The sequence below is a fragment of the Pleurodeles waltl genome, chromosome 4_1 (assembly GCF_031143425.1).
Source record: "Pleurodeles waltl isolate 20211129_DDA chromosome 4_1, aPleWal1.hap1.20221129, whole genome shotgun sequence".
NCBI lineage: Eukaryota > Metazoa > Chordata > Amphibia > Caudata > Salamandridae > Pleurodeles > Pleurodeles waltl.
In genome coordinates this window covers 797,707,977-797,852,155 of record NC_090442.1, presented here as the reverse complement: position 1 = coordinate 797,852,155, position 144,179 = coordinate 797,707,977, and positions in this window count along the sequence as shown.

The window sequence follows — 144,179 nt, the reverse complement described above, 5'->3', positions numbered from 1 at the left end:
CAAAGTGGGCCACACGGCCCCCCTTCAACAAGAATAACCCCGGTGTGGTGGTCTCTGGGGTGTGAGGGACCAAAAGGACACCCCCTTTCTTTATTAAAATATTTGCTTTGGGGAGATGATGGTCCCCAGGGTACTGGGGGGCTGCTGGCCCCCCACATATAAAAATGGAAGACCTGGGGCATTGGCAGTCCCCAGGGTAGTGCATATACAGCAATGGAATCCCAGGGGAGGTGATGGTCTCCAGGGCAGTGGGGGGCCCCAAGTCCCCCTGCACTTTTAATAATGAAAGCCCAGGGAAGGTGGTGGTCCCCTGGGCAGCAGGAGTGGGCAGCGTGCTCCCCACATAAATAGTAATGGAAGCTCTGGGTTGGTGGCAGTCCCCAGGGCAGCAGAGGAGCTGCAGACCCCCTTGCATACATTAAAATGGAAGCCCTGGGCAGTGGCAGGCCCCAGGGCAGTGAGGGCCCCCAGGCACCCCTCCCTATACAGCAATGGAAGCCCTAGGACTTGGTGGCCCCCAGGGCAGCGTAGGGCGCTGCCCCCCCTACATTTTTAATAATGAAAGCCCTAGGAAGGTGACAGTCCCCAGGGCATTTGGGGTCCACGGGTCCACTGTGTTTTTAATAATAAAAGCCCAGGGGAAGCGGTGGTCCCCAAGACAGCGGGGTGGCCTCATGCTCCCTATATATATATAGTAATTGAAGCCCTGGGGAGATGGCAGACCCCAGGGCAATCTAGGGCCATGTCCCCCCATTTTTAATAATGAAAGCCCTAGGAAGGTGACAGTCCCCAGGGCATTTGGGGTCCACGGGTCCACTGTGTTTTTAATAATAAAAGCCCAGGGGACGCGGTGGTCCCCAGGACAGCGGGGTGGACTCATGCTCCCTATATATATATAGTAATGGAAGCCCTGGGAAGATGGCAGACCTCAGAGCAATCTAGGGCCATGCCCCCCCATTTTTCAAAATGAATGCCCAGGGGAGGTGGCAGTACCCAGGGCAGTGGGGGGGCACAGGTCACCCTTGCATTTTTAATAATGAAAGTCCTAAGGAGGGAGCAGTCCCCAGGGCAGTGAGTGATGCAGGCCCCCTGCATTTTTAAGGAGGGAAGCTCTGGGGAGATGGTGGTCCCAAAAGCAGTGGGGGCTGTGGACCTGGCCCACCACAGGGCCTATAAAAAAACAAGCATGGGACCCCATGCTTGTTTTTTTTTATTTTTAGGCTGCAAAATCATAAATATTGAGATTAAGCGGCAAAAAAATAATAAAAAAACATGTTTTTTGCCCTAAGGAGTCAGGGTGTCCCTACCCTGGCCCCTTTCCTTTTCTTTTTTTACTTTTTTTCTGGGACCAGGCTCAAGCCGATTCCCAAGATGGCTGCCAACACTTCCTGGTTTGAAGTGTTGGCAGCCAATCAGGGCCGTGCATTTCCCTATACAACCTTGTCTTTTTTTGTGAATACTTTGTGGCCAGAGATATACAAATTTGAATCTCCATACATTTCTCCAAAACTACAGATCAGTTTTATACCAATTAACAAAAAGCGCAATCTGCGTACCAACAGCCAGCTTTCTGCCAAATGTGGTGTAATAATGTCCAGCGGTTCGGGCTGTAAAGGTGTTAACAGATCCTATGTTAGTTAAAATGGGAAACACAATGTTTTCTGAGCTCCCTTTTTCTCAGCTCCCACTTGGGAGATCACTCCAAAATTTTCCATGTGCACCAAGAATCACCAGGCCACTTTTTTGTAAAATTGTGATTTGTCAAAAGGTGCCAAAGATATAGGCAAGTCAAAAAATTAGTATTCTATGTATACATGGTCCTAACTATAACTACCTACTGGTAACTATCAGTAGGTAATATAAATATATAAATATATATATCTATGAGTTACTCTTCCAATTTTTTGTTGCTACTGATATTCATGAATACATCAGAAGGTTACATGGGGGCCAACAGTGAGCATTGTGGTGTATTTGCGAATAGAGTGTTATGCAAAAAAAAAAAATTATAAGGCCCTTATTTTACCTATAAACACTACTATATATTACGGCCTGGTGTCCGAGTAACTCAACTCTGACCCCGTACACCAATTTAATACCTCTTTTCAGCCCCGGGGACTATGTCCCAGTGTATAAAATGGCGGTTTTTGGGTCAGGTTGTGGCCAGCCAATACTAGAATACCTTTTGTCATGTGCATTCACAAATACGTCGTGAAGGCCAAAAAATCATCACAAAATTGTCGAGAGGGATCCGTGGCCAAAGATACACAAATTTATTTTCCATCTAATATCTCCAAAACTACTGAATAATTTAAACAAAAGTGTAATCTGCATACCGAAAGCGAGCGTTCTGACAAATTTGGCTAAATTCCATCCAGCGGTTCAGGCTGTAGTCGTATCTAAAGGTCCTATGGGAATTAACATGGGAAACACAACTTTTGCCACCTAACCTTTTTCTCGGCCCCTACCTGACAGATCACCTCCAAACTTTGAATGCACAGCAAAAATCACCTGAACACTTTTTATGGAAAAGTTTCAAAAGATTTGTCAAACAGTGCCAAAGATATAGGCATGTAAAAAAACACTTTTTCTATGGACACATGGACCTAACTATAACTACAGAGAGACTGCTGTGGTCAATCCATTTTAGTTTTTATTGGGACTCCGGAGTTTAGCTTATCCTTTGGCTTACAGACCTTTGCCCCGGTCAGCTAGTGTCTTTTAACCTGCTCAGCTTGCTGTTTATTCTATTCATTTTATTATTTCTTTTAAGATGGCTGCCTTTGTTTATAGTTTATAAAAATGTTTTGATTTGCATTATCAGTGCAACTCTGTGAAGGCATCATGATCAGTGATGTACACAGGTATTAACATCCTGCCTCTTCCTCACTTGTGATAGGAACATAATGTACACTTTTTGGGGATTGTTTATATAATTATCACCACAAGTCTGCCTCCTTATTAGTTGTTTGAAAACACACCTGCATCTGGGGTCCTACGTGATCTGTAAATACATCTCACATGGACAAGGGCATTAGAGGAATTTCTTCCAGATGCCATCTACACTCCAAGTCACCTTGCCGCAGAACTCAGCCTTTGTGTCACCACAGAGTCTGACCTAGAGATCTCATTCGAGGTACCGAGAGTTGGGTGGTGCTTTTCATTGACATGGTACTGGCAAATTAGGTTTATCATACCTAGCTCTCATTAGGTTAGAGATTAGGTTCTCTTCCCTAGGAATTTAACATCTCATGTTTATTGTAAGATGATGGGGGTTTTATATTCACATCTCTCATCTTCACAATTATGCTTCGTTTACTGTTTGTTATCCCAATCATTGCATAACATGAGAACAGGATAACTTCCATCCCACCAAAACTTCCCTGAGAGGTCTAATCTAGAGTCCATGTGTAAGGCTGACAGAAATCACCTGTTTGGGTTTTTGGTGAGGTACTGTTTGTGAGCTGGGAGGGTTGGGCTGACAGTTGTGACTTGTTGTCGGAGTGACTTAGTCGCCTACAAACAAAAGTGCTGTCATTCCTAAAACAGAAGTCTCGCTTAGGAGCGAGAGCCCAACTACGACACTGTTGCTTGGTAACATATATATATATATATATATATATAGACACTGTTGCTTGGTAACATATATATATATATATATATATATATATATATATATATATATATATATATATATATATATATATATGTTACCAAGCAACAGTGTCGTAGTTGGGCTCTCGCTCCTAATATATATATATATATATATATATATACTGTTAAAGTGAAGATGGAGGCAGCACGTAATTTATTTGATGAACATGGGACATCATTACTTTATGATGGCCGAAAAAGGAGTGCTGGGATTGATGGTAGGATGAGTGTTAAGCAACAATTATGACAACTGGAACGATTATGTAAAAAGGAGGTGAATAGAAGCTGGGTAATCTCTTTAAACAATTACATTGAGGTAGGTAGGATCCCTTGGGGCTTGCGAATCCTAATAACTCCTACATATGTAAACCCTCATCTTAAACTTTTGGAAGAATGGTCAGTGTTAATGGCATCCACTGGCAGGGGCATGTTAGAATTGTTGTCTAAGTATGCAGCAATTAAATTGCAGGAAACGAGTGAGGAAATTATGAAGTTGAGGACAATGTTGGAGAATAGCCCAGAAAAGGAGGAGGTGAACAGCTTTATGAAAGAAATGGAAATAAGATTGGTTAAGTATGAAGATGAAATTAAGTTAAGGAAGAAGCTAAATTTCTGAGGGATAAAATGGATTATGCCATGGGAAGGGTTTTGACATTTGGAAAGAGATTTGATTTGGCAAGACAAGAATTTCAAAGCAATGAGTCACTGCAGCAGCAGGAGTTAGCCTCAAAGGGATCGAGTTCGGATAACATCTCAGATGTGGATGACCAATCAGGCCCTAGTGGAAATGCGGGGTACCATTAACAACAGCCGAGGAATATTGTTTTTTACAATTAAACCAATGACCCCGAAGAAAGCCCCCAGGAGGAAGTGGAAACAGCAACGGAAAAGGAGGAGGAGAGGGAGGTCGGATGGAAGGAGATGTTGGACAACAGGGGAGATTTGTGCGACAGATTCAAAAGAAGAAGTAGTAAGTGAGAACAAACTTACAGTGGTGAACATTTCTTCTCATGTTTTAACTCAGGATGAACGTTCTCTATTAGAACCGGGCCTATCATTCTGTCCTGTTACGGATTTTGATTATGTTAAAAAACGAATAGATATTTTTCAGTTTGTTAGGAAGTTGAAATTGTTGAAGATATTTACACAACAAAAAGAGAAAGTGAGATGGCAAGTAGTAAAGAAGGATGAGGGGGAGGAAGTGTCAGCATCAGAGGAATTATGTACAGGAGACCGTGGCGGTTTAGCTGCTTTAAGAGAATTGGAGGTAGGAGAAAAAAAGTGGGAGACTGAGAGAGATCTGTTAAATGAATTAGGTCTGGATGTTGAGAGTCCAAGTGGTAGTGGTTTTAAACCAAAGTCAAGGTGTAATCCGATCCCTCCACATGATAATATTGATGCTTTTCATGAGGCAGTAGGATTTGACTTATTACAATTGTGGAAGAATAGTACGAAAATGTTGGGCCAGTAATTTGACAATGGGGCAAAAAAGAGCACTTGAGACTTTGAAGAATGCGACATCCTTTGTCATTAAGCCTGTGGACAAAGGGGGTAATGTGGTGCTGTGGGATGTTGATAAATTTAAACAGGAGGTAAGAAAACAGCTGGAATTATCAAGTGGGTATGAGGTTTCAACTGTAATGGCATATAAGGCCTATATTAAGACCTATCATTCTATGCTCTTGGAGTGGTTGGATCGAGGTTTATTGAGCAGGGATGAATTTGAATTTCTGATGGTGAAAAAAACAATTGCACCATGTTTTTATATGCATCCCAAGATTCATAAGGATAGAAACAATCCGCCGGGAAGACCAATAGTGTCGGCAAGAGGTAGTCTTCTAGAAAATACATCAATTTATTTGGATTATTTTTTATGCCCATATGTTTTGAACCTAACTTCATATTGTAGGGACAGTATGGATTTTATTACTAAAATTCAGTATATTCCTTGGAAGCAAAGTTATATTATGGCAACTGTAGATGTGGTATCCCTATATACCAGTATCAACCATGAGTTAGGAATCAAGGCATGTGAGTTTTTTTCAGGGACAAGCCATTGAAGATGTATGAACATATGAAAATTTTATCAGAAATGTTGAAATTCTTCCTGAAAAATAATTACTTTTTATATGATGACAAATGGTTTAGACAAATCACTGGGACAGCGACGGGGAGCTGCTTTGTTCCAAGTTTTGCATGCTTATTTGTGGGTTGGTGGGAAATTCAGCATGTGATGACAGAAGAGAATGAAAGGTGGATGAAATATTTGATTTTTTGGATGAGATTTATTGATGACATCTTCATCATCTGGGATGGACCTGAGGACAGTTTATTGGATTTTGTGGAGTGTTTACAGAGGAATGAATTCAATTTGAAATTCACGTATAGAACGGATAAGCAGGTGATGGAATTTTTGCATGTTTTAGTTACAATAGAGGGAGATAACGTTGAGACAAATTTCTACAGAAAGAGCACGGCAGGAAATAGCATTTTACATGCTAAAAGTGACCATCCCTCTAGACTAAAATGGAGTATACCCCATGGGGAATTGTTAAGGGCAAGAAGAAATTGCAGTACGGATAGCAGTTTTGAGAAAGAACAAAGTGATATGATTGCTAGGTTTAGAGCTAGAGACTATCCTGGTAAAGTTATTAAGGATGCTTGTAGGAAAGTACCCAATATTAATTGAGAAAGCCTCCTGATACCAAGAAAACGAGCAAATGATGAAAATGTAGTAAGATGTATAACTACTTTTAATGCTGGTTCTAAGGCAGTGAAGAACATTTTTAAACAATATTGGCATTTAATTAAAACAGACAAAGTCATAGGCTCGGTAATGAGTCCTTATCCAAGGATTACGTAGAGGAAGAGTAAATCTTTACGGGACATTTTGGTACATAGCTATGTAAATAAAAATAAAAAAGAGAATATTGGATTTATGAAACAGACCGGTTTTTTATAAATGTATGAAATGTAAGGCAAATACAGCAGAAATTGGAGAACCTATACATTGCCCACAGGGGAAGTGAGAAAAATTGATAAATTTATAAATTGTAATTCGGATTATACTATCTATGTTATAAAATATCCATGTAATCTTTGGTATGTGGGTAGTACAATTTTTCCGGTTAAAAAACGTATATTGGAACACTGGTGGGCGATTAAGAATAATGATGCCAATTATCTGATAGCGCGGCATTGTAGGCAAGTCCATGATGGGAAAATTTACGATATGTTATTCTTTGGAATTGACAGGGTTGTGCTGTCCCCACGAGGAGGAGACAGGGAACGAATCTTGAGGAAGATGGAATCAGAATACATTATTAGGCTTAACAGCAGAGCCCCATGGGGGTTGAACCAAGATGAAGAGTTGTTTGTGCATGTGGGTTAATAAGAAATGTTTGAGGACCAGGCGCTGAATAAATTATGTAGCTGACACCGCCATCTCAAATTGATAATCATATTGATATTGATCCATATTTTTATTATTTTGGGATTTTTTAAGTAGGTCCGTTAATGTATTAGAATGAGAAATAGGGTTTGTGGAGAATCATGTGGTTGAAAGAAATTAGATAATTAGAAAATGAATTGAATATCTAAGATGTAAAAAGGACTGAATTCAGAATGTTACGTATATGTTTTAAGTACATTAATGAAATAGTAGGCTGACAGAGAGAGTAATTGTGTTAGGAATGTGATTTGTGATGGAGGAGAAAAGCAGTTTTGATTTTTGGATTTTAGGGTTTTTTCTATTTCTACTAGCAGACAGGATATAATATTGAGGGGTGGTGGAGCTTGTGTGTTTTTTCATTTGTAATAAGATGAGCCATGAAGAAGACCGATCTGGTTGAAACGCGTTTCCCAGAGCCTTAGAAGTTTTTCAGTTTGTATCACTGACATGGAAATAAATGAATATTGTGCAAGGAGCCTGGAGTGCCGGCGTCTCTTTTGTGAATGTGACTGGGAAGGGAATCTTTGAAAATATATATATATATATATATATATATATATATATATATATATATATATATATATATTATACACTCTAATATTGCATTATAATAAGCTGTATACATTTACAAAGCAGCACATTTATATCTACTAAGCTAAAATTATAAGAAAAAATGTGTGTAAATTGTTCCAAAAGTACAGTTTAGATATTTATTCATTAAAATACAACCGTTAAAGTGACCAAGAGGTAGGTGAAAGTGTCATTTAAGACATGCCATTTTAAATGTAAAAAATTTCTGAATTTACCAGTTACAGCTATCTCAAGTAACTATAACTCATGTCCTAAGGTAGCTATAACTCATACCACCGCAATGCAGTTTTCTCATTAGTAATTTAATTGGAATTGATGCAGTGATATTATCGATGATGTCATGAGTGATATTATATGTGTGGTAATTAGCAGTGCATAGTGAGGGTGCAAGTTTACTGATGGCCTAATGGTGGTATGCAGTGGGTTATTTCCACTAACTTGTACAATCCCCATTCCTCCAACATAGCATGTAATGGCTTATGTCAGCATGAAAGAGCAATTCCCATTGTGCAGCGGTGGTGGTCCAACTGCCATAGACTTGGTGGTTGGACCACTGTATTACAAGTTCTGCGGGTCTATGGAGCAAAGACCATGGTGGCCTGCCAGCATCGCAGACCGCAGCTGTCACGAGGCAGCATATCAGGTCAGCAGAGACAGTCTTTCATTATGAGCTTGCACTCCACCAATGTGACTGTGGTAATCCAACCACCACATCTCAGCAGGCGGAAATGGGGAGTATGAAGATAGCAACTCATCTGCAGGCAGCTGTACACATCCTGTGCCACCATGGAGCCCATCACACATGTCCTGCCGCTGCTGCTACTGCAAATCAATTGAGTACAAAATCCATGTCAGTGTGGACACAACCGACTGTAAGTGCATACACCTACCTGTGTCATTAAACTTAACAACAGATCATCGCGCCGTTATCCACATGATGTGGTGGTCATGCTACAGGCACCAAGTACACTTGTCATTGTGTATACAGTCGGAGTCATTCACAAAGAAGGACACATTCACGGCCACAAAACACCTAATTTAGGCAGGTCACTCACACTGAACCACAACACTACACAAAAACACACACCTGCACATCTTAGGCACAGGGACAGTGAAACGTACACAACGTTGCATCACAGAACACCAAGAACACAGCAGCATCTTATCCAGCAGTACAGCTCACAAACTCCTATTACATAGATGCCATGGACTCCTGTAAGATTCAATACATATATGTATGGATGTGTCATGGTACACAAACACCACTGCCATTAAACAGCTATGCAATGGACCCACACATCACCCACATTGAAACACAGTTGAAGGACAATGAGATGCACAATAGTCAAAGATATAAATATAGAAAGCTCACTATGCAAATAATTCCTGCACAACAGGGATTAGGCATCAGGAGCACTCAGGGTAGGGTACTGCTCTGAGACACATATCACTTTGCACATGCTCCAAAAAACATTTGTACAGGAACTGGCCCTTCAGGTACCTTAGGAACAAACAATACTAAAGTCAAGTGACATGCCTATCTGCAGAAAGGCAAAGTGCAAGTCAGGAAAACACATACAACAGCAGCAGTATGGGCCATACATCTAGGTGAACTAGCTGCAAACAGTAACATTGACATATGCTCAGTCAATGCCAAGTAAGCTAGCACAATTGATCACCGTCCATGTCTGAACAATCAAAGCTCGTGCTCCCACACATTAGACAATATAAAATCCATAACAAGGGCACATTTTAATACCATACATGCTGACATTGGACAACACAGGATGAAATGCTTGCCATACCAAGCAGAACACAGTGCCATGACACCCCATTTGCATTTAACACCAACAGTCAACATGTCAACATCTACCTTTGTCTTGGGTGACACCAGCACTGCCCACAAAGTCAGATCCTGCAAAAAAACAGCAATTGTATCAGGAAGCAGTGTGAAACACACAAATGTAGGTATTGAACACAAGTTACTCAGGAACAACATAAAGATAGAAAGGGAATTGCAGGACAAATGTGGACCCAAAATAACAACTGTTTGGGTTTATTTTGAACCAAATGCAAAATGGCCATTCCAACAGTTTGTCAGTGTACATTACTATGCCAATATTTGATTCTTGTTAGTGCCAGGGAACCTCCACATAAAGGGGCATCAAGTGGGCAGGCAGGCACCTTAGGGATCACCTGGGGTGGGGAGTGTTTGGGTTTGGGTGTACTCTTTCTTGGCGGAAGGTATTTTTCTTGGGGGAAGGGATATGAGCGCTTGCAGGGGGCAGGTGTGACAGAGGAAGACTTGGATGTGGAAGGGATGGGTTGGGATGTGGGTCGGGGCCTCTTAGGTTTGGGATGGGGTGGGAATGGGGAAAAGGAAAGTTAGAAAAATGTTTTCCTTTGGAACACAGTGATGGTCATCAGAAGGGGTTGGGGGTTTAGAGGTTGAGGGAGTGGTTGTCTGCTGTGTCGGTGTTGACGTCTTGGGTGTGTGCATGTATGAAGTATGCTTATGTTTGGGTGGTGTCTATTGCATGTGTGAGAATGGGCATGTGTGTGTCTTGGGGGCTGGGAGGTGGACCTGCTAGGGGAGTGGTAAATGTGTGTCTGTTTCTGTTGGGGTGCTGTCTGCAGGTATGCTTGTAGTGGTGAATGTTTGTGTGTCTGTTGGGATGGTGTCTGCAGGAATGGTGGATGTGGTGGATCTCTGTGCGTCTGTTCGGGGGGGCTATGGGTATGGTGGGTATGGTGGGTGTGGTGAATGTCTGAGTGTCTGTTGCGGTGGTGTCTGCAGGTATGGGGGGTGTGTCACTGCCTGTTGTGGGTGTACCTGTGGGTATGCTTGATGTGGTAAATGGGCCAGTGGGGGTGGTGATGGTATCTGGGGAAGTGGGGGCTGATATGTGCGTGGGTGGATGCTGAGAACTTGCATACTGGTGTTTTTGTGTGTGTTTGTGTTTATGTGTGCTGCTTGTGTGTGTTGTAGTGGGTGTGTATGTATCTGTCTGTGTGCTTGGGATAGGTAGGGGAGTGGAGGATTTGGATTGGGAAGGGAAGGTGGAGGGTGGACAAAATGTAGGAGGGTGACTGGCTGCCATCAGTGGGGAAGTCAGAGCTTGAAAAGATCTTTAAAGGCCAGACATGGCATTATGAATTCCTTCTAGGAAAGCATTGGTCTGCTGAAGTTGGCTGGCCAACCCCTGGATGGCATTTCCAATGGCAGTCTGACCCACAGAGATACTCCTCTTTAGGTCAATATCCCCCTCACTGAGGGCACCAGGTGTAACAGGGGCTGGGCGGAGGTGCCTGCAGCAAAGGAGACGCCCAACCAATTGGGTGAGCGGGTACAGACAACTGGGTGGTGAGCAAAAAGGAGGGTGGTGATAGAACTGGGGGTGGCAGGCAAATATGGTACTGGGGTATGCCTGCCACGACTATGGAGTGGCCACTGAAAGAAGAATCTGATGATGATGATGAAGATCCGGTCTCCTCCATGGCCCTCCCCTCACCCTCTGAGCCACCGGGTCCCTCTGTCAGTGATGTCTTGACCCGAGGTACCATGGCCAGATGCTTCTCCACTTGCCTGGATGATGCTGAAAATACAAAGAGAAAATATGGTCACCACCTGTCCCTGATCACACTTGAGCAAAAGCTGTGATTATCAAATATGACCATGATGTTAAGTATGCCCCAGCAACTAAGGCCACCTAAGTGGCCCCTACATACCATATCATATGTATGTATGCCATCTGAACTGTCAACAGTTGCCCAACGGAAAACGAGGATCTCAGACAACTCCAATCCCATGGCCAAAGTTGTGCAATCACAGTAACCATTTAACATGTAGGGGACCACATCACCTTCAGTTCTTTGCCTCATGAAGCATACCTCAGTTACTTGTTGTCATTAAATACTAAGCCAATGCCAACTCCATTCCGACAGATCCCACACAAGGTCATGCAGACATTTATTTCCAACATACACAATAACACAACAATGAGAAATGATGCTCCCAGAACATGCCATGTTGCTGACAACAGCACAGTGGCCTGGAGAAGGTGACATGAAAATACTTATGTCACACTGGAAATGTATCCACAATGTAAACTTAACCAAGTTAAATTTGTTCCAATGGAATCCTGGAGGTAGTACCAATGTTGCTCTGATAGGCCACATATCTGGAATGGAAATGTACACTGTACACATCACATCATGTGCAAATTGTCATGGAGATATGTCCAAAAATCCCCAACATGATGAATCAGCAAGTCCCAGGGAAATCACCACTAACGTCTGGCACCCCTTACACTGACATATTCTGATTGCATCAGTAGAAGCCATTAGTCTTTTGTATGTTGGAGAGACATAAAGATTTGCAAGTACCTGTAGAAGACCATCATCATGTTGCCCAATGGGAAGCTACATCACTCTCTCCATTTTGGCACTGCAAATCGGGATGTCTGTGGATGAATAGTTGTACCCAAACATGTGATTTCAACATTCCTTCAAGACATCCCATGATGCATGCCAACAGTCAGGTATGAAACATTCCCCTCTACACATGTGCAGTGTGATGCCACATTAATGGCCTGGAAATGCACATTGTGGCTAAACATATCGAGACATGCATGTCTTGTCCCTCATTGCTACTGCAGTTGTACATGCTAAATGGCATGCAATGACAGCTGAGGATATGTGGGAACCAACAATCAATAGTGACACACTGCAGTCTGTGGCACAAGATGAAATGAACATACATTGCAAATGTCCTGTTCCAAACACAGGTTGGCATGCACATATATGTGAGGCAATACAGAAATCATCCCATGAACACTGTTAGCCCATACATGAAACAGTGTACACATTTTGTCAAAAGAGAAAGAGACACACATCAACATGTAGGCATAAGGAATGTTGGCAATAGTGATGACACACAAATCATGTTCATGGACGTTCCTCACTTAGGGAAAGTATTGATCTGTAGATGCTCACAAAGAACAATCTATGCTCTGTCACATGTATGATGGCCATCTTCACATTACAGACAGTAATGAGGCACCATTACCCATCACACACTAAAGGCAAGGCAAAACAATATGCAGCACATGTCATATCCACACAAAGTCACTCATCCACTGTGTCACACATGGCACATCCCTAATCATCAGAGGGAGATGTGAGAACCTAACACATTAACATGGCAATGTAACAGGCAGGACTTTGCCCTGTACTCACCCCTTTGTGGCTGCTGTGCTCCCCTTAAATGCCCATCAAGATCTGAGTATGCCACCGCCAGATTGCATGACACTGTGGGGGTCATGGTCCAATGTGCGCCCCGCCCACGTTGGAGGACAGCCCCTGCTGGACTTGTGGGATGGTCATCAGTGCAATAAGCGTTTACAGGACAACTATGACTTCTGTGAAGGTGATAACAGAGATGTGGAAGACAGCCATCTGTCAAATACACACATTGACCATGATGCTAAATGCACATATAGACTAGTTCATAGATTAACCTCGGTACCCATTCCCAATCTAGTCAATGAACTGAGGCATTCAGGGCACGTTTTGCAACTAGATCCTCATACTGCCACATAACAGGATCTGCTGGTGTGCATGGAGTGGGTACGGTGCCACTGTTGCATAGCCACAGTGACTCTACTACAGCCTAGACAAAGTCTCATATTGGGAGATACATTTGACAGGCCCTGGTCACTGGAGGTTGGTGGTATGACAGAACCATGCATAGCAGAACCACGCATGGCTTAATAACTCAGTCAGAACGATGACTTCGTCTTTACCACACAAGCCTTTACAATTAATTTTGTTGCAAAAGCATGCTTAGTAAAGGTATATGTGGTAACGGCAAGAGTGGTTGTGTGAAACAACCCCCGACCTGCTCACCCCAGCCCTAAACCCTTAAACCTACCCTGTCCTAAAACTACCCCACCCTCTCCTAAAAACTACCCCAACTCTGCACTAAATCCTAAAACCTACCCTGCTCTATCCTAGAAATTACCCTGACCCCCACCCCTGCTCTATACCCTAGAAGCTACCCTGTCCCATACCCTAAAACCCACCCCACCCCGTCCTAAAAACTGCCTCAACCCCATGCCCTAAACCCTAAAACCTACCCTGTCCTAAAAACTACCCCATCCTGTCTTAAAAGCTATCCCATCCCCCCACCCACCCTAAACTATCAAATCTACAATGTCCTGAAAACTACCCCACCCTGTCCTAATAACTACCCCAAACACCCACCCTAAGGCCTAAAACCTACCCTGTACTAAAAAAACTTCTCCACCCTGTCCTAAAAACTACCCCGACCCCAAACGCTAAATCCTAAAACCTACCCTGTCCTAAAAGCTACCACACCCAGACCTAAAAACCATCCCACCCTAAATTCTAAAACCTACCCTGCCCTAAAAACTACCCTCACTCCATCCCTGCCCTAAACTAAAACCTACTCCACCCTGTCCTAAAAACTACCCACTCTGTCCTAAGATTTACCCCGAGCCCCCGCCTTGAACCCTAATACTTACCCTGTCCTAAAACTGCCCCACCCTGTCGTAAAAACGACCCCAAATCCCTGCCCTGAACCCTAAAACCTACCCATCCCTGTCCTAAAAACTACCCTGATCCCCACCCCTCCCTAAACCCTACACTGTCCTAAAAACTACCCCACCCTGTCCTAAAAACTACCCCAAACCCCCACCCAAAACCCACAAAACCTACCCTGCTGTGTCCTAAAAATTACCCTGCCCACCCACCCTAAACCCTAAAACCAACCTGCTCTATCCTAAAAACTACTCTGCCATGTTCTAACAACTACACCGACCCCCACTCCTCTGAACCCTAAAAACTACCCCACCCTGTCCTTTAAAATACCCCCACCCAACGTCCCACTTACCCGGCCACTGCGTTTTTCTTCCTGTTGTTCCTGACATGTGCCTGAACCATACAAATGCATGGTGCCTTAACTACGCAAATGCATGGTTCAGGCCTATGCGTGGTTCAGGCAAGCATGATAACACTTGTGCTGCACGCTATGTGTTGCTCTAGCCACGTTGAAGTGCCCATTTCTCCTGCAGGCTAAGCATACAGAACCTACATGATACTCCATTCCTTCCCTTCCATGTATGACAGTGCATCATGTGGCCATCAGCAATTTGGCATGTGGTGTGTGTGGCATCCTGAAGGACAGTGTGAGTCAGGATATGCCTTCCAGACTGCAGTTTCGCCAGATGGGAGGTGAAAGTTCTATGCTACATACACATGGCATGAAAGTCTCCTTACCTAGTTATGTGTATCCAATACAAGGAGAATCTAGCACCCCAAAAACCTCACTGAACACAATGTGACTGTGCTTACCATATAGTACTGGCCACCTATACCCAAACCATGTACTTCCCATTGATGCCACACAGACTGCAGCAACATGCACACTAAGTCTAACTGGCACACAGGGGCACATTGTAGCCTATGAGGAGGGAAAGGATGGTGTTAAACAGTATCAATTGTGCCTATGAGATTCTTACCTGCTCCTCTGGTGAACCATAGAGCTGTCCATATCGGATACGCACTCATTTACAAGCCTCTCTAGCTCCTCTGGAGAGAAGGCAGGGGGCCTATCACCTGCTGGGTGTGGCTTTATTGCTCCCAGAGGCAGTACACAGCAGCTCAGATTGTGGAGGTGTTGCAGGCAGCAGTGTCAGGACTCAAGTGAGTGAATGTGCACAACATGGCATTCATGTCTACCACATACATGGTTGTCACCGCCAGCGGAAACAGTCATTGGGCTGTGACCACCAGAGGCAACAACCTTAGACTAAGGCTGTGTCCACTGCAGTTACAACCACCTTGACATCTTCCCCTGGCAGTCGCAGGTGGTTCCTAATGTCCAGTGGTGTAGGTGAGGCATTCACCATTTTGGCAGCCTTAAACTGTGCCACACCTACAGTATATGTTTAGTTGTCATGTAGGTGCTTCTACTCACCACCATTGTAGTGTGTTGCATGCACAGACGGCATTTAACAGCGGTGCTTGGCCCACCACTGCTGGTGGTCTTTTTAATGGTTGGAATATACAGTCACATCTTGAGGGGCAATTGTGTAGCACACCTTTGAATTTTGTCCAAATACATGTTGTGGACACATGTCTTGAAAAACCTGGGGCTCACATATGACCACTGTGTAGTTGCCAGCTGGGATGTGTCTTGGGTGTCATGTCTATCCATTCAGAAATTCTCTGTTACATGATTTTGTTGCCATGTATCAAGTATGTTGCTGTGGACATACTAACCAATGTTACAAATCATGTCTTGTGAAACATAGGTACCCTAGGAGAAGGAGGATGTAACAACCTCCTGTCTGCCATCCACTGCCAGATCTTCAGACCACAGAAGAATGCCACGTCATCCAGCTCTACTATCTGCATAGGCAAAGAATAGTGGACTTATGCCGTCAGTTGGAGACAGATCTGGAGCCAGCTATTAGTTATCCATCAGCATACCCCTTATTGTATAAATCATGTCAGTATTGCATTTCCTAGCCACAGGGTCATTCCAACATACAGTGGCCCTCTCTGCTGGTATGTCCCAACCAATGTTCAGTCGGGTGTTAAAAGATTTCCTTTCAGCAATGTTAAAACACATTGACAGCTATATCAGGTTCCCCTGATGTGAGGATTTAGTAAATGTGACTTTTATGATTTTGCCCATCTTCCATATGTAGTGGGGGCACTAATGGCACACATGTTGGCTTGGTGTCACCACAGACCACTGAACAAGTCTATTGCAACAGAAAGAACTTCCAATCCATCAACGTGCAAGTTGTCTGTTTGGCACATCTCTATATCTCACATGTCTGTGCCCATTATCCAAGTTCAGCCCATGGTTCCTTCATAATGTGGAACAGCACCATACCCCAGTTGATGTGACAACTGCACCCAGAGAGGGTGTAGCTGGTTGGTTAGTAACATCTGTCTTGATTGTGTATGTACATTGTTGGGTGCTACAATCATGAGGTGAGGGACTCGTTGCACTTATATCCCATTCCTTGACAGGAAACTACGCATATTCAAACTGTCCTTGGTTGCTGACGCCGCTGTGGAATCCAATTGTGCCAGGGGAAGCGTACCTTGAAATATGTACTTTGACTCAGTACAAATCACACATTCTTGTTCCTAAGAGTCCAAAATATTGATAGCCTATGTGATGTACACTGTAATAAAATGTTTGGACACTTGTACTAATCTCTTGGTGTGTAATGTATGTAACCCTGAGCTGGACACTGTACCTGTAACATATTCCTGCTTGCACAAGTAACTTGTGTCTTCATCTTATGGTTCACATGGTCGTACATCTCTACGTAGGGAAATGTGAAAATTAAGCAAGAAGACAATTAGTTTGTGATGGATAAATTTATTACAATGGAAATTCAGAACATACATTTTTTATTTTTAAAAAATACATTTTGACAGCATGGTGGTCTCTTCAGGATCACCAACATGGTGGTCTGACGGTCGGACATCCAAACTCATATATATATATATATATATATATATATATATATATATAATTTTCGAAGAACGGTGCAACCTGATAAAGCACCAAGAGGCTGCACAATATCCAAGAGCTCGTGGAAAGTAGAGAATGAGCACAATTCAGAAAATCCTTCATGTGAAAAATCGTCAGCTCCATTTATTGAAGAAGTTCATACAGATGAAAAAAATATAGAAAAAAGGCACTTCAAAAATACATGAAATGATAATCAATTAGGTGCCCAAAATGAACAACACACACACGCTGTCCCGGCCAGATGTCGATGTGTTTTGGCAAAAGCCTTCAACTGGACATTGGCAGACATTTTTACACCTATCTATTTTAATCTTCTAGTCCTTTTTTAATTTCAACAACATAGCGAAAGAGTTGTGCAACAAGGCGGCCATATTTTAACGTAATAGTCTTCAAATATTGGCCATGTACTTAAGTCAAGATCATAAATGTCACACTATATATATCTCATATGATCCCTTGTGTCATCCTATAATAAAAATAATTACTTCTAGACATCTGTTCTTCCAATTATTGGCAACAATATACAAAAAGAGCAAACTGTATATATATGTCTTGTAGATTAATTATAATTTTTAGCATCACTGTTACAAATAATTTATATATAAATAAATATATAAAATGTAATCTAGACATCAATCAATTCATCATACAATCAATATATATGTTCTACAGATAGAATAAATAATTCCAACATGTATATACATTTAAAAAAAAAAAGATTAATATACATAAATAAATACAGATATCATCATAACTGATGCCAACAATTAAATATCTCAATTCATCTCAACAATGATACCAAATTCATATATAGACTGTAAATAAGATAATCTACAAAAGGAACTATAAACTTACTCAATGTTAATCATACATCAATGGAGAAAATCATATTGTAATATAGGTCATACTGTATAGATCAAACAAAGGGTCCCTAAAAATAAAGAAAGGACCAATTCAATATAAAGACATGGACAAAAAAACAGACCGCCTAACAATCACCAAAAAGTGCTAATTAAAGATAATTCCAATTATTGTAAAAAAATGATAGTCTAGATGTAAAAAGAATTACATATACTAGTTAAAAGATACTCATTTTATAGTCCGGTACCAATAGTTACAATCACAAAATAGAATAGAAGGTCTCAATATAATATCTATTACCATGTAATATATACAGGAATTTCATTACTTCTAAATAGAGACTACAAGAGTTTAAATTCTCACAGATGTACATAGAGTTCCGCATCCAAATTGTTTCCCCACGGGTTTTCAGAACCTAATAATAAAATCATTTTAGATTCAGTTTGTCTTAACAGAGCAGTTCCATTGCCCCCCTCCGGGGGTTAACAGCAATGGTTTTTATCCCATAAAATGTCAAAGAGCTCCAATTGCCTTCATGAGCATCCCAAAAGTGTTTAGCTAAGGGATACGATGGATCATGATTTTTGATTGCTCTGAGATGTAGAAACCTCACTTTCAGTTTATGAATGGTGCTGCCTACATATTTTTTATGGCAGACACATTCAATCACATGTACAACATACTCAGTATCACAGGTAATACGATCAGTTATTTCACAAACTCTGCCCTCAAATGTAGTGTATGAATGGGTATTCTGCGCATATTTACAGGATTTACAATGACCACATTTCCAAAAGCCCAGACTTTTCTTGGGTAGCCAAGATCGATTAACTTTGGAACAGAATAAGCTTCTAGTGAGATGATCACCTAATGATTGAGTTTTACGATATGTGATCTGAGGATGTAAACCTACACTCTCTTTGATAGAGGAATCATGTCTCAAAACATGCCAATTTTTTTGTACATATATATATGTGTGTGTGTGTGTTTATAAATGTATATATTTATGTATAGAGTTATATATTAGTAGAATGTATTTAGTTTATATCATATTAAATCTATGTATTAAAATATTTAACATTCTCTACTCTATTGCTATACTTATCATTATAAGTATAGGAGCAAAATATGATGGTAAAGAATATTTTTGAAACAATATCTTTGCGAGTAATATAATTTACCACTATATTGTGTAATTTATCCAATTATATCCACATAGGGGCACAGTCCTTACAGTGCTTGTCAGAAATTCCTGTGAAGTGGGTTATGTTTCATGGTCTGGGTGCAGTACCTAGACTTACATCAAACACTTCTCCAAAACCATTCTAGTAATGGCCAGCCTTGCCTGAAAGCCAAGCATAGTGGGTATGTGAAAGGCCTGGCCAAGTGTGAAATGTCCACTCTGCACAGCCAAAGGCAATGCACAGTTGTTTATGTTGATGCAGGGACTGGGAGCACTATGGCCCTCATTCTGACCTTGGCGGTCGGCGGAGAGGCGGCGGTCGGACCGCGAACAGACCGGCGGTATTAAAAATGGCATTCTGACCCTGGCGGGAACCGCCAACACAGCCCGCCAACTTAACACTCCGACCGCCACAGCGGTACAAACAAACAGCGCGGCGGTTCCCGCCAACAGCCCGGCGGCAGACAAAGTACCGCCCACCCTATTACGACCCACCAATCTGCCACCTTTTCCGGGGCGGGAGCACCGCCGATAAGAACACGACGGAAACAGACTACGAACGGGAAAACGCTCACCTCTACGCACTCCACGCGAGATTCCGGCAGTATGGAGCCAGAGTTACAGGTCATCCCCGCACTCCTATTCCTCCTCATATACCAGGAGCACGCCCGGCGGCGCGGAAGACATCGGTGAGTACTGCACCTACGACACAGGGGAGGGAAAAGATTACCGGCACACACCCACCCACCCACACCCACTACAACACACACATCAATGCATTCCCACAGATCACTGTCACAACCCACAAACCACCCCCCTCCGAAATAATGCAAAGACCAAAAGAAGAGATCATAAACGGACAGATATATTGAAATATGTACGCCATTAATCCCAAAAAATAAATAAACTATGTACAAAATATATACAGCTACTAAATGTAGTCCAACCACTGTCCGTGGATCACAGGGGTCCTGTGCAAAGGGGCAAGGCCCAGTCCCACGACAAGAACTCCACGGAGAGAACACTGCAGGGGCATCAGAAAGAAAATAGGACAGGCACCTCAGGGGGATGGGAAGGGGGGGCACCTCAGCCACTTGAGTACACGACGCCAGATCCACGAGGGGACTCCATGACCACTGGGCCATCCTGGGGAGAGCAAAGCCACAGTCCATACAGTCCATACAGTGGGTGGCCTGCCCACTGGGCCATCCTGGGGAGAGCAAAGCCACAGTCCATACAGTCCATACAGTGGGTGGCCTGCCCACTGGGCCATCCTGGGGAGAGCAAAGCCACAGTCCATACAGTCCATACAGTGGGTGGCCTGCCCACTGGGCCATCCTGGGGAGAGCAAAGCCACAGTCCATACAGTCCATAACAGACCCCACTGCCACTGGAGGAGGCAAGTTGGCCAGAGGACATCCTGCAGCCCTGCCCGAGATAGATCCTGCCCTGGCACGTCTGCCAAAGGGCCAGCGGTTCTTGCCCTGAAGGGCCCAGTTCTGCGGTTCTTGAGACGGCGGGGCCCAGTTCAGCGGTTCTTGAGACGGCGGGGCCCAGTTCAGCGGTTCTTGCCTTGAAGGGCCCAGTTCAGCGTTTCTTGAGACGGCGGGGCCCAGTTCAGCGGTTCTTGCCTTGAAGGGCTCAGTTCAGCGGTTCTTGCCTTGAAGGGCCCAGTTCAGCGGTTCTTGAGACGGCGGGGCCCAGTTCAGCGGTTCTTGCCTTGAAGGGCCCAGTTCAGCGGTTCTTGCCTTGAAGGGCCCAGTTCAGCGGTTCTTGAGACGGCAGGGCCCAGTTCAGCGGTTCTTGCCTTGAAGGGCCCAGTTCAGCGGTTCTTGCCTTGAAGGGCCCAGTTCAGCGGTTCTTGAGACGGCGGGGCCCAGTTCAGCGGTTCTTGCCTTGAAGGGCCCAGTTCAGCGGTTCTTGAGACGGCGGACGGTCTATGGCCAACTGCTAAATGCCTGGTGGTGCCCTCCTGGGCAGCGGGGATGGTGCTCCTTCACTGCCCACCTGGGCTGTGGGTGGTGGGGCCCTCCTGGCCAGCTGGGCTGGGTCCTCCCTGGGCAGCGGCTATGGGGCTGGTGGGCTCTCCCGGGGCAGCTGTGCCGGTTCCTCCCGGGGCAGCGGCTATGGGGGTTGTGGGCTCCTCCTGGGCAGCAGGCCTGCTGCCTGACCTCTCCAACTTGCTGCCCTTGCCCTCCTTAGTCGTCGGCCTGTGGCCCTTTCCTCCCTTTGGAGCTGTGGCTGGTGACTGTCTCTGGGTGGTGTCCGGGGGGGATGTAGAAGGCGGGCTCCTGCGGCGCACCTTCCGCCTTCTGCTCCTCTTCCCAGGGGGTGGGCTGGCTGTCCCCTTGCTGCTGGGCGAAGATCCAGACATGCGGGCTGGCGGGCTCCAATACCCCTGCACCCTTGTCAAGGGGGCTGCAGGGCTGGTGGTGGCTGAGGTGCTCTTCTTACCCCGACGAGAAGGAGGGGGGGGCTCAGGGTCAGGAAAGAAGTTAGTAGTGGCGAGGAAGAGCTTCTTGGGACAATGGAGAGTGGTAGGTACAGTGGGAATGGGAGTGGAGGGAGAGGATGTGGTTGTAGGTGAGTCACGTTTGCTGTCTTTGGGTGCAGGTGCAGGAGGGATAGGCTGTCGTGAGGTGGATGGCTGTTGGGTGGGTGGGTGGCTGCGTTTGTGTGGTGTGGAAGAGGGGGTGACAGACACAGTGGGAGAGGACACAGGGGACGTGTAAATGGCAGTGGGGGTGGTGACTGCACGTGTGCGGACTGGAGTGGAGTGTGTGCTGGTGATGGAAACACTGGCTGATGGTGAGGTGAATGGAGGTGTGAGTGTAGACGTCACAGGGAGGGAGGAGGGAGACGAGGAGGTGGGGGTCACAGAGGTGGTAGTGACTGTTGGCATGTCTGCATCGGAATGTTGCGTGTGTGAATGTCTGCGTGATCTGTGGTGCTTATGTTTGGATGAGCTTCTCTTGGGTGTTGAGGTGTGTGCAGGCTGGTCTGATGGTGTGGGTGGGACAGGCAGAGGAACAGGAGACTGGGAGGAGGGAGTTAGTAGAGGCAGGCAGGAGACAGGGACAATGGCTGCCGTCAGTGCTGAGGCCAGAGCCTGGAACGATCGCTGATGGGCAGCCTGACCCGAATGAATGCCCTCCAGGTACGCATTGCTGCGATGAACCTCCCTCTCCACCCCCTGGATGGCATTCAAAAGGGTAGTCTGCCCAACAATGAGCGTTCGGAGGAGGTCAATGACCTCCTCACTGAGGGCAGCGGGGGTAACAGGTGCAGGGCCTGAGGTGCCTGGGGCGAAGGAGATGCCCGGCTTCCTGGCAGAGCGGGCACGGGCGAACGCTGAGGGGCTGCTGGGAGGGCGGAGATGGTGCGCTGGGTGGCGGCTGTACCTGTAATGGCGGGGGGCACGGATGGTGCCACCCCCGCAAGGGAGCCCCCTTCCGAGGACGTGTCCGTGTCGCTGCAGGCTCCAGTCGTCCCCGTCGTGGAGCTCCCCTCACCCTCCGTCTCACTGGTCCAGTCTGACTCTGTGGCATGGCCCTCCTGGGCCATGTGAGATGCAGCTCCCTCCTGCCCCGATGCCACTTCTCCTCCGCCTGATGATGCTGATGCACACAAGCACAGAAAGACAAACAAAAAGGGGGGGGGAGAGAGAAATAAAGGGATATTGATTACATGGATCTCCGGTACAGTTAGCGGACATGACAGACACAGATGCCCCCTGCACTAAGTTGCGCACTTGGGGTCCGCTACGCATTCCGTGGAACATGCCCTACACGCCTAGAGTTGACAACTGCACCCATGGATGACACGGCCCAGGGATGGCTGTACTGACACACTACTGAGGGTGGTGGCTGGGGACACAGGGGCTTACGGGGGTGCCCAGCCTACAGATATCGCCCTGGCCTAGGGGGACCCACAGCCCTCCTCCCCCACCCAGACACCTCCACTGCGCAACAACAGAGTAGATAATGCTTGGACTCACCCCCTTGTGTCTGCTGTGCTGCCCTCACGCGCCCATCCAAATCAGGGTAGGCCACCGCCAGGATCCGGAACATCAGGGGGCTCAGTTGACGGCAGGCACCCCGCCTACGTTGGGAGGCCATCCCCAGCAGAGACTCGGCGGTCTTCTTGGTCCCGCGGCGGATGTCCTCCCACCTCTTGCGGCAGTGGGTGCCCCGTCGATGGTGGACCCCCAGGGCCCGGACTTCCTTGGCGATGGCACGCCAAATCCCGATCTTCTCATGGGCGCGGACCTATGTGACACGTACAGGGAGGGAGAAATACCACGTTCAAGTTACTCAGCATTTTCCTTTCCAGTGGCCCAACGCCCCCCATCCCCGCCAGGCCCCCCGCCAGGCCCAACATGCCCCCCATCCCCGCCAGGCCCCCCGCCAGGCCCCCCGCCATGCCCAACATGCCCCCCATCCCCGCCAGGCCCCCCGCCAGGCCCAACATGTCCCCCATCCCCGCCAGGCCCCCCGCCAGGCCCCCCGCCATGCCCAACATGCCCCCCATCCCCGCCAGGCCCCCCGCCAGGCCCAACATGCCCCCCATCCCCGCCAGGCCCCCCGCCAGGCCCCCCGCCATGCCCAACATGCCCCCCATCCCCGCCAGGCCCCCCGCCAGGCCCAACATGCCCCCCATCCCCGCCAGGCCCCCCGCCAGGCCCAACATGCCCCCCATCCCCGCCAGGCCCCCCGCCAGGCCCCCCGCCATGCCCAACATGCCCCCCATCCCCGCCAGGCCCCCCGCCAGGCCCAACATGCCCCCCATCCCCGCCAGGCCCCCCGCCATGCCCAACATGCCCCCCATCCCCGCCAGGCCCCCCGCCAGGCCCAACATGCCCCCCATCCCCGCCAGGCCCCCAAGCCAGCCAGTGGCCCCAAATCCAGATAGAATTAAACTCACTTGTTGGTCTGGAGGACCGTAGAGTAGCGCATACTGGGGGAGGACCCCATCCACAAGTTTCTCCAACTCCTCTCCAGTGAAGGCAGGGGCCCTTTCCCCAGTCGCAGCAGCCATTGTCCCTTCCAGACCGAGGTCACAGCAACACTTGCAGTATAGGTCCTCTCCTGTGAAAGTTCAAGTCGCAAGTGGATAAGTAGATAGAAAATGGCGGTCACGTCCGCGGCGGTGCGTACCGCGGCGGTGCGTCCCGCCACCGCCGGCGCCCTTCGCCATTGGCTCCTGAAACCCATAGGCTTCAATGTTAACCAATGCGGCTTCGCGCCGCGGTCTTCGGCCGCCGCCCGCCGCGGTGTGCCACGCCAGCGCATTGACCTCACATCCCATTGTCACACTTCACAGGTCAGGCAGCCGCCATTTCCAGGGCCCACATGGCTCAATTTCAACTGCGTCACACAGGCCTAGGCCTTGCATAGCCACTCAGACACGCCATTCACTGCATAGAGAATCGTATACTGTGCTAGCTGTGAGTACGTACCTGTGGGTTGCCTGACTGTGTGCTCCATGTTGTCCTTCCTAGGCACCGTCCGCTGGGTTGGGCGAGGAGACGGATGAATCCTCCCGTGTACCGACCGCTGGTGGACCTGTCGACAATGGAAGAACGCCACATTATCCTGACCTACCGTCTTAACCGTGCCACTATCCATGAACTGTGTGCCCGGCTGGAGCCCGACCTGATGTCCCCCATCCGCCAACCCACAGGGATTCCCCCTCTGGTGCAGGTCATGTCAGTACTCCATTTCTTGGCAAGTGGGTCATTTCAGACAACCGTGGGAATTGCTTCTGGGATGTCTCAGCCCATGTTTTCAAAGGTGTTATCCAGAGTGTTGTCTGCCCTGATGAAATCCGTGAGGAACTACATCATTTTCCCTGAGGTGGGCGAACTGGCTACAGTGAAGGGTGATTTCTACGCCCTTGGACATATTCCCAACGTAATTGGTGCCATTGATGGGACCCATGTGGCTTTGGTTCCCCCAAGAGACAGGGAGCAGGTGTACAGGAACAGAAAAAGTTACCATTCAATGAACATCCAGGTGGTGTGTTTGGCTGACCAGTACATCTCGCATGTAAATGCCAAATTCCCAGGGTCAGTGCATGACGCCTACATCCTGAGGAATAGCAGCATCCCTTACGTGATGGAACAGCTACAGAGACACCGTGTATGGCTAGTGGGGGACTCTGGGTACCCCAACCTGTCGTGGCTACTGACCCCAGTAAGGAATCCCCGGACCAGGGCAGAGGAACGGTACAATGAGGCCCATGGGCGTACTAGGAGGGTGATCGAACGCACCTTTGGCCTCCTAAAGGCCAGGTTTCGCTGCCTGCATATGACCGGTGGATCCCTAATGTACTCACCTAAGAAGGTGTGTCACATCATCGTGGCCTGCTGCATGCTTCACAACCTGGCTTTGCGCCGCCAGGTGCCTTTCCTGCAGGAGGATGGTCGAGACGGTGGTGTTGTGGCAGCGGTGGAACCTGAGGAGAGTGACGAGGAGGAAGACGACGGGGCTGAAACAGACAACAGGGACAGAATCATTGAACAGTACTTCCAATAGGACACAGGTAACATTTCAAAGATAATTTAGTAAATGTTAACTACTCTGCAGCATCTCTGCTGCCTGTCTATTTGCCCCAGTGTATGATGACTGAGTTTTGGCTTTTCCCTCCCTATTTCAGATCTGGGGTCCCCACTACGAGTCCTGTGCTTCGTTTCCCCATGGACTACAGCTTTGTGGCAGCTGTTTGTTGACTTCACCATGTACAAGGACATATTTGCACTGTCATGTCAATTACAATCTATGGAAATCACAGCCAGACTCCTGATATTTTGGTGCAAAATAGGTGTTTATTGAAGTGCTCAAAATGGGATGGGTGGTTTCAAGTGGGTGGGGGCTATGGTGAAGGAATGTCCATGGCAGAGTCCAGAGTAACAGTCACACAGGTGCATTGTCCAGAGGCCTGTGGAGAGATGGAGCATGGGCAGTTCGAGGATGGACAGGGTGACAATGTGGGACAGTGGGATGACATCAGGTGGTATCCATTGCTGGCGGGGGTCTTGACATCCTACTCTGTCTTGCGAGATCTCAGGGCCCTCTTGCGGGGTGGTTCTTCTCCTGCAGGAGGTGGGGGTCTGGTGGGCTGCTGCTGTGCGGGGGCCTCCTGTCCACTAGCGCCGGCGGAGGTGGATGGCTGTTCTTGGTCCCGGCTAGTGGCAGGGGCCCTTGGGTGTTGTTCAGTGTCCGCCCTGCTGTTTACGAGGTCCTGCAGCAGCCCTACCATGGTAACCAGGGTGGTGTTGATGGCTCGGATGTCCTCCCTGTACCCCCGATAGTGTTCCTCCTGCAGCACCTGGATCTCCTGGAACCGGGCCAGTACCGTCGCCATCGTCTCCTGGGAGCGGTTGTATGCTCCCATGATGGTGGTGAGGACCTCGTGGAGAGTGGGTTCCCTGGGCCTCTCCTCCCCCCCCTGTCGCACAGCTGCCCGCCGAGTTGCCCTGTTTCCCTGGGCCTCTGCCCCCTGGCCGGTGTGCCCACTACCACTGCCCCCAGGTCCCTGTTGTTGTTGGGGTGGTGGGTTATCCTGGGTGCCCTGTAGTGGTAGACACACCGCAGATTGACGCGCCCTGGAGACAGAGGCATGGGCCCACTGGGTGGGAGCTGTGCTGGTGTTCCCAGAGGGGTTAGGGTCTATAGTGGCCTGTGCCTGTGTGAGGGGAACCGACTGTCCAGAGGTCCCCGATGGTCCGGGCTGGTCATCGGTGTCCAGATCGACAGAGCTGCTGTCATCGCTGACGGCCTCTTGGGTGGGGGGTGTGGATAATTCTGGCCCCTCCGCCGCGGTGTGTTGACGGTCGGGTCCTGCAGGGGTATAGAGGTATGGTTATAGTTTAAATGTGTCGCATATGGGTGTATCTGTGGGTTCTCGTGTCCCCAAGTGCTGGCATTCGTGTGTGGGGGCTTTGGTGAGGGTGGCTTGTGGGGGGGATGTGTATATGCATTGGGCATGCTTTGGTGATGGGTGTCCATGCTTAGTGGACGCATGCAGGCCTAGGTTTTGGGATGTGTGGGTTGTGATGGTGAGACATTGGCGGGGAATAGGTGTGCTGGGGGTGGGGGTGAGGATGGTGTTGGGGGTGAGGATGGTGGTGGGGGTGAGGATGGTGGTGGGGGTGAGGGTGGGGGTGAGGATGGGGTTCGAGGATGGGGGTGAGGGTTGGGATCTGATTTGGCATGCAGGTGGGGGGGAAGCAGTATTGAAGCTTCAACTTACCAGTATCCATTCCTCCGCCGACTCCTGCGAGGCCGTCAGGATGCAGGATGTTCAAGACTTCCTTCTCCCATGATGTGAATTGTGGGGGTTGAGGTGGGGGTCCTCCGCCAGTCTTCTGCACGGCGATGTTGTGCCTGGATACCATGGAACGCACCTTCCCCCGTAGGTCGTTCCATCGCTTCCTGATGTCTTCCCGATTTCTGGGGTGCTGTCCCACTGCGTTCACCCTGTCGACAATCCTCTGCCATAGCTCCGTCCTCCGGGCAATGCTGGTGTATTGTATCTGTGTGCCGAACAGCTGGGGCTCTACACGAACGATTTCCTCCACCATAACCCTGAGTTCTTCGTCTGTGAAGCGGGGTTGTCTTTGGGGTGCCATGGGGTGGTGTGTATGATGTGTGGGGTGGAGTATGTGTATTTAAGTGAGTTGAGTGTGGTGGTTTGTGTTGTTTTGTGTGTGGATAGTGTGTGGGTGATGGTGTTGAGTGGCTGTGGCTGTTATGTTTTGGATGCTGGTGTCTCGCTCTTGCCTTCTTTATGAATTTGTAAGCGTAGGGGTTTGTGGGTGATGTGGGTGGGTGTTTTATATTGTATTGTGTGTGTGGGAGTGGTGTGTGTATGTGTATCAGGTGTGTGGGATTCAAATCGTCCAATGTGGGTGAGTTTTGTTCGTTTGTGTGTATTCTGACCGCGCCGGTGTGTCCCGCCAATGGAATACCGCGTTTGAATGACCGCCGCATGGATTCGTGGGTCGTAATGGGCTGGGCGTATTTCTGTTGGCGTGGCGGTGGAGGTTTGGTCACCTCCACCTTTCCGCCGACCGCTGGTCTGGCGGTCTGTTGTGGCGGTCGGATTTTCGGAGGTTTGCCTTCTGCGGGTCAGAATGACCGTGGCGGGTTTCCGCGACCGCGGCGGGATTATGGAGGATTTCTGACCGGCGGTAGGCGCCTTTTACCGCCGAGGTCAGAATGACCACCTATGTCCTGCACTCAAACCTATTGCTCACAGCTGAACACTGAGCACAGTGAGTTATGCTTACAAAAGGACTCAAAAGGGTTCATAATTTATGAACAGTGAAACAGATTAAAATAACACCAAGGAAAAGACAAATCCTGATGATGTAAGGAAATTAATTTCTGAACATAGAGGGAATGAGGGGAGTGCAAATGATGTTTTAATACATTATATTGGTGAAACAAAACATTTTTATTGGTTTTGAATTTTCAAATCACGACAAAATTGGTGGTAATAAACAATAAGGACTAATTGAATCTATACTTATTTTTTAAAAAAATATGTGTTACACCTGGCATCCTTGGTGTAGTCTCTCATGGTCATTTGCCTCTGCTTCCTATGTTTTGACTGTGTGCTAGCCTTTGTTTTTGCTGGTTTTAATACTTTGGACACTTTACCACTGCTGTCCAGTGCTAAAGTGCAAGTGCTCCTGTGTAAACTGTATATGTAATTGGCTTTTCCATGATTGCCATATTTGATTTACTAGTAAGTCCCTAGTAAAGTGCACTGTGTGTGTTTTACATGTCCTAACAATGAAATACTGCCAAATTCATTTTTCACTGTTGCAAGGCCTATCTCTTTCATAGGTTAACATGGGGACTGCCTTCAAATATCCTTTAAGTGCAGTTTCCCTTTGGGAGCAGTTAGAGACCTGGAGTTTGGGGTCTCTGAACTCACAATTTAACAATACATCTTTTGGTAAAGTTGAATTTTTAATTGACTGTTTGAAAATGGCACTTTTAGATAGTGGGCATTTTCTCCCTTAAACCATTCTGTGACTCTGTCTGCTTGTGTATTCCCTGTCTGGGTCAGACTGACAGTTGGGCTATTTGTGAATATCTACTAGACAGTGACACAAAGGGAGCTGGGGTGTAGCCTGCATATTCTGATGGGCCAGAGTGGAGGGAGAAGTGGTCACTTACACCTGAATGGGCTGTGCCTGCCCTCACACAATGCAGTGTGTAGTGTATGTCTGGGGCCAGGCCTTGGCAAGGCAGGATCTTGTGAACAACAGAGACTTTGTTTTGAAGTTTGCCTACTTCAAAGGCTGAAAGGGGTATCAGTAGTGGACCCCAAACCCCAGATTTTTAGATTACTTGAGGGATTCAAGAGGAACCTCTGCCAGGAGAAGAGCTGAAGGAGGAGTGCTGGACGTCAAATCAGTATGAACCTCCATGTACCCGAGTTGCCCCATCTGAAAATCAACGCATTGGTCCCTTGCCGGAGAGAAAAATGATGCATTGCTGATGTTTTTGATGCATGCTCGCCAGTGAGGCTTTATTGTTGATGTAAACACTGTACTTTGTGTAACAACGTTTCCATTGTTTTCTATGGACTAAGACGCTTTTTAGTTTAAAAATTCATAACTTGACTTGTGTATGTTGGATTTGTGTTGTTTTAGTCTTGTTTCATTTAGATAAATATTGGCTATTTTTCTAAACTGGTATGGTGTCCATTTTGTAGTGTTTTTACTGTATTATTGTGTGTTTTGGCACAGATACTTTACACAGTGCCTTTGAGATGAGCCTGACTGCTTGTGCCAAGCTACCAAGGGGGTCGGCAGGGGTTGTCTTAGGAGTGTAACTCGATTACCCTAACTAGAGTCAGGGTCCCTGCTTGGACAGAGTGCAAACTGACTCCCAACTAGAGACCCTATTTCTAACAATAAGGCTATGTATGAATGGCAAGACAGGATGTAGCACAGCTATTGCTCCCTATGTTATTTTGAAAACCACAACCAAATCTAAAATTGCCACTGTTCACTATTCTTCTGGTTGCATAGTCCTAAATATTTAGGACATGACAGGAAGCATAAAAAGTGTAGAAAATCCAGCTCTATTATTTTACCTGGAAATGCCTTGTGTAGGGACTTATGCATTTATTTGGCAATCAAAAATGTTCTGGAGTAAAATAACTGGTCTGTGGTGCCCCAAAAGTCAGCAGAAAAACAAATTTACTCAATTTCCAAATGTAATGGAGATAGTATGCTAGGAAGCCCCATGAGTGAAGTGAGCTAAAGGCCAGCAGGTAGCCCTACTGCAAAGAAGAAAAAGCATTAGCAATTGACATCCATAATAGGTCTGTGGAAAATTTGTGTAATTTCCTTTGCGAATGCCCCAATAATTATGTTTAATTTCTGTCTGACATCCTTTGTCAATTTAAAGCGCACTGACGCATTTCACACTAAAAAATACCTCTTGTTCTGTTTGTTCACATTGTCCCTGTGCTTAGACAGTAGGACTTTTACATGATGTGGCATAATGGTGTAATTTCAGCCATTTTGCTTTACAAGTGTGAAATGCTAGAAATTATTGCAGATTACACTACTGTAATGTCAGCCCGACTTAACCCATAATTGGCATGCAGTGGGCCCTGATGCCACTACAACTGTTGTACTCTTGACAGTTACATCCTTGAACTCTTGAAACTAAGAGAAGATCAGTCTTATCCCAAACTATGGCTGGTAGTTTTCCCTGAATTGGGTCTGTATTTTCTACACTGTGGAGTTACCAATGCTGTGTGAAATAAATGTAGAAATATGGAACTACTAGGTAATCTGTAATTCCAGGTCTGATTCTCCCAGTAATTCCTCATTTTCCCCTAGGTTTTAACACAGAGAATTCAACCGCATTCAACAGCCAAAATCTGTGTGTAAAAAAATATATCTGTGGAAATGCAGAGGATTTCATAATTCCAATGGGGCCAGTTACTGGTGTTACCATTTCCACTGGAATGAAGGAACCTCTTGTAATGCAGGTCTGTATGTCAGTAAGAGAGTCAGAAAGAGGTAGACTCATGGAGCTGTCCGCTTTCTGCCTGGCACTTAACCATGGTGCTGCCTCATTCATACATTCTGATTTCAGTTCAGGTCAAGGTACTGGTATGGGTCTGATCTCCTTGTTATGGGAAGCTCACTGTATCAAATCAGACAGCAGTCATAACGTGCTAATGTTACTATCTGCTGATGTTACCACCAACCATGAGGGAGGAGTGGGCAATCATCCTCTGTTGGGGCTGAGCTCAGGTCTAAAGTTGGGGCCTGGTCATTGCCATCTTAAGTAATTTTGGGGCCGAGAGCAAAACATTTTTTGGAACCTCCTGTTTGAACTATTTTGAGGATTATTACTCATTTTATGCTAATTGACACTAGTGTAATGGTCAAAAATATTAAACTATGTTTCAGGAACTGAATCAAACAAAAACAGCTGATATGGCTTGGCCAAGTCCTAAAAATCCTTATGATTAAGAAGGGGACAGGCTGAGATATAGAAATTTACAGAGATGACACACATAGAGCAGGTGTCTCGAACCAATGACTCATGAGCTACCACTAGCAGACACCTTCAGAGCAGCTTGCAGCCTCAAGTTCATTTTTAAATAAGCACAAGGTCACATTTTCCTTTTAAGGGAAAGCATGTTTAGTTTACATTATTATCATCAGGCTGCAGATAACAGGGCTTGAAAATGAGCAGTGCTGGAGTCAGATTTAAGACACAGGGTGAAGCACAGCATTGACAGAGTGAAGCACTGAGCTATTTAACTCTTAAATAAAAGTACTTGTCAACTCAATATTGGAGTGTGAAAACAAAATTATGTTTTTGAATGCTTTTGAATGGGAGAAAATTAAAATGAAGGGTACACCTTATGATTAAGTTAGCTTTTCTTTTTAATTTTCTCCCATTTCAAAGTGTTGCATTTGCGAACAGTAGGCCTCTTTCTCCCAGTGGCCAGTAAACACTGTGCCATATTAAAAACTGAAAAATAGTCATTTTTATAAATGGTAGAAAGTGAAAGTGAAGGAAATATTCAATGTTTTTCTTCACTTTCAATCAAGCCAATGATGTTTAATATTTTATGAAGCATATTTCACCAATTTAAAATCCTCCCATTTAACAAATGGCTGTAATTTACTGTTATAAGTATGGCACAGTTTCTACTGGCCACTGTGTGCAAGATGCCTGTTGTTTGTAAATACAACACTTTGAAGTGGGAGATGCATTCAAATGAATTGTTTAATGGACTCCAAATAAGCATGAAGTTAACTCTTTAGTTTAATTTTCTCCCATTTTGAAGTGTCACATTTATGCACAACAGGTACCTTGCTCCCAGTGTCTGGTAGACACAAAGTGGCATTTATAACTAAAAAGTACAGCCATTTCATTAAGTGGGGGGAATTTAAAGGTAGGAAAATGTTCCCTAGCCAACTCCTCCCATTTATATAAATAGTTGCATGTTTGTGTTATGCCTGTAGAGTGCCACTTATTGCAAAAGGTATGTCCTGTGTCACAAGTACATACGACATAGGCTCTCATTTCCCCAGATACATATATACCACATTCTTACTCACACATGTTATTACATTCCCAAAGATCATGCTCTCACTGGCACAAATGCAACCCTGTCATAGTACCCCTACTCAAAGCAAGGTGTTCAAATCATAGTATCTGACTCTATGGACATTAGTCCTAAAGTCAATGAAGCTGGGCATGGGAGTGTCTGGTAACAGTGTGCACGTGGCTTGGCCTTCGGTTGCTCGCAATGAATTTCATTTATCAGAAGCAGCACTCATTACAGGCAAGGTTGATGTAGAGACAGAGCTCACCTTCAGAGGGTGCCCCTTTAATGCAGGGCCAAACTGGCCGTAGAGGGTACCAGGCGTTTTCCCGGAAATGCTGGATGGGTGGGGGCAGGTTTTGCATTGGTGGGGGCCAGTTTTGTTACTGGGGGCCGGTTCTGCAGCGATTCTGCAATATCAGCCTCCAGTAACAAAAGCAGCAGTTCTTCACATTTGTTACCCAATGCCACGCCACCACCCCTCTCCCCCGAGGGCTGGTCTGACAAAATTTCAAGGGCTGCTTTGGATTCCCAGTCAGGCCCGATGTTATGTGTTCTTGTGTCTAGAGTTCTCATGAGTGCTCGGGGGTTATGGCACTGCTCGAGAACTCTGGGTGGAATGTTAGGGTTTGTGTGGGGAGTGGGATTCCAGGAAAAGAGGTTGGTGGTTGGGAGTCGTCCTGGGATGCCAGTAGCTGAGGGACACGTATGTTTGTACTTGTAAAATAAAGAAAGCGACAGAACCTACCTTTGAGTGCAACGTTTTCCTTTGTGTTAAGACACAACATAAATTGGTGACCAGTTGGGGAAAGGCTAAGCCGGTTTCTTCAAGTGTCCCTCATCTTTGTGACTGCGTTATCTGCATGGCTACACTTATGGTGTGACTACTTGTCCTGCTGCCGGTCATGCCAACTCTGTAACGTCTGACCGTGCACATTAATCTTTACCGCGCTAACGTATTAGCGTGTAATCACGGACTTCTGCTGTGTTCCTTAATTGTTGATTTGTTACACGCTTCGTCGCCCTCAAGAGTTCAGAGAGGGCTTTTCCGAGGAAGTACTTTCTGGTGTTAGGAGCCTTAAAGGGGCAGGCACCTCACTTTGTACGCCGTTCCAGTGTCAAGCGTTTCCTGGTTTCTCGGGAGGAGTGTACTTCCTGGTTTTTATTTTGGCTGATTCTAAAAGGAGCAGACTCGACTCATTTGATCGTGGTTCCAGTTTCAAAGGTTTTGACGAAGTATTGTCTTTGCCTTTAAGAGTCCTGCGATCACATTGGTAATAGGCAAAGCTGCTTTGGGGATCGGCATATGCTTCAAATTGGATGCTGTTTGAACATGTTGCACGGTGACACGCACACCTGGATCTATGTGTGTGGCACACCACTTTCACTACTTTGAGGCATTTATATTTTAAGCTATCTGTCTTTCACAATATCTTATGTTGGGGGATGTTATGCATTTTAGGTTTTTGTAATCACCCAATTAATTGCATTGCTTAAGTGATGTGTTTTATAAGTGAAATTCTCTAGTTGGTCATCTGCAGCATTTGTTAAACTCCAGGTTTAGAGATAGCAACCATGCAGATGGCAAATTTGCCTAGTGTGTTTTTGAGTGAGCCAGGGGTGCCAAAAGTTAGGTTGAGTCAATGGGTTAGGTCTTTCAACAGCTATTTAATTGCCACTGATGGGGTGGGTTGTCCTGTGGCTAGAAAGAAAGCTATGTTACACAATTGTTTGGGTATGAAAAGACAGAGAATTGTTGATCATCTGCCTGAGGTTGGTACATTATCAACTACAGAATTTGATGAGTACATAGAAGCCATTATGAGGTTGGAGAAGAATTTTGAGAAAGAACCCAGTATAATAGTTGAGAGACATAAATTTTTCACTCGTAAGCAATATGAACATGAAACTATTGGTGATTTCATTGCCGAATTAAGAATTTTAGCTTCTTCATGTGAATTTGTGGGCCTTATTGAGCAGTATTTAAGGGATCAGCTGGTAGTGAATTTTTTGATCAAAAGGTTCAAGAGAGATTGTTATGCAGTAGGAACCCCACATTAGCAGAAACATTAGAAATTGCTAGAGGGATCGAGAGATCTCAGTTAGCTTTGAAGGTGTTGAACAAAAATAAGATCTTGTGTGAAAGTGTCAATGCAATTGTATGCAACACGAGACCCACTTTACAGAACAAAGTTGAAGGGAATAAAATGACAAAAGTAATGCATGTTTTAGGCATGGGTCTAAAAGTCACTTGGCGAATTATGTCAATTGGCCTGCGGTAGGCAAGTCATGTTCCAAGTATAAAAAAATTTGACATTTTGCACGTGTGTGCAAGAATTCCTCTAGAATAATGCTTATGGATAACACTGACACACAGGAGATTTCCCCTGGTTTGAGTGGGGAGGGTGTCAGTGAAAAGGTGGTGCTTTAATTAAAATGGTTGATACCAATGTAGATACAAGTGGCAGGGTTGGAGATCCAGTTTGTGAAGTAAAAATGGGTGATAGTTGTGTTAAGGTCACTGTTGACTCTGGGTCTCCTATTACTATTATTTTGGATAAACTATTTGTTGAGAGGTGGCAAGGTTTGAAGTTCTATCCTCCAGATATCCACACAAGTGCTTTTGGTGGCCAAGAGATTGAGTTATGTGGATATTTCATGGAGACTTTGCACTACAAGAATAGAGCCATTTATACCAAGGTCTATGTAGCGACATGAGGATATAACATCTTGGGATGGAAAGACCAGGGTAAATTTGGTGTGGTCCTCAAACCTGGAACTACACATCTGATCTCTTTGATTAATGAACTGGAAGAAGACATTAATTCATTGGAAGATGTTTTGTCTAAACATCGGCGTGTGTTTGAGGACAAGTTGAGAATGGTTTAAGGGTTTGAACACAAAATCATTCTTAAGCCTAATGCAGTTCCAGTTATCCATCAAGTTCGTAATGTCCCGTTATGTATTAAGCAGAAACTCAAGGACCATTGATCACAGCTGTGTGTGGATGAGGTGATTGAGCCAATTGAATCTTCACAATGGATTTCTCCCATAGTGGTGACTGTTACGAAATCAGGAGAATTGAGACTGTGCGTTGACCTCAGATCATTAAATAAGAACATCCAAGTCGATTGTTTCCCTTTGCCGAAGTTTCAGGACATGTTGGCCCAACTTGGTGGTATGAAGATTTTTTCTATATTGGATCTGAGGGCTGCGTATCATCAGGTCGAACTCAGTCCTGAACCTAAAGATTTAACGGCATTTAACATGCTGTTTGTTGCCTTCCGTTTTGTGAGGTTGCTGTTTGGCCTACCATCAGCAGCTTCAGTGTCTCAAAGCTGATGTATCAGCTACTTGGGGAAGAGAAAGGAGTTTGATGTACCAAGATGATATTCTGATATGCTCAGAGTCTATCCAGTCTCATTTTTGCAAACTAGACAGAATACTTAGTATTCTTGGGGATCATGGGATGACAGTTTCAAAACAAAAATGCAAATTTATGTTAAAAGGGGTGGAATATTTAGGTCACAGGATAAATGAGCATGGCAATAAACCTAAAAATGATCTTTTGGTGGCAATAGGAAAATGTGTGCCACCGAAGGACAAGGATCAATTAAGGTCTTTTTTGGTTTTGTTTGAATATTATTCTAGGTTTGTGCAGAATTGTGCTTTGCAGTGTGAACCTTTACGGAAACCATTGCGGAAAAACATGAAGTTTGAATGGGAACAAGAAGAGTTGGAGGCATTCAATGTTTTGAAGAAGCTCATTGTGGATGCACCAGCTATTAAACCTTTTAATGAGAAAGCTTTATCAGTGGCGACTGTGGATGCTAGTAATTCTGAAATTGGAGCTGTGCTTACTCAACTGCATGAAGGACAAGAATCTACTGTCGCTTTTGCTTCAAGTGTACTGACTTCATCTGAGGACAACTACAGTACAATTGAAAAGCAAGCTTCGGCTTGTGTATGGGGTGTTCAACATTTTGCCACTTATTTATGGGGCAGACAATTTGTGGTGGTCACTGATCACAAACCTTTGATGTATATGTGGAATGAAAAACGAATGGGTAATGCAAGTCTCCAGGTGATTCAATTGTTATAAAAAATGCACGTTTTTAATTTTAGGATGAAACACATTCAAGAAGGGCAGAACTGCAGGGCTGACTTTCTGTCCAGATGTCCCATAAGTGAAAATGTTGATTCTGGAATTGTAGGGGAGGAGGATAAAGAGGTTGTGATTGGTATGGTGGATGGTCTGGTGGCTGTGGAGAGTGCTATTTTGTAGGAGAGCTGGGAGAATAAGGTGGAAAGTGATTATGTGTGAAAGATTCTTAAGAGTTCAATAAAAAATAGTTGGCATAGGGAAGGTCAAGTGATGGAAGAAGTGGGATCATTCTTCAAAGTTAAGGCGGAGTTCAGTATGGAAGGTAATTCAGTTATGAGATGTACCAAACCCTCCTGTTGACCTGAGAAGTAGTTTGATCAAGTTAGCTCACAGGGGTCATGTAGGTATCACAGGTACTAGAAAGAAACTACTCTTATATTATTGGTGGCCTGGGTCGGATGCAAGTGTGGAGGTTTTGGTGGACAGTTGTTGTGTGTGTTCGCAAGCTGAGAAGTCCATAAGTGTATGGAACATGCCTTTGTGTCCTGTGAGTTTCCCTGAGTGGCCGTGGGAGAAGATTGGTATGGATTTTATTGGGCCCATTGGTGGATTGAATGAGGGGAGGAGATTTGTCTTGGTTGTAGTGGATTACCATTCTAAATGGGTGTCGTATACATTTTTGAGCGAACCTAACACAGCAGGTGTAATAAAAGTTTTGAGGAACTTTTTCAATCAGAAGGGGTCCCAGGTTTGTGGTCACAGATAATGGTGTACAATTTGTGTCACATAGCGTGAAGGAATTTCTGGATAACCTGGGGATTAAGCATTTAACAACCGCGTTATATAGTCCACAGGGCAATGGTATGGTGGAAAGAGTTAACCGTATGTTGAAAGAGACTACACAGATACCCATGGATGTTGGAGAGTCGATTCAGGATGCGACTGGGGAGAGAATTTGGTGCTATCATAACACTCCAAATTCCACGACTGGCGTGACTCCTTTTGCTTTGTTGAGAGCCAAGCACTCATTCAATGAGTTATCTCCTAAGTGGGTGATTGAGAAATCTGATCCAGATAAGAGTATTCCTAGTGTTGAGCTGATCAGAGGCAAGGTGGTGGAGTCGCAGGCCAAGGCTAAGTGCAGGTATGATGAGCTTAAGAAGGTGAGGGAGCTTGGTCTCAAAATTGGGGATCTGGTAAGAGTAAGAAGACCTTATAAAGGTAAAGGTTCTAAATACTTCCCGGAAACAAAAGTTGTTCATGTAACCAGAAACTCTGTTAAAGTTGAGGGAGGCAAGTGGTGGAGTAAAAGGAAAGTAGCTAAGCTGCATAAAGAAGTTTATGCTCAAAGAGTCCAGTTGGGGGATATGGATTCTGGCGAGGTCTCAGGAGTACTGACGAGTGAGGTTTGCATAGGCGATGGTGGATTTAGGATGGAAGATCGGGATGTTGGAGCTTGTGGAGTGGGAGGAGGAGTGACCTGAGTAGCGAGTGAAACTTTTGCTAATGAGCATGAGGGGAGATTGGATTTTAATCAGGTATGTGATGATGAGGGGACTGGAGAAATAAATGACATTGTGGTCAGTGAAAATTCTGACTGCGTTCGTAAGGACAAGGCTCGTGGTAAGTTAAAAAAATCTAAAAGTGTGATCAACAAACCAAGATATCTAGGGGATTTTGTTTTGGATTAGTTTGGGGGGATATTTTATGTTTTTGTGGGTGCAAATTTTTGTCGTCTTTTAAGGGGGAAGATGTGTTGTGTATTCTTTTGTCTAGAGTTCTTGTGAGCGCACACGGGCTATGGCGCTGCTCGAGAACTCTGGGTGGAATGTTAGGGTTTGTGTGGGGAGAAGGATTCCAGGGAGAGGGGTTGGTGGTTGGAAGTCGTCCTGGGATGCCGGTCACTGAGGGACACGTGCGTTTGTACTTGTAAAATAAAGAAAGCGACAGAACCTACCTTTGAGTGCAACGTTTTCCTTTGTGTTATTACACAACACCCTGCCTTAAAAGTGGGGCTCCTTAGCAATTGCCCTCTATGCCCATTCCTTAAAAAATCTATTGATTATGGCATCCTAGAAATGGAAACTGCCTTCGGGTGCAAGCAATATTTTGTTACTACACCTCTTGTAGTCGGGTAAAATCAGAAAACTTTGGGTACTTCCCACAGGGCAAGATGTTCTGTTCTTGCCTGCAAAGATATAAAAATATGTGCCCACCCCTATAATTGATGTGCAGTGCTTTGAAGGGGGGACGTCTGAACTAGGCATTGGTCCTGGTGTGGATTGTTCACGGTTGGGGTGGTTCTTCCGGGGAGTGATTTATTCTGATGATACCTAGTTGGTAGTCAGGAAAAAAAATAAAAACTCAATAAAATGGGGCCTGGCTATTGTATTCCGAATCCACAACTATTTCTTAGAGAACATGTACTCGATTTCAGGTTGCATGGTACAATGGGCATGAAGGTACTGAATCTGGAATTACCATTTCTGTCTCAGCATAAATGTATCTGCAGAAATACTCTTGATCTCATACACTGTAAAAGTGCTGAACAAGACTACTAACTTGGCGTTTAGGATTGCACTCTAAGATTGTTTCATGCCAGAATCTCGTGCCCTCTGCTGTGTTCAACTTTTTAAGTCTGTGATAGGATCTCAAAATATAAATCAAACACTTTGCTTGCCTCTGTTGTCTCTGCGGGACTCCGCCATTTAATCGTATCTAACTTCAGACATGAGCCCTTAAGAGAATAAAAAAGATGTGATGATGTAATTCTGAAACACGATTGCTCAGTAGGGGTTAGCAATCAAGTAAGACGGCATATTCAGAAGCTGCCTGGAGGCATAATATAGGTTTTATACAGACGTTAGTACAGCAGCAGCCTTATCGGAAAAAGTGAGCACTGTAAGTGTAAATTTAAGGCACTGTCTCTGCCACAGCTCTGGTCTGTCCTTTTAACTAAATAGAGCTGTAGCAGGACTATTTTACCACCTTAAACAGTGGTATTTGGTATGTGTCACAGACATTTTAGAGGCCTGTGCTGCTTTTGGCTGGAACATAATACAGTGACACCCAAGTAAATCATTATGGCACAATCAGTGAAAACAGAATATATAATAACTACCACGGAACAGCACATTAATTTGCAGTAATGGAGCACAAAAACGGAGCAGCACAAAAATCTAAAGAACACAACATCACAACGTTACGCAAAACATGTATGCAGAAACGTTTTTGTCAGACATATCACCTCCAGAAATATGCTTTTATAGTATAGTGGTAAACGGTGTCTGCTCCAAACACAGCCTCACCTCCTCACTAGAAATATGAAATAGCGCCAGCCAAAAATATTTTGGGATGCAGTCCCAGGCCTTTTCTTTCCACTCTTTGAAGTGAAGTAGTCATCTCAAAGGCCTAGCGAGGTGTTTTAATATACCCTAAGCTTCCTCAAAAAATGAGTATTCTGAGTGAATAAACAGGCACCTGACATGAAACAGTGTCACACCGTTACCTAGGCAGACCTCCAGTGTATATACTATCGTTGTGACGTTCATCTGCAGTTCAGAGGCTCTATACCACCAGACCAGCAGTCTATCTTTGACAGTATTTTACCTTCCGGTGGTATTTTCTCCAGAGATCCAGAGCACTAAGTTGATTCTTTTCTCAGGCCCTTGTTGATTCATCAGTCTACAGCAATCTGTCAGTCGCCTCTTTCTCTTTCCCTACTCAATCCATCTACTGCTTTCCTCTGCAGGCGGCAATAAGCATTAAGAATCCCATCATATCCTGAAGTAGCCACTTTTCACCTTGAGAAATGTAGGATAAGTAACCCATTCCTGCAAGGCAAAGATGTGCTTTCACCAAACGGAAGATTTTTTACTAGCTTAAGCTGCTTGACCTCTCGCTCGTCTCCCTGGACTATCCTATCAGCTGAAACGCAGCCAAATGACAGATTCTGCCTACTGTCAGGGACAGGATTTACCACATCTTTCCACCAGAGTAGCTATAAGCATTTTTCTTATTATCCGCACAACCCCAAAATGGCTTGTTTCTGTCTTTGAGAGAAACACTGTATTGCTAGTCACCAAACATAGCTTCTCTATGCTGCTGAATAATTATTCTTTGCATCTCCCACTCCATATCGCCAAAAATGGAAAAGCAGAATATTTTTCTGCACCAAGGCACGGAAGTCTCTGTGCAAGAAGATAGCGGAGTCCGTTGGGAGCCATGCCCCTGACAGGTGAGCTCAAAAATGTTGTGAGGCCTGGGCAGGGGCGGTTAATCCATATGAGTGCCAGGGCTTTGCCCCCCTGCGTGTCAGCAGTTGCATACAAAATATGTGTGTTTTCAGTTCTATAACTGAATTAATTTATGGGCAGCTGTGACTTCTAGCACCGTGCCCAATACCGTAACGTGGGCTAGTCCAAGCATACTGGTTTGTCCAAATAAAAGGAAGTCTGCATGTCAGTCTGTCCATTTTGTTTGTCATGGACAACCTGACATGCGTACTTGAGGTGTTCCCAACCAGCAGTGTGCCATGAGCCAGGGAAACACAGACGCAGCCTCCTGGTCTCTGTATGAGTGCTGTGTCTGCCTGCCCCATCCAATGCAGGTACTGCTATCATGCTGTTTACTAATACAAGCAACATGAAAGCAGCATCAGGATTGGTTTAGATGACCAGTGATAGTGTACACACCCGTACAGGATTGCAGAATATAGGGCCCCGTGGAGAGGAGGACGGAGTCCAGTCTCTCCACGGGAGCATTTGGGCCGGAAGGAGATGGCCATGGTCAGGATAGGCTGGAGTTTAGAAAGGAAGGGTCTAGGGGGTGGAGTATATAGGGAGGGCTTGGGGGATTGATTGGTCTCATCTGCGCCAGCCTGTCATGCTGTGCTGAAGTTGCCGATCGTGTTAGGGAAGTTTTACGGTGAGGTTAGTTTACATTGCATCATGGCCATGGGCCACAATGTGGAAGTGGTGAGGGCCCGCTTCACGTGCTAGGCGAAGCTGGCCACAGCGACCTATTCAGGCCTGACAAGGTTGACCAGGCCTGGGTAGGCATGACACGCACAACGCATGCAGCAGCTCATGGGGTAGCGGCAGTGGTTGCTGCCTGCCGCTCTCTGTCCAAGGGGGCAAAGAGGAAGCCTAAGAGGGAGCGGGGACGCAGCACATCTCCCCCTCCACACAGCACAAAAGAGGAGGCACGGGGGTGCCTCAAAAAGAATCAGTGCAGGGGGGGAGGAGCCTCAAAGGGAGGAACTGGCTGGTGGGGGGGCAGGGCCCTTTGTTCAGGGCCTGCCAGCTAGGCAAGTAGAGCAGCAGGCAGGGCAGATGCCCATAGGGCCTTTGGGGGCTGGATCAGCCCCTGGACCTCTCTGTGGCTGGGCAGACAGCCACTGTTGGCAAGAAAGGCAAGGTACATGGGCAGGGTGGTAGCCAGGGGAAGGGGAAGAAGGCAAATGCACCAGCAGGGGGGACCCTTGGGGGAACACAGGTTGATAGTGGGGGCGGAGAGCAGAATTAGGGCATGCTGGGGAGCACTTAGATGCATGTAGCCATTGGCAGGGTGGGGAGGAGACCCAGCAGCAACCCTTCACTGAATGGTCAGCTGTGGATATTGAAGCCAGGATTCAGGAGCAGAGGAGGCTGGTGGCTAAGACAGAGGAAAGGTGGGCCCTGTTATGCAAAGAGAGGGGGGAGGCGGAAGGGAGGTCCAGACAGGCAAAGCAAAAGTCAGTGGGGGGCACAAGGAGGGGTGTAGTTTGGGGCAGGGCAGTTGGGTGTGGGTTCCCTGTGAGTAGAGCGTTAAGGGCCAGGATGCTGGTGTGGCTGGTGGGCCAGTCAGTGTGATGGCTGCACAGGGCACACACAGCCTGGTGTGGCGTGGGGGTGAATGCCAGCATTCAAGGTTGGCAGAAAGGTGGCGACATTGGTCGGAAGTCATAGAGGGGTCTTCCGCGGCGTTCTCTACACAGCGGGAGTGCATGAAGCACATGCCTGGCATACGCCACGGGGGACACAGGATGGAAGAAGAGTGTGATGCTGTGGATGCAGCGGGTGCTGAAGAGGAGTGGGGTGTAGACAAAGAGGATGTGGTTGAGCTGGATTATGAGGAAGACTTGGAAGAATGGGAAGATTGGGAGATTCGCAGAAAGGAGGTGAGCGGGGAGCAAGGTAGAAGGAAGGGGTGCAAGAGTGGCTCAATCTCCTCTTAATGTTTTGCAGGCTTCAAAGACTGGCACACGAGGGCATGATGGTTCACGCAAGAAATGTTGCGGGCGCAAGTCTCTGTTGGCAGCTGGTACTCATGTCAAAGGTGTCTAAGGTGAGGGGGAATGGTGGTCCCCATGGGGTAATTGGAAGGACAAGGCTGGCACAGCTCAATATAAGTCTATTGGAGTGAGGGAGGACTCAATACACAGCATGCCCAGTACAGGTGCGGTACAAGCAGGCAGCAAGGACCAGGTGGGGGACAAAGTGCTGCCACCACAGAGTGGGGAAGGGTAGACAGCAGCAAGCCGGGATAAAGAGGGCGACGCCAAGGACGGGGACAGCCATAAGAAGTGACTCCCATATAAGGGGCTAGCTATGCCATTGGGGTCTCATGTAGCAGACAAGACAAAAGCAAGGATCTGGAGACACAAGTATGTTGAACATATACAAGCTCCTTCATAGAGATATTCAGGTGAAGGAAGTCTCTAAGGAGACATGGGAACTGGCACGTAGGCATATGGTCCCAGTAACTATGGACAATGGGACCTCCGCATTTTTTATTTATGCTAGTATCTACTGTGAAAAATATTCGGTTAGGGCTATTGCCATGTTTCAGTACATGGACATTATTCACAAGGCCCAAATGCATTTTGGGGGTTCCGCATGGTTGAGCTACGACGAGGAGTTTAGGGCCAGAGTGAGTGTTAATCCTGAAAAGCCAAAGGGTGATGTGGACTTAGAGTTATGGATGCATGAATAGCCTCTTCACATTCTGCAACATCCACCCACACAGCTAGTGGTTCCCAGTGGTCTATAAGCCTTTTCAGCAGCGTCACGCTAAAGGTGGGGTGGGTATGGCACAAAGGGCCTTAGTGCCTAACTCAGGAGAATGTTGGAACTTCAACAAGGGGTTTTGCTCTTCACACCCGTGCAAATTTAAACATGAGTGTTCCAAATGTGGGGGGAGACACCCAGTTATGCAATGTTTTTCCCTTGCCAGTCTGGCAGAATAGGGAAGATCTACCAGGAGCAGAGGAGGGCAAGGCACTCCTGGGCCGAAAATCACCTACTACAATTAAGTTGGTTAGGTTACTGCCCTGGTTGTGTCTGAACCCGGATACGGACATGGCACTCAAATTGGAATGGGGTTTCAGAGAGGGGTTTTGGGTAGGATACCAAGGGCTCCGTACAAGGAGATGGGCTGCCAATTTGCAGCCAGCTAAAGCCATGCCTGATGTGATGGCGACTAAATTGAGTAAGGAAGTGGCAGAGGGCAGAATCACAGGCCCCTTTTACGAGTGTCCCATGGATGATCTGATGATTTCACTTTTGGGTATGGTCCATAAGAAGAGCACGGGGATTTCACACTGATACATCACTTGTCAAGGCCAGAAGGGGCATCGGTGAATGATTTCATCACGCCGGAGGATACACGGGTTGTGTACACCACAGGAGGCGATGCTATTCGGCTCATACGGGGGGGTGGCAGATGTGCTGAGTTGGCTAAGTGCGAAATCCAGGCAGCTTTTCGACTGCTCCCCATGCAATTGGGAGGGGCCATTTACGTGGACAGAGTGCTGCCCAGGTGCGTGATTTCTTGTGCATTGTATGAGGCATTTAGTACATCCTTGCAGTGGGTTTTTGTTCAGGTGAGTGGACATCGGACGGTGTCACACTACTGAGACAATTTCCTTTTTGTGGGTACTCCATGCTGCATTGCAGTGTTTTGAGCGATTGGCGCTAGACTTTGGGGTGCCAGAAAATGGAGGGCCATAGCTGTGTGCTGACTGTTTTGGGCATTGAACTGGACACAGTGGCTCTCATGGAACATCTGCCTGCTGCTAAGATTGAAGAGATTTTACAATTTCTGCGGCAGATCAGGTTGTGACAGAAGATCGATCTGCATGTGGCAACTCCTGGGTTTCCTCAACTTTGCATGTAGGGTGGTCCGGTGTGAAAGGACTTTCTGCAGGTGCATGGGGCTGGTGAAGTCAGGTGTATGCCTCCCTCATCACTGTATTTGGCTGACTGTGGGTTTGAGAGATGACATCAAGGTATGGGAACTTTTCCTGACACAGCTCAACAAGGTCTCTATGTCCTTTCGGGAGGAAGATATTGTTTGGCAGGTGCAGATTGTTTTGGATGCGGTTGGAGCCTCTGGTTTTCGCCTTTTTTGGGATGAGTGGTGGTGTGCGGAGGCATGGCCTGCACAGTGGTTGAATCAGGGCAGGAGCATTGCCTTTTTCGAATTATTTCACCTGCTGGTGGCTTTGTCAGTGTGGGGTGATGAACTGGCCAACAGAACAGTTATGTTCCATGTGGATAATTTGGCAGTGGTTGACTTGGTGAACAAACAGATAGGTGGCCAGGGATTTCAGGGTACTCCGGCTGTTGAAGAGGTTTATGCTGTGTTGCTTGACTTTGAATATCATATTTAAGGATGCACATATTCCTGGGGTCAACAATTCTATCACAGATTCCCTATCTCGTTTGCAGTGGTGGTATTTCTGCACATTGGCACCTGGTGCAGAGGAGCACAAGAAAGCAGTCCTGGCAGACATTTGAGAGTTGGGGGCTTGATGGTCATGAGATTGGTGGAGATGTTGCTAGCAGAATCCACCCCGAGGAGTTATCGCCTAGCATGGTTGGAATTTCAGGACTTTGAGGTTTTTGAAGGGCAGTTCCGGAGGCAGGGAGCGTTTGGGGCTCGAGTGTTACGTTTTGTAATATTTCTGATTGAGGGTGGCTTATCGCCAGCCACGATTGGGGGCAAGTTGGCAGGAGTGTCCTCATATGGGAAGTTGTTCTTTGGCTGGGATCCGGCAAAGGACGAAAGTTTGGGAAAAATGCTGAAAGATTGGGGAGGGCAAACTACGAGTCAGGTAGTGTAGTGTGCGAAGCTATTACATTTGATTTGCTCTTGGAAATTTTGCATGTACTGCCAGTTTGTTTTGTATGATATGGATGTTCTTTGGGGCTTTTCATGTGTCTGAATTGTTCTGTGGGGAAAGCTCGTGGAATGAGGGAGGGAGATGTGCGACAACAGGGTGAGAACTTGGCTATTTGGTTGGTCAACAACAGATCAACTGGGCCAAGGAAAATGGATATGGTTGTACAGAGGGGGGAGGTGTAACTCTGTTCAGTGCTGGAATGGGAGACTTTCAAGGAGCACAGGGTAGGGCAAAGGAGGAGTGTTTTTTGTCATGAGAATGGTAAGAAACGTACAGCTTTTCAGTTGTTGTCTGTTTTCAAAATGGCTTTGAGGCTCCTGGGGAGGAAGGCAGGTAATTGTGGTACTCACTCCTTTAGGACTGGTGCGGGCAACTGCAGTGGCCCGTTTGGGTTGGGACAGGGACCAAATCAGGCGTATTGGGCAGTGGTGGTCTAAATGTTGCGAGAGATAAGTGAGGGCCTGATTTCAAGTCTTTTCAGGGGACACAGTAGGTTGTGCCACTTTGGGGTGGAGACCTCTTTCAGTTGATGGGTTTTGAGGAGGGGACTGGGATATTGTCGAACATTGACATTTGTTTCTCATTTCAGGTTGCGTTAGTGGCCCAGAGAAATCAAAAGCAGTCACATGGCTGGTCGCACACTCGTTCATTCATTGGCTGTCAAAATATGCAGAAAAGGTTGTTGTGGTGGGGAAAGAGCAAAATGATGTGGGGCAGTCTGCTTCCTTTTACATCATTGATCATGTCGACATGGGGATGTCCTGATGTATTGGTATTACACCTTGGGGATAATGATCTGGTCCGCTTATCTGGGCTTGTCCTGCTGAAACACATGCAGCAGGATCTGGCATTGCTGAGGCAAAACATGCATGGGACCTGTTTGTGCCCAGGAGAAAATGGAGAGGAGCACTGAAACAATGGGCAATTGAAAGAACTTGGAGGAAGCTCAATCGGGTTATGCAAGTTTTCTGTTGGGCACATGCCATTAAGGTTCTGACGCATGAAGGAATTAAGGAGGATATGTCAGAATTGGGTAATGTGCATTACATGTTCGAACTGTGTTTCTTGCCGACTAATTTGTGGGGGTAGAAACTATGGCAGAGTGAGCCCATTTAAAGGTTATGAGGTTTTGCAGTGGGTTCTCTGGTGGGCAGCAAAACACCGAAAGGGTTTGTGCTGGGTGGAAGTAGATGGGGGAGAGTGGAGAGTCAGATGCAGGCCTGGCCATCCTTCCAGCGGGGAAAAAAAGCAGGTGAAGGATGACAGAGTGGGGGATTCCCGATTCAGACAAGAGACGAAAGGAAAAGGGGGATGTGTGGGAGAATGGAAGTGGAGGCTGGGTGAACGGAGGAAAAGTGGGGGAATGAAGTGAGAATGGAAGACAGTGGAGTTCCAAAGGTTAAAGATGAAAAGTTGTTCTTTTAAATTCCAGTTAATATTATATTATGATGAACAAGCCTATCTTAATAAATGGCTTTTTACACTAGTCAAATGGGTGTCAGAGTCTATGTCCTGATGCATAATGGCAGACAGGCAGGGTTGGTCCATGAACATGCATAGATTATCTTTTAACAGTCACTGGAGCCTTCAACCAGTTTGGTGTGGCCCAGCCTGCAGGAAGTAGCAAATACCCACGTATTGAAGTTCAGCAGCCGAGGGGTGAATTCCAGCAGCAGCATTGATGAGCCTGCACAGGTATGCGTGCAGTACTATTCAGAAATGCCTCTATAGCCTATTCAGTCTGATCTATTTATAGAACAAAATATGGTTAAGCAACTGACTTTTCTTTATGAGTAGCTTTTATCAAAAGCTCTCCTATGATGTCATGCGTCATTTCCACTCCAATTTTCCTGTTATTTTTAATTTAAAATAAATTTATTTCTCAGGGAGCCAGATGTCTTATTACATGTGATCAAATGCTACAGTGGGTGAAACAAGTCTTGTATTTAATATTAGTTTTTTTAATGGATTTATACTATGCATTGAGCAGACCGGATATAATATCAGCTCCTTAGGAGTGTCTGATTTACATCAGGTAACATAGACTGCACTGTTTAGATGGCATCCAAGAGAATTCTATTTTGTCAGCAATTGATCAAGTATAAATTATTTTGTAACTTTATATTTAACCAGTGTCTGGCTAGACAGCCACTGCCTTGAGTAAAAGTGATCAATGAAATGGCCAGGGTCACACTGCCCCTTGGTGCTGTCCTCACACAGTGGCACCCTCAGTCTCACATGTTTCGGGAATTAATGTTCATCTGAGTTGATGTGGAAATGAGTTTAAAAGATTCCTCTGAAGCAGACTGAATAAGGAGGTGTTCTGCAAACTGACTGAACAGTGATTTGCTTCAAGCTTCATGGGAAGCACAGAATGACAGTTTCTATAGTAAAAAGGCTATGATGTCATAGATGTCATGGCACATCTCTCCAAAGGAACAGAGTTCAGCCATCAGTGATCTTTCCAGGTCAGACTGTACTTCAGTGAGCTGTTGGATCATCCTGCTCATGACCCGTGCCTGCACTGCAGCGGGGCTGCTCTGCCTCTATGTTTGTGTGACTTCTTGCAATGCAGCAACCCAGTGAGCCATCCCTGGATAGTCACTCTGACATGCCTGCAATAAGACAAACTCCTTACTCAGCCCAGGTTTTCAGCAAAAGTATCACACGCTTCCAGCTCACTTTCCAAACCCTGCAATTTACTACAGAATCAGGACAGAGAATCTTCTTGTGAATGACTGAAATTCAGAAATTGGCTCTCTCGCATTGAAAATAATCTTCCCTGGGAGGAAGTGTCAGCTGTTGGGAAACTCTTTGGAACTATACAGCTCGTTGTTTTAAAGGTACCAGCTTTCAAATCTGTGGAAGCATACTTGGGCTACTGAGTTACAAGATGAAAGCATTTTCCCAAACTTAAAGTTAAATATTAAGCAATGGTTTTTGGTCTTACTTGCTGGTCTTATGATTATAATGGTGATGATGTTACAGCTTCCCAGCCATTATTAATTAATGTTATAGTACAGCTTTGTAATTGCCTTTTAAATGTATTACTTTGTAACCAAAGTGTTATCATAATTTCTACTAAATTACATGATTTCGTCTAGTGGTCTTAACTATCTCAGACTCACTTTGTTAATTAGTCTTGCTTGGTTCCTTCAGACACTCCCTGAAATTTGTCATCAACATTAACGCTCCACCACTTTCAAAAGTCACCAGCTGCTGGGCTCAATGGCATCGCCTGTGTCTTGGCTGATTAATACTGTAGCCGGAGAAGGGGTCAAAAGAGTTCACAAGATCCATAAGAGCTGGGACTGACACTCTCAGGCTGGCTAGGCTCAAGAGTATATTGTCCACATACAACAGTACTTTCAATTCCCCTGCCATTCTCTGAATACCCAAGATGTGTGCCAAGGATCTGGGGAAGAGGGGCGTGGCTAGCAGTGAATGGCATGAGATGGGCCCTGAGCACTCCGGCATGCCAGGCCCCATCTTACCCCATCCTGGTCAAGATTTAAGGGAAATAGGAATGGGGGCCGACATCCCACACCCCTAGACCCACCCAGAGGACTATGCAGTGATTACCAATGTAGTTGGAGACAAGCAACCTGACCGTGAGTACGGTGGGCCTGCTGCCTGAAAACCCTTAAAAAGGCACCTTCTCTGTGACACCACTCCCAGGTCTGTGACAAATGGCCCTTACAGCCCACCCCCTCTTTGTCTAGAGGCTGGGAGTGAGGTCGATCATCTCTGGGTCTGTGGCAGAGCAACTCTGTCCCGCTGTGCAATGTTGCCCATCGCGGTGCAACCTGGAATCCCAGACAATGTGGAGGCCTTGAAATCAGGCCTCCTAGCCTGGTGACGCAGTAGAGGACTGGGGCACCCCGGCCGGTCTCTGTCGGTGGAGACTCATGGCCTGAGTGATTGAAGTACTGTGACGAGAGGCCTTCCCTGCCTGTCCCCTGCATCTGAGATGAGTGCCGGTCCCATGTACATTGGGGGACCTGCTGGGACCTACCGGACTGGGCTCTCCTCCTCCATGGCTTCCCCTTCTCTACCTGATGTGGCACTGCCGGCTGAAGACCCTGCAACCTGAGGGCCATGCTGCCATAGTTGGGGGGAGAGGGTTCCTCTGGCCTGGCACCCTCTGGGTGGGCGACTGAGCGGTGACATACTTGCGGGCCACGCTTGACACCTGAGGGTCTGCAGCTGTGATAGCTAAAACTTGGAGCTTGGGACCCTTGAGGAGCCAGAAGCGGAAGGTGAGGAGGAGGCAGGAAGGGCACAGTCCTAGTACTTGGGGCAAGCATGGTGTTGCAGTGTGTGTTGGCAGTGAGCCCATGGGCTGCAGTCAGCGTACCATGCCCCAACCACTGAGATTGACATGAGAGAGGTGTAACGGAGAGGGAAGAGCTTGAGGTCACCCTGGGCTGGACCCCTGACACTCTTCCGGGACCATCATATTGGGTGTGCCCAACTGTATGGCGGTGCCCACCGCAAAGTAACCTGCGGAGGCTGGAGATTTGGGCCTTTACAGTGGCTACTAAGCCCTGGGTCCCCCCTCTGCAACTGCTGGTCAAGGTGTTCCACAAGAATGAGTGGTTGATCAGAGGCCCTGGACTGGTACTGGGGGCCATCAGTCTCCACTCTTGTGGCTCTTGTTGGGAACAAGACTGATTGCCCCTAAGTGATAGCAGCACAGTGGGCCCGGTGAGAAGGCAGGCCCCTATTGCAGTGATTAACTTTTGAGTGATATTTCTCCATCACAGCTCCTCTCTGAGACCACTGCTAATAGGTTCCCACTGCTGGTGCTTATCCTTGACAATTCTCTAGCAGCCACAGGATGGTACATGCTCCTGCACTGCGCTACCTGTGGAGGTCACCTTGATTGACTCAGGTAGAGCCCTGGCTTGCCTCGACTATTGTTGCAGAACTCAAAATGCAGATGGCACCCTCTCACTAGACAGACTAGGTGGGCAGCGTCACTGGTCCTGGTTTCATCACTCATTAACTTAGGGGGCACCATAGCACTGGCTTCTGGCCCCTGCAGGGAACATTCTGACTATTAATTGTTGTTTATGTCCATCTCCCATTGACTCCACTAATGGGTGGGGACCTCTCCCTGAAACTGCCCACTCTCAACACCAGCTACTTGTGGGTCACTATGACTCACAGACTAGTGAGGCTTCCTGAGAAGATTGAAGGCTCTGACATGGAGACATATTTAGAGGGATGGCTCTGAACTGATGTGGCTCCAGAAGGCCAACCCACCTTTTTCGCCTTGGAGCATGCACATCGGGTCCTGTCCCAGCCACTCCTTTAGGGACCTTTCCGAGACCCGTGGTGGTGCACTTACTTTATTTTGAGGATCCAGCGACAAGCGAGGCAGAGGGGCCACCTCAGTGTAAAAAACAACAGGGTAATGATATTCTCTGATTTCTCTCATGAGGTCCAGTGCCAGCGCAACGCCTTCACTGAAGCTAAGAAGAAACTCAGAGGACTTATCATCACTTAACCAATGCAGTTCCCTGCATGACTGCATGTGGTGACCCCTGGGATACTTATTTCATTCACACACCTCAGAAAATGTGGGCATGGATAGAACAGGGTATCCCGGGAGAAGCCGACGGGGCACCATCCACACTTCCGCTGATGGAAAAACTGTGGAAGCTCCATGTCCCCCACTGAGGAGTAGGTGCAGAAGAAAGGAGGAAAGTAATGGAGGTGGTGGCATCCCTCAGTGGCTCCGGAACTGATCAGCCCTCTCCACCCCAGGACATGGGGGAAGATCGGATTCTGATCACGATTCATCTGGCTCTGACCATTCCAGCATCACCCTACAAGTAGTCACCCCAAAAAACAGCAGACAAACTCATCTAAACCCTGTACTCTGGTTATAGGCCTGAGATGGGGAGGAATGTGTCTTTGTTTCCCATGATTGTATTTGAAATATTATATGAAATTGCCTGCAGATTGCACTACTTATAATGATTGATTTACCCTCATTGGTAAGATGGGTGCCTAAGTGTCCAGCCTTGGGCACAGCTTTACTACTCTCCCCAGAAACTTCTTTGAGTGGTCATAATTTAGATAAAGTTTTGATGGGTGGGCTTCTATTCCCTGTCCTTGTGCGTGGGCATTTGGTACCGTTTATGTTCACTGTTTCTGGGGGCATAGGGAAATTTCCTCTGAGTTGGAAACTGTTGACAATCCTATTCACTTTTCACATACACAGGAATCCCGGAACACCAAAGTTCCCACTTAGAGAGGATTCCCATAAGATTCTTCATATCTCACAACCATGGTACACACAGCTGATTACAATTTAAAATCCTGGAACATGTGGGGCATTCATACCATGACTAAGTACTACAAGGTATTCTTTCATTTGAATAGGTGGAGGTTAATATAGCACAACTATAGGAAATGCATTTAATGGCCAAAGAGGGGGTGGCCCCTCAGCGAAGATGGAGGGGACAAGTTTATTCTACAACCTACTCTGCCTTCACTGGGGGGGGGGGTTATATGGGTTAGAGCAGGGTCCCCTTCCAGCAAGTGAAGTCAATAGTTAATTCAGAAGGTAGATATGTAGTAGTGGCTGTTAAACTAAATGGGAGGGACATCAGCATCATAAACATTTATGGCCCAAACTTTGACCAAAGAACATTTGTGGTGAAGCTGTCAGCACAATTGTCTTCTTTTTCATTCCAAAATATTACAATTGGGGGTGATTACAATTGCATTGCAGACCCAGCACTGGACAGCTCCCACCTCCCCACTACAAGACTCTCCTGTATATCACTCAGCCCAGGTATTCAGAGACTGGCAGGATAACTGGGGACTTTAAAACTTCTGGCGTTGACTAACACCCACACATGAGAGTCTATTCCTTCTTCTCCCAACATTATGAATTGTATGTACATCTAGATCATTTCCTGTGCTGCGCTGAAACCCATCTCTTTATAAGGGAGGTGGAATATTTCCCCTGCACCATCTTGGATCACAATTCAGTCTTACGTCACCTAAATTGGTATTGACCCCTCTTCAAGATTCCCACCTGGAGGTTAAAGCCGGAATCATTGAAAGACCTCCTGTTTTGGGAGGTCAATGGGGTGAAAATGGGGGCCTATTTCACAGACAACAACGAGTCAGCCTCCTCTCTGCAGGTGGAGTAGGACGTATTCAAAGTGGTCATTTGTGAGTACTGTTTAGCTGCACTGATAGGGGTTTGATCCACACTTCTCTGGGAAACTCACAACTGCAGAGTCATCACAGGCAGAGTTGGAGCGTCCAGGGCACCCAGACTTACAACAGAAACTAATATCCACTAAAAAACAAGTGGCAGTGCTCACAGAGTGCCACCGCTCTTTTGACTACTGAGCTTATATGGAGAGATCTCACGCTGAACCCGAATGCACTGGTCACCAGCTGGCATGGTTAGCTAACTTACCTAGGAGAGGAACAACAATAGTGGAACTAATTTCCCCTACAACGGGTGCTCTCCACTCACCGGCTGATATAAATGCCTGCTTAACTTCATATTACTATGTTCTTTACATGATTAAAGCTCTGCTTTATGACAAGGCTCAGACCATGTTTATCACAGCGACTGCTCTCCCACAAATTACAGCGGAGGAAATGGAAGGCTTGGGAACTGACATTACCTTTCTGGAGGTTTTTGGGGTGATCAAAGGACTAGCGAGGGGGAAAACTACACGGTCTGATGGACTGCCAGCACAGTTTTATGCTACTTATGCCACAGAACTGGCCCCTAAATTAGTGAAGCTCTACAACACTGGGAGAGACACTGGATGTCTACCACAGACTGCCCATGAGGCATGGCGGTCCCTTTACTAAATCCTGGGAAACCTGCAAATGATGCTACAGCATATCAGCCACTTTCTATGCTAAACATTGATTTTAAAATTCTGAGCAAACATTTACCCACTCAGCTACTTCCACTCATGACCAAGTTGATTCATCCAGATTATGCAGATTTCATTCCAGGGCACAATACTGCAATTAATGTGAGGCAGCAGCTGACACTCCTGGATGCCATGACATATGACAGAGGGCAACAGTAATAGATGTAGATATCAAGAAGGCCTTTGACATCCTGGGGTCGGACTACTCCTATGACACTGTGGCACATATGGGGATGGCCTCTGACTTTGTGAACTGGACACATATACTTTACACTAATCCGACCTCCAGAGTATGCACAGGGCACTCTGATAGTTACAATACTAGATGAGACACTCAGCAGGGGTGCCCTTTCTCACCCTTGCTCTTTGCCATTGCAAAGGAACCCCTGATGGCCCATTCAGGCTACCACAATAGTGGCATTCAAGTAGGAGGGACCACGCAATGAATAGCATGATATGCTGCTGACAATCTCCTACTGTTTCTCAATGATGCAGGAGTGAACGTATGGGAGACAGAGCTCTGCTGGAGATCTTTGGTGCATTATCAGGACAGAAAGTGAACTGCCAAAATACTAGACTATTCCCTACCGGAAGGAATTCAATGGCTCCAGATCTTACAGATGATTTCCGGTGGGAGTCTAGATGTCGCTCCTACTTAGCAGTGAAAGTTTGTCATACTTACTCAGACATTTTTTATGGAAATTTTGGACTTGCACTCTGAAATCTGAAATCCCATATTGACTTCTGGAAACAGTTCCAATATCAGTAGCGGGCCACATAGCCATCCTCAAGATGATAGTATTACCCTGATTTATTTTAGCTATTTGGGACACTCCCACTCTGGATCCCCAGATCCTTTTTCAATGAGCTTAATAATATAATAACAGCCTTCATCTGGGGCATGGGGCGGCAATAGATGGTTTTGTCCACTCTGCAGCACCTGTCTTCCCAAGAGGGACTAACAGTCCCAGACTTCCAATCGTACAATTTAGCTGCCCAGCTACAGTGGTTCATGCAGTGGATAGCCAATAGAGAGTCGCCGGCTGTGAATGTGGGCCTCTTTGTCCTACCCTAAAAGAATTTGGTTAAAACGCTCCTCAAAATGAGCCAGACAAATGCTGCTGACTTATGGGCGTACATGACTATTCAGAAATGCTAGGACCGTTGTCTACAGAAGACACATACTAGGGTTCCTTACTCTCTGGATTTGCCACTTAAAATGCTGGCATTACTCCCACAAGTTGGGAGCTCTGTACCGAGATTAAACTCTACTCCCATTTGAAGACTTCCTGGAGGTTTTCGACCTCCCTCATTGTCACTTTCCATTACACGTTCCGGTAGTGGCGACAATACGTAGACTTTGGAGATCGGGGGATCAGAAGTTCAGAACCCAAGGACCATGTGGTGTTATCCGTGGGCACTTATAAAGCTGTTATATGCTTAAACCACTCAATTCATGCTGGCACTATATTCTCTAGAAACACCTCTTACCCACTGGGAAACAGATTTAGGGATTCCAGTTCTGGAACAGGCCCAGGGGTCCATTTTAGAGCATATCCCCAAGGTGTCCAGGAATGCTCTATTCAAGTTAATCAGCTTTTACATCTTACATAGAGCCTATCTCTCCCCATATAGAATTAACAGATATTTAAGTGAGGCAGATGCATCCTGCCCTAGATGTAAAGAAGTGGGTGCCAATTTTTTTGATATGGTCTTAGCATGAACTCCTCTAGCAATATACTTGTCAGGTGTTACCCCAGTATTAGTGTTATTAATAGGCAGGGAGGTCCCCATAACACCAGCTCAATGCCTACTACACTGGTTCCCCATACCTCCAAAACTAAATTGACCAGAAAATTTCACGACTTGGGTGTGATTCTGGCGAAGCGTGAGCTTAGATGGCATTGGAAGGACCCTAAAGGGCCCAAGCCTGCTAGCAAGGCGCAGGGAATTGGAAAGATTGACAGACTGTGAGGGCACACTATTAATGAGGGAGGCACGGTGGGGGATAGGCAAGGTTGAGATGTCTCAGGAATGGGGACTAATTGTTGATAGCCTGAACATGTCCTCTTTATAGGAGGCATCGCCTATGGTCTCTCCGAGCCGAGCGGGAAACTCCCACTAATGTCATTTACAGATCAACTTAGAGACTCACTTTGCCCCTAGGAGAGTTCTGATCTGATTCTCTACCTACCCATTTCTTGACAGTACCATGAGTGACCTTGCTGTTACTAAAAATGCTGTTACAGTTAGATAGAATTAAAATACTGACTCAGAGAGAGGGAAGGGAGGGATTTAGTGGTCAAGATATTGGGAATGTCTAACTGTCTGCTCTACAAAAGAGGTATGTGTATTGTTTATTTGTCAGTTTAAAAATAAATAAAGTCGGTTTACCAAAAACATTTGTACTGAGGATCTAATGGCTATGACCAGGGGCTCCAATGCCGGGAGGAAGAAGAGTTGTGACAGTGGGTATCCCTGCCTGGTGCCCAGAGTAACTGAGAAATCGGGTCAGAGAGGATGCCATTACAGTTGACCAATGCCATAGGGGATTGTTATGGGCAATGGATGATTTGGATGAACTCAAGCCAATTCCAAATCTAGCCACAGTGTAGCAAAGGTAAAGCCATTCAATATGGTGGCAGGCCTTCTCTGCATCAATGGAAAACAACAATTTGTCATCTGGATCCAACTTAGTAGACCATATGACATGCACCAGTGTGCCCAGGTGGTTCTAGGATGATCTGTAAGGGATGAAACTCACCTGGTTACGATGTCTCTGTGACCTGACCACTCGTCCTAATCTGGTGTCCATGACCTTAGCCAGTATTTCCACATTACAATTGTGAAGCAAAATGGGATCGTAATTGGCACAGTAAAGGTGATTTTTTCCTGGTTTTGGAATGGGAGGAGATATGCGCTCTATTTAATTCAGAACAAAGCAAACTTGTAGAGGTGACTTCCTATAGCATTGCATTGCAAAGAGGGATGGCCAGTAGCCCTGTAGAATTCCAGAGCAAAACCATCTTCCAAGGTATTTTGCCCATATTCAAGAATTTGTTGGCTTCAACAACCTGCTTCTTGAAATAGGCAATTCCAGGACCCCCTGGTTCCTCAAAGGAAAGGTGGGGCGTCAGAGGTCTGACATGAAAGCATGCTCCCACGTGTAATCAAGTGGGCAGTTTGTTGCAGAAAGTGCCATATAAAAGGGGAAGAATTCCCACACAATATCCAGCAGGTGAGTCAGGAGCTATCCAGGGTCAGCTGGAGGGTGGAGGTTCCCTGTTGGTGCTTCCCATTGTTTCAATTGCATTGCCAAAAGCCGTCCTGCTTTCTGACCATGTTTGTATGCCTTTTACCAGTGGCATAATGAAACTTGAGCCTCCCCCCGAAAAGTACAAGGGGAGCCCCGCCTGTTGCCCATCAGCTATCACTTTGCTGAGTATATTGTGCTGATGGAGCCCACTGAAGCTCAGGGGCTGTGAGGGCTAATGTTACACCACTGTCTTTTACACTGCCAGTGTGTATATACTGTTGAATGTGTGTGAATATACTTTTGAATTGAAGTTTTTCTTGCTACAAGGGCCCCCAGAGCAATACGAGTAGGACAGTCTCAGTATTTGTCCAGAAGGGCTAGAACATTCTTTGCCACTGTTTTTTTTTTTTATTAGAGATTTTGGCCCTCATTATAAACCTGGTGGTTGGTGCTAAAGTGGCGGTAATACCGCCAACAGGCCGGCGGTTATTACCACCAAAATATCACCATGGTGGTGTTATCTCCAACCACCAGGGCAGAAACAACAGCCACCACGGTGGTAGCCACCTACAGCCAGGCAGAAGTCAATGTTCTGCCCACCATATTAAGACCCTGTAAATTACCACCTTTTCCTGGGCGGTACCAACAACATCAAAAGCCTGTCAGAAACATTGCACAGAAGTGAAAGGACTCACCATTGGAGACACAGGGAACAACCACGCTGTCCTGGAGCCTGAGCTGCATGTCCTCCCCATGATTTTCTACGTGCTTCTCCACCACGAACATCAAGGCTGGTGAAGACGACGAACATGAGTACAACTGCCTAGCACACAAGGGAGAGAGGGAGGAAAAAGAGAGTGACACACACATGCAACACACATACACCCCAACACCATACACACAACCAGCTGCATTACCAAAACATTTGTACCCCGTACCTCGGATGAATAATGCAAGGACAAAACAATTTTGACAAAGTGAATGTAATGAGAGAAACACATCAAGATAAAAAAGTGAGGCAAGACAAGATATATATACATATGTACACAAAAAGGGACACAGCCCAGTCCACAATCTATGTAGTCCACAAGGCCACAGGCCAAAGTTCAAGGCCAAACATTGCACCTGCCTCAACACAGAGAGAACACTGCAGGGGCATCTGTTGGTAAATAGGCAGGCACCTCAGGGGCACAGGAGGGCACCTCAGCCTGGAGATGGAACAACACCACTGGGTCTGGAGGGGACAACATGCCCTGTGCTTGGTCTTGGGGAGTGCAAGGCCACAGTCTCTTGAGTGGGTGACTTGCCCACTTGCTCTGGAGGGGGCAACATGCCCTGTGCTTGGTCCTGAGGAGTGCAAGGCCACAGTCTCTCGAGTGGGTGATTTGCCCACTTGCTCTGGAGGGGGCAACATGCCCTGTGCTTGGTCCTGAGGAGTGCAAGACCACAGTCTCTAGAGTGGGTGACTTGCCCACTGGTTCTAGAGGGGGCATTGTGCCCTGTGCTCTTGATCCTGGCGAGTCTGGGTTGGGTGGGTGTTGTATTTTATTATTAGAATTGTGGGCTTGCTATGGGATGGATTCTGGAATGTAGAATGTCAGGGCTGGAGAATGTGGGAAAGTTATTAGTTGGTTGGGAAGCTTCGAGGCTGGATGCTATTCTCTGTCCACAATAAACTCTATCTTTATTTGCTCCTGTTTGCTTCTGAATATTACAAATTTGGTGATGAGATTTAGAGGAGGCACACTTTCTTCAACAACTGTTATTCTTCAACAGCGCAGGGGTAGTGCTGCTTCCTCTGCACCCACGGTGTGGGACGCAGAGTGAATTCTGTCTTCTGCAGCATTGCTTTCTGTATGTGTTGGTGCTATTTTTATTTATTGACTGTAGTTTTGCGGGGTGCGGTTTTGGCAGCATTGCAACAGCTACGTGTCGTTTGTTAACGGAAGACACGTTTGGACCGCATTTCTCGCGTGCCCATGGTAGTTGCTTGGCAACATTCACCGCGTGCAAGAGTGTGGGCAACGTTCACTGCATGTGCAGCTATCGGGTTCCTAGTAACCTAGCGACAGGGTTACCAAGAAAGCATTTCAAGGAAGCTGCTTTTACTGTGCCGCACGCGAGGTTCAACGCAACAATTGCTTTCCTTGTAACCTAGCAACAAGGTTACCAAGGACGCGTTTCTAAGAAGCTGCTATATATATTTTTTGGGGGGACAACGTATCCAGTTTAACGCGATTCCCGTGTTGTTTCAAGGATTCTTCAAGTTTGAATATGGGTTTTACTGCACCCTGATGTTGTTGCTGTATATTGACAGTTTTACATGGGACTATCATGACCGAATACCTCAGAGCTAACATAGCCCTGAATGGACTACTTGTGTCCAATATGCACAGGATCTTCCTACAAGACCTTGTCTTTAGGAAGGACTGGGCACAGATTGCATGAAAATGCACTCGGGATTGGCTGGTCTTAATCATTAATACATCCAGATGACTAGCGGAATCCATGGCTATACAGATCACCTTCATGGAAAACACACTCAAAACTACAATCTCTATAGCAGCATTCAAGAGTCGATTAGCAGAAATCAATACTGACCTGAATGAAACAAAAGAGTTCTTAACACAACAGAAGATCACAAAGTTACAGAAAGATATCAATAAGTTCAATAGAGAGAAAGTCTATCCTTATATTAAGGAAGATTACACTATGGATACGCCATCCGTCTCATCAGACGAATCTTCTACATCTGGTAGAAGACCTCGCAAATATAGCCATAGCTCATCCTCTGACGGATGGAGTACTGAAGACGAGAGACCACAACCTTATTATAATTTTCCTCAATACCTTCCGGGTCACCCGATGGCATGGCAACAACCCTTCCCTTTCTATCAACTCCGACCAATGCCACCATATGTGTCTTTTTTAGGCCAGGGCAGGGGCAGAGGAAGAGGCAGAAGGCGAGGAAGAGGCAGGAGAGTCCACTGGTCTCAGGAAGAACCACAGATGGTCACAAGGAGCCAGGGCAAGGCCCCTCCAACCAAGATCTAGTGGTGAATTTGTCCTCTAGGCCTCTTTCCCTTGATGAATAGAGGATTGGGGTACGTTCCTACTCCCAAGGATGACCCTTTTCGTTTGCAATGCGAACTTTCTCGGTTCTTTAGAAAAATTCGTCTGCAATTCTTCTTCAAAGACAGACCCATTGATGACTCTCCTCCGGACTCTGGTCTTAAAAAACCTTCTAAATTTATACCTCCCTCTTCCTCTATACCTTGTGAGGTTTTGGCCTTTGAGAAAGCGGTCACATCTGACATATCGGAAATACGACCACAGCATAGATTTATCAATATACCTAAAGTCGAGAACGAGGCACTCCGAGTTCTATCAGCTGATACTAACATTACCATTAAACCAGCGGACAAGGGAGGTGCGATTTTTGTGATGAACACAGAGGACTATAGACAGGAATGTCTTCGCCTTCTTGGCGACTCCACTTACTATGCTCAGATTGACCAGGATACTACAGCTAGTCTGCAAATTGAGATCCGGGGTATGATAGAGGAAGCCTACAGCAATACTTGGATATCACAGAAAGAAGCAGAATTTCTGGACACTGAGGATCCTCGTATCCCGTACTTCTATTGCCTCCCACAAATTCATAAGGGCAGTTCTCCTCCACCTGGACGCCCGATAGTCTCAGGGATTGGGTCCATTCTCGAACCACTATCCATATTCTGTGACCATTTCTTACGACCACTTGTACAACAATCAACAACTTACCTCAGAGATACTAAAGACGTCCTTAACCTCATTGAATCCATAAATACAACAGTCAACGTTAATGCCCTCATCACCCTTGATGTTGAAGCTTTATACACCAATATCCCGCAGGCAGCTACACTGAAGGTAGTTGAGACATCCCTTTTGTCTGCTAGTTTGGAGTCAATTCACTTCATCATGCACTGTGCTAGTTTAGCCATGACTAGGAATTTTTTCCAGTTTGAGGACAAACTCTTCCACCAGATTCGCGGCACCTCGATGGGCAGCACTTTCGCCCCGAGCCTAGCATGTATGTATATGTACGATTTTGAGAAACGTTTTATTCTACCAGAGTCAAACCCTTTTTTTGAAAACATAAAACTATGGCGTCGGTATATAGACGACATTCTTGTCATCTGGCACGGCTCCATATTCGAAGTAGACTCGTTTACTACATGGATAAACGGTCTGGATACCTTTCTGAACTTTACATCTTCTGTCTCTACCACTGAGATCCCTTTCTTAGACTTGCTGATCAGCATTGAGGAAGGCCAACTGAAGACTCGAACCTTTCATAAAGTTACTGATCGGAATAGCCTGTTATTATATGATAGCCATCATCCTAAGGCACTGAGAGAGAACTTACCGTACGGGCAGTTTTTGCGCCTGCGACGGAATTGCAGTAATCTGCAGTTATTCAATACTCAAGCCGCTGATTTACAGATTAGACTACATGACCGTCATTATCCGAACAGAGTTATTAATACAGCCTATAAACTAGCCAAATACAGTGACAGAGACTCACTATTACAGTTGACTCCTAAATCGACGGAAATCAAACTTACCTGTGTATCTACATTTACACCATTTTCCAATAGAGTCAAAAAGATAATTAACAAAAGATGGTCAGTTCTCTGTAGTGGGGGTGAAAACATTCCCAAGCCTGTGTTTGCTTTTAAGAGGACCTCCAACATTAAAGATATGTTGGTACATACTCGACCAAGACCCACCACCACTCCGACCAGACAAAGATCTCTATGGTATCTTCCCCCAGTTGAGGGCCATTTTCCATGTCGAAACTGTAACGTTTGCTCACTTACCAAACGGACAGACACCCTAGAACTAGAACCCCTACTTACATGGCGATTGATGAAACATACCAATTGCAACACTCGCAATTGTATTTATCTGATCACTTTCCCATGTAATCTACGATACGTAGGGATGACTACACGATCTGTGAAAATGAGGATAAATGAACACCGTAGCAACATCCGCTGTGGACGTGTCACAACCAAACTCAGCATTCATTTTATTGAATTCAATCACACACCAGATGACATGTGGTGGGTTGTACTACAGACTTGTGCCCTGACAGGTCCTCGCCCACTCTTTGAACTTGAACAACGCTGGGTGTACAGACTTAACAACCATCGTCAAGGAGTGAATGATGACATTCCTTGGTTCAATCTCTCTATGTAGACGGTCGTTGGTTTTGCAACGATTCATCCCTAGCTTGGATCCTCTTATGACTGTTGTAATATTGATTCTTGATGGGAGCATCTACCACCATTTTTTTATATATTTTTCAATATATATTGCTTTTTACTAATAGAAAGACTCGATCTTACGATACTGGATGACCGGTGTTCACGTAACTAACGTAGGCAAATAGGCCTCAGTCCACTCTGCTAATCGAGACTGGATTATTCACTTATTTCCTGTGAATATTTACTATCTTAAGATGGCCGCCACAGATATTTGTACTATAGCGATCTGTCTTCTAAGTCCCTTGTCTATCTCTGATCGCGTCTACAATGCACGAGGGAGCTGCTAGGCAACAAACTGACTAATTGGACAACGCGCACTCAGCACGCGTAGTATTTATGCCCCTGAGTACCCGGCTTCGTTCACATACGGGAACGCAGCCCTAGGGTAGGTGCTGCACTGGACACCGGCGAACACAGAAGTAAGTGCTCCAGGACCCCGCATCCTCAGCGTCATTCGGGACGCGAGACGATAATCTCTCTCACTTCTTTCAAGAGTACTCTGGTTCTATAGGTGGGGCGCGCGTCTCATTTTGTGGCACGCTTTTATGACACACTTGTAAGACAAAGGTGAAATATATATTCCCACGACTTTGGCCCAGTCTGTTCACATGTCGAGTTGACCGTGATAGTAATAGGGAGGTAATTAGCACGTATTGGACACCCTGGCCCCTCTATCACTACTTCCCATAGCATTTTTATACACTAACCCTTATCATATGACTAACATAACTCGGATGCATTCTTCTCTTGTCAGATTATCTGCCTGAATGTGGTCTTTTTACAGATCATTCGTATATATATTAGAAACCTAGGGTGATTATTACCATCACTGTTTAACCTATGATGATGTGTCTGCTGTTTTTCCGTTTTGTTTCTGTGTGTGTTAGGATACACATGACATTTTATTGTATCCGGTTTGCATTTCAAACTATGGGGGTCATTCTGACCCTGGCGGCCGGTGGCCGCCAGGGCCACCGACCACGGGAGCACCGCCAACAGGCTGGCGGTGCTCCCACGAGTATTCTGACCGCGGCGGTTCAGCCGCGGTCAGAAGCGGAAAGTCGGCGGTCTCCCGCCGACTTCCCGCTGCTTGGGGGAATCCTCCATGGCTGCGGAGCGCGCTCCGCAGCCATGGGGATTCTGACACCCCCTACCGCCATCCTGTTCCTGGCGGGTCTCCCGCCAGGAACAGGATGGCGGTAGGGGGTGCCGCGGGGCCCTTGGGGGCCCCTGCAGTGCCCATGCCAATGGCATGGGCACTGCAGGGGCCCCCGTAAGAGGGCCCCACTGTGTATTTCAGTGTCTTCAATGCAGAGACTGAAATACGCGACGGGTGCAAACTGCACCCGTCGCACCCCTGCAACTACGCCGGCTCAATTCTGAGCCGGCGTCCTCGTTGCAGGGGCATTTCCTCTCTCTTTTGGAGAGCGCCCGCCGGCCCAGAGGAAATGTCTGAATGGCCGCCGCGGTCTTTTGACCGCGGTGCGGTCATTTGGCGGCTCCCTCCAGGCGGACGGCTCCCGCCGCCCGCCGGGCTCATAATGAGCCCCTATGTTTTGCTTACTCCCAGTGACCACGCTAATGGTCTGATTGATGATTTTGTAACAGAGACATGTTGGTCCTTTGTTATGTGTCTGTGTTTATCTCATAACCAGATTTACTGTGAACCGGGCAACAGGCTTGCGTGATCCCATGAAGCCCATTTTCTAGTGAAGATGGTAAGCCCTCCTATATATCACTAGCATGGGTTGCTATCATCCACTACATCACTCTGTGCTGCACGGTTTGTCACTATTTCAACATTGACTTGAATTAACTACTCTTTAATATTGATGAAGAAGTTATGAAATTTGTTAACCTCAGTTTTCTCCCTGTATTTAGGGTGACTGATAGGAAAAGAAAGACCAGTCCGGTTTAACCCTAGTAAGTGACTGATGACGTCTTGACTGTGAGCGTTAGTTTACAGGAGTTTAGATTTTTTTGCCTTGATTTCAATTGTAGAAGCCCAATGATTAAGTAGGTCCTGAAGAAGCGTCAAGGGATCCTGTTGGACCATAAGAGACGCAAAACATGTCGACCGCATACTGAGGAATATCGGATAATCTCCGTCTTCCTTTATTCTGTTTTGATTGTTTTTGTGTGAGTGTCTGAGCATTATCTCTAGTTTCACTCCCTTGTTACTTTTTTAATCTTGACCATTTCCCAACAGCAAGTAATAAATTATTTAGTGAGGGTCTTGAGCCAATTTTACTCTTCTCTCTTGTGTTTTTCCGTCCTCTTTCAGACCTATATTTGGCTCCACGGCATCATCGATTACAAAAGATCTCCGGCAAAGAGCCCCCCCCGGGGGGTGCCCGTCAGACATTGCAGCGCCGGTCTGACGAGGAGCTGTCCGATGATGAAGCATGACACCAAATGTGGTGTGTGAGGACTTTTGCTCCTGATTATTAGGACTCCTTCCCTTTCCTTCCCACTAGTTTTGGAACAGTGTACCATATTATATTATTACGTTGACTGGAGGGTGTATACTGGACCATTAATCCTCCGATCCCTTCTTTTGATTTGAAGCTGTATATTGAGCACCGGCTGTAGGAAATTGAATCGCTTCCTGGAAATTTACTTCCTGTGCCACAACAAGATTGGCTATTGATCCTACAGTATTTCGTCTAGTTTACTTGTACTTTTTAATAAAAGTTTTTTTTTCCTTTCCTTTTTCTTTTGATTACATAGTGGAAACTTTTTTTTTTGTGTGTGTGACATCAATTCCATTGGTTTATTGACTCTGAGATCTGGAAGAGGAGCATGCAATTTGAACATCCCACCAAGTGTTTACAAAATAAAGGGGATCCCCCTATGCCATGGGTTAGGTGGAAAGAAGAGTGTTTGACATACATACTTAAAAGCCAATGATGAGGATGGAATGTCATAGAGGAGGAAAAATAATACATTGCCTTGGGTCTGAAGGCCAAATGGTTTTTAGGACCTTACCGCAAGGATCCATTCAGGATGGGGATTTTGATGTGTTTAAAGATGCATTGATTAAACTAGAGATCAGATTTAAACCCACTACGAGCATTGCTTTGAATAGGTTCAAATTCTATACTAGGACCTAACAATTGGATAAAACGTTTGATGAGTTTCGCACAGCGTTGAGGGGCTTCTCAATGCATTGCAATTTTGGACCTATCATGGGTGAGATGATAAGAGATCAAATTATTGTCCACGTCAGGAGCAGAAGGATTCAGGAACAGTTGTGGGTCATGGGTGATATGAAATTGCAAGATGTGATTAACAAAGTAAGGTTTTGAACAATCAGAGAGGAGGACAAAACCTTTCCAGGAGTCTTCAAAGGACACAAAACTCTCACTATGATGTGGTGGGAGCTGTGGGGGGTAATACTTTGAGCAGTAATGCCCCTCCCAAGAATGTTACATGGAATAAGAGAGGACATCTTGCGAACTCCCAGCAGTGTCCAGTTTTAGGAAGAGAGTGTAAAAAGTGTGGCAAAGTAGGACATTTTGCTAGAGTGTGTAAGGAGGTTAGATGGAAAGGAAGCAACAGTAAAGGAGAGGTTTCATATATGAATGATGATGGAGAGAAGGGAGTAGTTTTGTCTCTTAAAAACAATGGGGATAGCAATGGTTCTGTGAATCAACCTAAGTGTTTAGTACTCATTGAAGGTCAGGAGCTTGAGGTTATGGCAGACTCAGGGTCAATTGTTACATGTGATTATTTTTATTTAGAAATTCAAAAATGTGTGGATAATGTCTGATTTGGTTTTCCCTGATATCGTTGCAGAAGGTTTTGATGGAACAGCTATTGATATCAAGGGTTATGTAGATACTGAAGTTTGTTTTAATGGTAGATCAGCAAACATTGAATTGTTTGTATCTGAAAATGGGATTAATAACCTAGGTTGGAGAGACCAATCCAAGTTAGGGATTATTCTCAACCCCAGGTCTTGTGAGCCTGTGCTGGTGATTGAAGAACGTAATGAGATGGACTGGATTGTGATCAAGTTCCCACAGGTATTTACAGAAGTGGTAGGCAAATTGGGAAAATATAGTCACAAAATCAAGCTGAAGGGAGATGTGAGGCCTGTTGTACAAAAGTTGAGAAATGTTCCCATTGGTGTGCAAGAAGAAATGAAGAAAATTTTAGCAGAAATTGTCAAGGATAATGTTATTGAGGATATAGGGCCTGATTCTAACTTTGGAGGACGGTGTTAAACCGTCCCAAAAGTGGCGGATATACCACCTACCGTATTACGAGTTCCATAGGATATAATGGACTTGTAATACGGTAGGTGGTATATCCGCCACTTTTGGGACGGTTTAACACCGTCCTCCAAAGTTAGAATCAGGCCCATAGTCTTCTGAGTGGGTATCTCCCATTGTGTTAGCCTGTAAATCGGACAAGTCTTTGAGATTGTATGTTGACCTCAGGGCACTGAATGTGAACACCATTGTCAATTGTCACTCCTTACCTAATATTAATGGGGTCGTTAGTATGTTGGATGGTGTGAAAATGTTCTCCACATTGGATTTGAGGTATGCGCACCATCAAATCGAACTTACTGAGGATTCCAGACATCTCACTACTTTCATCATGCCGCAGGGGTTGTTCCAGTTTCAACATATGCCATTTGGTTTGGCACCTGTGCCATCGGTCTTTCAAAGAGCTATGTTCATACTTTTCAAGGAGATGGACGCTTTTGTAAAATGTTTTCAGGATGATGTACTGGTTTAGTCAAAGAATGTGGAGGGACACAAAAATCATATGCTAAAAGTGTGTGAGGTTCTCAGTAAGAACGGGTTAACGCTGAAAAATAAGAAATTTCCCTTCTTTGCCAAATCAGTAGAGTATTTAGGACATACAGTTTCGGGTGAGGGAGTGATACCAAAGCGTTCACTGGTTGACGCTATTGTCAATGCTCCAGCCCCAGGCAGTCGTGATAAATTGTTATAATTTGCAGGTTTGTGTGAGTATTACAGCAAGTTTATATAGAACTTTGCTACCAAAATGGAACCGCTGAGGGAATTGACTAGGAAGGAAGTGGAATATAAATGGTCTTAAAGACAGATGAAAGCCTTTAAATCAATCAAAAGAGAAATTGCTGATGCACCTACTCTCAATGCCTTAATGTTAAGACGCAGTTCATTGTAACAGTTGACACGAGTATGTATGGTGTTGGGGGTGTGCTGTCTCAGAAGTGTGGTAAGGATATCTGGAAGTTACCTTTGCTTCTCGCACCCTCTCTGATGCTGAAAGAAGGTATGCTGTTATTGAAAAGGAGTTGTTAGCATGTGTGGGGGCTATTGAACATTTCAGGAACTACATTTGGGGGTCACATTTCGTGCTTCAAATGGACCACAAGCCTTTAGTTGGAATTCTGTCGCCTAGTAGTGGCTGGAATGCCACTGCTCGTATTGCGAGGTTGGTGTCTAAATTGCACGAATATTCTTTCCAGGTCGAATATGTGCCAGGAAGGAGGAAGTCAGTAGCTGATTGTCTTTTGCGTCTTCCTCAAAGAGAATCTTGTGGTGTGAGTGATTATAATGCGTTAGAAATGGATGTGATTTCTGTTGTATCTGAGTTTATGTCGGAGGAATTCAAGATGGTGGAGGAGAAACAGTGACTAGAGTGTGATCATGTGGATTTGGTGTTGCAAGAGGTCAAAGAGTATGTGAGGTATGGATGGCAGAGTAGGGATAAGATTTTAGGGGCGATTGCACCTTTTTTTTAGTGTAAGAGAAGCATTGGAGGTTGAAAATATTCTTGTGTTCAAAAGGGGTAAGTGTGTTCCACCTCAATGGATGCAGTCTATTATTTTCAAAATAGCGCATGAAGGTCATCTAGGTATGTCCTCTATGAAGAGATTGATAAGAACTTGTTTTTGGTGGCCTAGCATGGATAAAATGGCGGAAAGGAGCGTCAAGGAGTGTGGTGTTGGCGTCAATGCAGAGAAGATGTTGAAGACTGTGCCAGCTCCTTTGTGTCTGGTGCCTTGGCCTGATTCTCTGTGGCAGAAATTACGGTTTAATATTCGAGGTCCTTTCTATTTTTTACCTGTTGAGGCTCGGTATACCTTGGTTCTGGTGGATTATCATTCGAACTGGCCAGGGGTGAAATTGGTGTCCCAAGTCACATCTTATGTCATCATAGAATTCTTCAAAGAAGTGTTTGCAAGGGAAGGTTTTCCAGAGACTGTGGTGTCCGATAATGGGGTGCAATTGTTATCTAAAGAAATACAAAGTTTCTTTAGGTATAGCAATATCAAACCTGTTACGACCTCATTGTATGAACCACAAGGAAATGGTCTGGTCGAGAGTTTTAACCGGATTTTGAAGGATAGTATTGGTTGGGCACGGGGTTTTGATGGTCTTTGGAAGGGAAAGTTAAGAGAAAAGTTGTGGTTTTATCATATTAGTCCACAGAGTACCACTGAAGTGAGTCCTTTCAGATTGTTGAGAGGGAGAAATCCTGTAGCCAAACTCTGTGGTGGTTTAAGAGGAAGCAAAGTAAAGAATTGGAGAATGTGAATATAGATGAGGTTCAGGACATGGTGGAAATGAAGCAGACGAAGTATAAAGAAGTGTATGACGAGAAATGGAAAGTGAAGGAGCCGTCTTTTGTTGTGGGAGATTGGGTCAGAATAAAGAAACCTTGGCTGGTGAGGAAAGGCATGTCCAAATTTGGTAAGGCAATGAGGGTGGTGAAGGTGTTTAAAAAGTCTGTGTGTAACCCAAGATGGCAGAATGTGGGGTGTAAAAAGATTGGCTAAGTGCGAGCCTGGATATGTTTGTACTCGTACTGAATATTTTGATGGGGACTGTTTGGATTCTGGGTTTGTGATGAGTGAGAGGAAGGAAGTGCCTAGAGAGGAAGATGTGATGATTAGTGTTGAAGATGAAGTGAGATGTTCAAGTGATGATAATTTTGGAAATGAGTTTGAGGATGGGGGTGCAGTGAGTTGGTTGGAAGACTCCATAGCTTTCCGGGTCAAATCTGAGGCCCGGACGAGGTATCTACCCTCAAAGTTGAGGGGTTTTGGTAGTTTTGGAAGTTTGTTTTACTGTGAATGCTATTTTGTTATATGGACAATAACTGTATATATTGTATATATTATTTTGTTTTGTTTAAGGGGGAACATGTGTTGTATTTTATTATTAGAATTGTGGTGTTGCCTAGGGGAGGGATTCTGGAATGTGGAATGTCAGAAGCTTCGAGGCTGGATGCTCTGAGCTGTCCATAATAAACTCTACCTTTATTCGCTCCTGTTTGCTTCTGAATACTACAGTCGGTGTCTTCCCCACTGCTTCTGGAGGGGGCATTGTGCCCTTTGCTCTTGATCCTGGTGATTCTGAGTTATGTGCATGTCTTCCCCACTGGTTCTGGAAGGGGCATCGTGTCCTGAGCTCTTGATCCTGGGGAGTCTGGGTTCAGGTGGGTGTCTTACCCACTGGTTCTGGAGGGGGATCGTGCCCTGTGGTCTTGATCCTGGGGAGTCTGGGTTTAGGTGGGTGTCTTACCCACTGATTCTGGAGGGGGCATCGTGCCCTGTGCTCTTGACCCTGGGGAGTCTGGGGTAGGTGAGTGTCTTACCCACTGGTTCTGGAGGGGGCATCGTGCCCTGTGCTCTTGATCCTGGAGAGTGCAAGGTCACAGTCTCTCAGGTGGGTGTCATAGCCACTGGATTTGCAGGGGGCAGGCTGCACAGCAGCCCATGGAGGCAGGATTACATACTGTCCGCCAGCAGTGACGGCTGCTCAGTGGTGGTGCTGCTGCTCGTGAGGTAAGGCTCCTGTCCATACCCTGCAACCTCGGAGGGCTGCTAACTGGAGGTGGTTGTGGTGCTGCTGGGGGAGAGGCTCCTGCCCATCCCCTGTAACCTCAGATGGCTGCTGTCTTATCCAAGTGACTGGTTGACACCTGTTCGGTATAAGTCAATAAGGATGTTCAATGAAGGACCACACGCCAATTATGAATACAATTTAGCTTTACCAGAATTTCAGGTGAATATATGAATTTAGCACATCAACAATAGTAGAATAAGAATAGCAATGAAAAGCATCTATTTATATATGAGTACACTACAAACAGCATCTATGCATATATATAAACAAAGGATTAATTGACAGATATAAGCTTTGATTAATTGTATACCGAAATGCATCACACTACGATGTTCAGGAAGCAAAATATAAATGAGTTGAATACTTCAGATAAGCTTTGATTTACTACACACCAAAATGCATGTTTCAATTACTGCAGCAGGCTCTACGATGTTCAGAAAGCAAAATATAAACAAGCTGAATACTTCAGATTAGCTTTGATTAACTGCATACCAAAATGCATGTTTCAATTACTGCAGCAAGCTCACACTACGATGTTCAGAAAGCAAAATATAAACAAGCTGAATACTTCAGATTATAAACACAGTGCAAGCATAATAATCAATCATAATAATAGAGCAGAGAAGCAAAGGCCTTTCATCCCTGTGTGGAACTTAACTTAGTCCACGAAATGCTGGAAAGCCCTCTACCGCCTGCTTGGACCTCTCTCCCCCTCAAGTGTCACGGTCTCTGAACAGCAAAACAGGGAGGCAGCGTTGGGCCATGGCAGCTTCCACAACCCCATCTGCGAGCTTCAAATCCCTCACCCGCACTTCAGTGCTTAAATAACTCGAAGCTTGGATTCTATCTCTTTCTGGCATTTTCTAGCTATGTTATCAGCACTTGGCTGCTCTGCCCTTCCCTAGCCTTTGTTTTCATGCCATCTTCTGCCTGTACTCTTGTACTCAAGGTTGAGACGGAGTCTTCTACACAAACAAGGTTGAAAATAATATCATGAACTTTTCCACATTGTTCGGGGGGTTCAGCAGGCATCGCGCTCATCTACACTGCTCAAGCTAATTAACCCGTCGCGTCACAATGTCTTTCGCACCCTTCCCTATACTGATCAGCTGCACAACCATGCCTAGTGGTGGGGGCTCCATCACAATTCCTGCCCCAGGACCCTTGCTCTTCCTGCGTGCTGGTGCAGGCTCCTTTCCCTTCTTGGCAGCGGCTTGGGCAGGATCCTTTCCCTCCTTGGCAGCAGCTTGGGCAGGCTCCTTTCCCTTCTTGGCAGCAGCTTGGGCAGGCTCCTTCACCCTCAGGACATGTGCCCTGGATCCTTTTCCACCAAGAGTGGTTGTAGTGATGACTGGGCCCGTGGACTAGGTAGCTGAGGTGCTTCACTGAGTTCTTCCCACACTGGCCAGACGTGCAGGACGGGAGGGAGGGTTAGGGAAGAGGTCAATGGTTAATAGGAACAGTTTTAGGGACATTGGGGTGGGAATAGGGAGAAGGTTGTGGAGTGAAGGAAGAGGAAGTGGTTGTTGGAGGTGTCTGTCTGCATATTTTGGGTACAGGTGCATGAGCTGGATGATGTTGTGAGGTGGATGGCTATTGGTGTCTGAGTGCTTGCGTTTGTGTACCTTAGGAGGGGGCACAGACACAGTGGGAGAGGACACAGAGGACGTGTGCATGGCTGTTTTGGAGGTGTCTGCCAGTGGGGTGTGTTTTCTGCTTGATGTGGTGGTAATGCTGGTAGTGGATGATGATGTAGTTCATGCAGGTGTGAGTGTGGACGGAACTGAGAGGGAGGTGGAGGAGGAGGCAGAGAGGGAGAAAGTGAAAATAGTGGATTTTGGTATGTGTGCATCTGGATGGTGTTTGTGTAAGTGCCTGTAGGATGAAGTGTGGTGCTTGCGTTTGCCTGAACCACTCTTGTGTGTTGTCTTGTGTGCATGCTCGTCTGCCTGTGTGCTTGGTATGGGTTGGGGCTGAGGAGAATGGGACTGGGAAGTAGAACTTGGAGGGGGGACGGTAGAAAGAGGGACAATGGCTACCATCAGAGAGGAGGCATGAGCCTGGATCAATCTCTGTTAGGTCACCAATCCAGTATGCATGCCCTCCAGGAATGCATTAGTCTGTCGCATCTGGGCTGCCAGGCCCTGGATGGCATTCATAATGGTTGACTTCCCTACAGAGATGGATCGCAGGCGGTCAATAGCCTCCTCACTCAGGGCAGAAGGGCTCACTGGGGCAGAGTCTGAGGTGCCTAAGGCAAAGGACATGCCCACCCTCCTGGGTAAGCAGGCATGGGCAACTCGCTGAGGGGCTGCTGGGAGGGTGGTGCTGGTACGGGGGTGGCGGCTGTACCTTTAGCTGGCACCACCAGGGAGCTTCCATCAGAGGAGATATCTGTGTCAGAACTGTCCCCTCCAGTCTCTGCCGTGGTGCTCTCCTCGCCCTCCGTCCCACTGGTGCCCTCAGCGTCAGTGGTCTCTACCTCCTGGGTCCTGTGGGATGCAGCTCCCTCCGTCGCCAGTGCCTCTGCTTCTCCGCAAATGATGCTAATGCACATAAGGACAGGATGACAGGGGGGGGGAAAGACAAAGGATACACTTGGTCAATGGCTGCTCCAACATCACTGTTGGAATACACAGCACCCTCACACACAGGGAACAGGCCTACGCAATATGCCATAGCACTAACAGAGAAAAAGTTAGCGTCAAAGGCATGGGGAGGGGCACACACCACCAAATGCAGCACACCTGGGACCCACGCAGCCCTGACCAGTAGTGGATGCTTACAAGCTGCTGCGATGCCCTTAAGCACACATCCAGCTCAGGATAGGCCACCGCCAGTATGCAGGCTATCAGGGGGGACAGGATTTGATAGGCACCCTATCCTTTTTGGGAGGCCATCCCAACTGGGCCTCCGCCGTCTTCCGTGCCCAGCGTCCCAGGTACTCCCACTGTTTGCGACAGTGGGTGCTCCGCCTGCCATAGACCCCCAGGGTCCACACGCCCTGGCGATGGAACTCCATATACCCTTCTTTTTTAATGGGCACTCAACTGCAGAGGCAATACACACAGGGAAAAACCATTAGACAACGAGCCGAGCCTGTTCTACAGATGGCCCAGCATACCAGTTTCCCTCACCATTGGCACACACATAGCCCAGCACACAACCTGTACACTGCCAAGAGGTCTTCCACCCACCCCCCTTACACGAGGCCTTCACAAACACCACTCCATGCGTTCATGCCACATGCATTGTGCCCAATGTGTACTCACCTGTTACTCTGGAGCTCTATACAGCAGTCCGTACTGGGGTAGGTGTCAAAGCCCAGCTCACCTGAGTCCTTGTTCAGTTCTGATGGAGGTTGAAGACAATCCGACCCCACCCTGAAACTGCTTGTTCCAGCACACTAGTTTTTAAAACAGTGCACTAAGAACAGAAGCTCAAGGGAAGGGGGGAAGTGGATAAAATAAAATAAAGAGACAACACCGTTCTGGCGTTTCCACTGTTGAAGTGCTGCACAAATCTGCGGCCCTCTCTGACTTCTGTAGAAACTGGTGCCTAATGAAACATAAACAAAGAACAGATAAGTACAACCTATTCCTAACTGGGTTCCTGACTATCCCTTTATTTATTAGAAATTTTCTTCTAAAAGTACCTCTTGGATCCTGGTCCCTAGTTTCCAGGTTTGGAATGTGTTACTGCTCTGGGATGTGCTTTCTATTACTCTAAAGCTTCTAAAACATTAAACAAATTCCGTTATCAGAATTACCAATATCAAACATTCATCTTAATATAACTAAAGCCTAAATTCCCAATAGCAGACTCACTTTTCCCATATTTCCAGAATCTTTTATAAAACAAATACTGTACTTTTACGTCAAAATACAGCATGTAATTTGTGCAAGTCCTTGATTTACTGTTTGCCTTGCTGTTAATGGTTTCCACGGTTCGATTCTTAAAAGTTCCATAAAAAATGTTTGCTTCACAAAGTTCCGCAAACTATTCTTGTAACAAAGAGTTTGAATCACAATGTTCGTGGAAGGTATCTTGTTTCCAGAAATTGTTGTCAAAGTTCTTTCAGGTAATAAAAGTTTTGCACTTACTTGTTGCTGGCAAGAGATACTGATCAGTCTAACCTTGTCTTCTTTCTCTTTTGCAGGTTGCTTGTAGGAGAGAGGCTGAGGCAAGGGGGAACCGGAAACTGGAAGAAGGAAGAGCCAGCAGCTGCGCCCACTGAAGCCAATGAAAGTCTGTAGAGAGCAGGAGTGCCAGCGCCGAGGGATCTGTCCTCAGGTAAGCGGGAGGTAGACGAGCACAAGCACTGGGTGAGGCTCGGGGGCTGCCTTTTATAGACAGGGCTGGGTGTGGTCCTCACAGGCTGCACATGTTCTTGAAAGGTGTGCAGAGCTGGGTGTGGTTTGAAGAGCTGGGTGTGGTCCTCACATGCTGCACATGTTCTTGAAAGGTGTGCAGAGTTTCAGTTATTATGCAAATGAGTTAAATTAACACATGGCCTAGAGAGGAGTGTTTTAAAGAAGCCTTGGTAAAAGCAAGGCCCAATGTGTAAACAAAACAGCACATTAAACAACATACACAGAAGCCTAAGGGGGGGGGAAGGTGAGATAACAAGAAAGGCTTTCAATAGTAAGTTTAAAAGGGAGCTATTACAGAACCCACTAGTGCAGTGAGAGGGGACATGCTCTTTGCTGTGCACAAACCCTAACAGTAGGACCCCATCCACCAGTCTCTCCAACTCTGCCGAAGTGAAGGCAGGGGACCTTTCCCCAGTCACACGGGCCATGGTAGGTTCCAGACACAGGTCACCACAGCACATGGAGTGTAGGTCCTCTCCTGTGGATGATCAGGTAGCAAGTGAGGAATAAGATAGAAAATGGCGTTCACGTCCGCGGAGGTGCATGCCGTCACCGGTGGTGTAGATCCCCATTGGCCACTGTATCCCATAGGGCCCAATGTTACTCAATCAGGAGTTGCACGATGGTTCCCGACTGCCTCCCACAATGGCGCACGTCACCGGAATTACCTCACTTCCACCTGTCCCTCCACACAGGACAGGCAGATGGCATTTCATGAGGGGTGTGGGGCAGGCACTGGATATTTGCTGTGTCATTGTTGAAAATTGGACATACTATACCAGTCACACTTACCCATTGCAAGTTATCAGCATGCAAAGTTCTGTTGTAGCCCCATTGTTCATTTTGTGACTGGCTCCTCACTCTTTTGCCCCATAGATTGCTACCGATGCGGATGAATAGGAGATGGAGACATACCCCCGTGTACAGACCCCTGGTAGACTTGGCAACAATGGAGGACAGGCACATCATCCTCACCTATAGACTTGACAGGGGCACAATCACAGAGCTGTGTGCCTAACTGGAGTCTAACTTGATATCTGCTATCGTCAAGCCACTGGGATCCTCCCTCTTGTGCAAGTTCTATCAGTGCTCCTTTTGCTGGCAACGGATTATTTCCAAGTGACAGTGGGCTTGGCAACAGGAATGTCACAGCTAATGTTCTCAATAGTGCTGACCAGAGTGTTGTCTGCCCTGATTAAACACATGTGCAGCTACATTGTTTTCCCCCAGGTTGAAGATTTGACCACAGTGAAGGCCGAGTTCTATGCAATCAGACATATCCCCAACATAATTGGGGCGATTGATGGAACACATATTGCATGTCCCCCCGTCAAAATGAACAGGTGTTCAGAAATCATAAGAGTTTCCATTCTATGAATGTACAGATGGTGTGCTTGGCAGACCAGTACATCTCCCATGTCAATGTTAAGTATCCTGGGTCAGTGCATGATGCCTTTATCCTGAAGAAGCAGTATCCCAAATGTGATGGCCCAACTACAAAGGAACAGGGTGTGGCTAATAGGTGAGCTCTGGTCCCCACCCAGTATATGTTGGTGTATGGGTATGGTGTGGGCCATATAGGATAGTGTGTGGCTAAATGATGTCCCCCAATATTTCAGGTGAATTTGGTTACCCAAACCTATCATGGCTGCTGACCTCTGTGAGGAATGCCAGGACTAGGGCAGAAAAACGTTATAATGAGGCACATGGGCAAACCAGAAGGATAACAGAAAGGACCTTTGGCCACCTGAAGGCCAGGTTCCGGTGCCTTAGATCTAACAGGTGGATCCCTGTGCTACTCACCCAAGAAGGTCTGCCAGATTATAGTGGCATGCTGTATGTTGCACCACCTTGCCATGAGACGCCATGTGCCTTTTCTGCTGGAGGAGGAGGCTGGAGATGGGCTAGTGCTAGTGGCGGCAGTGCCCTGTTCAGCGGTGCTTGTGGCGGCGGTGCCCTGTTCAGCGGTGCTTGTAGCAGCAGGGCCCTGTACAGCGGTGCTTTTGGCGGCGGTGCCCTGTTCAGCAGTGCTTGTAGTGGCGGTGCCCTGTTCAGCGGTGCTTGTGGTGGCGAGGTCCTTTGCAGTGACTCAGCTGCTGGCGGTCCTCTATGGCCCAGTGGGGCTGGTGCTGGCGGTCGTGTCTGGCTCAGCGGGGTTGGTGCTGGCGGTCGTGTCTGGCCCAGCGGGGCTGGTGCTGGTGGTCCTCTCTGGCCCAGCGGGGATGCTGCTGGCGGTCCTCTGTGGCCCAGCGGGGCTGGTGCTGGCGGTCCTCTCTGGCCCAGCGGGGCTGGCGGTGCTCTCTGGCCCAGCGGGGCTAGTGCTGGCGGTCCTCTCTGGCCCAGCGGGGCTGGTGCCGGCAGTCGTGTTTGGCCCAGCTGGGCTGGTGCTGGCGGTCCTCTTTGGCCCATAGGGGCTGGTGCTGGTGGTCGTGTCTGGCCCTGCAGGGCTTGTGCTGGCGGTCCTCTCTGGCCCAGCGGGGATGATGGCGGTGGCCTCTCGGGCAGGTGCTGGCGGTGGCCTCTTGGGCAGCGGGGATGATGGCTATGGCCTCCTGGGCAGTGGGGATGATGGAGGTGGCCTCTTGGGCAGCGGGGATGATGGCAGTGGCCTCTTGGGCAGCAGGGCAGGTGCTGGCGGTGGCCTCCTGGGCAGCGGGGATGATGGCGGTGGCCTCCTGGGCAGCAGGGATGATGGCGGTGGCCTCCTGGGCAGCAGGGCTGATGGCGGTCTTCTCCGCCGTACTGCTCTTCACAGACCTGCTGACTTTCTTGTGCCCCTTCCCCACCTTGGAAGGTGTCGCAGCTGACTCCACACTCCCACCTGTACCCCTGGGAGCGGCTTTGGTGGCTGGAGTCTTCCCCCTCTCCCGCCGGGCACTGGCCAACTTTTGATGCTTCATAGGTGGGGGACTGTCCGTGCTGTGGCTCCGTGCCACACTGGCTGCCCTGGTGGCTGGTGCACACCAGATTCCGGTGAATACAGGCACCACTGGTCCCGGAGATGTTGTGGCTGAGGTGCTAGGTTGGGACCTGGAATGTCGGGCCCTAGGAGATGGAGGGGTGTGGGGGAGGTGTGGGAAAGAGGTCAAGGTTGGACAGGAAAAGTTTTTGGGAGACACTGGGACGGGTAGCTGGAGGGGGTTTGGGAGTGGAGGAAGAGGTTGTGGTTGTAGGAGGTGTTCGTTTGGTGACTTTGGGTGAAGGTGCATGCGCTGGAGGCTGTCGTGAGGTGGATGGCTGTTGGGTGGGTTTGTGCCTGCGTTTGTGTATCTTGGGAGGGGGCGTCACAGACACACTGGGAGAGGACACAGGGGACGTGTGAATGGTAGTAGGGGTGGTGACTGCACGTGAGCGGGGTGTGGTGGTGTGTGTGCTGGTGATGGCAGTAGTGGCTATAGATGTAGTGCATGCAGGTGTCAGTGTAGACGAGACTGGGAGGGAGAAGGGAGATGAGGAGGAGGGGGACACAGTGGAGGCAGTGGATGTTGGTGTGTCTGCATGTGTGTGATGCTTGCGTGAGTGCCTGTGGGATGTGTGGTGCTTCTATTTGCCTGAGCTTCCCTTGTGTGTTGAGGTGTGTGCATGCTGGTCTGAAGGTGTGCTTGGGATAGGCTGAGGTAGAGGGGATTGGGTCTGGGTGGAGGAAGTTGGAGGGGGGAGGCTAGACACAGGGACAATGGCTGCCATCAGTGCCGAGGCCATAGTCTGAAAAGTTCGCTGAAGGGCCGCCTGACCAGAAAGAATGCCCTCCAGGAATGCATTTGTTTGTTGCAATTGCCTTTCTACACCCTGGATGGCATTCAAAATGGTAGACTGCCCAACAGTGAGGGACCTGAGGAGGTCAATGGCCTCCTCACTGAGGGCCTGAGGTGCCTGGGGCGAAGGTGATGCCCACTCTCCTTGGTGAGCGGCCACTGGACAAAGGCTGAGGGGCTGCTGGGAGGGCGGTGCTGGTAGGGGGGGTAGCGGCTTTACCTGTAGATGTGGGGGGCATAGATGTTGCCGCCACCACAAGGGAACTCCCATTAGAGGTCGAGTCTGTGTCACTGGTGTCAGCTCCTGCCCCTGCCGTGGAGCTCCCCTTGCCCTCCGTCCCACTGCTGAAATTAGACTCCCTTGTCTCGCCCTCCAGGGCCATGTGGATGCACCTCCCTTCTGCTCCGGTGCCACTGCTCCTCCGCCTGATGATGCTAATGCACACAAGAACAGGGAGACCACAAAAAGGGGGGGTACGACAGAAGAAAGACATGTTGAGTGCGTGCATTACCGCTACCGTTGGCGGACACGACAGACACAGAAGCCCCCTGCACTACGCCGCGCTCTTGGGCACCACTGTTCAATCTCTGGGACATGGCCTACAAGGCTATGGGCGACATCTGCACACATGGACAGGAGCATGACTAGGTGTACTTGGCACTGTACAGAGGTTGGGTGGGGTGCCACATGGCCTGCCTTATGGAGGGACCTTGCCTACTAAGCTTGCCCTGGCCTAAGGAAACCCACAGCCCACCTCCCCCACCCAGACACCTCCACTGCGCGCAAAATCAGCAGGATGAGAGTGTACTCACCCCCTTGTGGCTGCTGTGATGCCCCAAGGACCCATCCAACTTCGGGTACGCCACCGCCAGGATCCTGAACATCAGGGGGGTCATGTTGCGACATACACCCCTCCCACGTTGGGAGGCCATCCCCAGCTGGGCCTCCGCTGTCTTCTTGCTCCTGCGGCGAACGTCCTCCCATCTCCTATGGCAGTGGGTGCTCCGTCTGTGGTAGACCCCCAGGGTCCGGACGTCCTTGGCGATGGCACGCCAAATATATTTTTTCTGGTGGGCGCTGGCCTACATGAATTGTACAGGGGGAAAAGAAATGTTATTACCAAATGCACCGTCACAGTCATTGGCCCCCATCCCTACCCTTGCCATGTGGCACATGCACTCATCGTCGTTTCATGCATGCCTCAATCTCCCCACCATCTTTCATCCACCCCACTCCACACAGGCATGGCCCATACAGAATGCTCCCAGTGTACTTACCTGTTTATCTGGAGGACCGTAGAGTAGCGTGTACTGGGGGAGGACCCCATCCACGAGTTTCTCCAACTGCTCCGATGTGAAGGCAGGGGCCCTTTCCCCAGACACTCGAGCCATTGTCTCTTCCAGACCGAGGTCACAGCAGCACTTGCAATGTAGGTCCTCTCCTGTCGAAGATCAGGTATCGAGTGATTGAACAAATCACGTCCGCGGCGGTGCGTACCGTCACCTCCGGCGTACATCGTCATTGGCTCCTGGGACCCATAGGGTCCAATGTTAACCAATGCAGCATTGCGCTGTGGTCTTCGACCGTCTACCACGATGGTGTACAACGCCAGCGCAGTTACCTCACATCCCATTGTCCTACTTTACAGGTCAGGCAGCCGCCATTTCAGGGGCCCACATGGCTTAATTTTTAACAGTGTCACACATACCTAGGCCTAGCCTCAACACACATACAGGCCACTTTTTGGATTATGATTCGTGTTCTGTGTAAGCTGTGGGTACGTACCTCTGAGTTGGTTGACTCTGTGCTCGCTGTTGTCCTTCATAGGCACCGTCCGCTGGGACATGTGAGGAGATGGTGGCATCCTCCGGTGTACAGACCGATGGTGGACCTGTCGACAATGGAGGAAAGATATGTGATCATCACCTACAGGTTTGACCGTTCCACAATCCAGGAACTGTGTGCCCAGCTGGAGCCAGACCTGATGTCAGCTATCCGCTATCCCACAGGAATCCCCCTCAAGTGCAGGTGCTGTCAGTACTCCATTTCCTTGCAAGTGGGTCATTTCAAACAACAGTGGCCATAGCATCAGGGATGTCCCAGCCTATGTTTTCCAACGTGTTGTCCAGAGTGTTGTCTGCCCTGCTGAAACACATGCGGAGCTACATCATTTTCCCTCAGGTGGAGGATTTGCCTACAGTGAAAGGTGATTTCTATGCCCTGGGACATATCCCCAACATCGTAGGTGCCATTGATGGGACACATGTGGCTTTGGTACCCCCCGCAGGAGTGAACAGGTTTACAGAAAGCGGAAGAGTTATCATTCCATGAACGTGCAGATGGTGTGTTTGGCAGACCAGTACATCTCCCATGTTAATACCAAGTTCCCTGGCTCAGTGCATGACGCCTACATCCTGCGGAATAGCAGCATCCCTTATGTGATGGGTCAACTCCAGAGGCACTGTGTGTGGCTATTAGGTGAGCACCTGGAAGCAAGACAGTGGGAATGGTTGTCTGGGGCTGGGGATATCCCTACAGGTTAGTGTGTGTCTAACAGTTGTCCCTCGCCATTTGCAGGCGACTCTGGTTACCCCAACCTGTCATGGCTACTGACCCCAGTGAGGAATCCCAGGACAAGGGCAGAGGAACGCTACAATGAGGCACATGGGCGAAATCGACAGATTATAGAGCGGACCTTCGGCCTCCTGAAGGCCAGGTTCAGGTGCCTCCATATGACAGGTGGTTCCCTATTCTACTCACCAAAGAAGGTGTGCTAGATCATTGTGGCCTGCTGTATGCTTCACAACTTAGCTTTGCGACGACAGGTGCCTTTTCTGCAGGAGGATGGTCCAGATGGCGTTGTTGTTGCAGCTGTGGAGCCTGTGGACAGTGAAGACGAGGAAGTAGAAGAAGAGGACATGGACAACAGGAACTCAGTGATCCTGCAATATTTCCAGTGAGACACAGGTAAGAATACAGACCTGCCTACTACATGTACTTTAACACTACTATTTCTCTACTGTCTGTCGTTTTCACCCAGTGTATGGTCACTGAGTTGTCACTTTCCCTTACGATTTCACAGATGTGGGTCCCACAGTGTGACATCTGCTTTGTTTCCTCATGGACTAGAGCTGTGTGACATAGGTATGTTGACATTACAATTGAAAGAACATTTTGTCACTGTAATTGCTAATACACTATTTCGAAATCACAGACTGACTCCAGATTGCTTTGTGCTTCAAGGGTGTTTATTTAAGTGCTCAATATTGGAGGGGGTTGTAAATGGTGAGGGAGAATCGTGGAGGAATGTCCATGGCAGAGTCCAGTCTATTAGTCTCCAAGTGCATTGCCCAAATGGGCATAGGAAGTGACCTGGGGCAGTTTGAGGATGGACAGGGTGACAAAGTGGGACAGAAAGATGACATTCAGGGTGGTCTCATTTCTTGGTGGGGTCTTGGCATTGTTCTCTGTCTTTGTCCTGGATCTCAGGGACCGTTTGCCAGGTGGTTCTCCTTCTGCAGGGGGTGGGGTGCTGGTGTGGTAGTCCTGTGGTGGGGCGTCCTGTCCATTAGCGCCGGTGGCGGTGGTAGGCAGTTCATCATCCATGCTAGTGTCAGGGGCCCCTTGTTGTGCCACAGTGTCCCTCCTGGTGTTGAGTACTTCCTTCAGCACCCCTACGATGGTGCCCATGGTGGAATTGATGGTTCTGAGTTCCTCCCTGAAGCCCAAATACTGTTCCTCCTGTAGGCGCTGGGTCTCCTGAAACTTGGCCAGTACTGTTGCCATCGTCTCCTGGGAGTGGTGGTAGGCTCCCATGATGGTGGAGAGGGCCTTGTGGAGAGTGGGTTCCCTTGGCATGGCCTCCCCCTGTCGCACAGCAGCCCTCCCAGTTCTCCTGTGTTCTTGGGCCTCCATCCCCTGGACCGTGTGCCCACTACCACGGCCCCCAGGTCCCTGTTGTTGTTGGGGTGGTGGGGTAGCCTGGGTTCCCTGTAGTGGTGGACACAATGCTGCTTGACGTGTCCTGGGGACAGAGGTGTTGGCCCGCTGGGTGGGTGCTGTGCTGGTGTTTCCAGCAGGGGGAAGGTCTGTAGTGGCCTGTGACTGTGTCAGGGTAACCGACTGTCCCGAGGTCCCCGATGGGCCGGGCGGGTCATCTAGATCCAGTTGGAGAGAGGTGCTGTCATCACTGTGGGCCTCTTCTGTTGGTGGTGTGGACATGTGTGGACTCTCCTGAGCAGTGACATTGGGTAGGGGTCCTGCAGGGGTATAAAAGGATGTTTATTACATCTGTGTGTGTCATGGTGTGCAATGGGTAGGTGACCGTGTACCCCAGTGCTTGCATTCCTGCGTGGGACCTTGTGTGATGGTGGTTTAGGGGGGTGTATGGGTATATGCAGTGGCCATGCTTTGGTGATGGGTGTCCATGCTTTGTTGTTGCATGCAGGGCTTGGTGTTGCGATAGTTGGTTTGTGATATTTGGACATTTGTGAGGAGTTGGAGTGATGGGGTGAGGGTGGGGGTATGTGATGGCATGCAGGTAGGGTGGGGGATGTAATAGTAAAGCTTTGACTTACCAGAGCCCATCCCTCCATCTACTCCTGCGAGGCCCTCAGGATGCAGAATCGGCAAGACTTGCTTATCCCATGTTGTTAGTTGTGGGGGAGGAGGTGGGGGTCCGCCGCCAGTCCACTGAACCGCAAGGTAGTGTCTTGAGACCACGGAACGCACCTTCCCCCGTAGGTCGTTCCACCTCTTCCTGATGTCATCCCTATTTCTTGGGTGCTGTCCCACTGCATTAACCCTGTCCACTATTCTTCACCATATCTCCATCTTCCTTGCTATGGAGCTGTGCGGCACCTGTGATCCGAATAGCTGTGGCTCTACCTGGACGATTTCCTTCACCATGACCCTGAGCTCCTCCTCAGAGAACCTGGGTTGTCTCTGCCATGCCATGGGGTGGTGTGGGTGATGGTTGGTGTGGTGTGTGTGGTGATAAGTGTGGTGATATTCAGTGGTGTGTTGTGTGAGATGCGTGGAAGTTCTGTGGGTGATGGTATTGTGTGCCTGTGGATGCTTGATAGTAGTTTGTAGTGTCTCTCTCTGGCCTTCTCTCAGTAATTGTGGTCGTAGGGGTTTGTGGGTGATGTGGGTGTGTGTTTTATATTGTATTGGATGTGTGGGAGTAGTGTGTGTATGTGTATCAGGTGTGTGTATTTTGATTTGTCCAATGTGGTTGTGTTTTGCAAATGTGTGTGTATTTTGAGCTCGGCGGTGTGTACCGCCAATGGAATACCGCAGTTGAAAGACCGCCGCATGGATTCGTGTGTCGTGATAGTGTGGGCGTATTTCTGTTGGCGTGAAGGTGGAGGATTTGTTTTCACCAGTTTATCACTGACCTTTGGTGTGGCGGACTTGTGTGGGTGTCTGAATTTTGGCGGATTCCGTGCTGTGGGTCATAATAGCTGTGGCAGAATTCCACGGCCACGGCGGTGTGTTGGCGGTCTTCTGCACGGCAGTAAGCGGCTTTAACCGCCAATTTTGTAATGACCGTCATAGTGTCCGTGGTCATCTGACTGTGATATCAGGAACTGAACCATGAGCTTCTTGTGAAACAAAAGTGCCCCTCCAGGAGACTTGTTGGTGCAGTTCTCAGGCAGGACCTCAACGGATTGAGTGGAAAAGAGGGCTGTGCCCACCTCACATTCAAGCTTTGATAAATCTTTCTCTGTACGATGTGTTTCCTGTATAAGGACGATATCTGACTGTTTAGAGCCTAAGAGGGTCAGAGTGTTTTTACATTAGATGAAGTGGGTCATGGCGTTCACACTGAGGGACGAAAGAGACAAATGTGCAATACAATGTAAAATCGTATTGAATTAAACAGTGGGAGGCAATCGATGTGGACATGGATGGGTCAGCCTGAATTTCAGTACAGGTGATAGAGCATCACTAAAGACAACCACTCCAAATAGGGGAAGAGAGCCCAAAGCCATAATTGCAGTGGAACTTTATGGAGTGATGAGAATATAAGGCCTCAGAAGTCCACACCACCAAAAGGTAAAGAGGGGTTGCACACATGCCAGCAGGGAACGGCCGTTTAAGTATATCAGGGAGGAATTGGGTGGCCTCATTGAACCATTCTGGACATGGCTTCCGGGTGGTGGAAGCGTAATGAGTCCCAGGAGACAGTCTCTGGCAATGTCTTCTGCAAATAAGGGCAGGACAGGTCAGGGGACACCTAGGGAGACACCCTAGAGGTGGCTTGCCCTTTACGAACACACCAGAAACACCAGCACTCCACTAGGTCATCAGTCCAAACTGCGGCCACCCACCTGTTGTTATCCCCTAAGCAGCCAGGCACAGCAGGAGAAGGGTTCTTCACTAGGAAGTGGAGGGGGGTCCAAAGATGTTGCTGGCTCCAAGTGGACTAGTTTCAAAAGGTGTAGAACAGGTGAAGATGGAGGGTGCATAAGGCAAGTCCAGGTGGTGCTTTACTGGGCATCACACACCAGCAGCACGAGCACCGCAGAACAAGGGATGAAGGCGGTGCCTGAGGGGGGCCCCAGGCAGTGACTTACAAGACTCAACCCAACAGCTGCACCAGCAAGACTCAGCCCAACGGCAGCACCAGTATCATCATGTTGTAGATGGCCAAGATTGGCAGAGCACCAGAGCTGAAGGAGGAGGGCCCGATAGGTTACAATCTGCAGGGAGATCACTGAGTAAGTAGCTCCAAGTCTGTGGGCACCCATTCATAAGTGGGTCCTGGTGTCACCTCCCAGGGTCTCAAAGCTCTGGTGGGGTCCTTTAGGAGGCTTCTGGTAGCAGTGGAGGTAGTGGACAAGCAGGTATAGAAGCTGTTAGCACCAGGACCTCACCACTGAGGCTTGTGATGAAACTGAAAAGTCATGCCCAAGGGGAGCCTGCTGGGAGTGTTCCACCAACAGCTTCAGTACCACCAGGGCAGGCAACAATGAGCAAGTACAGGAAGGCATGGTCTGCTGCTATGTTGTAGCACAGCAGGGCTGAGGGCCCCTGAGCTGTGCAGGTCCTCCCCAGCATGGGTCAGTCCTAGGGTATCCTCTCAGACTGTCTCTAGTCTGCAGTGCGCACAGCGACGAGAAATAGAATAGGGAGACAACCCCCCTGAGGAAGGTCATTGTAGTGAGCGGAGGGTTAGGCAGCTTCATAAAGGAGCCACTATCTTCATTCATGGTGTAGCTCTGCTGTCCCATTGAGCTGATGAATCCAGGGTGATGTGCGCTTGCTTCCACAGGAAAATATATTCCAGGGACTTTGAGGTTATAAGTTGTCCTTTGTGTTTATATTTTGTGCATGTTGGAATAGAAGAAGAAGGCACACAGGATGGAAAGCTAATGTAAAAAAAAATAGCAGACTGACAAGATCCAATGTTAATAAAGATTCCTGATGGTTCTGGCACATAATTAACAATGCTACTGGGATTAGAATTAGACCTAAAATCCCTCCAATCTCGAGTAGTGTGAGGTCTTCATATATTTTGAATGTCCACTCCGCTAACCATCCAGTTGATGAGTATGTACCTCCCTTGGTGGTCACCTTCTCTAAAGGGGAAGATTTAGAAGACTCCTGGAGGGCTCAGATTAAGAAAAGTATACATCATGCAAAAGCCTCAGAAGTCAGGGGCCAGGACAATACACCTACTAGATCAACCTACTTTGTGGCGAAAGCTCAGAAATCTAAAATGTCCATGTTCATCCTTATAATTGTACTTTATTCCTCTAGATGGTGCAATGTACTACTCGGCGGTGACTGTGCGTTATCACTTTAAATATTGACAAACAACAATCTTGAACAAGGATGTCTGTTAGGGTCTTTATTATTTTCCCTATATATCTATGATTAACTAATATAATTGACCAAATTGAGAGGGGATGCCCTGAAGTTAGATTACTGTAATGGAGATTAAAAAGGCATGAGGTACATTCAAGACTACCAGCCACAGTATTCAGCGTGCCAACTCTAAATTGTACCAAACACAACCTTCTGAACAATTTCAGGCACCAGCATTTGCTCTTTTACAAATTAAGCACTGCCATCAGCACGTTGCCAGGAACAAGCATGAAGACTCTTTTGAAACTTTTCTTCCTGTCCTTCTTCTGCTCTTGATTGCTTACTTAGAAGTCCACACTAGCCCAAAGAGACAGATGAAGCTCTTACCAGAGATTGGCGAAGGGTTGATGCAAGGAAATACTGCTCAAAGTGCAAGTCAGGTGACAGAATTCTCTGACTCTGACTTGTAAGAACACTCTTCTTCTCCATCATTTTTGTTCTTCAATTGGTGCTGCCTTTTATACAGAGGTCCTGCAACTGGCTGCCATGTGTGATAACCAGATCAAGACAAATCTGCAGGCTCAGGTGTGAGTGTCTTCCCTTCTTGTGGGCTCCCACACCATTGATTTTGGGTCAGACTGTCACATCACATCACATTTGAGTCACATCACATTTGGGTTACATCACATCTTCAACCTAGCCAGCAGCACCAGAGCTCTGCCAGACTTTCAACTGATCCTTCAAAACCGCTACCTTATCATCCGACTGGAGCATTCCAAGATCAACCGGCTACTCAAGAAACCCACCGCCGACCCAAGGGAGCTGAAAGAACTGCAGACTCATCTCTCTGCTCCCTTTCCCAGTCAAAGTAATGGAAAAGGCTGTCAACCAGCAATTCACCAAGGGCCAGATGTATCAAAGCTTTTTGCATTCGCAAACGGTGCGAACGGCCATTTGCGAATGCAAAAATGCCTTTCAGTATGTATTAAAGGCATACGCTATGCAATTTTAAGGAATCACTAAAATAGCGATTCCTTAAAATTGTGACCCCGTTTAGAGAATCGCAAATTGTGATTCTCTAAATAAGAAATCGCAAATAAGGAATCCTTATTTGCGATTTCTTAGGCACATGTAACAAGCTTTTCCTTAATGTGAATTGGGCATTAAGGAATCGCTATTACCACCAAATTCAATTTGGTGGTACCCATGTGCAAATTTTAAAAATGCATTAGAACTGCATTTTTAAAATTGACATGTAGCGCACACATGCCCCTTTGGCATGTGTGCACCTTACATGTCCTAAAATACTTTTTTGGGGTGCAGCAGAGGGGGCCTTAGGCCTCCAGCACCCTGGGGTTTGCATTTCCCAAATTACGTATTCCAGTTAGGAATTCGCAATTTTGAAAATGCAAAATATTTGCTAATATGGGCCTACAGGCCCATAGGTACAAATGGGGTCTGAATCGCAATTTGCGATTCGGTAATAGAATTTGCGATTTTTAAGAAATCGCCATTACTGAATCGCAAAAATGATACATACCATTTTGCATTTCTTAAATAGCTATTTCTTAAAAATTGCTATTAGAGAATCGCAAAATGGTTTGATGATACATCTGGCCCCAAATTCCTTTTGGCACACCAGATCCTAGATCCATCCCAATCCGGATTCAGGAGCAACCACATTACTGAAAAAGCACTCCTAGCAGCCACCGATGACGTACGTACGACACTAGACCAACGAGACAGATCCTTTTTCACCAGGAATTGCCACAGTTCACATCAAAACCCAAAGAAACATGCAGCGGACAACCCAAAGGATCCTCACTTAGCCCAACACTCTTCAACATTTACATGGCCCCGCTCACCAAGATCATCAGACAACACAGCTGAAACATCGTCTCCTACGCTAACGATACCATTTGATCCTCTCCCTGACTGACGACCCAGAAAAGGCCAACAGAAATTTCCACAATGGGATGAGAGCAGACACCGCCTGGATGGAAGCCAGCTGCCTGAAACTCAACTCAGACAAGACATAGATCCTTGTAATTGGTTCCTCCCCCTCCACCTGGAACAACTCCAGGTGGTCGGACTCACTGGGAAACGCCCCACTCCCATCGACCATGCAAGCAATCTGGGCATCATCCTGGAATTCTCTCTGTTCATGATCCGCCAAGTCTATGCCGTCTCGTGATCATGCTTCCACACTCTTCGATTCCTTTGAAAAATCTCCAAGTGGATCCCCCACCAAGACGAGGAAGACAGTCACCAACGCACTTGTCAGTAGCAAACTGGACTACGGCAACACACTGTATGCAGGCATCACCAAGAAACTGCAATCAAGACTACAAAGAATCCAGAATACAACAGCCAGGCTCATCCTGAATATCCGGACACAGCCACATCTCCTCCCACCTCAAAGACCTACACCCCCTCCCAGTCAACAAGCGCATCACCTACAAACTTCTGATACACAGCTACAAGGCACTACACAGCAGAGGACCAGCCTACCTCTGTAGTGTGGTCAGTTTTACGTATCCTTTGCGCATTAGCTTCAGGCTTTAGGCCTTTGTGCATTTTGCCCTTGGTGTATTTTATTCCTTTGCTCGCAGCTTAGAGCCTCTGTGCACTTTGCTCTAAATGCTTTTATTCGGCTTCGTACTGTTAGTTTTCAAATAGCCAGTTCTACGGTCTTGTTTTATTTTTTATATCACACTGTTTAGCCTACTTCAGCACTGGAGTTCTCCATAACACATTCCTGTTCACTCTGTGCTTCAGTCAAGGATACAGGGGGTCATTCCGAACCCCGGGGGCGGCGGGCACCGCCCGCCGGGCGGAGACCGCCAAAAGACCGCACCGCGGTCAAATGACCACGGCGGTCATTCTGACTTTCCCGCTGGGCCGGCGGGCGACCGCCAAAAGGCCGCCCGCCGGCCCAGCGGGAAAGACCCAGCAATGATGAAGCCGGCTCCGAATGGAGCCGGCGGAGTTGCTGGGGTGCGACGGGTGCAGTGGCACCCGTCGCGATTTTCAGTGTCTGTAAGGCAGACACTGAAAATCATTATGGGGCCCTATTAGGGGGCCCCTGCTCTGCCCATGCCAGTGGCATGGGCAGTGCAGGGGCCCCCAGGGGCACCACGACACCCGTTCCCACGATCCTGTTCCTGGCGGTAGAAACCGCCAGGAACGGGATGGCGGGAAGGGGGTCGGAATCCCCATGGCGGCGCTGCAAGCAGCGCCGCCATGGCGGATTCCCTGGGCCAGGGGAAAACCGGCGGGAAACCGCCGGTTCCCCTTTTCTGACAGCGGCTTTACCGCCGCGGTCAGAATGGCCCAGGAAGCACCGCCAGCCTGTTGGCAGTGCTTCCGCGGTCGTTGGCCCTTGCGGTCGGTGACCGCCAGGGTCAGAATGACCCCCACAGTCTGGTACATTGCTGATAGACGTGGTAGGAGTTTAGTCTTTGGCATTCCTGCGTAGGGACATTTTGTGATCACGCTGACATGTTAGTTATATAAACACTTCCTTGTCCCAATACACACAAGAGGGAGATTCCGACCAGGGAACCACAACTAGACTCTGACTGCCTCGTTGCAGATGCTGAACCAGATCACAGGCCTTTGCTCAGGTATGAGGGCTGATGTCTCCCCAGGGATTCAGAAAGGCAAGTTAGAAGCTCAACATGCTGTGCTCGAAATCGAACTAGCTGAGAGAGAGTAGAAATTGTTAAACACAATGATAGCGTTGTTCTTATATTTCACTCTTCTCGTGACTATTTCAATCCTACTGTGTTGTATGGTTCTGGTTATTCCGGCTCACGCCTTAATATCTAAAATGCAGTTGTTTTATTAAAACATTATATAAAACTTATACTGCCTTTGTCATTGGTATATGAGATCATATTGTAAATGAGAGAGTTGGTTTGGATCTGAGTGACCACGACTTCCCTGAGAAGTTCCAAAGATGTCATGCGCTCGGCTGCCCAATCATCTCTTCCCTTTTGGAGAAATGAGGCACTGCTAGTTAGCCGGAGCAAGACCGGGTTTAGGGTGACAGAGGTCCTTCCAAGTGGGTCCGACTCAGTCCCCCACACCGTGAACGATCCTGCTGCCTAGAAATCCAGTAGTCTCATTTAGGATAATGAGAGCCCACGCGACATGGCGCCGCCAACGATTGGTCTGGCTCTAATTTTTGGGTCCGGCTGACTCTCTCGGTCTCATATATATATTGACTCCTTGGTTCCGTAAGCGGAGACGTCCGTGGAGCTGAGGATTTCCGCCGCCACGGGATGGGGGCATCCTATTACTTATTGGTCAGTTGTTCAAGCTTGAACTTTGAAAGGAAAACCCCGTTACTGGTGTGCCTTCTCTGCCCTAGTGCTATTTGTATAGTGGCGAATGCTCAAGTAGTGAACATAGCGCTTAATATGCGCCAACCGCTCACAGGACATCTGATAGCACATGGTTTGACGAACCAGGGGGGTCCGGTCACTTTTGTGGTGGACGCCCATGCAGCCTATAGAACAGAACTTTTTTATTCTTGGGTCGTATTTCCAGCAGTTGATGGGGGTACAAACCCTTTTCATGACTACACTGTTGCGAATGTCCCTGGACAGTACAGGGCTTATGCATACTTAGAGATACCTTTATCTTATCAAAAACACCATAATTGGCTTGATGGCGCCCTCCCACACACAGTAGCATAAGTTAGGTTAGGTCCACTGAGTAATGATGGTCCGACCTGGCCTTTATTGGCTACATACACACCATATCCTGCGGTTGCTAACTTGGCAGTGGCTGATGTTAGTCGTTTATATATAGACTTAGCTACTACATACAGAAGACTGGTTCAGTTTGTAATGCAGACATTAAATACTAATGCAGCGCGTGCTGCTCCGGTGCACCCACAGGCAGTGGTTCCGGGTATCAATCTGGCCACTGTACACTCAGTTATGGGTAAGGTACCGGCTAAACGTGAGGAAACTCCATTTTGGCTGGCGCAAAAAACTAATACGCTGGAAGCAGTATTTCCCCATACGGGTCCTCAGGATAAACATAGAATATTGACGATGTTTTTGCCGTATGGAATGGTTCCCACTGTGGACCATTGTAATACCTGGGGCACGGTGTTTGCCACGCTCTACACTACAGCACACGGTACACCCACATTGGCTAATCTACCGGAAGTGCTTAAACAAATTCAAGATGACTATGGGGCTGCCCCAGCCTTAGATTTAGGCATGCAGCTGATGGGCAATTCTGCCGCAGTTTCTTTATTATTTTGAGTAATCTCAAGGGAGAGGCAGTGGCGCTAGCCATGCGTATGCGTCTTCGAGAGGTTCCGCAACTTAATCAGGAGCGGGAACTCCCGAGAATAATAGCAGAAACATATTCCAGTATCGGTCGTGATAGCCTAGGGGCTAGACCACAAAAACCCCAATTACAGGGTAAAAATAGTAAAGATAATGCTAAACAACAGCAGCCTGAGGGTACTAAGAAGCGCTGGGAGAAAAAACAACAGACACCTAAGAAAGATGGGGGACAGTCTCTGCAGCCGGAGACCCAGCAGAATAGGTATAATCTCAGGAATAGGGATAATTTGAAAACGCCTGATAGATATCAATATACTGATACACGCCAATCTCGTTCCTTTCAGGACTCCTCGGACAAGAGAAGTGAGAGAGGTGAAACCGAGACAGGAATCACAACGCTCAACTGAGGTTTCTATTAAACAGGAAGAGAAACCGCTCCAACAAAAGCAACAATTTAAAAAGAAAAAAGTTGCAGCAACCTCAGTTAGACATGGCGCTCAAGAAGAGAGTTCTCTTGAAGAACAAGACATGGGCGTTAGCACTGTTAGACAACGCAGCAGAGGTCACAATAGTTTGCCGGAGTCTTCTAGAGCATCTGGAGGTGAAAGCAACTGATGACTTCATACAAGTCCAAACTGCAGATATGCGTGTCTCTGATCCCGATAGAGTATATAAAGTAACTTTACAATTAGAAGGGGACGCTGACCGCATTGTACACGCCATCTTTTGGGACCATGTGGTGAAATTGTATGACGTTCTGCTGGCCGAAGAAGATTGGCCGCCTGACTTTGTTCGCGACTGTCCAGTTGGGGAGGAGGTTATTACACCTTCATTCTCACCACTTGTTCCGGGAGAACAAGCGGAGTCCTATAGTAAATCATGGGCTCTGGCACAGGCCTCCGCCCTATACTGTATAGAAATCATGTGAGGGGGGATAGACAATCACCTTATCATGTAATTCCGATAAAAGGCGAACCTCAGCCGCAGCCCAGTATCCTATAAAGTTTGAGGCAAGGGCATCGGTAATGAAAATTCTTACACAGTTGGAGTACCAGGGAGTAATTGAACCCTGTGTCTCGCCGATGAATAATCCCTTATTTCCAGTTACTAAACCGGACCATTCATATAGGATAGTGGTGGATTACAGACATTTAAATGGACATACACGCACATATGCAATACAGAATTCACACAGCGCAGTGCTTATGAATAATATTGTGCGTAAAAAATATAAAACAACGCTAGATATCTCGAATGGATTTTTCTGCCAAAATATTGCGCCCGAAAGTTGGGACTATACCAGTTTCAGTGCGTTTGGCTCACAAAAAAAGTTTTGTCGTCTGCCTCAGGGGTATAAGAATAGCCCAGGACTATTTTCGTCTCGTGTTACTGAAATTTTGCACGGGTTGGACCCTGAAGCTTTATCATATGTTGATGACATATATTTGACGGACAATGAGATACTGCAGCATCTAAGACGTGTAGCACGCATTGTTGTGGGGTTTGCTGAAATTGGTTACAAGTTTAATTTAAAAAAATCGAAGATTGCCTTCCTCAGCGTCATTTTCCTGGGATTTGAGTTGTCTAATGAGGGCAAGAGCTTAGCGCCGCATTTTTTGGAGAAATGTGCTCAGTTGTAGCCTCCTAATACGGTTCGGAAGCTCCAGTCATTATTGGGGTTTCTGAATTTTGGCAGAACTTACATTCCTGATTATGCAACACGTATAAAACCCTTATACGAGTTGATACGCCCACATTTTTCAAGTAGAATTTGGACTATTGAGCATACACATATTCTTCGAGATCTGCAAACTGATTTCTTAGGTGTTAAACATTTATACACTCGGGACAATAAAACGCATCTGGTCATCAGGGTAATACTTGGTGCCATTGGGTTTACATATGTCACCTTTAATGAGGGTGAGACAGTCCCGATAGCATACAAGTCACACTTGTATTCTGCTGCAGAACAACGATTTGCACAAACTGAGAAAATACTCACTGCTGTACAGATGGCTGTGATTACAGAAAGACCTCTTGCCCAGGGCCAACGCATTATTGTCGTTTCTCCAATTCCAGCCTTAGAGGCTGTTACGAAAGCAAGTGTTCCTAATTCGAAAGCTTTACACCCGCGATGGATACAATGGGCTACGTCTTTGACAGCCACTGATGTAGATTACATATTTGACCCTAAACTGCAGACTCAAGAACTTCTTCAATATGAAATGGAATACCCAGTTCCCGCTGGCACGTTGCCTATTGACCAGTATCAAGTGGTCATGTATACAGATGGCTCTGCACAGCCAGCGGTTGGGACTAAACAACAGTATTCTGCTGCATGTGCGGTGGTGAGCGGCACTATGGAGGGGGAAGTGTTCTGCCCCCGACATACTTACACGCAGACCTTAGGAGATTGTACGGCACAGTTGGCTGAGCTCAAGGCTCTATTGTTAGCCTTGGAATACGCGGATCCGGCGATACTTACCTTGCTGGTCTGTGACTCCTACTACTGTGTTCAGTCTTTCAATGAATATTTGTACTACTGGAGGTTGAATGGGTTCAGAGATTCCAAAGGCAACACCATTAAACACAAATTGCTGTGGGGGAAGATTGCGAATCTGAAAGAAACGCTTCCTAAAGTCCATGTTGTACATACACTTGGACACCAGCGCGTTGGAATACACGTTGCTGGAAATACTTTGGCTGATGAAGCCGCAAAATCGACAGTGGCAGTTGCCACTGTGGCTGCAGTGACTCGTTCGAGTTCCAAACCAGACACCGAGATTTCGGCTGCCATAAAAGCTACAGCTGATGGCACGCCATTTCCTAAAGGATTCCTTTATAAATATAGTTACTGCCTGGGTAGTATGCTAAACACTGTTGTTAAAATTCCAGGCGTTGGTGTACGTGAAATGCCCAATAAAGTTGAGAGACCTCGATTAATATCTGCAGCGCATGAGGGGGCGGCATCTGCACACGCTTGTGTGGCTGCCACGATTTAACTTTTACAGGCTCGTTACTGATGGCCTGGTCTCTATAAAGAGACAAAGCAGTATGTCCTTTGTTGTGACGTCTGTCAACAAATTAAAGCTTCGACGGCTAGACGCCCGCAGCAGACGCCCCTTCTGATTTCAAATAAACCTTTACAGTGTATGTACTTGGATCATTGTGGTCCGCTGACGCCAGATAGTGCATACAAATATATATTGGTTGCTGTAGATTCGTGCTCCCGATTTGTGTGGGTCTGGCCACAGCGCTCGACTGACGCTCGGGCTGTTATTAAAGATTTGCGCATCTTTGTCGATATATTTGCAGTTGCGGCTTTTCATTCGGACCAGGGCCCTGCTTTTGCCTCTAAGGCATTCAGGAACACCATGGCTTCGTTGGGGGTTCAACTCCAGTTCTCGTCTCCATTTCATCCCGAGGGAAATTCTGTCGTGGAGCGTTTGAATCGTGATTTAAAGTAATCCTTAACGGCCAGAGTTATAGGTACGGGTCGTAGTTGGCTAGCCCACCTGTATGGAGTACAGAGAGCACTTAATAACTTGCCTAGAAGGTCCCTGGGGGGTCGTACTTCATTTGAGTGCCTGTTTGGAACACAAATGTATGTTCCTGATCTAGATGGTCCTGGTGTGGAGACGGCAAATACACCCTTTGACATAAATGATTGTGTCACTGTTTTACAGGATTTACACCAATGCCGTGAAGATAACTCTTCTGCAAGTGCTGCCTCCACAGGAATTAAGGATGAGCCAGTAACGCCTACTGGTTGGATTCCCAGGATTGGGGACTTTGCGTGAATAGGTTGCAGTAAAAAAAGAATTTGGTCCTTCTTATCGGGTCCCTGTCCCTGTGTTAGGGATTAGCGGCACGAGAACTGTAATTTTACCGCCACTGCACGGGGCCAAAGGAAATCGCTTTGTTTCCATTGATAATGTCAAGTTAGAACATGTGGCCGATTCTGCACAGCAGACCAAGAGGGACACCTAGTAGTTCCGGAATCTCTCTCACTGCTGGGGAAGACGTCCCGCTGCAGGTGATTTGCACCGATGCTATTTCCTCTCCGAGCTTGGGGAGGGTGGAAGCTGATCTTGCGATTGTTCCACAGACGGCGAATAATTTGGAATCTTTTGATCAAGTTGCTGTACGTTCTAATGATGTTACTGAACATGTGGTTTATAGCGTGCCGAGGCGAGAGCCACCATCTGCTTCTTTGTTCACGGTTGCACCTTTTGCAAGAACTGCCTCTGGCTGCTTCAACGACACTGATGATACCTTGTCAGACTCCACGTCCTCTCATCTTCAGCCCGGGGTCCACGTAAGCTACTGTGTTGGCTTAAACACACATATTTTGTTTTTCCTTGGAACTATCTGTTGCTTTTTATGACTGTAATGACTCTTTTCTTGTGGTTGGGATTTGTGGTTACCTTTTTTTGGTAATACATGGTCATTTTCTTCCTGAACGATCTGACATTGAGCACGTGGAGACGGTGTTGAAACCACATTTTTCGTCTCATATGGTCCGAAGAGACTGGTCCTATGTGAACATTTCTGCAGTACCGATTCCGGATGGGATTGTGTGGGATAAAGTGATGTTTGATATATATGGTCCCACTGAATTGATTCAAATACCATATGTTCTCAAGTTATCAATGAATTATATTGTTATACCAGGCATTGTTTCTGATGATTGGGATGTGAAGACAGTAGATTCTATGCTGACAGAATTGCAATATTATACTGTCTATGACGATGAAGATGCTTACCTATTTAGAGATAATCATGGTGACATGTTTTGCTACAATTATTATGGACACCACTTTATTCATAAAGCGAGTAGCCCTAAATCGATATTTGAATATGTGCAATGGGAACATTGCCCGACTCCTTCACCGGGGAGTTCTAAAACGTATTATGATAAATTTACATATTTTTCTGGGCATAATCAACAGAATGCTAAGTCTTACTATTTTAAAGTTACTCCGCATGCTAATAAGCAAATGTTATTGACCGATACTAAATTACTGTATTCAAATTTGTTTGTATCTAAACTTTCGGTTGAAGGGTATGAATATTGGTCCAAAACTGTTGACTTGAAAAGTGTCTGGGGAACGATAAATTGGCAAATGCGAGGCAGGGACACTTTATTTAGGGCGTGTATTATTCCTGTCCAAATGATTTTCCTCAATGACACTGTGCAACAGACTAGCTGTTTGGGCTTAGCAACAATTGGAAATTTGAATTTGCCTAGTATACCTGTCCCTTCAAAATTGGACAATTGGCAACGATATGTTAATGCCACGTTTAGTGAGCTTACACACTGGGTCCAGAATGGTACGCTTAACACTTCATTGATACCTCTGGGCGGGTGGTTATTATGGCCCATAGACACTAATGGGTGTCATCAGCGTTTTGTCACCTCTTCAGGGGGGTTCGGGACTAGTAGGGCAGACCCTCGCTACATATCACCAGAACATGCTGATATCATTACTACATACAGGGTGGGGAAGCTTTGTCAGCAATGGTTGAAGTCATCCACGCTGGATGCAGTTAAGTCACATCTCACGTTACTGTCTAATGATACTGACTTACAAGATTTTTTGTCAGGACCAGGAATGCCGCGGAAGAAACGTTTTCTATATGAAGTGTATAATGCAATTTACTTCATGTTTGAAACACATTCCAGTGGGTAGATATGAACGGTTGGGAGACAGTTACATACACGAGGTGTGGGAGCTTCCCTTTCTGTACAGATGTATTAATGGTTTGAGGGAGGTTTTTCTTAGCGGTAGCGAATGCGAAACTTCTGTCAGCCATTCCATGGTTTGTAAACAGCTGTCCTTGCACGGGGCGTGTAATTTCTCGATTGCTAACTTAGATTGTTATCTGAAGGGAGTTCCAGTCCCAGCAATTAAGAACACTTTCCAGGTGCTTTCAAACGGCAGTTACGTCCTTCTTAACAGTGAACCCTGTTGTGGCATGCATGCCGGAATAGTTTACGTAGTCGTTGTCACCAAGGCCGTTACGTGCTGCAGGAATGTGTTGTTTTCCCCCCACTCAAATTAGGGAGGTAGCGGACATCTGGCCTCATATTGCTACTTCCAAGGTAAATTTCGACAAGTTGAGTCGACTAAAGGCTCTATTGTTTCAAAAGCATGTGGGCCTTACATCTGCTAGCGCGACCTACGCACTTCAGGTGGCAAGGTTATCGGCGGAAATACAGTCCCTTTTAAATACTAACTTTCCGAGTCACTTTGGTGAACTCGTGGGACGTATATTTAATGCGTCCAGCACTGCTGGAATTGCACATTTTTTTAAAGCCGTTGGTGTTGGTTTTGCTCACACCTTCTCTTCTATATTCGGTTTAATACCTTCGGCTATTCACTCTATTTTCTGAAGCATTTTTGGGGGTTTCCCGATTACTTTGGCTTTATTGGCTGGGATTTTGCTGTTGCTGCTGTTCTTCCGCAATGGCTGTCCCGCCGCGACGAGATCCCATATTGGCGCTCCCGTCAGCGCAGCTGTGTCGTGAACGCATGATGCAGCATTTTGGAGCGACACTCCTTGGACAATTGGAGTGTGACTGGTCTTTGACATTCCGGCCGGTTTTGGATTGTGTGCAACCCGTGTTTCGGTGCCTTTGGTGCTCGTTTGAACATGCACTGGCTCTCTGTCTCTCACTGCAGCGCCCCCCAGTGGTCGATACTGATCTGTTGATGTTCCCGATTAGGGCTCATTTCCAGACTTGTGCACTACGGTTGCGTTTGCTTTGTGAGGCAGTTTATGAGATTCCCTTCCTGGAGGAAGATGGTATTGTCTCATTCATAGGCCCTGCACGGGGTGCCGCCCTGAATGGTTTTGGGGCTTTGGAACACACCTGCTCCAATGTACTTTTTGGCGTGGATCTTCCAATATTGACATATATCGAAGTGGAGGAACTCCTGCTTTCTATTGCTTCTGTCTGACAATTGGATTTTTTTTGTTTTTAAATACAAATTGGCATTATGTTGAATTTGGCTTTATCGTCACATGCTTCTCAAATTCATGACTTTGTTGTCCTCTGACCTTGTCGAAATATATATTTTGATGTATTGTTGAAATCTGGGGCATACTTTTATATTATTGGAACCACTTGCTACCGACAAGGGGAGAGTGTAGTGTGGTCAGTTTTACGTATCCTTTGCGTATTAGCTTCAGGGTTTAGGCCTTTGTGCATTTTGCCCTGAATGTATTTTATTCCTTTGCTCGCAGCTTAGAGCCTCTGTGCACTTTGCTCTAAATGCTTTTATTCGGCTTCGTACTGTTATTTTTCAAATAGCCAGTTCTACCGTCTTGTTTTATTTTTTATATCACACTGTTTAGCCTACTTCAGCACTGGAGTTCTCCATAACACGTTCCTGTTCACTCTGTGCTTCAGTCAAGGATACAGTCTGGTACATTGCCGATAGACGTGGTAGGAGTTTAGTCTTTGGCATTCCTGCGTAGGGACATTTTGTGATCACGTTGACATGTTAGTTATAAAAACACTTCCTTGTCCCAATACACGCAAGAGGGAGATTCCGACCAGGGAACCACAAGTAGACTCTGACTGCCTCGTTGGAGATGCTGAACCAGATCACAGGCCTTTGCTCAGGTATGAGGGCTGATGTCTCCCCAGGGATTCAGAAAGGCAAGTTAGAAGCTTAACATGTTGTGCTCAAAATAGAACTAGCTGAGAGAGAGTAGAAATTGTTAAACACCATGATAGCGTTGTTCTTATGTTTCACTCTTCTCATGACTATTTCAATCCTACTGTGTTGTATGGTTCTGGTTATTGCGGCTCATGCCTTAATATCTAAAATGCAGTCGTTTTATTAAAACATTATATAAAACTTATACTGCCTTTGTCATTTGTATATGAGATCATATTGTAAATGAGAGAGTTGGTTTGGATCTGCGTGACCACGAATTTCCTGAGAAGTTCCAAAGATGTCATGCGCTCGGCTGCCCAATCATCTCTTCCCTTTTGGAGAAATGAGGCACTGCTAGTTAGCCGGAGCAAAACCGGGTTTAGGGTGACAGAGGTCCTTCCAAGTGGGTCCGACTCAGTCCCCCACATCGTGAACGATCCTGCTGCCTAGAAATCCAGTAGTCTCATTTAGGATAATGAGAGCCCACGTGACACCTCAACCACCACCTCACCTTCTACGTACCAAACAGACAACTCCATTCTTCCTAGCGTGCCCTCGCAGCCATTACAAAGATCTAAAAAAACACAGCAGGAGTAAGATCCTTCTCCTACCTCGCAGTCCAGACATGGAATATGCTACCTCCCAATCTCAGACAGACCACATCACTGAAACAGTTCAGGAACGACCCCAAGACCTGGCTATTCGATTAAGCAGCACGCCTGCATACATCACCTAGAGACCCAACAGGTGACTAGCCACGCTTTAGAAATACCAATTGATTGATTGATTGAGATTGTAGCCTGCTTCTCATCTTTATGAATGAGGAATCACTTTTAATAACCTCTAGGGAACCTGGGTCAAAATATATATCCCTACATTAAGGAATTCAAACCACTTATCCTAAAAACAGGTTTATGTTTCCAGATTTGGTTACTTTACCTACTTATTGAACTATGGAACACTTCCCATTTTGACTGTCGCACTTTTTATCATTGCCAGCATTTCTTTTTGCTTTAGCTTGATTTAGGTGGCATCAATGAGGTGGACCCAAATAAATTAACTAACTTTTGGGAGGAGGGTGAAGGTATGATTCTAGATTAGTGCACACTTGTGAACATTGATGGAACTATTCCATAATTACAGTAAATGCATTACCCAACTTTACAAAATTGGCTATTTCTGGTAATCTAGCATTTGGCTTTTGAGATTTCATTTGTTTCTACCAGTAGCAATGGTTCAACTTATTGGTACAGGTATATCAAATTAAGGTATTAATTGTAGATCTGTGTTTGGTTCTAGTTGTTTTGTGAAACCCAGTTTATCTAAAATCCTTTAAAAGTTCATTTTCCCAAATAATTGTTTTTCAAACATGTACTGTTTTTGAAATTGTGAACCAGAAAGAAAAAACAGTTGATTCTAATACAGGAAGGAAGACAAGGACACAGTGCAAGCGAGCTGAAATTAAGCTGTTGGCCTCCTGTAGCTCCATCACAAACACACGGGATATGGTAGCAATAACGGATCTATGCTGCATAGATACAAATAAGTGCTACCAATGTCAATAGGCCTGTTTTTGTAAATCATCATGGGTACTCAGTCAGGTATGGAGTTAGGCATTCAATAAGTCACTATACATGCACCCTGGCTCACATTTTGGCACTCATGAGTCTAGTCACCTGCCCGCTGATTTTTTCTTGCATTTATCTACTTACATGAACACAATAAACACACATACAAACTCCACAACACATTCAATAGAATAAACGTAAACAAATAAAATAGGCTGTCCACCAATCATATCAGGCATAAATTTGCAATAGCAAATAAAAATAAACATAGCAGCAGGTGGCCATCTTGCAATGATATTGAGCATGGTATTTTGCTGCTTTGAAGTTCCAGAATGACTGCCATGTTTAGAACCAATGTGTTGGCCATCTTAGAATGATAAATTAGTGAACAATGGAAAGTAGCATTCCATGAAAGACAGTGGCCTGATGTGGAGGTTGTGGCCTTGTGAAGTGTGGTGCATTGTAGATGTAATCAACAGTGAACAAGCACCTTGTTTGCACTGTGTGGGAAGCCCTACTGTGCTTCAAAAATAATAAAAATATAAGAACTAAAGAAATGAAAGGGAAAATGGAAAACTGGAGAACTGGCCTGTCAGTCCTGACATTGAAGTGCACTCATTTTTGGATAGATGTACACATGATCAGAGAAATGTTGCCACCAACAGAGCAACAGAGCCAGTGTCTGAAGCAGCTGTCTCATTGTCCCATGATAAATGTCATCATGGATATAAGTTCAGTGCTTCATACTTTGGCTCTATTGCATTGGCCCTATTGCCCTGTGAGTGACAACATTTTCCTGATCTGATTTCATTCCTTCTTTTCTTTGTATTTGTTTATCTGACACACACATACACACTTTTACATAAATAGTCTGCTGCAGGAAAACATGTTTGGCTCTCTCACTGACCCTTGCTCACTCATGCTAGAATACCATTATAAATCACCGCGGACAACTCGGCATCCATATCTATCTCAGACATAGAAGTTAAATTTCAAGATGCTGATGAAGTCTTCTAAATTCATGATCTCAAACCTATAATTTCATACATTTCTACACAGTCATATTATATCCAATACCAAAAAAACTATGCACAATCCCACACCCTGTTATGTTCCCTCATAGAGCCAGTGGCTAAAGCAGCTACCTCATTTTCCCATGCTGAATGTCATCATGGGTGTAAGTGAAGTCCTTCATCCTTTGCGCTAGTGTATTGACTCTATTGCCTTGTACCTTCAACAGAGAAAACTATGCATTTGTAATACAAATCTGTGAAGACTGTCATATCATATTGTGCTATAGGTGAGAGGCCAGAGTTTGTGATGCAATATTTACAACTACTGGATAGTGGAATGGTCAGGATTTTGATATGTGGATAGAAATGGTAAAACCCCAGATGGACTTAATTTTGTTGAGGAGCTATCAGTACACATTAAATTATTTGCATGCTACATCAATAATCCCCTGCTGCTATCTGTGTACCCAATCCTTTTTCTTCACCTTAGACATAGAGGTTTTCACTAGGATATATACCTTCTTGAACCAACCAAATGTGGATTGTGGGCCATGTTTACTGAGGATAAACAACAGACACTTAACATTAAAGATTTTACTGTTTCTAGCCACATAACAAATGTCTGGCCAGCCTGCTATCTAATAGCAGTAAATATTGCATCAGTTACTCAGCTTCTTACCTATTTCAGAACATGACGTGACAGTCTTCACAGATTAAATTTGAACTATGGCATCTCCCATAATGTTTCCCAATGAATCAATCAGGCCTATAGCCTTTATCATTGGATTATCATTGTGTTGTTATCATAACCAACTGTATTTGAAGATGAGTGTTCCCACAAGGCCACCTACGGGTGTACCGTAATACAAACACAAATATGTACAAAATTGCAGCTGTCTAAACTGCATAAAATCCCTTTTTAGACTGCCTTACAAAGGATTATCACACTGAAAATCTTCTATCCCCCACAGTTTTCAAGGAGGTCACTAACACCAATAACCTTGAATATTGTGGTGATCTGTGAAAACTAATTTAACAAAGTACCTACCCTTAGGCATTTACCACAGTTTAATAACAATCCAACATTAAAAATCTAGGGGCACATTTAGTAATCTTTCATGCAACAGAGGGCAGCAAGCAAAGTTGTGTGAAAGGGAGAGAGCAGAAATATTCCACATTTACAAAGAGCATTTCCACCTTCCATGTGCTGGCACACTGTGTGCTGCATAGAGCCAACCCAGGCAGGATTCTTTTTGTTGAGGGAAGGACACCTTCCTCCACTGAAACAATACTAGAGCATTTTCCTCTTTCTGTGTGTGCTGCAGAATACAGGACCCTGTGAAAAGGTAAATAATAATGAGAAATCATGATATTTCTCCTCATTAAGCCTCATTTGGGAAAGTGTAGCATGTTAATGCATTTTGCTAGCTTTAGTAAATCTGTGAATGTTCTAAAATCCATGAATGGATGCATGGGAATGCCCATACTCCAACCAGGGAATACCTTCCCAACTCAAGGTAATGCAAAGGATAGCACTGCTTTGTATTACTTTGTATTTACTAATCAATGCAAAGCCATGCAAAGTGGCTTTGCATAGTCTTGTAACTACCTAAAAAGGATTTTGTTTCAGGAATGTGACCCTGAAGCAAAATCATGGTAAATCTGCCCCTATTGGTTTTAACCCATGCTTTTAAAAAAGGAAGTCAAGCCTACTGGCTTTCTCAGAAATGTTCCCAATAAACAGATCAAGCCTATGAAATCTAATGCAACATTTCCCAATGAAACGATGAGGCTATGGCCTTTACGTTTGGCCTGATACCATAACCCTCAAAGGCATACTGAAGTGAGCGTTTGTTAGCTACCATCATGAATAGAGTTACAAAATCACAAACATATACACTTGGCAAAACAATAAACAAATCTAAAAAGGTCCTAACAAGGATTATAATAATGAAAACCTTCTACTCCAAGGGATTTGTCACACAGAATGTTGGACACAGCTCCCTTGGCTATTGTGATAATCTGTAAGATTTCACGTAACAAAATATCTGTCTACAGTGTGTATCACACTGACAGTTAAACAAATTCCGGCTTCAACAAATGTTTTTCACAATAAATATTGAAAGTCTGATGCCTTTGTCATCATGTTTTATAATAAACAGATCAGACCTTTGACTTGGACACAATGTTTACTAATTAACCTGTCAGGCCTGTACACTTTATCAGCTTCATTCCAGGATAACCAACTCAAGCCTACTGCATTGAAGGTAAGCTTTCCAACAAGGCAACCGTCAAGCATACAGTTACACTATTAGAAATGTAAACAGTCTTTTTTCTTTATTGGAAAAGTATCAAGAGATAAAATGTAGTCAGCACAAGAAAACAATATTTCACTTTGATAACAATCAAAAGGCAAACGTATTTAAATAAATTACAAAATAGTGCAATGTCATACATGCATAAGCAGATTGATTTGTAAAATGTCTAAATTATTTAAAACCTCAGGTACTCGGGCATGCTAAGAACAAAGCCTTCCCTAACTGGAGCCCACAATCTTCTCAATTTTTGTTTTTTTGCGTTGTAATAAATGATTGTAAATTTCAGGTCACAGCTGAAAATAAACTTGTGCCAGCAAGCCCTTGGATCACGAAGTTTACTCTGCAATCATTCCCCAACAATGCACAATCTGGCCACTGTAACTTTATAGAAGTACATCAAAACCTGATTAAACCAAATAGAACTTAGATGGATGAATACAAGAAGCTTGGGGTCATAATCAACTTTTCATTGTAATACATTTTTTAGCTTATAAAGCACAGAAGCCCAAAATAAATGGACAGAGGGGCAAGTGGCTATACTTTGGTTCCCTTTGGTCGCCGTCAAACCTAAGTTCTTATTCCACTTATTTACTAATTGCTGAAAATGTTTCGTATTGGTGTGTTGTACAAAGTACTAATGGACTGAAGTTTAGGCAGGTAACAAAACTGCTCCAAAAACAGACTGGGGAACATAGAGACATAGAGATATCCTAAGCCTGCAAGTGGGCAACAAAATCTGTGAACTGGAGATATTTAAAAGAGACCTGCGGTGTGCCCCTTGAAAACCCTATAGTGTTTGGAAATAGCAAAATTATTCGTTAGGGAACAGATGGCCAAATTGTTTAATGTCTAACTGATCTCCAAATTGTAAATAGCGCTCATGCAGAGACAATGGAAAATTGACGTTATGCCCAAGGGAAGTATAGTGACTGAAAATGGAAATACTGCAATATGTCCAAATTGAGGTCCAAACCTTATTATAAACAGCCGTTTACAACATAGTGCATCTAAAGTAGAGTGTATAGATCAGGCTCTGCACTGTTGGTGAAGTGCAATTGAAACATCCGATACTCTGGAAACAGATAAGGGAGCTGTCCTTCATCCCTGCCCATAACAGTCAGATTCAAAGCCAAACTGAAGAAAGAAAATACAGCCGGAGTGGAGAATGGCCTTATCGCCCATATCACGAGGAAGCTGTAAATACCGTATGACACAACAGGATTTATTAAATCCCCATACAAATCCCTGCCAGCTAGTCTCAACCATATTGGGAATATATAGGGGGTCATTCTCCCGCCGCCCGCCAAGCGGGAACCGCCAGAAGACCGTACCGCGGTCAAAAGACCGCGACGTTCATTCTGAGTTTCCCGCTGGGCTGGCGGGCGACCGCCAGAAGGCCGCCCGCCCGCCCAGCGGGAATCCCCCTTCCACGGGGATGCCGGCTCCGAATGGAGCCGGCGGAGTGGAAAGGGTGCGACGGGTGCAGTTGCACCCGTCACGATTTTCAGTGTCTGCTATGCAGACACTGAAAATCTCTGTGGGGCCCTGTTAGGGGGGCCCTGCAGTGCCCATGCCATTGGCATGGGCACTGCAGGGGCCCCCAGGGGCCCCACGACACCCGTTCCCGCCAGCCAGGTTCTGGCGGGCTGGCGGGAAGGGGGTCGGCTTTACCGCCGCGGTCAGAATTGGCCTGGATGCACCGCCAGCCTGTTGGCGGTGCATCCGCGGTCCCTGGCCCTGGCGGTCTATGACCGCCAGGGTCGGAATGACCGCCATAATGCTTTAAACTGGAGGAGGTACAAGAACCGAGGCAAAATGACAATTTTAATCAAATTGCAGTGGCTAAACAACCCCAGAGGAAACTTATCCTATTTTGAGAAAAATGTCATGGTGTCATGATAGAGCCTCACTTAGTTAAGCTCAACCAAATTCTACCAACAAGGAGATATACCAATCCCTAAATAAGTAGCGTCCTTGACATGGCAGGAATTTACAGGGCCCACAACTGATCTGGTTATAACTTGTTTTTTGCCAATTTTGCCATTATTTAACAAGTTCTTGAGCAGGGGATGACGAAAGGAAGGCAAAGTCATTCGCATAAGCCACTACCTTGTCCATTAACTGATTTATACACAGAAGAGGTATGGTATACAGAAGCTTAAGTCTCTGGGAAAGGCTCGAAGTATAACGGAAATAATAACGGGGACAAAAGGTATTGCAGTCTATACCGTGTTGTAACATGACACTATCTGATATCTGGCCCACACTAACACTACAAGTGGATAGTGAAGTTTAAAGAATTTTTATTACTTTTAAACCTCTGTCCAATCCCAATTCTTGCCATAACCAACCACAGAAAGCCCTAGGAGACCCTGTTGAATGCTTTTTCACCATCCAGCGAAATCAGTCCTGCTGGCTCTCTCTGTGATTCTGGAACATCACGAACAGAAATGGCCATATTAATGTGAGCCGTAGTATCACATCCTGAAATAAATATGTGCTGGATGTCATCAACTTGAGTACTAAGTACCATAGATAGGCAATAGCAGATAGGAGTATAGATTTTTGTGTCTGTAGTCATTAAAGAGATTGTGTGGTAAGATCACAATTGTGAGAGTTTTTACCCTCTTTTAAGAAGATCGTAATATATGCTTCCCCTCAAGACGCAGTAACCAATTGCAAGAAAGCTGGAGACTTAATCAGCTCTTCCAATCCAAGCACAATAATAGCAGAGAAAGTTTATAAAACTCTAGAGGAATAGGATCAGGGCCCAATGCTTTTCCTGAGGCTAACTGGGTGAACGCTTTCCTAATTTATATGTGCGTGATAGAGGCTTCTACCATCTCATATTGAGTGGCCGATTGGATGGCGGCATACAGCTGATCTCTACTGGGCTCCGCTCCACTATTCTGTAGAACTGAGGGGAGCGGTCTCATACCAGTAGCGCTTCTGCTACTCGTCAGCTTGCTAATTGCGATTCCTGGGGTTCACCTGTCCAGTCTCACTTTTTCTTGCCTGCATTCCAGTTGTGGGAGCTTCAGGTGTGTAGGGAGGCATGGTGATGTGCCTGCTTCATGTTGGGCCAACAGCCAACAGCCAGTGGATTGGCAAGTTCCCGTCATGCTCCCAGGCAGTCCTCAGAGAGTGGCAGGCCTCGAAAATCTGCAACCAGCCTCATTGGACAGACAACCAGGAGGACTGTTTTTGTACTTAAGCCAACACCAGTCCTGCAGGGCTCAGCTTCCACTGGCTCAGGGCAGGCCTGTCTGGTTGATATGGAGCCCAAAGCTGGGCTTAAGCCCAAACAGCCAAAGGAGCATACGGGGCCCAATTGTTATTAGTGGAATCCAAGGTGATTGAATGCCATAATCATCTTCAGAGGTCATGGAGCAGGAGCAGGCACAGGTCGGTCTGAGCAGGAAGTCTTTACCACTTGCAACTGAGACTGAGACCTAGACTGAGTGGCCATCAGTACAAGTACCATTTTCTCCCGATATATCTCTCCCCCCTACTGGTGTGGCCTTCAATTGAGCATGCTCCTCCCAGCATTAGAGGGCTCATACTGGTTCTTTTGCTGTGCCTGTCCTGACTTTGCACTAAGACTATGTCCAGAAAACAATTACTTATTTTTTTAGTAAAGGACCTAAGAGGCCCCATATGGCTATTTCAGGGTCTAGATTAACTGGAAAGTCTACCACAGTTTTGGGGGCATTTCACAGCTCAGCCTACCTCTTGTGGGGGCTGTCCAGCCTGTCCTTCCTGTCCAGCTCGATAGATCTTAGCGAGCAAATTTACTCCTCCGCTCATCCCCTGCAAAATCCCGCTTTCTTGTTAACCAGCTGCATGGAGCTGATAGTTCTTTGGGACAACTTTCCTCTAGTTTGGACCCGACTGGGCCCGCATTTGCTGGGGCTTTTGGAGCAAGGTAGTCAGCACCTCCAGTGAAGGAAGACCAAAGGTCTGTCACCTCTTGCATCAATTCAAGAGTTTGACCTCGATCTTTGTCTTATAATAATCTGTCTGCCCCTCCACTGCTGTCTCTGGCCACTAATAGTCCTTGAAATAGTGTTTTGTGCCTGACTCACAAGAAATACTTTTTTTCACTCTCAGACTTATGGATGGGGAGAGTTCTGTTTCTGGAGCTGGCTTGGACATCAAGTTGGAGCTTTGTACTGCTGCAGCTAAAAAAAAGTCAGCAAAGGGGGATACTGCAATATGCACAAGCTCTACCCAAACGTTATTCAGCAAGAAGGTGTGTGTTAAGGCTAGGGGTCAAAAAAGTAAGCAGGAAAGGTCAGCTAAAACCCCAAACAGCTCCACTAGGGGAGTGGGGGCTTTTGCTACTACACCCTCCATTATGCCACAAGAAGATGTGGGCAGGGAACTTTCCAAGACTGTGATTGAAGCCTTCAATAAGGAGGACTTCTATTGGTACCTGGAAGGCACATAATTTACACTGGTAAAACCCTGGGCTGAAAATATGGGGATGGGGAAAGGTTGAGCTTTTGAGAACCAAAGCCTTATTTGTAGAATGCCCCCTGCCCCCCTCTTTATCAGCTATCTCTGATCTTCTTCAAGTACATAGGGAGGAATACCGTGAGGACTTGCTGCCTTTGAAAGTAACACACTCCAAGATACAGATATCAGTGTGCAGGATGTCTAGAAACATGGACACCCTTCAAGAGAGATTAAGTGAGATGGAGAATTTATCCTTGGAACTGCAGGAATCTGTGCAGCATACACAGGCTCAGGTGGATGCCCATGTAACACGATTCAGTGATATCTTGCATATCTTGAAATTCATGGAAAATCATATGTGCCAAAATAACCTAAGGATACTGGGTATTTCTGAGGGGCAGGAAGGCGATGATGCCCAGTGGTACATGGTTCAATTATTCAGTCAGTCCTTTCCCCCTTGAAAGAATGGGATATGACTGTCAAGTTCAGCAGGCACATTGCTTTACCTTTTAGAAGCCCTCTAAGGGTAGAGCCTCTAAGTAGTCATGTGCAATTTATTTTTTTTGCCGCTAATTTTATTTTCCAGCAGCTATTGCATCAGCTTTCCCGATCTCGCAATCTGGTGAATTCCTGTAGGGTTGAATTTGCTGTGAGGACCAATTTTTCTTACAGCACAGTGGTGAAAAGGTGGCATCTGCGGGATTGGATTCCAGCCTTTGTTAAAATTGGTGCTACTGCTTCCCTCCTTAAGCCTGCTAATTTGAGAATACTTTATCAAGGTCAAATCTGTTTTTGTAAGATTTGTTTAAGGCTAAGATCCTTTTGGATTCTTGGAAATAAGCCTAATGACTGATGTGGTCTGATTTGCACCACAAATTTGCTGATTCATAGTTGTTTGGCTCCTTCATACACTTGCCTTTAGGATTTTAATATTTGGTCTTTTATGTGGCAGGGGTGGGCTTAGGATCTTTCCATGGGTGGATACTAATTAATGATCAGACAAAGCTTGAACACTGGCTTGGGAATGGTGGGAGGTTGTATTGAAAATCCTGGTTTCCTTTGGAAACCCGTGTTAGGCAAGGGGTTGGCTGGAGGTGTGGGTTGCTTGGGAGTGAAGGAGGTGGAGCTTAAAAATCTGAATATTCGGGGTTACATTGTAATTATGGCTTCAGGTGGGGATGGTTCTCAGACGGGAATCTAGGGTGAAAAGTGCATTAGTCCAAATCTGACCAGTTTGGCAGATATGTCATGGCAGATTTAGTGAGACATAATGGTCAACTTATGGTGTGTGGGGTATATGCATCCAACAAAGAAGATTCACGTCGTTTTAAATTTCTACGTGCTGAACTGAGCCAATGGTGACCACCCCCACTTCTTTATCTGTGGTGACTTTAATTTACCATTCATTCTACGAACTAATGCCACCTCTGTTTCACTGGTTGAGGAGTGCATGAAAAACTCCCATTCAGTGCTGAGGGAAGTTATTCAATCTCATGCTCTTACTGAAGTGTGGAGCTCATGTCATGGGCCCACACTAGGTTTTAAAATTTTATTTGGCACTACATGTGGTCCTCTCTCAGATCGATGTGATTCTTAGTAGTAGCACTTTTGTGCCTTTTCTTTCATTTAAGTTGAACCTGTGTATTGGTTCAGACAATAATGCTCTTTTTGTATTTATTTTACTGAGTTCCAGTGTGGTCATTACTTCTTCTTCTAGGTGGCCTTTTGACTTTAAATTGCTGATCAAGAAGCAATATCTGAATCATATGCCGGCCTATTTTCGGCTTCTCTTCTTTCAGAATAGAGATAGAAAATCTAAGAACACAATTATCAGCATTCAGGATTTGTCAGGCCAGATGTGGTTTGGCCCTGCTGCCATCTTATCTGTTTTTGGGGAATTCTGTGCCACACTCTATTATGAAGAGAGTCCTCCCTCATTTACTGTTATTATGGAGTACCTGAAGGTGAAATGTAAACAACATTAAAGCTGGCAAACCAAAGTACTAGGTCTTCTCAAAGGGCTTTATACAGCTTATCGCAGTGCAGTTCATTCATTCCCACGGTTTGCCAAAGGAGGTGGCTAACATAAAAACCGTTTCCTACTACTGTAAACTATGAAATTCCATGTAACAAAATACCACTTTACATATTCTTATAGAATAATAAGAACTCACCCTTAAATGCCTATTGATCTTAGCTTATCATTTTTTACAATGTATAAGTCAAGCCCACCAACCTTATAGAATTTTTTCATATTAAACAAGCCTAGCTTATAGACTTGGTTATTGGCTTGTCTCCATCACCAACAAAGCACCACCGTATAGAGTATAAACGTTCACATAATGAAATCAGAGAAGGATGAACACAATAATTATCTTGGGGTTGTTCAACAGCATCACAGTGGCATTTCTGTAACCTTGAAGGGCAAGCTGCAGCCATCACAGTGGCATGTCGGTGACAAACGTTCAAGGACAATTGCTGTGCTTGAGGAAGAGCTTGTCTCAGCCAATTTGATAAACAACTGATCATAACTGGCTTGGAGGGCTTTAGACACTGGGCTACGGGTTGACTGGGGCGTGAGCCCTGGTCAAGCAGCAGCTACAATCCTAAAATTAACCTGTGCTCAACATCTTGGTAGCTTGGCACAGAACAGTCAGGCTTGACTTAGAGGTAACGTGTAAAGTATTTGTGCAACTCCTTAAACGGTAAAACAGTGAAAACACCACATAAAAAGATCCCACATCAGGTTAGAAAATTAGAGCTTTATTTATTAAATAAATATAACAAGACTAAAATGACAAAAATCCAATCAGTAGAACGGGGATTATGATTTTTAATGAATAAACTGCAATATAGCAACTAAAAGCATAACACGCGAATCATGGCTCTTTGGTCATGCTGGACTGGGTCAAAGTCAATATTTGAGGTTGACTGCAATGGCACATGGGTCTGATACAGTCCCAAGTTAGTCTTCCTTCACAAGGTTTTTGCCAAAAGTCTTGTTTGCGTTGGAGAGCATCGCGACTAGCAAGGACAGCATCACAGTCGGTTGTCAGCATGGCACGAAGAGCAGGCTGGGTATCTCAGACGGGAGGGCTGGAACTTTGTGTTGGTGGTCATCCACTAGCGGTCAATGCTACTCTGTGAAGAGATGGGCTGGCTGTGGTTCACGCTGATTTTTGGTACGAGTAGCGTGGTCTCAGTGAGAACAGGCATGTTAGCAGTTGCAAAGAGCCCAAAAACTTGATTTTACGAGTGCTGACTCAGAACAAGGGTTCAGGATGTGAAGTGCACAAGCTGAGGTTCAGGATGTCACTACAGCTGGGTCCAAAGCTGGTTAGGGTACCTTTTATGTTCCTGAGGCTCAGATCAGGAGGCCAGTGGACTACACCTTAGAGTCACTCTGAGGTCCTGAGTTCAAGGTGAAATTTCAGGTCCAGTTCTTTCCAAGGATACAGGGCAGCAGTTCAGCACAGCAGGTCAGCCATTCCTTCAGATCAGCAGTCCAGCAGAGTGGCAGTCCTTGTAGCAGTCCTTCCTCCTGGCAGAGTATCAACAGTTCCAGAAGAGTTCTTAAGTGGTGGTGTCTGAGGTCGAGTATTTATACCCAGTTGTGCGCTGACGTGGGCCTATAACACTGATTGTGTAGCTGTGTTATATTTCATATCCGTGGAATGGTAAAACTAAATGCTCTTTATTGATAAAGTTTAACATTACTATTTTAGATATGCTACTTTTAGGAAGTGTAGATTTCTCGGCTCTTAGAGCTCTGCCTGCCTGCAGCTTGTCTACAATACAAGTCTCGGTGTGTGACAGCTATACTTTGTGCATTCCCTCTTGACAGCAACACACACAGGAAGGTTAGGTGTGTGAGATTGCTCATCTACATTAATCTACATTCTGATTTCTCTTCCTGAGCAGGAAGGGATAGTGGGTTTGACATTTACACCTGAGAAGGCAATGCCTATCCCCACATAAAGGGCGGATTACCCTAATGATAGCCTTAAACTAGGGCTGAGGAAGAAAGGATAATTATGCACTTCAAAGACCCTTTTTCGAAGTTACCCCATCATCAAAGGCACATTAGGGTATAAGTACTGGGTATGTAACCCCACCAAATGAGACACTTCTGGACCTACAAATGGATTCTGTCAGAGGAACTGCTGTGTTACATTGAGAACTGTTACTCTGCTCAATTGCTGACCTGGAAGGACCACTTTTCAATTGTACTGCCCCGCTGCATGCCGCTCTCTGACCCTGCTGAGGGAAAGCTTCCTTGCAATTGAAGTAAACTCCAAGGGTTTGCTGTCTTGCCTCCTGCTGCTTGAGACTCAGGGATATCACAGTCACTACCCCTGCTCCTGTGCCTGGTTCACTGGAAGTGGACCCAGACACTTGCACCAGTGAACAATTGGTGCATCTCCTGCCTGCTGGAAGTGGCAACCAACACATCAACCCTTTTGTGGGAGTAAGATCGGCGAATTGCACTTGGGGCAGGAGCAGCAGCTCCAGAGCCGCCACATTGACCAACGCATCCCCTCCTGCTAGAGGCGACACCCGGTGCATCAAAGAGGCACTTAAACCACTGCATCGCATCCATCGCTGAAGGACGTTCAACACATCCATTCAACAGCGTAGAGAAACCTGACTCATCAGCTTCGGAATCAACACACTGCAGCTTCATTGCTGGTCTTTGAAAACTAATGCATCACCACCAACACATGAGAAAAATCAACGCATCCTACAACTGCAGGAGTGACATTGACACATCTACCAATGCACTGACCCCACATCAAGTGTTTGCGACCGGTTTCAAGGTACTCTGTCCCCCATGCCTGCTCGGCTTCTGTACACAGCCCACGCTCCATTGAGGTTGGCCTGAACAATTGACTTTGCTCCTGTTCAGCATGACCTCATGTAACCCCTAACGCAATATTTGCTTCTAAGTGCGATTTTTACACTTCTAAAAATCATATCTCCACTTGTACTAATTGGATTTTTGTTGTTTTGGTCTTATTATGTTTGGAATCTAATAATCCATTCTTCTGAACTTGTGTGGGGTCTTTTTGTGTTGTTTTTATTGTGTTACTGTGTGTATGTGTTGCACACATACTTTAAACATTGCCTCTTTATATTAGCTTGACTGCTCTGTGCGAAGTTACTAGAGGGTGAGCACAGGTAGCCTCTAAGTGTGTATCTGAATTACCCTGACTGGGATTATGGTTCCTGCTTGTACAGGGTGCATGCTCTAACAACTAGAAGCCCAATTTCTAACACGCTCTTATCATGATTAACGGGGCTCACCATTTGTTTTCTGTTTACCCTTTTGATTTTACACGTATACTGTATTCTTAGTCCTTCCATCTCCTGAAAGTTATTTTTTTACTTTTCCTATTAGTTTTAAATGTCTGGAGGTTTTTTTATTTTCTTTATTATTGTTAGACCTGGTATCCTTGGCGTAGTTTCCCCTATCCTTTTGCCCTATTGTTTTGATGACCTCGTTTTTCCTGACTTTAGGACTTGGGGAACTTTACCACTGCTAACCAATGCTCAAGTGCATGGTAACATTGGCTTACACAATTGACATACTTATAAGTCCTTGTAACGTGCACTACTTGTTTCCAGGGACTGTGAACTAAATGTTACTGGTGGGCCTGCAACACTGACTGTGCCACCCACTTCAGAAGCCCTTTAGGGGAAACTGCGATGTCAAGTTAGGAAGTTACCCCTCTCCCTTCTAGCCAGGCTCAAAACTTCATTTTTAATACATGTGTCACCACTAAGGTAGGCCCTGGACATCCCCAAGGGCAGGGTGCAGTGTATTTAAAACACTGGACATGTACTTATAGGCTTTGCATGTCTAGGTAGTGAAAAACTCTTAAATTTGTTTTTCACTATTGCAAACCCTATCCCTCCCATAGCTTAACATTGGGATTGTCTTATTACATTATATAAAAGTAATTTCCAATTGGGAAGAGATGCCCCCCGAATTTGGTGTCTCTGGAATCACAATTTCAAATCACAACTGATGGTGAAGTCGGATTTTAAATTGTAATTCTGAAAAATACCCCTTTTAGAAAGTTGGCATTTCTTACCTTAAATCATTTAGTGCCTTCTTCCCCTCTCTGAATACGTCTGTTTGGGTGAAAGCTTGGCTCTTCTGCATTTCCTTCAGACTGTCACACACAAAGGGAGCTTAGGTGTGACTGATGGGCCATCAACATCCTGAAAACTAGAGCCATGGCAGGAAGGGCAGGGACTCTGTGTGTGTACTTCAAAGGCCTCTCTTTGAAGTCTCTCCACTATAAGAACTGGACTTCTGACCCCACCAAATCAGTACACTTCTGAAGCAGAGTATAGTCTGCCAGGAAGAAGGACTGCTGAGCTGCTGAAGGGACTGCCAGTCTGCTGGACTCTACTGGACTTACTGGACTCCTGCACCGCTGTGCCTGCCCTGCTGCCCTCTTCCTCTTTGCCTGGGACTGAACCTAAATTTCTACATCCACAGAACCAAAGTGATTCCAAAGGATTGCTGGCTTGACTCCTATTTTGAAGTCTCAGGGACATCAAAGAGCTTTCTTCCATGTATAAACAGCACCTGGACTTTGCTTGCTGCAGGTATTGCTCTGTCAAGTGGTGCCAATCCATTCCAATAAGTATAAAGTGCTGCATCAGCCAGAACCTGAGCACTGTTGAACCAATTTGAACCGATAAATCTTCTGCTGCAAGATCACGATTGATACATCATCACTTTTGCACGGACCAGAGTGGACTGGTGCATCACACTTGGAACCGCTGCATCGCCTCTGGAACCACCATTTTGCCTCGGAAACCACCTCTCCGGAAGGAACACATTGCCACCACTGCATGGAAAAGATCGATGCATCACCCCTGCAGCATGGATTAGCCTGGTGCATCGCATTTGCAACTTCTGCACTCAGATCCTGTGCATCGCACTTGGAAATGACACATCACCATAGTTGCTTGACGAAATCTGGCACAGCACCCCAACTGCGTGGGGATCCTTGATTTATCTTGTGCTGATACAAGGATTAAGGTAATGCTGCTCAGTGGGCCCTGAGTGGGTCCTGTAGTCGGCCTGCACTCTATGGTGGACAGCCTCAAACATGAACTTTGTTCCGGTGTAGCGTGACCAGATACCACAAAAGGCACTTACTGCTTCTAAGCTTTATTTTCACATGTATTCTTTAAAAATTCATATCTCAGCTTCTACTTATTGGATTTTTCTCATTTTGGTCTTGTTTTCTTCATATACATATATTCCATGTTTCTAACTTGGTGAGGGTTCATTTTGTGGTGTTTTCACTGTGATACTGTTTGAAGTGTTGCACAAATACTTCACACAATTGCCTCCTTAGCCTGCCTGCTCTGTGCAAAGGTACCAGAGGATGAATAAAGGTTAATTTATGGTCTGTATCTGACTTACCCTGACTAGGATTGTGGTTCCTGATTGGACAGGGTGCATAGATATGCCTACCATAAACCCAATTTCTAACAGTTATTATTTAAATTATTTACCTAATGGTTGTTGTAGCACGTATGCCTAGGGGAAGTTAATTTGCGCCCATTCATGCTAAAACCAACTGCTTGCCTAATGACGGAATATAATTTCTTTACTTTTACTCACTATTTTTCTTTTACTACTGCCACTCTCTCTGCTGAGCAACTGGCTAGTGACTTCACCAGAGACAGGTCCCTTTACCATGTACCTGTAAATACTGCTCTGCTGAATATTTGATCCCTTTCGAAAAAATCAACTTAAATTTCTGACCTAATGGTACACACTAAAATAGATATCGTAGCACTTGGAGAAACATTGTTTTCAGTCTGATCATCCCCAGATATGCCACTGGCCACTCCTATTTCGCATGGGACTGTTCATGTTGATCACCCTACTGACAAGAGAGGTGGCATCACATTCCTATTAAAAAATATGACACCTTACTAGATTTGATAAAACCAAAGGTCTATCAGTATATCTTCACATTTCTCCTAATCTCGTTCTACTTTGCCCCTTTGCCTGCTCGGTCCAGCACTCCATTTCTGGGAAGACTTGCCAATCCAATTGCTTCACTAGTAACCTCAAACTAATAATACATGTAGGAGATTTAAACAACTGTACTGTGATGGGCAGCAGTTTCCACCACAAGTTGAAGTTATAGCATATAGGGGATAAAAAAATCACAGATGCTCATGAGAGATAAGTATGAAAGCCGTATAGGTTTGAATAATTCTCCACTGCCACCGATGTCAAAGATCAGTGGAAAAGTGCTTTGTATATTTGATCAGAATATTCATATGTATCTTAAGGACAAGGGCACAGGACTTACCTACAGGGGAGTTGCAATTAGCCAGAGAAGTGTTGATCATGCTTGACTAAATTGCCCTCTGATTTAAAATTGTTGTAGTGGCTTAGGAATGGGAGCAAGGGTCGGATTGCTTGTAATGAATATGTGATGAACTCTAATTGATTTTCCGAGTGTTCCTATCTTAAAGTGGTGATGTTTCCCCAAATTCAAACTAGTCGCCTGGGCGTCTGATGAAGAAAGGATGTTATTGTGTCTGCTCAAATGAGGATTCTAGTCAACTTCTTCACCATTGCATAGACATAGGGATGAATTTATTAAGTCCTGATGAAGTCTGACTTTTGCACTGATGATTTCTGATACTTACAGTCTGTTTCTGAAGTTTATCATTTGGGCCCATATTTATACTTTTTGACGCTAAACTGCGCTAACGCAGTTTAGCGTCAAAAAATTTAGCGCCGTCTAACGCCATTCTGAAGCGCCATGCGGGCGCCGTATTTATGGAATGGCGTTAGCCGGCGCTAGCAGACCGGCGCTGCCTGGTGTGCGTGGAAAAAAACCACGTAGACCAGGCAGCGCCGGCGTAGGGGGAAAATGGCGTTAGGGCGTCTTAAAATGGGGCAAGTCAGTTTGAGGCAAAAAAATCGCCTCAACCCGATTTGCGCCATTATTTTCGCCGCCCAGACGCCATTTAAATGACTCCTGTCTTAGTAAAGACAGGAGTCATGCCCCCTTGCCCAATGGCCATGCCCAGGGGACTTATGTCCCCTGGGCATGGTCATTGGGCATAGTGGCATGTAGGGGGGCACAAATAAGGCCCCCCTATGCCACCCAAAAAAAAATAAAAAATATAAAAAATTATACTTACCTGAACTTACCTGAATGTCCCTGTGGTGGGTCCCTCCATCCTTGGGTGTCCTCCTGGGGTGGGCAGGGGTGGCAGGGGGGGTCCCTGGGGGCAGGGGAGGGCACCTGTGGGCTCATTTTGAGCCCACAGGCCCCTTAACGCCTACCCTGACCCAGGCGTTAAATAGTGGCGCAAATGCGGGGTTTTTTGACCCGCCACCTCCCGGGCGTGACTTTTGCCCGGGAGTATAAATACGACGCATTTGCGTCGCCGTCATTTTTTTAGACGGGAACGCCTTCCTTGCATCTCATTAACGCAAGGAAGGCGTTCACGCAAAAAAATGACGCTATTTGCCCATACTTTGGCGCTAGACGCGTCTAACGCCAAAGTATAAATATGGCGTTAGTTTTGCGCCGAATTTGCGTCGAAAAAAACGACGCTAATTCGGCGCAAACGGAGTATAAATACGGGCCTTGATGTCTTATAAATGTCGACATTTTGCAATGAATAATCCACACTGGGTGGTTTGTGCTTTTCCCTGTAATCCTAAAGACACAATGAAAAGATCACTACTTTAACCCACCTTGTTGATGTTGTGGTTTGGGCATTTCCCCAGCACTACCTCAATCGACAGAGGTCAGTCTGTGGCTCTGTATGAAAAAAGTTCAAAACGTCTTTCAGCTTTGAACAAAGAGCTGACACAAGTGTGAACTCTGAATACTTACTCTAGTGCTGGATTGTTACTGACTTGAGGGGAAAAAGTAGTTGATTCTCAGGTTTCCCTTTATGACACTGAACGTTAAGGCCCGTATTTATACTCCGTTTGCGCCGAATTAGCGTCGTTTTTTTCGACGCAAATTCGGCGCAAAACTAACGCCATATTTATACTTTGGCGTTAGACGCGTCTAGCGCCAAAGTATGGGCAAATAGCGTTAATGAGATGCAAGGAAGGCGTTCCCGTCTAAAAAAATGACGGCGACGCAAATGCGTCGTATTTATACTCCCGGGCAAAAATCACGCCCGGGAGTTGGCGGGTCAAAAACCCCCGCATTTGCGCCACTATTTAACGTCTGGGTCAGGGTAGGCGTTAAGGGGCCTGTGGGCTCAAAATGAGCCCACAGGTGCCCTCCCCTGCCCCCAGGGACACCCCTGCCACCCCTGCCCACCCCAGGAGGATACCCAAGGATGGAGGGACCCACCCCAGGGACATTCAGGTAAGTTCAGGTAAGTATAATTTCTTATATTTTTTAATTTATTTTGGTGGCATAGGGGGGCCTTATTTGTGCCCCCCTACATGCCACTATGCCCAATGACAATGCCCAGGGGACATAAGTCCCCTGGGCATGGCCATTGGGCAAGGGGGCATGACTCCTGTCTTTACTAAGACAGGAGTCATTTAAATGGCGTCTGGGCGTCGAAAAAAATGGCGCAAATCGGGTTGAGGCGATTTTTTTGCCTCAACCTGACTTGCCCCATTTTAAGACGCCCTAACGCCATTTTCCCCCTACGCCGGCGCTGCCTGGTCTACGTGGTTTTTTTCCACGCACACCAGGCAGCGCCGGTCTGCTAGCGCCGGCTAACGCCATTCCATAAATACGGCGCCCGCATGGCGCTTCAGAATGGCGTTAGACGGCGCTAAATTTTTTTACGCTAAACTGCGTTAGCGCAGTTTAGCGTCAAAAAGTATAAATATGGGCCTAAGGCCCGTATTTATACTCCGTTTGCGCCGAATTAGCGTCGTTTTTTTCGATGCAAATTCGGCGCAAAACTAACGCTATATTTATACTTTGGCGTTAGACGCGTCTAGCGTCAAAGTATGGGCAAATAGCGTCATTTTTTTGCGTGAACGCCTTCCTTGCGTTAATGAGATGCAAGGAAGGCGTTCCCGTCTAAAAAAATGATGGCGACGCAAATGCGTCGTATTTATACTCCCGGGCAAAAATCACGCTCGGGAGTTGGCGGGTCAAAAACCCCCGCATTTGCGCCACTATTTAACGCCTGGGTCAGGGTAGGCGTTAAGGGGCCTGTGGGCTCAAAATGAGCCCACAGGTGCCCTTCCCTGCCCCCAGGGACACCCCTGCCACCCCTGCCCACCCCAGGAGGATACCCAAGGATGGAGGGACCCACCCCAGGGACATTCAGGTAAGTTCAGGTAAGTATAATTTCTTATATTTTTTAATTTATTTTGGTGGCATAGGGGGGCCTTATTTGTGCCCCCCTACATGCCACTATGCCCAATGACCATGCCCAGGGGACATAAGTCCCCTGGGCATGGCCATTGGGCAAGGGGGCATGACTCCTGTCTTTACTAAGACAGGAGTCATTTAAATGGCGTCTGGGCGTCGAAAAAAATGGCGCAAATCGGGTTGAGGCGATTTTTTTGCCTCAACCTGACTTGCCCCATTTTAAGACGCCCTAACGCCATTTTCCCCCTACGCCCGCGCTGCCTGGTCTACGTGGTTTTTTTCCACGCACACCAGGCAGCACCGGTCTGCTAGCGCCGGCTAACGCCATTCCATAAATACGGCGCCCGCATGGCGCATCAGAATGGCGTTAGACGGCGCTAAATTTTTTGCCGCTAAACTGCGTTAGCGCAGTTTAGCGTCAAAAAGTATAAATATGGGCCTAAGTATCTAAAGTGATGCCACCCAGTTCTCTAAAACAAAACGATTGGAGGCAGATGTCAGCAAATCTGATCCGCATAATATAGCCCAATCAACGCTGTCTGGCAACAAGCTGACAACATGAACCTGAAAAGGACTATTGAAACTTAAATAGAAAACATGCCCTAAAACGTGTGACCACTTCAACTGCTTAAGTGAGTTTATCGCAAATGCATGTGTACGGAATTTTTAGGTTCAGAGATTATGGCAATAGTTTTTCAAAGAGATGCCATTGTTTCTCAGTGTAATCCTTCCCTTCATGCCCTACCTCATATCGTGCTTGATAAGAGGTACGTTTGAAATCTATTTTTTGCGAAGAAAATGTAAAGATGATATCCAAGTGCGAAGAGCATTAATTAGTACTGTTGTACAGTCTATGCCCCCTTCAGCATCTAAATTTCTATACTACACAGTTTATCTGAGACACACAAAGCACTTCCTATGCAGAAAGGACAGGCACACAATATATAATGACTCACAGGATAGTTATAGTAGGACAGTCACAAGTCCTATGCACCTATCGTAATTAGGTTGACATTAGAATTATAGTTAGGCAACAACAGATTTGGGTTTAAATTTCTTCTTTCCAGCTGTCACCACATCATTTGTAGCAATGTGACTTGGGCAGTCTAAGAAAATATTTAGTATTTTACCTATGGTACAGATGAATTAGAAAGGCATATTTTGTTGCAATAGAAAAAATACAGATTCAAAGGACTAGGTTCTGGCTCAAAGTCTTGAAATGTTGATTTATAGTGACGTATAGAGCAAAAATTGTGGAAACTGGAATAATTATGTGCTTTCAAACGCATTCAAAAGGATAGTAGCATGATATGACTGGGCTTGCAGCAATATACGATCCTTTATTCACTCCTGACTTAGGTCCTCTTCAGACCACCAGCCCTGCGGTGACAATCATGACCCCTGCTGCTTTAGTGGTCCGAGCGCAACATAAAGCCCCTGGCGGTCATACTGTCGGAGTTCTGCCTGCACTACTGGGATCCATGATCTCGACAGCCTGGCGGTGGCAGAGGTTTCCGAACCATTAAAAGGCTGGTGAAGAACATTTGCAGGGGCATAAGGAGGGCCCCTGCACTGCTCATGCACTTGGCATTGGCATTGGCAGTGCCGGGGTCCCCTTGCCCAGCGTCATCACAATGTTCACTTTCTGCTGTGCCGCCTGCTGTGCTGCTGTGCTGTGCAGACAGTGAACCTTGTGAGGGTGCTGGTGGACCCTGCGGGCTACAGCATTGCCGACAGCTCAATTATGAGCCATAGACAATGCTGTAGCCTGTTTCCCGCTCGGCCAGAGGGTGCAAACTGAGTTGGCCGTCTGCCAGCCTAGCGGGAAACTCTTAATGGGTCCAGCGGGAAGGTAGCCAGTGTGGCAGCAACTTACCCATTGCGAACTCTTAATTAGGCCCTTAATGATTTCAGATTACAGATCGACTTATTTTTAAAATGGCTGTTCCCAACACATTCTCAGCAAGCACTGCTGTAACCTATGGCTCTGTCTCCAGCCATCCATGGTTCTTCCTATCACCAGATACCTAGCCCTTGGGTCATACATTTAGCTGAACACCAAGACCTCTTCAGATGAGCGGTACATGAAAAGGGAAGATTTAGCAATGCTTTCAAGTCCCAATAACTACATTGTGAACTGTATCTTTTAGCCGGTCCTAGTACATTTAGCTGGGCTGTTTCCTTGGTGCCTTTCTGCAGCAGAATATAAGCAAACCAAGTAAGTTGTAGGCAAGATTCCCCGGGGACACCTAATTTGCAGAACAGCTAAACATTTCACCTAACACTGGCTCAACTGTGCAACAAAGTCAGAATAGCTATCTTTATAATCGCCTCGTATGTTGCTCTTCAGACAAGAACAACAAGGCTACATTCATGTGTTTAACTGCTGAAAGTCTGTATAATGCATGATCGGCTTCTTTAGCAACAACATGTAATCTTCACTCATGCAGGGCTGATGTTAACAAAAAAGCCGGGCAAGAGTGTTCTGCTGAATTCACAGTAGGGTCTTAGGCATTACATAATACAGGAATAAATGCCAAGTACTTAATGTCTCATCGAATTATGGATTTTAGGTAGCTGTTTAACAGACTCGAAACACTTAAGACAGTTTCTACCGGTTTGTTCAAATAAAAATGAAAAAGTATTGACTGATAATTCGTTTGCTAAGCACCATTTTCTATGTTTGTAAATCTTTGCCTTGTGTTGTGTTTCAAGAGTATAATTTGTAGTGAATCCTAGTTTGTTTTAATGGGATAACAGGCGTTAACTTAGCCATTGGCTTGCGGACTCATGCCTCGTCACCTAGTGACTTTTAACCTACTTAGCTTGCTCTGTCTTAGCCCATTTAATTATTTAATTCTTCTAAGATACCTGCCTTGTTTATAGTTAGGCCACTTGTTATGATTTGCATTATCAGTGCCACCGCGTTAAGGCGTCAAAATCAAGTGAAAAAACGCTATCGAACGAGGGGAAGAGCCTGGCCTCGCACTTTCTAGAGAAATTTGAACAATTGCACCCTCCTAACACTCTAAAGAAACTACAGTCATTACTAGGTTTCTTCAACTTTTGCTGAACATACATTCCAGACTATGCACAGCGTATCAAGCCACTTTATGACTTAATATTGCCAAACATTTCTAGCAGACACTGGACAGTTGAACACACACGCATCCTTAGGGAATTGCAACAGGACATGCTAGAAGCTAAACACTTGCACACATGTGACAATAAAACTAATTTGGTCATCAGAATAATTGCTGGTGCCATTAGATTTACTTATGTCACCTTCAGTGAAGGTGACACAGTACCCATACCCTTTAAATCACATTTATACTCAAATGTAGAACAACGTTTTGCACCTACAGAAAAGATTCTGACTGCAGTTCAAATGGCTGTCATAAAGGAAAGGCCACTTGCCCAAGAGAAACGCGTTATTGTTGTTACCCCAGTGCCGGCCTTAGAGGCTGTCACCAAAGCAAGCATTCCCAACGCTAAAGCATTACATCCACATTGAATTCAATGGGCAACGTCCCCGACCGCCACTGATGTTGATTACATCTTCGATCCAAAACTTCAGACACAAGAGTTTCTCCAGTATGAACAGAAGTACTCCACTCCTCTAAATATCTTGCCACTTGACAGATACCATACTGTCATCTACATTGATGGTTCAGCACAACCAGCTGTAGGTACCAAACATTAATACTCAGCCGCTTGCGCAGCCGTGAGTGGTGTGATGGAAGATGGAGTCTTCCACCCTCACAACACCTACACACAGACCCTAGGGGACTGCACAGCTCAGTTGGTTGAATTTAAAGCTTTTATATTAGCGCTAGAACACACAGAGCAAGGATGTCTGACTTTAATAGTCTGTGACTCGTACTACTGCATCCAGTCATACAATGATTATCTTAATCATTGGAAGCTGAATGGGTTTAGAGATTCCAAAGGGAACACCATAAAACACAAAACAATGTGGGGGAGGGTGGCTGATCTTAAAGATAAGCTACTGTGTGTCCATGTAGTACATACATTGGGCCATCAATGTGTAGGAGTACACGTTATCGGCATCACTTTGGCTGATGAAGCAGCCAAATCTGCAGTAGCTATGGCTTCTGTGGCTGCAGTGACTCATTCACAGACGAGATTGGATAATGAAATACTGACTGCTGTGAAAGCTTTGGCTGAAGGCAAGTCCCTCCCGGAAGGATACCCTACAAATTATTCTTATCATATCAGTGCACAGAATGTTGCCTATGCAACAATTCCTGGGGTTGGAGATCGAGGGATCCCAACAAAGACCAGAGATTAGATCTAGTAAAAGCAGCGCATGAGGGTGTCGCTCCTGCACATGCTGGTATTTCGGCCACGATAACACTCTTACAGAAACGCTTCTGGTGGCCTGGTCCATGCAGACGGACAAAAAAGTATGTCATTTATTGTGACATTTGCCAGCAAATAAAAGGCTCTAAAATCTAACGCCCACCACAGACAACCCTCTTAGTGTCCAGCAGGCCACTGCAATGTGTGTACCTGGACCATTGCGGTCCACTCCAACCTGATGGTGCATACAAATACATCTTAGTCGCTGTAGATTCTTGTTCTAGATTCCTGTGGGTATGGCCGCAGCGGTCGGCTGATGCTCGAATTGTTATAAAAGACTTGCTGATCTTTATCAGTACATATGCGGTTGCAGCATTCCATTCGGACAAGGGCCCTGCATTTGCCTCTAAGGCATTCAGGGACACCATGGGGACGATGGTTGTTGAGCTCCATTACTCCTCACCATACCATCCCAAGGGAAATTCTGTCATGGAGAGGCGGAACCGTGATCTAAAGCAGTCCTTAACAGCTCGAGTATTAGGTTCAGCCCGCCGTTGGCTTCATCACCTATATGGGGTCCAGAGAGCACTGAATAATCTGCCAAGACGGTCCTTGGGGGGACGCACTCCTTATGAGGTTCTCTTTGGGATACCTATGCATGTCCCAGATCTTGATGGCTTTGGTTTGGTGGCAGCAGAAACACCATTTGACATAAATGAACGTCTCACTGTCTTACAGGAGCTTCAGCAATTTTGTGATGACAAATCATCTACCAGTGCTGCCACCTTAGGCATGAGGGATTTAGCAAAAATTTTGACTGGCTGGAGTCCTAAAGTTGGGGATCTGGTTCGTGAGAAGATCGCTGTGAAGAAGGAATTTGGTCCATCATACAGAGCACCTGTCCCGGTCTTGGGAATTCAAGGTACCAGAACTGTTGTCTTACCACCACTGCCTGGTTCCAGAACAAACAGATTAATTTCCATTGATGACGTCAAAGTTCACCATGTGGCCGATCCTTCACAGTAGACCAAGCGGTCCCTTGGGTAGTTCCCGATCCCCTCTCACTAACCAACAGGACATACCTCTACATAGTAGAATGAACAACACTACTACGGACTATGCAACAATGTCCAACGCTGTCACAGAGACCTCCTCGACCATGGGGAGGGTGGAAAACAAACTCTTGCTAGTTCCAGTTACCACTTCAGTGACAACACCTGTCCAAGATCTGGCTGCTTTTTACACTAAGACTACACAGACTGATGACGCGGTCTACCATGAGCCTCCACTTGAAGTGGACCAATCTACGAGTAATGCACCAGCTCCAGCATTTGCAGAGACTGCCTCTGGCTATTTCGTAGACATTGATGATTTTTCTTCAGACTCATCCACTATTATGATTGACAATATTTCAAAAACACGTAAGCTGTATCAATGACTTAAAAAGAACTATTTAATCTACCCATGGAACTATTTATGGTTATGTTTGACATTTACTGCATTATTTTTTTGGGTTGGTTTTGTGACTGTTTTTTTTTCGCTAATAAATGATCATTACATTCCTGAACGCTCCTCTGTCGAGCCTGTGGATGAAGTCTTAACTCCATATCATTCCTCACATAAGGTCCGAAGAGACTTGTCTTTTTTTAACATTTCAGCAATACCGATTTCTGATGGGATTATGTGGGACAATGTTCCCTTTGATATATACAGGCCTACTGAGGTCATTCAAATTCCATATGTGTTCAAAATATCTATGACAGATGTAGTTACACCTGATGTTGTATCTGATGATTGGGATGTCCAAACGGTTGATTCCATGCTAACTGAAATGATGGACTATTCTGTATTTGAAAGTGATGATGTATATGAACATACAATGAATTAAGGGGAAATGTATCAGTTAAAACAATTGGGGAAATTACTACCTACACCGTGCCACTAGACAAAGGCCAGTATGGAACTATACACAGTGGGAACACTGTTCAACACCACCAGTGGGGGAGCCTAAAAACTATACAGATAAATGTACATATTTTACTGGGCATGACACAAAAAATGTGGAGTCATATTATTTCAAGTTACCTCCGTCACAAATTAGAAAGATTTTACTAACTAACACAAAACTGGTTTATTCAGATCCCTTTGTTTCCCGGCTCGCAGTTGGAGGTTACGAATAGTGGAAGAGCACTATTGACTTAGAAAGTGTATGGGGAACACAAGATTGGCAAATACAGGAGCTTTATTTAGAGCATGCCTGATTCCTGTGCAAATGATCATTTTAAATGACACCATTCAACAGACATCCTGTCTGGGGTTAGCAAAAATTAAAGAAATGAACACGCCCAGTATCCCCACACCGGCGAAGATTAATGATTGACAATATTTCCTTAACATCACCGAGGAAACGCTAGATGCAATGGTTAAGGCTGGTACCTATAATTCTTCACTTTCCAGTCCCGGCGAGTGGTTACTATGGCCAACAGACAATAATAGATGTCAAGCACATTTTTTAAACACTTCAGGGGGTTTTACAATTAACAGGCCAGACCCTCGCCTTGTATCAGGTCAACACACAGGTATAGTTACAACATACAGTGTCGGTAAACTGTGTCAACAATGGGTACAGACTAACACGTTAGCCGCAGTTTAAAAACATCTTAACACTCTTTCTGAAAATGTAGACTTGCAAGATTTTCTGCTAGGTCCTAGGAAACAGCGCTCTAAAAGGTTCCTGTATGCTATGTATAATGAAATCTGGAAACTTTCACAGATGGAAGCTGATGCGCATTTGAGGCAATTAGATAACGGAAACTTAGAGAAGGCTTTAGCAGTTGTCGACAACAGCATGAACACCATGCTTCATATTGAAAAGTTAGATAAGTTGCCCTTCACGGTAGCAGAGAGTCCTTCAACAATTTGGCTCTTACATGGCATAATTAATTTGCCCATTTCGACCTTTCGTTTCTCGAATTGCTTGAAACATCTTGCAGTGGGCAGGTTCGAGCAACTAGGCGATAGCTATATTGAGGAAGAGTGGGAGCTGTCCTTTGATTATAAATGTTTGAACGGCGAAACAGAGGTTTTTCTAAGCGGAGGTGAATGTGAGACTACTGTTAGTCATTCAATGATATGTAAGCAGGTGTCCCTTCATGGCCTTTGCAATGCGGGGGTCGCAAACTTGGCCTGTTTTCTGAAGGGTACTCCCGTCACTTTGATTTGACCGGTATTTCATGTACTCTCCAATGGGAGTTATGTGGTACTGAGCGATCAAAGTTGTTGTGGCATGCGACCAGGAATTTCCTACGCAATCTCGGTCTCGAAGGTCGATACGTGTTGTGGACATGTTTTATTCCCCCCACACGAGAGATAAAAGTATCTGACATGTGGCCCCACATAGATACTATTAATGTAAATTATGACAAGCTGAGCAGACTAAAGGAGCTACTGTTTCAAAAACAGGTTGCGTTGACATCCTCTAGAGAGACTTATGCTCTCCAAATAGCAAGATCATCAGCCGAGATACTATCCCTATTAAATACCAACTTTCCCAAGCACTTTGGAGAACTGGAAACCAGAATATTTAATGCTTCAAGCACTTCTGGGATTGTCCATTTCTTTACGGCTGTCGGGTCTGGATTCGTGTCCATCTTCCAGACTATTTTAGGTGTCATCCCATCAGCCATCCACTCACTCTTTTCAAGCGTGTTTGGCGGTTTTCCGATTATTTTGGCATTGATTGGCGGACTACTACTGCTATTTCTTCTGATTCGCAGTGGTTGTTTCTTTCCAGCTATGCGGAGCAATGGAGCCACTCCCACCAACTCAACTGTGCTGTAAACGCATGGTTCGGATCTTCAATGCCTCCTTGCTGGTGGAATTGGAGCATGATTGGTCGTTGTCATTTTGGCCACTTCTCTGGTGCGTACAACCAGTTTTCAGCTGCGTGTGGTGCACCTTTGAACACCTGCCTATGGTGTGTCTTGCTGTTGTACCGGCATTTCCAAGAACTGCTGATGTCCCCGATGAGGGTACATTCACTGCCGTGCCCCTTGAGACTAAGGTTGCTCAGTGAGGCCACTTATGAGCCTTCGGTTCTAATATCTACTATGGAGAATGGCACTGCTGCAGGTGTGCCTGCACAAGAGACTGACACGCACTACTGCTCTGTGGATCCGTTTGCCCGCCCGGTGATCGATCTGACGATGTGGACTCATTCTTGAGGTCCTTGATTGGTGACTTCGATAACACTCTTCGAGATCATGACTATAGCAAATAATTTGAAGATTTGGCTTGCCATTCCCGATTCAAAGTATGCATTCAAATTGCCTTTACTTTGGCCTGCTGTGCTTGTCATGGTTGACAATAAATTTCTCTGTATGTATTTTTAATTAAGATTTTTAATTACTACCTTTTAACAATTTAAAAAAAAAAAATGTTTTTAGCTAGTTTTATGCTTTTAGCTTTTTAGTCCAGAGCAATTTTAGCGTTTGGATTCATTCACCTTCGGTGGCGTCCAGTTATGGCATCCTACTTGTTATGGCAATGGGGAGGGTGTAGTGAATCCTAGTTTGTTTTAATGGGATAACAGGAGTTAACTTAGCCATTGGCTTGTGGACTCATGCCCCCGTCACCTAGTGACTTTTAACCTACTTAGCTCTGTGTTAGCCCATTTAATTACTTAATTCTTCTAAGATGGCTGCCTTGTTTACAGTTAGGCCACTTGTTATGATTTGCATTATCAGTGCCACCACGTTAAGGTGCCAAAAACAAGTGACAAAGACAAACAAACTGTAGGTGTTCACATTTAGGGACTTTCCCTCCTTATGCTTTCAAGGGAATTGTTTATATTAATTGCTGCCCCAAGCATGGCGTTATCTATTGTTTGGAAACACACCTATTTCAGGGGTCCAAGTAGATCTGTATAAATACATCACACTTTAGACAGATAATCAGAGGGATTCTGACCAGAGGGCATCGCCACCATCGCTGATATCGATGTTGCACGTCGTCTTGGCGCTGACTCAGTCTACGTGTTCCTGCGGAGTTCGAGATAGAGACCTCATTCCAAGGTAACGAGGGTTGGGGGCTCCTCTCATTGACATGGTATTGGCAGATTAGGATTAATATACCCAGCTCTCCTTTAGGTAGGAGGTTAGGCCTATCATGATAGGGTATTAGGACATATTACTCACTTTAGGTCTTTTCATGTTATTGCAAGATGGTGAGGGTCTTTGTAATAATGACTCTTGCTTTACAGTTCTGTTTCTTGCACTGTTCATTATCCTAATCATTGCAGTCCATGCAATTTATTGCAGATTGCAGTGAAATAAAAACTATTGAAACTTTACTGCATCTTCGTTATTGCCTGTGTTTGGATGAGACATGATATATCTGTGAGAAAGGGGTAATCTCCGTTTAACCACAACACTCCCTGAGATGTCATACTCTCGAGTCCATGTGTAAAGGCTGCCACAAATCACCTTTTACTATTTGGGTTTTTGGTGAGGTGCTGCTAGTGAGCCGGAAGAGTTGGGATGACAGCTGCGACTTGTTGTAGGATAGGCATAGTCACCTACTAACATAAGTACTGTCATCCTTAAACCAGCAGTGTTGCCTAGAGCAAGAGGCCAAACTACGACAAATTCAGATAAGAAATCACAAAGTGACAATTTTTACTAATTTGAAATCCCTGTCAATCATGCTACTCTGCTAAGAAAGAATATGCTTTAAATTAGTTGTTTTCTTCCTATCCTAAAGATAAAAAACTATCAGCAACCAAAAAATGCCAAACTCTCTCTCAAACCCACAGCCTTGAAAAAATATGTACTGCAAAACTCCATACCATCACAAATACTTTCCTGTGTGTACATTGTTCCAAAATAATGTGTGTGAGTCATGGCCAGTTAGACTGGTCAGCCTCAATGACAGTTCCTCAATTGTGAATAGGCAACTTTTTAAACAAAAGGCATTTTTAACCTTTTTCACGTGTAAGTATCAATACAGATTTTAATACCACTCATTCTAAGCGCCACAGAATTGATGACAGGCATGTTCCTTTAGTAAATCCCCATAATATTGTGGTAGACATCATCCTCTTATTTTTCATTTTTTTCACTGTTATTAGAGCAGTAAAATGTTGCTCAAATGGGAGGTCTGGACCAATGCAGACCTATAAATGTCAAAGACATTTTCTAAAGTTACCTTGACATGTATATGTCAGGAACACAAGTGGGTCAATCATGGATGGGGACACTCATGCACACAACACAACTATCATTACTGTGCAAGTAGTCATTAGGAAATTAATGCTGTCATCACAATGATGGTACCTTCACATCTGTCAACTGTGTCCAGTTGTGCACATCGCCAGGGGACCTGTACCTGTCATAATGTGCTGTGAGTTGTGAGTGTGTGTGTGTGTCAGTACATGTATGTGTGTATGCAATGCGATTGGCTGGGTGAGGGAGAAGGAGCTTGAGTGGGTTCTGTTATTGTGTCAGTATGTGTGCCACCTGTCTATGGGTTTGATGTTGTTGTGTATGTTGTTGTTAGAAATGGGGTCTTTGGTTGGCAGTCAGGTTACCCCCTGTTCAAGCAAGGACCCTCACTCTAGTCAGGGTAAGTCACACACAATCCAAACTATCCAGTGGCCACCCTCTAGTAGCTTGGCACTGAGCAGTCAGGCTTAACTTAGAAGGCAATGTGTAACGTATTTGCGCAATAATTACTAAAATACCACCATATAGCACCACAAAAATACACCACACAGTGTTTGGAAAAATATATAATTTATAATATTTATCTGATAAGATGCAGGTCAAAATGATTAAAATGCAATAGGTAGATGTTGAGATACTATGGAAGTGATATAAAGTGTCTTAAGTCTTTACAAAATAAGTAAATGTCTCTTAAAAACAATAAAGGTCTCTTGCAAGCACAAAGTATCTGGTTTGCTTTCAAAATCTCTGCAAGGGACCGCAGAGTTGGCGATGCATGGAAAATGGGGAGGTGTGCGTCGGTTTCACCCCTTCACACACTGACTTGTGTCGTTATTTTCCACATAGGGGAAGGCTTTGCGTCGATTTCTGGCGCGCAGAATTGTTTTCTCTTCAGGTTGCAGGGTTTTTTGGCGCCTGGGGTTGGTTCGTGGAATCCTGGGCTTGCAGAACGAAGTCACAAGCGCCTCAGCGATCCAGTGGGCGTTGCGTGGAAATTTCTCCTGCATGGCAGGCACTGCATCGTCCCGGGTCGGCTGTGCATTGATCCAGTGGGCCATGTGTTGAAGTTCCGGTTGCAACGCAGACGCCAGGTCGATCTTCTCCTTGCGAAGTCACGCTGCGTCGTTCTAGTTCAGAGTGCGGTGAATTTCTCACCGCGGGGCAGGCTGTGCGTCGTTTTTAGCTGGCTGTGCATTGAATTTTTGCCACACAAGGAGTCCGGTTGCACAAGTGAAGTCTTTTTGGTCCTGAGACTTCAGGGAACAGGACGCAAGCTCTATCCAAGCTCTGGGAGAGCACTTCTCAGCACAACCAGGGAGCAGCAAGTCAGCAGGGCAACAGCAAGGCAGCAGTCCTTGTCAGAAAAGCAGTCCAAGTGAGTCCTTTGGGCAGCCAGTCAGTTCCTCTTGGCAGGTCTGGTTCAGGGATTCTTCACCAGCAGGTTTCTTGTCCAGAAGTGTCTGTGAGGTAGAGTGTCTACCCCAAGAAGTGTCTGTGAGGTAGATTGTCTCCCCCAGGAGGTGTCTGAGTTGGAAGGGGCAGAGGCCTGTTTATATACCCAAATGTGCCTTTGAAGTGGGGGAGACTTCAAAGAGTGGCTTAAAAATGCACCAGGTCCCCTTTCAGTTCAATCCTTTCTGCCAGGGTCCCAGTAGGGTGTGTGGCAGTCGTTTGTGTGAGAGCAGGCCCTCCACCTTCCCAGCCCAGGAAGGCCCACTCAAAATTCAGATGTATGCAAGTGAGGCTGAGTATCCTGTGTTTTGGGGTGTGTCTGAGTGAATGCACAAGGAGCTGTCACTAAACTAAACCCAGCCAGACGTGGATTGTAAGACACAGAAAGGTTTACGTGCAGAGAAATGCTCACTTTCTAAAAGTGGCATTTCTAAAATAGTAATATTAAATCCAACTTCACCAGTCAGCACGATTCTATATCACCATTCTGGCCATGCTAAATATGACCTTCCTACTCCTTTCAGATAAGCAGCTACACTCAAACACTGTATGAGGGCAGCCCCAATGTTAGCCTAAGTAGGGAGCAGGCCTCACAGCAGTGTAAAAAACGAATTTGAGAGTTTTACAGTACCAGGACAAGTAAACTACATAGGTACATGTCCTGCCGTTTGCCTACACAGCACCCTGCCCTATGGGTTACCTAGGGCATACCTTAGGGGTGTCTTATATGTAGAAAAAGGGGAGTTTTACGCTTGGCAAGAACTTTTAAATGCCAAGTCGAATTGGAAGTGAAACTGCAAAAACACAACAGGGAGTACGGGGTTCTTTTAATGTAACGATGGATCAATGGTGCATCAATTGTGACACCAGATCCCTTGTGGTCCTCAATTGGAGGCGGGGTATCAGTTAGCTATGGTGCTGCAGAGGGTCTGGGAAACGGAGGGGGGAGGGAGAAGGGAATTTCCTTTACGGACTAGGTGGTCTCACACACTATATAGTGTCATGCTTCATCATATGACCACCTAGCCCCACCCAGGTAGGACAGTGCCACCTGGGCGGACTCAACCTCACTGTTAAAGGAACAGGAGGGAGTGCGTAAATTAATTCTGGTTCTGGAAATAGAGGGATCCAGCTAAACTAAGGAATAAAAACACCTAAACAGATACCTCTGTGAGTATTTAATAGAAGGTTCTGTTTGGCGTGGTTAAAAAGAGGAGATTGGGACACCTCTGTGAGAACAAGGACTCACAGGGTCACCTATCTAGGAGGAAGGAACCGACATGTTTCTGCCCTCAGTAATGAGCTATGGAAAGTCTCGGGGCATTCATCAGGGCAAAGGATCCCTGCTACTCATGCTAAGTGTATGAATAAGAGCGGAAAAAATATAATATAAGGGGCCTACCTTGCCAGGAACTACCTGGGAGGGGGCCCTATTCCTAGAGGCTACTGGCCTCTGGTGTCCAGGTGAGGGAGTGTCCCCTTATTGTCAGACATACATCAAAGGTGGGCGCTCACTGTGCGCCAAAACCGTCCTCTCCCTGGACCGCTTGAACTGCACACACAGGCCTTGCAATGGAAGGCCTGAGACAAGGTTAAGGGGCTACTTAAGTGGATGGCACAATCAGTGCTGCAGGCCCACTAGTAGCATTTCATCTACATTTAATCTACAGGCCTTGGGCACATATAGTGCACACTACTAGGGACGTATTAGTAAAGTAAATAGTACAACTGGGTATGATCCAATGTTACCATGTTTAAAGGGAGAGAGCATATGCACTTTAGCCCTGGTAAAGTGTGCAGAATCTAAAAACCAGCAAAACCAGTGTCCAAAAAGTGGAGGGAGGCAGGCAAAAAGTTAGGGGTGACCACCCTAAGGCTGTCAGGTCTAACAGTTGTGTTGTGTGTTGTGCTGCTGTATGCAACATTCAGGTGAATAGTGTTGTGTGGCGGTCATTGTTGTGCTTGTGTGTGAGTGTGTTTGTGTAGCTGAGTGTGTAGTTGTGTTGGTTGTTGTGGTTGTGCTGTGTGTAATGCAGGGGGCCCTATATGGCAAAGGTACAATGTATGTGTGACTTACCTCTCTTCCACAGCCATGCTGTTGTCCGATGTACATTGGGTCCCACAATGTCCTTTCTTCACAATCGAACCACTGCCATTCCACCGCTTGCAGAGCTTTAACATTCAAATACGGCGGGAGGAACTCTGTCAACTTGACGGTCTTCTCAAGTTCGCATCCGCCCTTAGTCTGGAGGAGCCAGGTGTAAAATTAGAGGCAACTCCTCCCAGAGGATCTGAGTGTTATAAGCAACCAATAAAGGGCCTGTGAAAAAGTGACAGTCTCTAATTAGCCTGGGCCAAGGAGATAATCAATGCAGGAAAAAAAATCACCTCATGATATCAGAGCAGACAAGACACTGGTGATAGGTTAAAATAATCTAAAATAGAATCCATGAAAAGCAGAATTTAATAAAGTACATTTTTAAGTGGGACAACAAGTTAATTAACAGCGCCAATTATTAATTAAATAGCCAAAGAATGTGATGAGAAAGGTCATAAGGCATGACAGAAAATCACTAGGGGTGGGGGGAACCCACAGAGTTTCACTGAGTGGAATTCCGCAGAGTTGCATAAAAACTCAGCGAGACTCGGTGGACTTCCACCAACAGACAGAAATATTGATGTTCTGCTGCTCATGCTGCAATTTAGTGGCAGTAGCATGAGCAGTGTTGAACAATCAACACAAACTGCACCATGTGGTGCACAAGAGCGCACGGCCATTCAAGTTGATTCTACTGTCGCTCGAGTAGTAAATCTACTTCAGCAGAAGCAAATCTACTCGAGAAGCAGCCCTCTCACTGTGACTGTCCATAAACATCCACATTGGAAAATCGCACTAGGGGACTTCAGATCTCACTCGCACTCCCGTTTCTGGAGCATTGTGGAAATACATTCTGCCACACAGTGATTGGTGGAATTGGGAAGGACATCACCAAATTCCACCAATTCTGTGGGCGGAAAGTCCCCTAAAAAACACACCCAGTAAAAACAAAAACCGTGATGTACTAGTAAGGAACTGTACAACCAGAGCAGAACAAAGGGCAATGCCACAATAAGCACAAGAAAATTTAGGGTCTGATTTAGAACTCGGCGGATGGGTTACTTCATCACTGTTGTGACACACTAACCTATCTGCCGAGTTCTAAATCAGGCCCTTAGTTAGTTTAGCAAACATTTACAACATGAGCCAGTTTCCTTGGACCCGTCTGACACCAGCAACCTGAAAGAAAATGCATTTGTCTAAATGGCTGCATGGATACAAATGAAGCATTACAATAGTAAGCAAGAAGCATTACAATAGTAAGCAAGAGACATTGTTTAGAGTGAAAGCGGCATCTAAATGTGAGGGTGTGGGGTAGGACTAGCACAGTGGAGGGAAAAATGCATTCAGAAAGGATTGAGGTCAAGCCAAAACATCCCAGACAGGTGATTTACAAGTCTGGAGGCCTACGCACAGCATCTGAAAGAGGTACCTCTTTGTATTCAAACTTCACCACTGGGTACTCATGTCTGGCCCTACTTGATGTAAGCTGGACCAGGAGGGATGGGACTCAGTTTAGCGTCATGGGGCATGGTGAACATAAAATACAATTAGTAGAAAGGAAAATAAAAGAGAGTAAAGGAGATTGGTAATTGACATCACCATTAGACAAAACAAAATGAAAATATCATGAGAACATGTTTTTAGACATGCAAATAAAAGATTACCTACAACATATATACAGTTAAAAAGATCAAGCATCATAAGGGAATGAAGTGAAGTTTCAGTAAGGTATGAACAACAACGTAAGTAGAATTAGATATTTTATGGTGTATTTATTAGGTACTAATATGGATTCAGACCCTGCCTTAGCACTGAAACTGTTCTTGTGGCAGCTACCAATGACATCTGTATGATCTCGGATGGAGGAATTTCGGCGGCACTTATCCTCCTTGATTTGTCAGCCACCTTCAATAGGGTTTCTCATGCTATTTTACTGAGAAAGTTATTTGCTATTGGCCTGAGAGACAAGTCACTTATATGATTTGAATCCTTTCTGTAAAATAGTACTCAGGCAATCCAGATAGCAACTTTTCACTCATATTTTAAAGATATTACCTGTGGTGTTATTCAGGGGTATGCTCTCACTCCCACTCTTTTTAATATATATGCTGCTACCCTGACAGATTTATATGCCTAATATAGCTTTCAATTTCAAGGCTATGTAAATTATATCCAAATAATCATTTGGATGGGGGGCAACATGTCCCAACTCCAGGAGAAATTCAAATACTGTTTGCTCATGGTAGCTAAATGGAAGAATGTCAGTTTGTTCCAACTAAATTCAGATAAAACTGAGTGTTTGGTATTTGGTAAGCCCTCAATCTAGTCCCCTACGTGATGGCCTTAATTGTTAGGAAAATGTCCAGAACCAGCACCCACTGCAAGCAATATGCTGTCCTATTTGACAGCAAACTCTCATTTGGTTATCTGATTAATGTCTATGTGGTTCCTGCTAATGAAACAATTAAAGAAGGTTTTATTCTTTTATTTATTTATTCCTTTTATTCCTCAACATTCTAGACAGTTGTTGATGCAGGCCCTCATTTTAGGCAGACTTGTTTATTGCAATGTTTGATATGTTGGATTTTCAAATTATCTTATAAAAAGATTACAATTTATACAGAATATTGCAGCTACGTTAATTTTTTAGAAGAATAAGTTTGGCAGCACCCCCCTTTACTTGGCCAGTTACACTAACTCCTTGTTCATGTGAGATGCCAGTACAAGGACATTTGTATGATTCATAAAGACCTTTACCCAGTAGCACATTCTTTGAATATATCTGATATATTTAAAAAATACATTCCTTCTAGACTGCCTCCCTCGACTTCTACCTGTCTAGTCGAGGTACCTAAATATTCAGAGAGTAAGCTTGGGAGGATGGGCTTTTTCTGTCGATACAGCTCAGGCATGGAAGAGACTACCACCCAAGTCACATTTAGAGCAAATGATCTTAAGATGTCTCAATTATCTAAAAAACGATTTGTTTAGATAGACTTTGCTTGGAACATTTGAGAATGGGAGTTGCTCTATAGCATGTATTGCTTTGCAAGCACCATGTCAAAGTCAGGTAATTGTGTGTTCTATAAAACTAATAAATAAATACATATTATACTGATCTAGATAGCCTCTTTGAAAAATAGTGTTCCTAAATATTGAGTCTACATTTCACAGACTCCAAACAATTAATCGAGTGACATGGCAGCATTAGAAGCATCCTTTGGATGTCTCACTCACAAGAATTTGGTCCCACCTATTCAATCACTTGACACTTGATGTCCTGTTCTGTATTGCTTGCCTGTTGTTAATGATTCGTTAGAGAGGCATTCACGGTGCCACAAGGTACCCACCCTTTTAATGGCCAAACAGAGGTGGGAGGTCTCACAAGGGAGTTATTCTGAGGGTAAGAGCACGTACAAACACTTTGGGGCTGAACCAAAAAGTGCATGACATCGTCATCCTTTTTAACAGAAAACAAGAATGCTAATCCTGAATACAAATAAAAAATTAGTATTTTCAATGTGTTGGTTCTTTTTTGGTTGGGTGGTTTACCAGCAATTTAATTTTGCCATCCGTTCAGAGGTTCTTCCATCAGCCTTGTTCTTTACTTTATTATATTAACTCAAACATGTAGTCATTCCCACCAAATGAACCATTATTGTAATACTCCATTATAGCCAGATTCTTGAAGTTATTCGGCCTGCCTCATTTTCTGCTTACACGTTTCTACTAGGAAAGTACACAGCTAGCGGGGAAGAATGGCATGCAAGTTGCAAGTTTGAAGGACATCTCCACAACCTATGGAATCACATAGAAAGCAGACCAGAACTTTTGTGTATTAGACTTGACATCCTTGGTGTGATATTCCCCCCAGGCATATTGCCTTCATCCCACTTATATTTGCTGAAATGGTTTTTATTGGCTTTAGGAGCATGTTACCACCGGTAGCCACAGATAAAGTGTTTGTGCCATCTCCCTTAAACATAGCAAACTTGAAATACACTTAACTGGAACATTTACTTCCCGTATAAGTCCTCAGTAAATGGTACTACATGTGCCCAGGGCCTGTGAATTAAATGCTACTAGCTGGCAGCAGCACTCATTGTGCCACCCACTAAAGTAATGCTGTAAAACATGTCTCAGGCCTGCCATTGCAGTCTGTAGTACAGTTTTAAACTGCTATTTAAATGTAGAAGCCTAAACCTTCCTTTTCAATACGTGTAATTTACCCCTCAGATAGGCTCTGAAGGCCCATAGGGCAGGGTGCATGATATTTAAAAAGCATAATACGTGTACAGTCGCAGCTGGCAACTATGAAAAGTGGCAGGATGGAGAGAATATAACAAAGAAATAAACAAAAGAATTATAAAACAAACTTACCTTAACCACGCTGCCACCGCACTGCCGCACTCTGCCACACTCCATGCTCCCAGCCTGCCCTGCTCCAATCAAGACGCTGCTCAGAGCAGTGTTAGGATTGGCTGGAGTGCCTTGGCTGGGTGCTCCAACACAGACTGGGAGCCGGGGCTTGCTCTCTCCAACTTGGCAGCACAGTGGTTGGATAGAGAGAGCCCTTGTGCGCATATGTATTTGGCCGGCCCGAGACAGCCTGCCAAACATACATACGCACTGAGGGGAGTGCTCTGTTTACTTCACTCCATGGTAGTCACCCCTATGGCCCCCTCACTTTAAAAATAAAACAATAATAAACATAGTTTATTATCGTTTTATTTTTAAAGGATTTGCAGCTCCTGCTGCTGACAGGGGAGTGATGCTCCTCCGCCATAGAGGAGGAGCCGCCCCTGCATGTGTACTTACTTTTTATATATCCTGGCAGTGAAAACCATGTAGCTGTTTTTCACTGGTGTAAGGCTATCTCTTTGAGAGGCTAACACCGCTTTACCATATTACACTAAATAGATGATAAATTCCTTTTGGGAATAGAGAAATACTTCTTCCACACATTTGAAATGCAATGTAAAATCATCTTTTACTGTAAAGTTGTATTTCAAGTTACTGTTCTGAAAATTCAACTTTTAGAAAGCTGTCCTTTTTCTTCCGTAACCCAATATGTCTTTCTGCCAATGTACAGGGCCACGTGACTGTGAATTACTCTCCTTTGGTGTGCATTCCTTCCAGACATTGAGACAAAAAGGCCCTAGGTGGGGGTGTGAAGGGAGTGGGTCTTCCTGACAGGCTGGCTAAAGAGGAATAGTGAACTGCCCTGATTATGCTGCAAAAGACCCTATATGCACAAAGAACAGTAGGCATGCCCTTGCTACCTTGGAGGGTCTGGAGCCAAAGCCAGCGGAGAAGGAAGAGCTGACTTCAGGAGTAGGTCAAAGATTTCCCCAACACTGGCACTAAGTACAAATGTGGCACCTTCAGAACCTCTTATCAGAACAATCCTGACCCATAGAAGATTCAGAAGAAGGACTGCCCTGCTGTCTGGCGAAGGAAGATTGGATCTGCTTGCCTTGCTTTGAACCCAGTATTCACGGAAGTGACTCCAGTGGTAATTTGGATGACCTCCTGTTTGAGCTACAGGAACACAACAAGGTTCCAGAGGGCTTTCCTGCAACTATCTGGCTGACGAACAGCAGCTGGTCCTGGCTGAGCCATGCTGTGGCTCCGTTGGAGTGTATCCTGATCCAAAAGAGGTAACACCAGGTCCTAGACCCTTGGTTGGAATCGAAGTGCTCTCCTGTCTTCAAACTAAGCTACAGCTGAAAATCCAGATGTCTGGGGCTCTTTGTGACTCCAAGAGGGCTCTTCACATTGACAATGGTCACCACGTCTGCAGCCCACAAGAAAGTCCAGAGACAGCTGCTGCTCACATCGATAATGATCTCGACATAGCACCTTCCAACACAAAGCTCCTTCTGAGGATCTTCAGTCAGACCTGGAATTTGGGAAGGTAAAACCTACACCAAGAAAAATCTAGTTCCTGTATCTACCCCCTCTCCATCATGGCTGGCCTGAAACTGTGACGTTGTCCTGGCCTAGTCCGACCAGATACCTATGTATGGAGTGGAGCACAGTAACCCATTATTAAAGACTTCACCAATATTCATGACTCTCCAAAAAATTTCTAAACACCACCACTCAGTTTAGCAGTTGTCTCTTTAGGTTGATGTTGTTTAAAAGAACACCCTACCCAATATCAGTTTAGTAGAGTAAAATAATAAGTAAAAAAGGCCACCCCATACCGACTTCTAGATCAGGAGAAAGGTTAAATGTTTTCTAACATAATTTCAAAAATAAAATGAAACAGAAATAAATACCACGAATGCTTAAAGACATAGGTATACAGAGCAGTAAAAATTGAGAAACCTTTCTAAGTCTCAAATGAGCAAAAATCAAGAAAAAGTCAGAGAGCATCCCCAGTAGAATGACAAAGTCTGCAAGGAAAATCCAATAGAGTCCCTGGTAGAATGGGAAAGTCTTCTGGCTCCTTTCCAAAGCCAAAGGGTTCTTATACACAATTGTAAGAAATTATCTGAAACACAGATTCCACATGATCATGCAAAATTTCGTGTGGCAAATCAGAATACTCTACAAAAATGGCATTATATGTTAGCACCATCCCATTTTCTAAATATGCTGGATGCTCGCTAGTGATACAGTCTTCCTGAAAGCTTTTTTAATATAATTGTGTGAGGTCGTGTATCTAAACTCACTGTGTGTCACAAACTGTATGTAATTCTGTATCATTGTTGTTCTATTTATTGGCATGTGTAATTCTGTACATGGTACTTGGTTGGTACCACTCTATCCAAAGAATAAGGCCGCATCTGTATAATGGTACTACAGATGTAATATTCCAGTTACGCTGGGCCGCCATTTACAGTAACTCTTATAAAGATATGCAGTCCTGAAATGTGAATATTTTATTTTTGCTGTGTAATCCGCGCAATATATAACTTCAATTCCGATATATTACTTTTTTTCAATGCAATCCAACAAGTATTTCTTTTCATGCCCTTTTCCAGCAAGAATATAGTTGTCCCTTGTAGTGTGTTCAGAACGTAAAATGTATTAATAACCTGTCTTCAGCATTGGGCAAAGACAGTAAATGAATAACAAAAGCAGGGACTATCCTTCTTAGGCATGTCACTCAGACCAGGTATTAGCATTCTCGTGCACAAACACAAGAGTGTGATGCTCTTTGTAACACTCACCGGGTACTTGCGATAAAAAGAGAGAGCAGCAAGTTTTATTCTATATTTTTTAAGACAAATGTACAAAAGAGAAAGGAAAATGCACCCCTACTTCTCAGAATGAGAGCATTCTTGGAAACTCGGCCGCTTCAAAAGTTTTTCAGTTGCGTAATTTGATTTCCCCACAAAAAATTGGACCTTTTTTATCCCAAGCAGTGTAAATTCTTTACAGTAGAAGGCGGCGGGTGCGTCGGTCCAGGAAACTTATTGGGGCAGTAAAGTTCAGCTTGAAAGCTATTCCAGGACAAATTAGACCAATGGTAAACCTGCCTACCTTTCTTTCATATGTGTGGTTGTACACCCAAACGGACGCTGTTCTGAATCTGTGCAGCATGGCCATTTCCGATCACGAAATGTATCTATAAGTATCAATGCCTTGTCAGCGGCAGTAAGTGCTGAAGTGTATGTGGAGCCTGCGTACACACTCCGGTATATCGTGCAGTTAAAGGCCAGTTAGAGTGTATTCTAGTTGTGTTTATAAAGCGCTTACTGTCTCTGGCGAGGTGTAGAAGCACTTTACATAGAGTGATATCATGATGTATTTAGGGTCGAGCACGCTAACGCTTAAGCCTGCTGTCATCTTCCTGTGGGCTTTCAAAAAACACCCATCAGTTTTGTTGGTTCGGAGGCTTGCCTTTCAAAAATCACTTGATTTTATTTGTGAAAGGCATGCATACGTCATGCCTTTTCTGGTGTTTAGCCCTCCTCGAGCGCACCGGCAATCACTGAAAACATACGAGGCTCTATGTTTTTAGCATGATTTCTGGACTACATTTTTTTTTTATTTCCTACGCAGCTATCTCGCTGCACATTAGCTGATGTTTGACTGCAAGCAAACTTCTGTTTCTTTTTGTGTGCTCCTTCATGCTCATGGCGTGGCACTTTAAATTGGCTCGCTTATTTAAAACTCGATTACTTTTCATTTTATGTAGCAATGAAAGTTCAGTTAGTACTTTACAACCCTAATAGCTCTAAGTCAAGCTAACGAGAGACCCATTGCATTGCAAATGCATGTTGTGTTTGTCACCTGGATTATTTAGCCTATTGCTATAGAAACACAGTACCGGCCCTTCTCATGTCACCGTAACAACCCACTCACCCCTGCTGTATGGCCTTCACCCATCATCCCTGCTGCCAGTACACATTTCAAGGAATCCCTGCACTTCACCCTCACCTGCCACAGTTAAAGGACTGGATACGATCCTGGCTCTAATTTCTCTGACCACCGCAAAGCACCAATTTTGGACATAAGCAGTAAAGGTGGCCATGCTGGAGAGGGTCTGAAGCTGCTGAAGTACCACTGGGCCCAGGAGTAAATGATTGCTTCTCAGGAAGGCAGATGCTTCAGCGTCTCACTGGGGACAAGGACTGGTCATTCATTATACCTTAGCCTTTCTGGCCCTTTAATTTTCGATTAGGTTGCTACACATTAACGACAATGACCATGGCTAAATGCATTCCGTGCTTCAAACTTCTTTTGTAATGCTCAGTTGAATTATGCAGCTACACTTTTGATTCTTTGCCAGACTGATTGTCCTTGTGGATGCACTGACTAGTGGAGAGGGGAAGGTTTGTCTCCTCTGACATGCATCTACTCTTTGTAACCACGCTCTGTGGTCCATGCCACACTGCTTGTGACACTGTGTTCGTCCTCCCATCATTATGTCTGCTGGAAGGATCTGTTTGTGAGCAGCAGAAGGTCACCAAAGACTGTGCTAATTAATTCCGCTGGCAGAATGCAGCAGCGGAATTTATTAGTAATTTTGCATTACAAGTGTAATGCAGAATTACTAACTACCTGCAACTCCCCTTGCGGAATTTCAAATTCCACCCATCCCTAAGGCCGGCACACACTTTGGGGGTCATTATGACCCTGGTGGTCTTGAGACAGAGGGATTGGTGGTGCTTGTGGTCCTATCCTCCAGGGCAGCACTGCAAGCAGCACCCCCCTAAGGATTACGACCCCCTTCTCCGGTAACACCAGCATGTAAAGACTGGCAGAGGCAGGTTGCCCCAGGGGATGGCCTGCACTGCCCATGCACTTGCCATGGGCAGTGCAGGGGCACCCTGGCCAGCCCCATTGCGCTGTTCACTATTTGCAGACAGTGAACAGCGTGACGGGTGTTGCTGCACCCTATGCACTGCAGCATTGCCGCCAGCTCAATTAGCGGGAAACTTGTAATGGGGTCCATGGGAAGGCGGCCGCACAGGTGGCAACCTGACCACGGGAGTTTGGCGGACAGCCTTTTCCGTTTGCCAAACTCATAATGCTCCAGCTCTGCATCAGAAGGCCTCCAAAGCTCTTGAGCCTCCCAACTCCACTGGGGGCCGCACAGTGGCGCCTGAAGACCTGCAAGAGAAAATAAGTCAATAAGAGTCGAGAATCATAAGCCCTTACACTAAAGACAAACAACAAAAAAAGGAAAACTAAAATCTCGCTATGCAGCAGAACAAGTAATGCTGGGCCCAAGTAACACAGATATTTTAGGATTTTGATGCCTCTCACTTAAAAACATCCACACTAACACAAAAACTAACCCAGTGCTCAAATGTATTAACCCATAACTAGTGCATGCTAATCATCATGGCACAAAGGCATGGGTGTTTTCATGGATGTTTACTAAGATCTCAAAATGTTTGTCTAAAATTGTATTATTCACACAATAGGATGAACCCGTAGGGC